General features: G+C 46.6%; 5 protein-coding genes across 13 annotated transcripts in view; 1 reads left to right on the top strand and 4 right to left on the bottom strand.

Moving 5' to 3' along the window:
- Gluclalpha (glycine receptor alpha 1) overlaps window positions 1-23,808 on the top strand; it is a 364,471-nt gene extending 340,663 nt beyond the window's left edge. For 2 of the 9 annotated variants that reach the window (XM_077706301.1, XM_077706298.1), the window contains 6 exons: window positions 4,348-4,415; window positions 11,601-11,824; window positions 12,959-13,041; window positions 15,086-15,220; window positions 16,153-16,574; window positions 19,012-23,808. In XM_077706301.1, coding sequence (XP_077562427.1) covers window positions 4,348-4,415; window positions 11,601-11,824; window positions 12,959-13,041; window positions 15,086-15,220; window positions 16,153-16,574; window positions 19,012-19,242 — 1,163 coding nt within the window. In that variant the 3' untranslated portion in view covers window positions 19,243-23,808. Of the gene's footprint in view, window positions 1-4,031; window positions 4,100-4,347; window positions 4,416-11,600; window positions 11,825-12,958; window positions 13,042-15,085; window positions 15,221-16,152; window positions 16,677-19,011 lie in introns of all 9 variants that reach the window. The other 7 variants (XM_077706300.1, XM_077706297.1, XM_077706299.1 and 4 more) reach the window with 4 other exon arrangements.
- A 285-nt stretch (window positions 23,809-24,093) lies between these two features.
- LOC144178445 (glutamate-gated chloride channel-like) lies at window positions 24,094-43,085 on the bottom strand. Its single transcript, XM_077706304.1, has 9 exons — window positions 42,958-43,085; window positions 41,266-41,362; window positions 40,540-40,649; window positions 39,720-39,784; window positions 36,748-36,971; window positions 33,157-33,239; window positions 30,651-30,785; window positions 27,396-27,790; window positions 24,094-26,922 (listed from the first exon to the last, which is right to left on the bottom strand). Exons 1-9 carry the CDS (start codon window positions 42,968-42,970, stop codon window positions 26,686-26,688), a joined length of 1,359 nt encoding a protein of 452 aa, XP_077562430.1. The 5' UTR covers window positions 42,971-43,085; the 3' UTR covers window positions 24,094-26,685.
- A 4,744-nt stretch (window positions 43,086-47,829) lies between these two features.
- Window positions 47,830-61,808, bottom strand: LOC144178441 (glutamate-gated chloride channel-like). The gene is made up of 9 exons (XM_077706294.1): window positions 61,599-61,808; window positions 60,994-61,095; window positions 59,339-59,439; window positions 57,065-57,129; window positions 55,966-56,189; window positions 53,119-53,201; window positions 52,279-52,413; window positions 51,260-51,624; window positions 47,830-50,242 (listed from the first exon to the last, which is right to left on the bottom strand). The coding sequence occupies exons 2-9, from the start codon at window positions 61,077-61,079 to the stop codon at window positions 50,051-50,053; spliced, it is 1,251 nt and encodes a 416-aa protein (XP_077562420.1). The 5' UTR covers window positions 61,080-61,095; window positions 61,599-61,808; the 3' UTR covers window positions 47,830-50,050.
- A 10,726-nt stretch (window positions 61,809-72,534) lies between these two features.
- LOC144178440 (glutamate-gated chloride channel-like) lies at window positions 72,535-92,163 on the bottom strand. Its single transcript, XM_077706293.1, has 9 exons — window positions 91,948-92,163; window positions 91,146-91,248; window positions 88,544-88,641; window positions 87,712-87,776; window positions 87,347-87,570; window positions 79,714-79,796; window positions 77,253-77,387; window positions 74,735-75,144; window positions 72,535-73,337 (listed from the first exon to the last, which is right to left on the bottom strand). Exons 2-9 carry the CDS (start codon window positions 91,208-91,210, stop codon window positions 73,119-73,121), a joined length of 1,299 nt encoding a protein of 432 aa, XP_077562419.1. The 5' UTR covers window positions 91,211-91,248; window positions 91,948-92,163; the 3' UTR covers window positions 72,535-73,118.
- A 10,466-nt stretch (window positions 92,164-102,629) lies between these two features.
- On the bottom strand, window positions 102,630-133,319 carry LOC144178439 (protein Spindly-like). The gene is made up of 8 exons (XM_077706292.1): window positions 133,058-133,319; window positions 132,465-132,544; window positions 128,913-129,083; window positions 125,173-125,409; window positions 118,818-118,973; window positions 115,606-115,827; window positions 106,796-107,114; window positions 102,630-103,140 (listed from the first exon to the last, which is right to left on the bottom strand). The coding sequence occupies exons 1-8, from the start codon at window positions 133,125-133,127 to the stop codon at window positions 102,785-102,787; spliced, it is 1,611 nt and encodes a 536-aa protein (XP_077562418.1). The 5' UTR covers window positions 133,128-133,319; the 3' UTR covers window positions 102,630-102,784.
- Between the last annotated feature and the right edge of the window lie 10,107 nt (window positions 133,320-143,426).

Genomic DNA, 143,426 nt, shown 5'->3' with positions numbered 1-143,426 from the left:
CCGGTCGGCAAAAACAAAACATAAACAAACCCAAAACATGGTTCGTGGCAATACCAAGGTGCTTATTTTCTCTCCTTCACATCGCTGAGTTATCCTAACACGCATTATTTTCATCTTTGATACCGTCCATGTTGCGCGTGAAGCAAGGGCTGCAGGATATTTTTTCTCCGCCACCCTAAAAGACAAGATCAACACTGCTGCATCGGGTCAGCTACACTGCGGATATGGATCCACCCTCCTCCTTTGATTATTTTTCTTTCGTAAAATGAAGTGCGTGCCGGTTTGTTCGTATAAAAACATCGCTGGACACGTGCCTCCATCTTTCGCATGACGATTTGTTCATCTCGCATCAAAAAGGAGGTTCACGAGACCTGCTCTCTCTACCGATGGGTGAAGGTCGGGGAACAGTTGTTTATATGGCGCCGCTTTCCTTTCCTGGACCCTAATACGGACGTGCCCGGCGGGACAGTCTTCGTAACGACGCTCGAACATGAAAATATTGTTTGATCCCCGGATCACCTTCTTTATTCTTTTGTCGGACACGTTTCTGTGAGGAGCGTGGTTCAAAGATAACACCGTCTGTGCTTCATCGTCCGCGCCTCTATGCAGCAACAAAGGGCAACAATAGGGTGAACACAAAAGCACGAAGGACACGCTTCGCGCCCGCAGCCCAACGCGACGAGGGAGGACATTGTTTTCGTAGGTTCAGGGGAGCTTATAGCCACACCGGACCACTGCGACCTACTGCATTTAGCTATTCCTTCATTTTTTGTTATTTTCCTCCTTCACCAAGCTTCTACCCAGCAACGTCTAGACTGCCATCCATCCATCGTATTCCATCTATTTTTTTTTCTTCGCCTGTAATAGGCGAAGGCGGGATACTTTTGTTAGCCGAACCTAATTCCGCTTGACCTCTCAGCACTTATTAATACTTAGCCAGGGCATCTTGACCGTTTAAGCGAGTGTCGCCACGCTGCCGACGCATTCTTATTTATAGCTGTTATTCTTCGCCGATAAATTGTTGGCTCGGACTCACGGCTTCTCGGTCTTAATCTGACACTAAAGCGTAATTCGTAGCGTTTTGTATGGAGTTTTTGTTATGCTTCGGACAGGGCTACTTTTTTTTTCTCGCAAGGACGGGGAGTTACTCGACTGGCTACGACCGATTCTTGTTCTCCGCCTCTATCTACACTGGGGTTAATACCAGTTCTGCTCAGCACAGACCTCTTCCAAGTTCGGGAAGCATCGCTTTCCGCGCCGGTCTCATCTAGTAACTTCCGTGTTCTTGCTCGGCATGGGAATAGGCGTTTGGAAACGTAGTACGAATAATCCCAAACATTGGCAACATGTGGAAACACATTATCGCGAGCACGGCAGATTGTGTTTGTTTTTATTTATTTAATTCTTGGCACTGCAGGCCAGAATTGCGACCTTGTGTCCTCCATTTCCAATGCATTTCGTATCAGTATCAATAAACATTCGTATACATAGGCTGGGTTTGGCTGGTAAATTACGATCGAAATGCGTCCAGTAGTACGCAGCCAAATGCAAGGCAATTCCAGCTGTATCTTTCTGTGACAGAATTCGCTCTGCCTGACTCGATGTAAACATTTGTGCATACGCCCGGACATCTCAAAATTTCTTTAGCTGAACTTTATTCCGCTCGACCTTTTTAAACTTCTTCGTCCAGTGAGCAGCCATACTGGCTCTATAATTGGCGCAGTCGCCGAAAGGACATGCCTGCGCATGCGTAACATGTCCTGGACTCCTGATATTATCAAAGGTTAAAGGGACCCTGCAACACTTTCGATAAGAACTTTCACTCTTTCCTTCGCGTCTGGAAGCACTGCGAAAGCTATAGCTATCGCCAGCACAGTGCGGCACTGTGTGATTTGCTCGTCGCACCAGATACGCCTTTCATTTCTGCTTTGTTTTTGTGACTTTTTTTTTTAAGTTGCTATCGAAAAGCGTTCATTGCTGCAACTGAAGGAAAATCGGCCAACAGCCGCTAAGTGGCCTTAGTGACGTAAGTCGAGCCGTCGAAGAACGTCAAGGCCAGAAAAGAGAGAAAAATCTTTTGAGCGAGTTTACAAGTTATCTGATGGACATAGAGCAGTGATTTTTGGCTGAAGTACTTTGAGATCTCATAATCTAAGTACTGGGTGTGTTGTGTGACTACGTCGTGAAAGCATTTCAGATTTCAAAAAAAGTTAAAAGAAGTGTTGCAGGGTCCCTTTGAGGGGTGAAAGGCGTATACCGTCTGCGAAGGCTTGGCGAAATTTAGCGTACCTTGTTTGCATCGAAAGAGGGCTGTCACAGCTGAGCCTACAACGAACTGAACATAACGGACTGAAATTATTTTAAATTCACTGCTCGCCTTGTGGATCCTGCGGAGGGCTATGCTGCTGCAATAGCGATACACGTACACGCGACCAATTCAAGCGAAGGTGTTAGGAAGCGGTTGAATCCCGTCTATTTTATTTTTTTGCCTGTAATTGCTGTTATGTCGTTTCCCGGGAGCGAGAGAGAGAGAGAGAGATAAAAGGTAAAGGAAAGGCAGGAATATTAACCAGGCTACGGCCTGGTATGCTATCCTGCTCGGTGTAAACGGGAACAATGAGGAAAAAGAGGAAAAGAGAAAAAGAGGAAAAGTGCAGACATAACGGTTTCCTGTGTCGGTATACCACGTGGTGGCCCGTTTGAACAAAGATATAAGAAGATAACATGGATGAAAGCGTTTCATCCTCAACTGAGGTAGCCACGCCCACAAAAGAAAGTTCGCGGGGAGGAGGGGGGACAGGAGGTGTGGCTGGCATCTTCATATAGTTGCATGTATTTTTACCGCGCGTAGTCTGTGTATAACAAAATTCTGACCATTTTGTTTTTGCCTGACTTGTGGCATGCACTTGCTAGTACGCATGAGTTACTTTACTACAGAGAAATTTTTATATGCCAATGATTTTTTTATGGTTACCTCTCTTATTTTTGTCATTCGTTGCCAAAGGCCTGCCTTTCCGCCTTGGTGACGCCGAGATGAGTGACGCAAGGCTTATTGCACAGCGGTTAAAAAGAGAAAAACTCGAGATGCTTAGGGCAAATCTTTCAAATTCAATAAAAACAAAATAAGGTGGGAGGCTCGTAATGAAAACTGGGGTGGTTGGGCGTGGTGGTAGAACTTCATGGCGTTTCCAAAAAGGCGTTTACGCGTTAAGGCGTTTACACCACGTACAAAAAGTTATCGGGTTAAATATGTTATGTCCTGCATCCAATCGCAGATGTGTGGATAACGTTTTCGGGCACGGAGTTTGTGTGCTAGTAGCAAGCCAGCTATACTCATTACATTTGCCTCCTGTGCAGCACGGCACCTTGGTGCCGCATAAGATGCCATATCGCGCGTAGGGACCAGGTATGCGCCGGCGGTGTGGACAGTGGCACTTCTCGGAATTTCTGCGCTTGGTTGGCTTGCCTATTTGCAAGCTGCTACGCCCAACGACCTGTAACAAAGGAAAGCTCTTCAGAGCCGTTATAAGACAGCTAAACTACGCTCCTTCGATTACGTTTGCTAAAATCAAGCAAATAAACTGCGCCCGAAGATCTTGACCACGTTCCAGCTAAAACTGGCCAAGTTATGTTAACTTAGACTAAATAAGACAAAGTTCGCCACGTTCGTGTAGTAACGGTAGCTCTATAGATTCAATTTTGCAGTTTTCATAAGCGATAAAAGTCTGCACCTATGCCTGTAGCGATGCTATAAGGATGCATCTCTATGGATGCCATGCACACGTATGCGATGCAGGAATGCTATAGAGATGCTATGCAGCTGCATGTCAAGTTCGTAGTTGAAGAATAGTGCTGCTCTAGCAGGGTGACCTCGATCGATGCTTTTCGCTTTTCCCGGTGAATATTAAGTAACTTCGCTTTTAGTACACAAAAAGAAAGCGACACTCTCAACAGCGCTGGCAGCCGCCCAGCGGGCCCTCTTTCACCGCCGGTCCCCCCACCCCTCTGTCTGTCTCCCCCTTCCGCTGCAGACGGGCCGGCTCTTGTACGCGTTAACATCTATATAAGAAGTATCAGCAGAATTGATGACGTCACCATGGTAAGTGTGACATCACGCAAAAGTCAAAGACAGGGCCACAAAGCGCGAAAGCTTTTCCGCGAGTCGGTCTGTCGGCGATCTGGAGACGACGCTAGGTAGGATGACGCCTCCTCATCCCGCGCCTCCCTCATCTTTCATCCTCTTCCTCCTCTTCCCCCTCTCTCACATCGTGCACCTTTTTTCCCTTCATGGCACGCCTTCTTATTTCGTCTTCTTCTCGGACCGCCCCGCCCCCACCCTCCCTGTAGATGGCCCGTGTGTTGTCAGGGTCAACATCTATCTTCGCAGTATTAGCAAGATTGACGATTTGAGCATGGTAAGTACACGCGAACGCGCGCGTCTGTATGTGTGTGTGTGTTGTGTTCGCCGGTCCTTTCTTGTGTGCTCCCAAGCACAGAGTAGCTAGAAGGCGCAGGCCGGAGGCTTCGGTGAGAACTCGCCAAATTTGCGTCAACGTTACGCCTGTGGCGCGGTACCCGAGGGATCACTTTCAGACATAAAAAAGCCATTGGATCTCCTTAAAAGATCAGACAAGAGTATATCGCTATTTGTCGCACGGCTACTGCTCGCTTGTTTTTATTGCCGACATTACGATTGTCAAATAAACCATACACGTGCCGTCAGTCACATCCGACCCACAACATCTATGAAGATTATCTCGCTAATCTCCATGCTGTGGCCCTCACACGGGATGTTGGCGTAACTCACTGAAGCCAAGGACTTGTACCTTCCAGCTCGTCGGGTTTTATTTTACGCAGCCATACTGTAATGTATTTTCTTTTTTTTTCTCGTACTGGCAATATTGCAGTTTCCGTTTGTGTGGAACAGTGCCACCATTCTAACACTCGTTTGTTCAACATGACATAGTATTTTGGCACGAGACTTGAAGCAGGCTCGGGCGCATCCCTTCGCAATACTCGTGTGTGAGCTGTCGTGGTTGGTGTCAGTTATGTTGGTGTCGCCTCCGTGTATGTGTAAAACCTTTGTGGTGTAGCGGTTCGTTCCCTGGTGTGCGGGTGTTTCAAGGGGCGGGGGCAGCCAGGCTCGAGCAGGGAAATTCGGCGCAATAACTGCGGTTTCCTTAGGCTGGAAATTAGAAGCTTGAAAGCATTTCCCTTTCCCTATAACTGTGACAGGCTAGAAAAGTATTACAAACGAATATGCATGCAGCTAATCTCCCACTAAATTGCCTGCTCCCTAACTCGCCTTAAAAGAAGCCCCAGAAAATGTTTTTATACGATAAAAGATGGCCTTAAATTATTGTTTTTTTTTAGCACTGCGAAAGTCAACAATTGATGGCCAATTTTTAACAAATAAAAAACATTTTCTGGGGCTTCTTTTAAGGGGAGTTAGAGAGCAGGCAAATGAAACGTGAACATTGAGACAGACGCATAGCCGGTTTTTTTTAGCACTGCGAAAGTCCGGCTATGCGTCTATTTCAATGTTTACGTCTTAAACTGCTCTCGCTAAAGCTTAGGCAATTCTATTTCGGCATATGCTAGCAACTTGTTAATAGCACGCGCCTGCTGAATCGGCCAATGCATCGACTACATAAGGCACAATAACAATATAAAAACAGACAGCGCACTCGTGGTAAACTGACTGTCTTGGTTAGTTGCGAAACGTTCTTATGTTTGCCGTTTCCTCAAGGCCTCGTGTAGGAGTCGTGGCTAACTCTGCAGCTTACTTGTGCTTTCTGCCACCAGCTTTCTTTTTCCCGCTCAAATTGACATTAGGAATACACAGAAAGTGGGATACATGTACACGCCATTATAGGGTGGGACGGCGTTATTAACCCCGCTGGATCCCAGTGCACGCAACCCCGTGTTGGAACTGTGCCCGATTATGTGTGTGCATTCCCTCCAGATGTTGTGGTGTTTACTCAGAGCGCTTGTCCTGAAAGAGGGGCCTGTCGTTCTTGAAAGTCGCCCCTACCCTTAATGTCCAGTGTTGCCCGTTCAAAACATTAATGTTTCGTTCCCCTCCACTTCCCTGCTATGCAATCTATGCAATGGAAAATCCGCGACTCCAACTCACTTCCCCGGCTTCCTCGAGCCCAATTTAAGCTGCCAACTTAAAAAGGAATGGTGCAACTGCGGGCATGTCCACTGCGCATGCGCAAGAAGCAGTGTTGTGCTATCGTCACGAGCATTTACGACAACTCGCGCATGAACACACACTGGTAGTGAGTCGCAAATCACTTTGGTCAGAAAAAAAATCGCGAATTGAGAAGCACGGCACGCCCTGAACACTTTTATGACAGCGGAAACCGCACTGCACGAGGTATTTCAACCAGGCGGTTGCAGTTTTTCACTCGTAGAATAGCTTGCACAGCAAGGTGGTATTAAAGAAAGAAGGAGAGTCCGCCTCGTTACCCTCTTTACATAATCCTTATGTATGCATAGTACACACGCAATATTACTTTGATCTCAATACGTAGAGCAAGGAAAAGGCTCGGTTTTATTTTTCTTGGCTGGTTGACGTTAGAGTTTGAATTAATTTGTTTCGAGAGGCAAATCACCATAAATACAGAAAGCAATGGGCCCTTTTGTGGTGTCGAGCAAGCATATTCACTAAAGGTAAGTACCACAACCCCTGACAACCACTGGCGTCTTGAACTCTCTTCAGATCTAAGGTCAACGATTTCGGCGTATCAATTACATAAGCGAGGAGCTGGAGTGTATGCATTCGAGCCAGCTTCTCATATCCTTAAAGTATTGTACTTTAAATATTAGTACTTGTTGTTGCGTACTTTTGTTATTTGTTTATAAAATTTTGTAAGCATGGTTGGCCTTCCCTGCTTGCTCAACTGAACGGGGAAGTTGCTGATCTGAGGAGAGTGTCGCCCTAGGGCTTTGTACACAAACCGAGCATGGATAATTTTCTTCAAAAGGCGGAGTTGGGACCGAAACCGACTATTGGCCAGCGAAAAGCTAAGTAAGCTCTCCCGTCTGTTTTCTTGTTACTCTTCTCAACTTGTCAGTCAAAGTACCTGGACAACATCCCATCGTAGACAAGGTGAGCTTTTTCGTCTGGCATTTTTGCTCCGTGTCGCAATGTTGTCAAGCTCCCGTGTTTGTTGTATTCATGTTGTGTGTTTTGCCCTATTGCTGTCGTCGTCTTGAAGGAACAAAACGCAATTTACATAACAGGCAGTTCACCGTGTGGTTTCCCTAAATGTAGACCCTCGTTTTTATTTCGTTATTTTCGTCTAAACTTTCTTTCTAGGGCATCATTACGTCAAGCTTAACATTTCCTCATTTTTCTCACAGTTCTAAAACGTGATTTCATAATACGGGTACAATGATTACAAAGTAAACTAACTCCCGAAAATGAGCTTAATTTGTTTGCAGGAAGAGTTAAACCAGCTGAGGCATTCTTTGTTTTAAAATGTCGTACGATTATTTACACACATTTGTGGGCTCATTTATAATTGGCTGCAAGGCATAACTAGGGGAAATGCAGATATATAGGGAAGATTATATACTTGAAAATTCTTCGGACGTCAACGCTTTCGTTTATGTGAGGCCAATTAATCTTTCGAAAACGAAAACAATGTTTTATTCTCACTTCTTCGTTTGCGAGTGATCGCCCTGTCTGTCCTAAGATGAACTAAGGTGAGTCCCACGGTCGAGAACAGAGTCCGCAAGTGCTAACACACACCCAGCATGTGTCCCCCGGTTGCAGACCGCCTGGCTGACGCACTGTGTCTTTGAGCCCGTGAGCTGTGCCGTTCGGGCCTCAGCGGTTGGCATGCCTCACAATGCTTGCGTCTCCTTCTCTGCTTTGATGTGTCGGTGTGCGATGCCGCGAGAGACGAGAGGCCCCTTCCCGGACCGCCGGCGTCGTCTTGCTATGCACTTTCTGGTCGTCGCCTGTCACGCAAGTCGCCATTAAAGAGACGCTTCTGTGTGTGTCACGTGGTCGCACTGTCTGTTCACTTGCCTGTTGTGCGTGCGCTTATGCCTTTGTGTGCGTGTTGATAAGCGTGTTTTCTGTCGCACGTAATTTGGCCAGGGCCAATCGAAAAACAAAAACACGTGACAATCAAGTAAGATTTGCCCTCTCAATTCGTTTTTTTATTTTGTGCTGCTTTACACCGTACGCCATTAAAGTAAAGGCTCCGTGCAAGCAAATATCTGACAGTAAAACTTACAGAGGGGGAAAAAAGGCCGCCGGAAGCTATTTGTACTAGCCATATCTGCGACTTTAATTATCTAGAGACGCACATTAACTGTTCGTTTCCTTATCACGGAGGTACACTATGCTCCTGCCTTCTTTATCGTGTGCTTGTTGTTCGAATCTAGTGTTAGCAATATTTGCTGAGGCATTTAGCAATCTTTCTCGGTGTTGTAGCTACTCTACAATGTGGGGTTCAACTGGCAGTCTAGATGGAAAATGTAAGCACCCGTATTTGAATACTGATCGCAAAAGTACTAGTTACATCTCACGCAGTTCACACAATTGTCGTTTAGTAACAAACCAGCTTACAACTAATCCTAATACACAGATAATACCTTGAAAACGTGAAGACTACAAAAATATACTTTTAAACAAACACAACATACCTTCCTGCGCCATTTGCATCATTCTGGGATCTTCGCAATTGTTCCTAATTGTGAGATGCGTGAATGGTCTAGCGATAATCACAGAACAAAATATTGTCGTTATGCAATATATTTTCCGAATTCGCAGTGTTTTTGATGAATACTGCCGTAGTTCTAATTTACCGTTTCTTATCATCATTCGACATAATTCTAATTAGCTGTTTCTTATCACATGTGCATCGGATGTGTTACTGGATGAGAAGCAATTTTTATTCCACGAATGGGTGAACAAACAAACATTTGCAACAAGACGCATTCTTAAATATAATTCTACTTTCATTTCGACCAACATTTATAAAATATTCATTGCAATTAAAAGGTTGTGCGCCCAAAGGGCTTTGCTTTGTTTTTGGTACATAATGAGCCTAGCGCTGTTAACAGTGAGAATTTTCACCGCTTAAGTGTAGTAGACACACCAAGGATTCACAGCAACGCAGCAAGTTTCTGCAGAAAGTAGAAAGACAGTTGCAGTTAACAGAGGATTGATATGCACGCTTGAGTGTGACAAACTTCAAAAGAACGACACGCGGGAAGGAGAAAAACGTTGTTTTGTTTCCATAGTGTCGTTTCTGCGCTTTTATTCGATTGTTATTTTAAGTGGGCAATTTTTAGACGTTAACTCATCGCTAGTTGCAGAAAAAAAGAAACAGAAAGGCGCTGCACAAGGTTTCAGTCAAATATTGCGCTGCAAGGCGCAATCAGTCGCTGTGTTAGGACTTCTGTAATCGTTTTTTAGAACTCGATCTTGCATTGGCTTATTATCTCAGCATTATCTCTGCAATATAACAATAATAAACTTTAAACTATATGTTCAAAGCGTATCTGAATTCTTGAATTCTCTGTCAATACTTTTGTCAGGCCCCACAATACTCCTACAATTTGCTTCAGGAAGTTTTTCTTTTGAAAGCCTGGGGAACAAAAAAGAGAAAGTAATATAAGTTACTGCTGGCGTTAGCTTGTTGCATCGCATAATTCATCATGTTCTCAAGCATACTTGTTTTGTAAATTCGCCGAGCACTCGCGCTTTACCGCGCAAGGAAACAAATTTCGAAGATTCCAGGTGACACAACTCTCGCAGTGCGTGCTCCCACGCCTTGTCTGTGGCCGAAGGCACGCATCAGACTTTGGCCAACGCTTGTCACTTCGAAATCCTAGGCGTTTCGAACGCCAACTACTTCTGTTGCATTCCAAAGGAAAGCTTATCTCACCAAACATGCCGTACAATTGTGTTGGCCAAAGTCGACGCTTGCACGTGCGCAGAAACCCACGAGGTCACGTGCCCTGTTCTCTGGCCCCGGATGTGCGTTCCCATCCCGTCACGTGTTCTCTGGCTAGCAGACGAGCGATGCCGCAGTCAGTCCGTAGCGACTGACGCGTCCCTAAATGCGTGTGGCGCGGAGACGGCGCATTACTCCCTGTGTGCCTGCGTGTATGTGCGTCTCGTGGATGCTTGCGCCGCGCGCGTGTGTATGTGTGTATGTGCGCCTACTTCCACTGCTTCTTCCCCCCCTGGCCGGCGGTCGGTCGGAGGCCCCGCTGTTCTACCCCCTGCTGCTGCCCGCACTGTGCCCCCTTTTACCCTATCCTTCTTCAGGAGCCACGCAATTGCACCAAAACCCTCTCTGTGCTGTGGAGGTAATATATAGCTGTCAACATATATACGTCCAAAGCACTGAGGGGGTTTTACTCACTCCTCATCGAGCGATCGCACCCTAAATGCCGCAATCCGTGCCAGAAGCGTCTTTTTGTATGTTGCCCACTTTTTTGCTTCCTTCTTTCTACTCTGGTCGTGGTCCTGTCTTTCGCTCTTTCTCTCTCTCTCACCTTTTTTCGCTCTCTCTTTTTTACCTGTCATCACCTGCTGCTGTGGCCGGTATTCTCTAAAAACAGTGAACGTTTCACCTGACTTTTCTTCGACCAAAGAGGTTATCATATTAAATTTTTTATGGTCACGTTCAACCTTCTGGTACTTGATAGCGCATTTAAAACATAATTATTGATTACTAAGATGGATGTTGATTCATAAAACGCTTCTCGTTCTCAAGTCTACCTGCAAACAGAGTTAGCACTCTTTCATCTATTGACGTACGCTGCAGAACACAACCTGGGGAGGAGAAAAGCCAAGGTGAAAGTTCGTGTGCCTAAAGTGTGCCTAGAGTTCGAGTTTTCAGTGCGCAAATAATGGTTAAGGCAGCTGTCATTCTTCCCATGAAAACTTTATTCCGTCCTGACTTACGCGCGCATAAGCGATGCCTACTTTTGTCTCGTGCAAGTCATCAACCGCATTCACCAGAAACCTGTGTAATCGGTGTACGTAGTGACATCGGAGTCTGCAACTACGATTTTGTGAGCACTCAAAAAGTGAAAAAACACAAAGGCACTCTGTTCTAGTAACGTCTTGATTTGCCTAACTATACGGTAGAGAGATTATTTCTCACTTGGGCTTCACGCGAATGCGGTTGTTCGGCATGCCTTTGGCACATGTTACTAGAAAATGTGCCTCCAGACATAGCGTACAACTTTGCAAACAGTTCATGCAGTCTTACTTCAACTGGGCTCTTCAATTTAAAGCCTATTTCAATTTACAATGTAAATTATTCTGTCCCAAAGTTGTTTAGGAAAAGTATTGAGATTTTTTTAATGTAAATTATTCTGTCCCAAAGTTGTTTAGGAAAAGTATTGAGATTTTTTTATAGAGTGGAGGTCCAGAGACAACAGGTGAGGGCGACAGCTAACTCGTTAGTATTGTTCTAGTGAAGGAAGAACGCTTTGAAATAAGCAAAAGCAGTTATGAGTGCCAGCGCGCTTTCGTGTCGGCTTGTTGCTCGAATTCGCACCGCGTACACCCCCCGCGTCGTGCACCCGCGCGCCCCCCATCTTTTCCCGGTTCGCAGGAGTACACAGTGCAAATGACGTTCAGAGAACAGTGGCGTGACGAGCGACTCCAGTACGATGACCTGGGCGGGCAGGTGCGCTACCTGACGCTCACCGAACCCGACAAACTATGGAAGCCGGACCTGTTCTTCTCCAACGAGAAAGAGGGCCACTTCCACAACATCATCATGCCCAACGTGCTGCTACGGATCCACCCGAACGGCGATGTGCTCTTCAGCATCAGGCAGGAGAACATGATGTTCGGCGCGGCACGCGTGTGTTGCGCGCAGCTCTGCGCTGGTCCCTAGCGCCGCGATAAAACTTCTCACTGACTCCTGTTATGCCGCTCTAATAGGAGACATGAACGAATACAACATTGCCTACAATTAAAGTCATCAAATTGGGCTCAACAAATTTTTATGGATTATTTTTAACGCCGTAAATTGCTGCCGGTACCCGACACCTTTATAAGCGACGGCTATTCCCGTTTCGCCAGTTATTGGATACTAGTACTTTCAATGGCAATTCCAGTTTTCGCCACTTATTGGATACTGATTCGAAAGGTTATTCCTGTTTTTGCCAGTGAAAACTAATTTAAATTTAATGTTGTGCTCATCGAAGATACAGCTGCATAGACAATCAGCCACATGCCGAAGTGCACGGAAAATTTACACCCATTGGGGATTCTTAACTTACCTCGCAAACTCGCACGCAAGGACCTTTCTTTTTTTTTTTACCTCCATCCGAGGAAAAAAAAAAATCCCGGACCGTCTCCACTAACGTGAAACCCGGGTAGGGGCGAAGCATGGAGTGTATAAGGGTATTCAAAGATTGTAACTCTCTCTTTCCACATTGCGCGCTGATTGGGCGCCAGAGAAGCGCCGGTGGGTGGAGCAATCGTGCGCTTGCTGAGGCGGTGGTGCCCTCTCTTGCGTTGAACCAGATTTAAGCAATTAAAAGGTGAGACAGACTGGCCGTAAGTTGTCTTCGTGTCACATGCCGCAGTAAGCTAAGAAGTAGCGCGAGGCGTTGGAAAACGAGTGTCCCTGTGTGTTATTTTTGTGCGCGTTACGTTCTAGCGGGAGGCGTTGGAAAAAGAGTGTCCCGGTAGCGTGACATGAGACCCTACAGCCCGAGCCCCTAAGGTGCTTCGCCCCTAACAACCCCTAAGGCAAATCCAAACCGGCTACCTCGGCCGCTGCAGCACAAAGCATCCACCACTTAGCCACAGTGGTGGGTGGTCAGTGCTTACGATGTAAAATGTAGGTGCCACGTCAGTCCCTCGAGTAGAGCAGTGAGCGCGTACGTTCGGACAAAAACACACAGTACTCATGTGTTAAATTGCTTACAACATTCGCGCATCTTGTTTGCTTTGCAGAATATCCTTGGTGCTTTCATGTCCAATGAACCTGAAATTCTATCCTTTGGATAAACAAATCTGCTCCATCGTCATGGTGAGCTGTAAGTAGCTCCTTCCTGTCATCTTTTTATTTGCATGCCCCAAGGTTGTGAAAACCGATGGACATTGATTTCAAATAAAAGCTGTTCGGCTAATGCCATTTACATTAAACATAATCTAGAAATTGAAATATATTTTTTAAAATACCATTTCCACCGGCCAAATGTGCCACCACAGCTGTAACAATTGTCAAAACAATTGTTGAGTGGAACAACTTAAACTCATGTGTATTTCCTATCAACAATACGGTTGACGCTTTTGTGCAAAATTTGAATGCACTATTTGTGTGAACCTTGCATTGTATTCCCACCCTGTAACCCTGTATTCCCACCCTGTAACAGCCCGGAAGGGCTCACAGTATTGAAAAAATAAATAAACACATAGTTTAGTATTTGGGCGACAGCCCTTAAAAGGGCTTACGTGATAGGACGACGATGAGGCAGTTGTCGTTGTCATTAAGTTAGTGAAAAAGTTTGCCGCAATCATGTCCTCTTTTTTTGCATCAAAGTATTCCTGCGTCAGGTATTGGGAGGAGATTACGATAAGCCATGAAACATCGATTTAAGACTTTAAAGAGTATTAATATTCATACTTTTGTCAGAGCGCATGGCTCGTTAGGATAGGTCCATATTATTATTACGCTTCAGTAAAGTGTAATGAAAAACGCCGAACCAACATAGGTACAGTCTTTGCCAAATTTTTTTTGGGCCAAGCCGGAAATCCGCAGGCTGCAAAAAATTAAATGTGCAAGCTGAAACGTTTTATGCAGGAAAGCTAGAGAAAACACCTTTCTTTCTTACTGCCCTAAAATATTGTGTCATATTTCAAGGTCAAGCCGATCCTTTGAATTCTTTGTGGTCGAGAAGGTTTAGGATTGGTCCACAAAATTTTGACAAAGGCTGTACGTTATACATGGTTTACATATTAGTACGCGCTTTGGTGGAGGAAACAAGCTCACCAGACTTGGTTCTACTATGGCTGCGTCTCAGAGCAGCGACCATGGCGGCCAGTGGCGTAGCCAGAAATATTTTTCGGGGGGAGGGGAGGTTGGGGGTGGATACGCCGCTGGCAAAACAAAAAACCTAAAAGGAAACATAACCTGTGCGCAAACATGATTTCATTTTCATTATCTTACCTTTTTGTTTTTATTTTTCCTTATTAATATACCGATGCGGAGTGGGAACAACGTGGACAAAAAGAAAGCCCGAAATGAGGAGGGGGCAGAGGGGGGAAGGCGCCGCTCAGAAAATTTGGGGGGGGGGGGGGGGGGGAGCTCTGACAGCTAAACACCTCCCCCCCCCCCCTCCACCCTGGCTACGCCCCTAATAACGGCCACACCTTCGCTATAGGAACGTTATACCTTTGGTAAAACAACATAATTATTGTCTTTTTTTCTTTCAAGGTTTTGTGGTTCTACGCGCCGATGCTACGTCTGGGCTGTGAGGCACGCTGTAGTGGAGAGCTACGGGTTAAATTAAGCCCCCGGGGATCTTAAACGAGCTCTGCAATCTAGACACACAGACGTTTTCGTTTTTAGCCTCCATAGAAATGGCCGCCGCGGCCGGTATCGTACACGCGTCTCTCGACTCAGAAGCACAACGTCTTAGCTTGTTCCTTTTTTCTGTTATTATTTCTAGTTGCTAATTAGAAGGTCTTTAAATACACTGATTTTTAGCAGCACTTCAGCTCGTAATGGCGCAAATGTGGAATGACACATACACTTACATGCGTTTTGATGAACCAGGGTAAGGGCTATTCTTGCAGCAAACGTTATGTAATACCCCAGAAGGGAACGCTTATGCCTTGAAAAAGGATAAAAATGAACGCACAAGATGCTACCAAGAAAATGTCAGGTTGGTAAAACAAAGAACTGGTAGTCAATTCTAAGAATAGGTGCACTTTTTTTTCCTTTGTTCATAGATGAAATGAGAAATGTTTCTGATTTATTTCTCAGCTGTCGGCCATTGATGTCCGAAACGAGGATTATTTCGGCACGGATTAACCAAACGGCATGGCGTGTTCTTTCCCCTTTCTCTTCTTGCTCAGATGGGTACACAACAGAGGACCTGGTGTTTTTGTGGAAAGAGGGGGATCCTGTACAGGTGACGAAAAACCTCCACTTGCCACGTTTTACACTCGAAAGGTTTCAGACTGACTACTGCACCAGTCGAACCAACACAGGTATGTTGTGCACGCAGTTAGTGCCACTTTTTGTAGGGGCGTGGAACAATCAGTCGTACCACTCTCAGTGTGATTACAGGTAATTTGAGCCCTTGTCGGGTAGATCTGTCCAACAACCTAACACGTTAATTGACCTAAACGCTGCCCCAAAGAGCAGCGGTTGCTACCGACAAATGAACATGTTTCGTTCCTCTTTTTTTTTGAGCACGTAATGGAAAGGGCTAACGTGACTATTTTATGGCAATTTACTGCGTTGCAGGCTCAATTTAGGTTGGTTTATTGATATTTGTCTTCCCTAAGCTTTAAAGCGGAATACCTGTGGGTATATACGGCGGAAAATTACAAGGAGATGAGGACAAAGATGCGAATGCGCGTTTTGTGCGGCTTTACAAAGCATCGCATAAGTATTGCATCAGTACGCCTCACCCACCTCTTTTTTCGTACGTGCGTAGTAACGGGTATTGTCCACAATACGTGGTGCAGCTACAAACGTTGTCAGTAAGGAGTCGCTTGTCTAATCGGCAGCAATGACAGCTTCATCAGAATGATGAGATTTCTGCACATTTCTAATCAGCCAAAGCTTTTGCTTGGTGAATACGCATCACATGAAGAACCGAATTGTCACTTAAATACTTGTACTTCTTGTACTTGTCCTTCTTGTACACCCTAATACTTCTGTGTAATACCGGTACTTTGTTCATATTTTTAGTCTTCCCCATATTATAGACGTTACATATATCATTCTCACGCGAACATTAGCATTGCCTCTATATATTGCGGAAAGCTATCTGCAAACGTTCCAGTGGCTCGGGTAATCATAGGACTGGTGGTGGTACAGCACTGCGCAGTGCTTAAATTGTCAACTTCTCTCACCCATGTTATGATATATATAGGTATGTATAGACATGCTCCTCCACGTGTTCGGGGCGCAGGCGAGTACAGCTGCCTCCGCGTGGACTTGGTGTTCAAGCGCGAGTTCAGCTACTACCTGATCCAGATCTACATCCCGTGCTGCATGCTGGTCATCGTGTCCTGGGTCTCCTTCTGGCTCGACCCCACCTCGATCCCGGCGCGCGTCTCGCTCGGCGTCACCACGTTGCTCACCATGGCCACGCAGATATCGGGCATCAACGCCTCGCTGCCTCCCGTTTCCTACACCAAGGCCATTGACGTGTGGACCGGCGTCTGTCTGACCTTCGTCTTCGGCGCCCTCCTCGAGTTCGCCCTGGTCAACTACGCCTCGCGGTCAGATTCACACCGGCAGAACATGCAGAAGCAGAAGCAGAGGAAATGGGAGCTCGAGCCGCCCCTAGACTCGGACCACCTGGAGGACGGCGCCACCACTTTCGCCATGGTGAGCTCCGCGGAGCCAGCGAGCCTGATGGCGGCGCGCAACTGGCCGCCCCCGCCACTGCCGCCTTCCATGGCGGCCGCCACATCGGCGCAAGCCGCCGCCGTAAGCACTCCCAACCACCATGTCCTCCCGTTCCTCTGCTGCAACACACCCCACCACCCTTTTCCCCCTACCTCCTCCTGCCCCTGATGCTCCTTTTTAACGGTCCTCGAAGGACGCGATGGCCGAAGGAAGTTATGGCTCGCGCCATAGCCTGTCCCGCACCATTCTCGCCCATGCATGGTGATCGTCTGTGCGCGTCCAGTCATCTGCGTTTGACTTCTCAAGAAGGCGCTTTCTTAAGGCTCCTTCATAAGCTCGTTCATTCTCTCACAAGCTCCGAGCCGTCTTCTGATTTGCAATTGTTAAAACTGGGACGACAGAAATTTCAATCTCCCAAAAGAAGCACGCTACTCTTATTGAGGGTACCATCTTAGGTGCACTTGATCTAAACTCATAAATATTCAAGATTAGTGGCCTTGATGTGAGTGAGTGAGTGAGTGAGTGAGTGAGTGAGTGAGTGAGTGAGTGAGTGAGTGAGTGAGTGAGTGAGTGAGTGAGTGAGTGAGTGAGTGAGTGAGTGAGTGAGTGAGTGAGTGAGTGAGTGAGTGAGTGAGTGAGTGAGTGAGTGAGTGAGTGAGTGAAAAGCTTTATTCACCATTCGAAAAGTTTTTTCCGCCTTTTTTAACACTACCAGGCCGCAATCGCCCTGTTGTTTTGTTTTACAGTACTTAAATTATGACACATTACAGGACGTGCGATTGTCTGAGGGCGCCAAAGTCGTACTCGAATTAAGCAGGGACTATAAGCGCGCGTAACGAGATATTTGCGCTGGAAATTTACAGCAGTAAGAGCGGTGGGGCAAACAATAAGAGTTCCGAAAGACCGCGTGAACTTATACGCACTGCTTATACGACGCTACGGCCAGCCGACTCCGCGAAACAACGCCGTCGGACGTACTGTTTTCGGGCACGCTAGGCGTTTCTGAAGCGACACCGTCCTCCTAACATTAGAAACACCGCCACTTACGTGACCTTGTTTGTCGAGTCAAACGCAATTTTTCACGAAACAATTACTATTAAAAGAAAAGAAAAGACGCGCTTAGGCCCTACAATAAGTAAACTGGTCTGGTCAAGGGAGCGCCATTCCTGCGCCACGAAGGAAGGCCGTGGTAACCAATCGCGTTTTGACATGAGCTCATGTCAGTTCCAGTTCCGGTTCCTGTTGCAGTGTTTGAATGGTACATGGAATCCACATACAGTACACCGTCGTTATTGTGAAGTCGCTTTATACTAAATCGCTCTTTATTCGAAGGGTCTCATGGTCCCCACTGAAGTGCATAGAAAGCAAGTTGCATTTCATTTTAACGAACTATAACCTATAACGAAGCAGTTTTCTGCCCCAAGAACTTTGTAATAACAAGGGTTTACTGTACTAACTATCCGTTTTAGGTACCTCTTTCTCATGCATTATTGCTGACATCCCAAAATGCAATGCATCTGGAGAAATAAAATTTTGCCTTTACTTGTTAAGTTTCTCAGGTAATAAAACGTCGTGTGCGTCCGGGAAAATGGTTACGCCACTACAAAACCCCAAATCTTTTTATTAAAACGAAGTTGTATTTTGTGTAACTGCTTTGTGGGATTAGAGTCTAAAACGTGCGGGCTATATTCTCGGTTTTTGCGCTCTATTTACATACATGTTTTCTATTAACGGAGGGCGTACGAAAGCGTACTTCTCTGGCCAGGTAGTCCTCGCGGATCCTGTTACATCGTTAGGTTGAAATTTAACCTGTGGAAGCTACTTGTACCTGCGCGAAAAGCTGATCATAAAACATTAAATGAACGGTAATAAGGATTTTAAAGACTCCCACAGCCGCCCAAGCAGAATAAAACCATTGTGACGTCACTGGTATTTCAAGGACTGCCTCCAAGAGTGCTTGGCGCTTTCGGTTAAGACGAGCCTTAGAAATAAACTGAGGTAACTACCAGTGAATATAAGTGTAAATTACTACGTGAGTTAAACTACAAGATGCAGCCACACATGAAGCTTTGCCACATTCCCTTCATTAGCCCTTCATGTGGTTCGATATTGAAAAAGATCAGTTGAGTTGAACTACGTTTCTGAAACGTGGTAGCGTTCCACAGTGCTGATGTGTTCACAAGCGAGGTTGTTGTACTGTGAAAGAGTAAGAAAAAAGTGTTCCAAGCACCAGGGGACATTTTTCTTAATTTTCACGCACTTTACTCAACAGCGTAAAACGATACATGACATTTCTCGCCACCTATGCGGGTGACACCTTTAGTAACAAACTGTAAGAATATAGTAAGAAGAAAAGAGTAAGAATCCCGTGAACTGACGCTCGCTTCTTTGCTCCCGTTCCTCTCTTGTCTCGCAGAAGCCGCTGGTGCACCACCACGGAGAGTTGCACGCTGACAAGCTGCGGCAGTGCGAGGTGCACATGAAGACCCCCAAGACGAACCTCTGCAAGGCCTGGCTTTCCAAGTTTCCCACGCGATCCAAACGCATCGACGTCGTCTCGCGGATCTTCTTTCCGCTCATGTTCGCCCTCTTCAACCTCGTCTACTGGACAACCTACCTCTTCCGGGAAGACAAGGAAGACGAGTGACCGAACACGAACGCAGCCGCCGCCATTCGACATCGTCACACACTCTCACGTACACGACGATCCCCCGCTGCGTGCGTGCTCCACCGTCCAAGGTGGAGGACCGTGTTACTTGTACGTGACGTCACGCATCCGACTCGAACGGCCGCCGCTTGACCCCTCGACAGCAAAGAGCTACGGGAAGACGCCGGGGCCCCTTCGATGGGCCGCCCGAGGGGACACCATCATTTCACACGGGCTATCATAGCGCAGCGTGAGGAAGAAGAAACGGGGAGGCAGTGAGACAAAACCTGCAGCGTATGTTGTCGGTGCGATGTTACACGTCTCGTATAATTGGTTGTTGCATTTCAAGTTTCTATATGCGGGAAGAGTTTACGAGTGGAATTATTTGTTTCCCGCACAGCCAGAATGCAGACGCTCTTGGGTCATTTGCCCGCGGTAGTGCACTCGTTAAAGGAGCGTTTGCCTTCGCGCTGATGCGTATTTGGCCTCCGCGAGTGTGGCTTTCCTGCGTTGCTTGGATCGCCAAGCGAAGGCCTCCCACCCTGGCAAGAATCTCCGAACGCTAGCGCCACGAGGTGGCATGATCGAGTGCGCATCCCCAGACGAGCGGCACAGGCTCGGGCAGGAAAGAGTCCACGGCCATTCCAGAAGCCGCGTCGGTCTTGAGCCAGCGGCATAGGCAAGGGCGTAAGCCGCACGTGGTGTGAACGAGGTCGCCGCGATTCATGCCGTTTACGAAACTTCCCCAAAGTCTTAGAGATCAATGTAGCTAGTCAGACCGTACCTAGGGAGGCGGAGATGTGCTGTTTGACGCTTCCATATCCATCCCTGCTCCGTGGGACCCTCCCTCCCCCAACCTTCCGAGAAAAACGACTGTCCTTATAGAGGGTCACGTGTTTATACCGTGTGTTTTTAGAGAGACAGGAGCCTGAAAAACGTCGTCGATGTTGAGCCTTTAATTTCCGCAGCGCTCTAAGGTAGTGCCGTCCCGCAGCAGTAGTCTCACGGAGAACGCTTCGCGTCGGAAACACAGTGTCTCTGTTCTCGCCGGGGGCCTCTCCACTGAGATGTGATCAGCCTTTGTGCGAGTGGTCTGACCGCGTACACGGTGGTAATTCTGGGAGGCGGCTGCGCGCCCCTCCGAGTTGTGTCACTTGCGTGAATGACGTGTAAGCACCGCTGGTCCTGACGTGTATACATTGATATTCTCGTGTTTCAAGGTGTTCGTTGTGGGGGAAAGGGGCCTGGGCGCCGCCCGGCATCTCTTTCCCGGACTCTGGGCTGCAATAGCTCTCGCGACACTTCACTGTGTACCTCTGAGCAGTGCCTCAGTTCGACTCTCTTTTTGTACGCGCTGAGGAACCACCGACCCGCCATCGCTTTTGTGTGCACGAGCCAAGCCGGGGGTTCATCTTCCACCGTGTGTGAGGTGAGCGTCGTAGAGCCTGGGGACGAGCGGCGCTTCGTCGTTCTTTCTTACGGCTTGCGCAGGGATTCGGGAGGAATTGTTCGTCCTGTCGGGGCCCCGAGTATTATCTGGACATGTAAAAAATACAATGGAAAATAGTGCCTTCTATCGACATGAATGCAGCCTCAAGGCGGCGAAGGAAAACTGCGACTTAGCTAAGAAATTGCCCTAACCCAGGAACACCCCCCTTGTAGATCGGCCGGTCTGCCAATCGAGCTAACCACGAGGATAGCCGTTAGTGCCAAGAGATTGAATACATTGGCTACTTTACATCAGATTTTAGTCGGGGAAACTACAATTCATAAGAAAAAGAAATCTGCCCCAAATAAAGGCACTGATGTTTTGGTCATGCACGTAGCAAAGAACTCGAAAAATGTTGTGTACCCGAACCACTGCGGAGAAAAAGTGTTCGACGGTTAAACTGGTAGCATTTCCTATTAATTTTAGAGTAACCGGCCGACGTCAGATTTTCAACACTGAGACAGAATGTTTTGTCATTTTGACGAGATAACGTTACCTTAAGAACTGGGGAAATTGTGAGTAAGTTGCTAAAACCTTTGGCCGTAATGTGCAGTCGGCACGGTCAGCACGGTCTTCTTCTTACTGCAAAGCTCCTGGGCCCCTGACAGGGCCATCATATCACCCCGATTTAGTCCAACGCATGCGGTGGAAACACGCTTCTCGGCGGCTCCGGTTTTGTGCGGGGTCGACGCCTGAAAAAATTAGGCGCGGCTCCGACACCGGAGGAGAACAGTTGCTTCCAAGCCATCTTCTAGACGTGCCCCGAATGGGGCTACCCACTTGAAAGTAGCCACACTGCGTGCTAGAGTATCACACTGAGTCCTTGCCCTTCCAATCGTTTTTATCGCTTGAGTGTTCCACCATGACTGGTGTCCGTTCGTGAACTTTACGTTAAAAAGCGCCCATCCGCTCCATGTCCTGTTTTGCGCCGCCCCCTTCCTCACTCTTCACAAAGCGTGAACGGGAAACATGGCAAGCCAGGCCTCTAAAAAAATATACAGGAGGGGGCGGCGTTCACAAATCGGTTGACTTGGTGCGGAGAGCGCTTTGCAAAACTCGATCAAGAAGCGTGCATCTATGCATGTATATAGAATGCACGCGAATATGCCCGTGTACACATGCGTATACAAATGTTCGTGTGTACGGCATGGCACGAACTGTTTCTTTGCTGGTCCGCACCTTCGATAAATGCATGTTCTGCTCCGGGATTTCACAGGCGCGTTTCGCAACATGGCGGAGCGTTCTATAATTTAATTGAATGCGCCGTTAAATTAGTGCAAAACCTGCAGAGGCGAATGCAGATGGCTGAGTGGACAGATCCGCTGTAGCTTGCGGTTTCCACTACTCAACTGAACTGTCTCCGCTGGAGCTCATAATCGAGACTCGACGTACCAGTATTAGCGAACGGATGATTTGTTGCTTCTCAGTGTCATTGGCATCCAAAAAAAATGCCACTTTGCTTTGGTGTTACGTGGTGAGAACACTTTTATATCGGCTTCACATCGTGGAGTGATGCAAAAAAAAAATGCGTTGGTGAAATCCCGTAGCAGTATGTGCATTTCCTTTCATCTTTTTCTAAGAGGGGGCGAAGCAAATTAACTTCGTGCTTATACGCAGATGTGTGTACATACAAGTGACGTTAATATTTTGGTGAACAATGTAATCTCTTGTGCTTTGTCTTGACATGGATATGTGTAACTCACCGGTACTTAAAAGACTGACGTGTACGGGAGAAAGAAGAAAGTCTGTACGTCGTATTGCAGGGTCCACAGTCAGTGTTGTACATAGAAGCATAGTTCAGTGTACGCCTACGTCAGTGCTTGTCTAAACTGGGCTCACTGTACATATGTTTCAGATGTTTATATAGTAAGTTGATGTTTTCTTACGTGAGCGTGGGCTGTTTGCTGAAAGCGGGTAGGAGTGAACGTTTGTTTCTCGACAGGTAGAAAAATGCGTGCTTGTAACCACGTACACACTCCCCAACGTGTAGAGCCCACAGCACTTTGATCATGTGATTCCTGTGCGATTGAAGAGAGCGACAGTTCTCAGTCGTGATTTCTGATCAATCAAAATAGTCTTCAGGCTTGTGATAGAAGCAGTAAGGCATAACTTTGCGGATGTCACTACGCCTTTCAGCAAAGTAAAAGCCGCTATGCTGTTACGTTATATTGTACTTTACTGGCTCGGATTCTTCGGGCTGGTGCCTGTTTTCTATTCTGTGACGCTTATTTAGGCCCCGACTATTGTATCTGGCCATCCTCCGGGTAAAATATGCTTCTCTGTTTTTGTCTCAAACATTGTGCAATGTGACAAGCGACTGTTGACCCTTGAAAAAGACGGGCACCGCACGCGGGTTTAAACTTCTGGATTCTTCAGTGCATCTTTTGTGTTGGCGCACTCTTAGAGACACCGTATCAAAGGCTGCTCACATCTCAGTGTCAGACTGTGCCGGATGGGAGGTCGAGTCGTCACGGATGTTTGCTGTGTCAGCTTGTTCCGTTCGTTACTTTTGTAACCTATATTTGTTCCTTCTCTTCTTTTTCTCATTTGAAGTGTTCTGTCTTCTGCTCACACATACACGCACACACACACACACACGCACGCACACACACACACACGCACGCGCGTACACACCCACACAAACAAGCAAACAAACAAACAATGCACCCGAGTGCTGAATGTACTAAGAGTCAGTGCAGTATTCCTCGTAGGTCTGCATGATTTGCCGTCGAGTTCGATAGCGCCTCTGTAAAGGAAACCACACGACGAAATGCGGCGGAGTGTCTCTCCTGTACAGTTTGAGTTGATCCTGTTTCTAGCATGTGCACGCGATCAACACGCAGATATTCTATCAAGTGAGAAGACGTCGCTACTGTTAATAATAAAAAGGACAAAAAGAACGATTTCGTTATCTATATCTCCCGATAGCGTACTACCACCCATTGTGGCGACCGATGTCCGGGAGGCGGAACTTGCCGCTGCGGACTCGAGGGAACATGTAACGTTTTACTTACAAATAGAAATAATTTGTTAGGTGCAAGCGAAACATTGACGTATAAATAAAAACGTACGCTTTACCGAGTGACAAGAATGCTCAATGAAGGAAGTTTGCTGCTCATCATGGTGTTCTGTCTTTTTTGGCACACTTCTCGCGGAACAGCAGCGCTTGGAAAAAAAGAGGCACCTAGCCATCCGATGCTAGTTCGTAGATTGTACTCAAATCCACTTCGTTGTGGTCACAGTTCCATTCGATTCCGACACTCACTGCGACTATTTGCCGACATGCATTTTGAGCAAACGTTAATCTACAACGATACTCTTTGGAACCTCCGGCTTGCAACAGCCCTTATGTGTGCCTCATGATTCTAAGGGACACAAGAACGGAAATGAAGCGTAGGGATCTTTCAATATCCTGCAAAAGGAAGAAAAGTGCAACTGTGTACACAAAGGCAGTGAATGTCCAAACACCGTACTGCTTTTGGTATGTACGTGTTTTTATTTGGTCACAACAACAACAGAAAAATATGGCAGTGCTATTTTCTAAATTACTCATCTGTGGGCGCAAACAGAGCTTGTCGGCTGAAGACCCGTAATAGAGTGTTTGCTGACGTACGCCTTATTCTCTCTCAAATATAATGACGCCGGGGCTACGCTTCAGAAAATATATCAGCTGGTAACCCTAGATACACTACAGGTTCACCGCATATGCGAAGGTGTTCTTCTTATGGTCGTGAAAATGGCCAGAAAGAAAGGCGTAACCTGTCTCTCGAATTCCTAGCATCACGACCCACTGCGCTCAGATTAGGTAAGCTTCAAAGCGTGACAACTTCAGCTGATGTTCTTCAAGATACCACTCGCATTTTATCAGAACCTCGTGGATGCAGCGCAATCGAGGCAAAGAAGTGCGGTGACTCCATGCGCGGAACATATTCACCCAAGCACTAAATAGGGGGAAAAACGGCAGTAACAATACGTGCATTCTTCATATGTATCAAACATTTCCGTGCGCAAGCTGGTGGTGTAACCTTTTACAAACAATACTCCCAATGAACATGTCACGAGGTAGTCCAGTTTCATAAAACAAGATTAAAAATGATATACAAAAGTGGAAAACTCACTACGAGCATCGCTTTGGGACACTTTGCCCTGCCCAGCTAGGCAAACAGAAGGACGTCATCTTACACTGTAAATGTTAAACGAACACCTCGCGCAGCAGTACCCATCGAGAAATTCAGTGAAATAAATACATAGGAAGACTTGCATTGACAAGCAGGGCAGACTTGAAAGACTTTAAAGACTGCTAAACTTGCAGGGGAGGACACGAAGATGTACTCTTAGCGACTTCCCTCGTCACGAAAAAAAAATTAAATGCACCTCTCGGGATTTCCAGAACTAATTACAGTAAAAAATGACTCGAAAGGAACACTTACGGTGTCGGTGACTTAGCTAAAAAAATAGTTGCCCTTCACAAAACACAAGGCACGTGGATAACGCAGATACAACTGAAGGGTTTACGTTGAGTTTTTCGTTCCACTTATATAACAAAATGTCATCTGAATGATGTACGAATAGAGGATCAGTTGCATTTGACTGGCCTGCACGCGTGAGTGCATCTTTAAACATCTTACTTTTTAACATGCAGATTGTTTTTTTCTTTTTGTACCATTTATAAAAGCAACTCTCTTAACATCAATTCAATACAAGTTCAAGTGCCAAACCATTCATATGATGGCAAATCACCCAGCGAAGGTGTTTTAGTTTCATTGGTTGCACATATTAACGAAAGAAAATATTGCTGGGGTGCTTGGAACATTAAAATGTGTTGGCGAGAGCTTTCTTGAACCTTCTCTTGATCTATTGTTGAACTTTCTGTTGTATTCTGCGGCCACGCTCGTCATCGCCTCACGATTTTCTGTACGTGACAACGCCTTCCATGAAACATAAAAATCTAAGAAGGAGGAATAAACGTCTTTGTAGAATAGCCAGCCCCAGGGAGCAGTCATTCCACGACTCCTTGAGACCATCCGGCTTAGGTTCTCTTTACCATCAAAGTCAGTCGTCAGAGTCCGAGCTAAGCAGTGCTCTCTCCCAGAGCTCGGGAGAGGGGAATGGCAGGGAGCGTAGGTGGAGGATCTGATTACAGCACCACATAGCATGGTATAGTGTGCCCCGAGCCTCGCCTAAGCGGCGTTGCGAGGTGTAGAGAGTGGGGGCCAGAACGTGGGCTCTAGTCGGCTGGGGAAAGGTGTTAATGCGGGTCCCTTGAAGGTGGCGTTCTTGTTCCTTAGTAAGACATTTTGTGCACAGGGATATGTCTTGTTCGTTCCAGGCGATAATTATGTGCGGTTTTCTTGAAGGGCCATGGGGGACACACCTTCTATTGCTAGCCGAACGCCTGGCTTGCTCAGTGGGACACCTCTCAAGTATTCTGATAGGCAGCCGAGGCATTCGCCTTAAGAGTCCGATGACACCTAAGTACGAGAGAAAAACGGTCTGTTGGTAGTAATGTAAGCAGCCCCTGTTTTAAGACAAAAGCTCTGGATCTCTATGTTTCCGTGAACGCTTGAGATACAGAAAAGTGTAAAGAAAATCGGACGTACAGAGAATCGGAGTGCGAGTCGGAGAGAGAGCGTCAGGAAAGGGAAAGAACCGCTCCGGAAAAGGGTGGGCTGTTGCCGAGTGTGCGATTCGAACAGCTTTGAGAGTTAAAGCTAGGGACAGGGGCGAACAGGAGGCTTCTGCCGAAGGCGAGCAAGCGGAACGAGCTTCGGTGGGTGCTGTCGAGGGGGCTGGTCAGGGTGTGACGGGCGCGGCCGCAAAGCTCAACAGAAGCTTCACAGCAGATCAACAGAAGTTCCGACCAGGCTTTCGCCTTCCCGTTCTTCGAAAAGCCAAAGTATTCCCGGTAATTTTAGCGTTTCGGGCAAGCCCGAGTAAATGCTCTGCCATGGGTTCTACAGGTAAGTGACAGTGGAGATGCCGAAGTAAGTCAGGGATGACTGCGGCAGCCTAGTCTGGTGCGAGGTGTACGAGCAGCGGTAGATGATGGCGAACAGCGCGAAGGCCAGCGGAAAGAGCAGGCGAGATCCGAAGTCGATCCACTCCGCGGGCGAGCGACGAGTTTTGAGCCATTTTCGAAAAAATAGCCAGTATGAAGACTTTTCTTGCGGAGGAACCGGCTTGGTATCCGTCTGCGGTGGACAAAAATGACGTTGTTAGACGCTAAAAGAAGATTTGCCAGATGAAGAATGCTCGAACTCGAAGCCTTTTGTGCAGGGCCTTCAATGGCGCAACAAATTTAATTTTTATTGAGTTATTGTTCAGACTTATAGACAAGGGTTAGGGGATATTAAATGTTTAGCTTGGTAAAAACATTAATCTAGGCTCTTCTTTTTGCCTCCAACCGACGAATATAGGGATTATAAACACTTCCCCGCTACACTGAAGTTTCGCATCTCACCTACACTTTTCACCGACCTTGCGGGTACTCGTTTTTCATTACACAATTAGTCCGTTATTCTCGGTAACGAGCTAGTAACACTCACAAGCACTGCTACGGAAGAAAAAAGAACGGCAGCGTTTATCAGGAAGGTTTTCATAAGTTGCACATATATGGAGAAAAACGTCAAAAAAAGCAAGCCGTTAGTATGCGCCATTCACTCACCGAATCTACACCGTCGACGACCGCATCTGGCTGCGACTCGCTCGGCTTAGTCTCCTTGCGCTCGTCTCGCTGCCTGCGCAACAGGACGTCGACCAGGACCACTTCGACGAGCACGAGGAAGACGAAGGTGATGCACGTCCCCGACCAAACGTCCGCGCTCGTCGTCACTCCGCTCCGTGGAACGAGCTTGGGGTTCAGCGCCGTCAGAGCACCGGCGAATGCCAGCAGCACGAGCAGCGCGAACAGGTGGCGGAGCAGCACGGCCGATCGCGGGCTCATCCACAGGGGCATCCACGACACCAGCACCATCATCAGGCACGGCATGAAGAGGCCGATCACGACGTCGTGGCTGTTTCGCCTGTACGCGAAGCTCGCTTTCAGGCACGGGTACGCGCCTGCGGGGATGGAAACGAGAATGCATCTCAGTATATAGATGGTATTCACTGAAATGTTTAGCTGTCAATTTCGTCGCCTGACAACACTGGAACCGGCCACGGACATGGCCGAAGCGCCACAGATATGGCGCGGCTTGTGCCACTGCGCCCTCACGCCACAGAAAAAAAAAACGCCATCGTGCGTCGTCTGGTGCCAACAGAGATGTTATTAATCGCATTCCCATTGGAGTCGAGGCATTGCTTTGCGTTCGGTGGGGTAAAGTTTTCAACGTCCAACACACATCATATGCTTAGCACAGACAAGTAGCGCCATCCCGCGGAGCCCGACGTAACCAGTGATGGCGCACTCACATGGTTTGCCTGCATGCTTGCCTCACCAGTGAATACAACCTATACCGTGATAAGGCTGACGTCGCGCTTGTGGCTCTGTGCTCTCTAATGAATGCCCGTGGAGCTGCTTTGCCACAACGCTAATAAATGATCAATCGCAACGTCCATGGGAACAAATTAGGCAATCAAAAGTACCGACATATTGTTACGGGGAAACAGTTGATTTGACTCAAAAATTTGACTCAGTACGCTCAGACATTACGTATTGCAAATCGTCATGCCACCATTGCGCGATGTCAAGCTTTTGAGTCATATCTTATGTTAGGGGTAGTCGTTGGCCCGTTTTACCGCTATAATCGCAGTGAGTGGCCTCCTCTGTGCAATGTGGAAAAGCAAACAGGCGGAAATTTCTTTTTAGAGTGTGTACCTAGAAAAAGTTCACTTCGAGGCTTCTTACTCGGCCGTGTTGTACATTTCACGCTGTGTGCCTAGAAGTTGGCTGACTTGCGGGATTTTGCGGTCGGTTGTATTTTTACAGCGGAGCTTTGAGTCCCCCCAAAACGCACTGCAGGAAAGCCAACTTCCTCTGAAGAAGATGATGATGATCGTGATTGAAATGAAGAAAAATTAAAATGCTTCCCATGGAACGGAATATAACTTGGATCCCTCGCGTTATAAAACTGATGTCTATCTTATTGCGCCATCCCGGCACGGTCGAAGCAGTTGGGTTTGGAAAGGGGTGCGTGGACGTTCAGAATTCGACAAAATTATTCTCTCCGTTTAAAGACGACGATTGTTAACACTAGGGAAAGCCATGGGATGCCCGTATCAGTAGCGAACGGTTCACGCCACCTTACCATACACATAAGGTATAGGAATAGCGTTGCCACCAAATTTATACTCATACATAAATAGGGTCAGCCGGCTTCTGGATTGGTTCGTACGGTGCTGGACTTGATTTTGAAAAAAAAAGCTACCTCTTTCGACAAAGAGGTAGTTCTTTTTTCATCTCCGTCGTCTCCAGGGGCTAATTTCTCACATCTAAGTTCACTTCAATTACTTGGCCTCCATAGCGTTTAGTGCGCAACATCTAAGTCAGTCTATAAATATAGTACAAGGCAAGCATAGCCTGAGCATGCCTTGCAAGGTACCTAAATGATCATATCATTACGTGGCGCAGGACATGGACCATGAGATGCGGACGATGTATGTTACCCTATTTACATGGCGGCTATCGCAGTGCTCGCACAGGCTGGACGTCATCGACTCCCTCGTCGTCGTCGATGGGGGGACATCGGGAATTGTCCACGTGTTCCGTAACAATATTTATGTTGACTAACTCTCCTCGAACACGATTGCAATTTTGTTTTTGCTTATCCTAAATCGTAAGCCTTAAATTCACTACACATAGAAAAGCGCGTAGCAATACTGGCTGCATGCGGAGCAACTAACAACAGGTTTGATGGTGAAATTAAAGCGCAGGTCCATGTATCAAAACTTGATAATTTTCAGGCTCACAATGTGTATGAAAACCATTTTAACAATGCATTTTAATGCTTCTGTATCATCCACCCGCCCCTGCTTACCTTCCTATCAAAAAAATCTTTTTCCGCACCCGCTAACTTTTGCGCTGCTCAAAAAAGCAAATTCTTAAGAACATTTAACCGGCCAATTACTTTTAATCCTCATAGATTTTACGTATTACGACCACTATCAAGTACGTAAGCCGTTGAGCTCAAAGTCACAGACAAAATAAACCGTAGTGTCCAGAATTGTGCGCCAACTAGTTATCAGAGATAGAATTGACGTGTACCGCTCGAAGGGTACTGGCACGCGTAGTAGAGGGGCCCCCTCCCCCCCCCCCCTTAGAAAAAAAAAGAAATCTCGGGTTACTGACCCATCGCGGCATTTATGACTCACGTGTTCTTCGTCGCTACCTTGCTACACCCCATTCTGTTAATGCGAGCGCCTCTAATAATGAGGACTACATTGCATCAGCGCGCGTTTTCGTGCACACACGTCCCCACGCATTCATTCATTTCCTCCTTTCACCGTACTTCCCCTGAGAGATCCCGCATACAGATGTCTCGCTATTCCTGTTGTAACTTGTAGGAATTACCTCGTCGTAACGTACCGTGAGTGTCCTAGTCCCAAAACACCACCACCACCCCCACCACCACTACCACCACCATCATCATTATCTGTCTACGCCCGCTGCAGGGCAAAGGCCGCTCCCACAGATCGCCAATTATCCCGGCCCTGCGGTAACTGCGACCAATTTATCACCGCAAACTTCTTGATCTCATCTGCCCACCCAACTTTCTGCCTCCCCCTGCCGCGCTTGCCTTCTCTAGGGATCTACTCTGTAACCCTTAATGACCAAAACCCTAGCCCACAGAACTCGGCAATTTCTAGCTGCGTCAATGCTTTTCGTTGCATGGTAGCCAACCGGGAGTAGCTCTGGTTAAAGTCCTTGCCTTTTATTGTCTGCACTCTGCTCCGCGCACTTTTGCCGTGCCCTGCTAAATACCTGTCCTCGTCTTGGAGGTGCACTGAGTCGTCGAGAACTCGGCCATCCTGAAGCTGCCGGTGTGCAGACTCTTGCTCAGCTGGACTGGGTCTCCTTTTCTCCACTCGTAGACTGTGTCGTCCGTCGTGTAGGCATCTTGGGCCGGAAAAAGAAAGCGAAACAGCGTTATTTGTTTACGCCCGCGAAAACGTTACCATCCCTGCCTGAAGAAAGCTGAGAGAAACGCGAAAGATTTCTCACGTCAAAACTGCCTCAAAACTGCTTTAAAGGGAACCACTTCTTTCAACTTTTTTTTTTTTTTGAAATCCTAAATGATTGCATAATGTAGTCACCCAACACACCCAGTACTTAGATTAGGGGGTCGCAAAGTACCTCAGCCAAAAGTTACTGCTCTATGTCCATCATGTAACTTGGAAACTCGATCAAATGATTTTTCTCTCTTTCCTGGTATTGACGTTCTTCGACGACTCCAATTACGTGACTGAGGCCATGGATGTAGCGGCTGTTGGCCGGTTTTCCTTCAGTTGCAGCAATGAACGCTTTCGATAGGAACTCGAAATAAAAAAAGCCACAAAAACAAAGCAGAAATGGAAGGCGTATCCGGTGCGACGAACAAATCGCGCAGTGACGCTCCATGCTGGCGATGACTATAGCTTTCGCAGTGGCTCCAGACTCGAAGGAAAAAGTTAAAGCGCTTTTCGAAAATGTTGCAGGGTTCCTTTAAAACCATCGCTAAAAGTGCGTCCGACCTTTGCTGAAAGTAATCGATCGTCAAACTTTCAAAGACCAAAATCGCAAACGAAGAACAAAACCATGCGACGATTTTTGACGCACTAAGTAAACCCATCTACGTAGGATCTAAATGTATACCGATACGTGGTTGGAGATAAATGTATACTATTGTACTCCTTCTTCATGATAGATGCGTCTAATGTCTTATCGAGAACCGTTCCTTTTTTTGTGATTTTCAAGTAACCATTTTGACACAATGGATTCACGCATGCGCCGTGTGTCCAGAAATCTTATCAGAGCTTTCCGGTCGACCGACCGGTCTTAGGGGAAAGCTTTCGCTTTAAAAACTTCTTGCGCCCTAAGGGCGAGAAAAATCAGAGAATAATTTCCTCCGATATCCCTGTTTCGTTCTAAACGCGTAGGGCAAATCAAGGGGGAGCAAACGCGAAAATTAAGGTTGACTCGTTTGACGGAATCAGCGAGAACACGCGAAACGGTGCTGTCTCTCACTTCAAAAGACGTATATTCCCCAAGCTCCAGCTTTTGAAGCAGACAAAGGATACAAATCTTCGTTAAATAGCCTGGCATCACTTGCAGAATTTAGTGTGCGGTAAGCGCGTCGGTGCTGTGGTCCCTTTCGTGCTAGTCATCATCGTCTCGCGAATATCGTCACCTTCATGGTTACAATTTGCGTACTGAAGTGTGAACAGCGAATATTTAGACACCTCCTTCGTCCTACGTGTAAGGCTGTGTTCCAATTCGCGATCATCTTGGTAGACGGGTTACGAAGCAGTCTAATTAGACGTCGAAAGGAAGCAGAATTGGAACGGCGCAGCGGTCACCAACGCAGACTACAAGTTTGTCGCAGACATGTTGAGAAACGGAAGCCTCAGGTTTTGTAATTAATATTACCGTTAAATATTACAAAAAATTATGTGATTTAAGAAATAAACGAGAGCATCTTCCCCACATGTAAGTTATACTAAATATTTCAATAAAACAACAAGTTAATTTGTCACAACATTAGTACACAAAAAGGTGGCGCTAGCGCCACTTATAGTTTAGACAGGAAGGTAGTTTGCATCATTGCTGACTTCGATGCTGTCTCTTCGAAGCAGTCTTCGTTGACTGTTTCGTTAGAATTGGAATGGGGCTTAATATGGCGGACTGCACGTGAAGACCGCAACGAAGCCGTCTAAAGGGGATATTGGAACGCACCCTAAATGTGTGCGGGTCCACATCAGTGTCAAAACACTAACTATAGTCCAACATGGTACCCTGTTCCACTTTACCTTCTTAAAGACAAAAAGCGTGTCGTGAATATAAGCAAGTAGTGGATTTTATGTTTAAATTCTTTGCAGTCAAAGGTAGGTTTTATATATAAGCCTCAGCGCAATAAATGGTTCTACACTCCAAGCAGTAAGTAAAGCCATAATATTTATTCGTGTTATGCAAAAAGCATATAAATTTAAATTAGCAAGAAATCAACGAGTTGAGACTTAATAATGAGGTTTTGTTGTAGTGCACGAATTTAGTGCGTGAGCGAACAGCGACCTGTGTCGCCTAGAACACCTGCAAGTGACTTTATATAATTCGGCTCTTCCAAATCGTGACAATACACCACACGCGAGTAAGTTTCCTTAATCCCCATTGCAGCATCCACTGTTTTTGAGGGTCGTGCTACTGAATTATATTGCAGTGATAAAGAGCGCGACACTACAAGAAATGTAAAAAGTAGCCCTGAGAAACAAAAGGCTTTGCTGTTGAGACTTACAGCTTGCCAGGAAGATGTGGCACACCTGTGTGTCGAACGGGAATTCCTCGTGGTGCATGTGGCAAAACAACTTCGTCGAAACCCTGTAAGGGTTGAGCGGTTCTTGAGACACGCAGGACACAAAGATGTATAGCCTTTAGGATATTGTAAAAACGTGGTCAGAACTGCTACGTTAGATTAGAAAAATCAAGTCGATAATTACACAAGCAAAACTATGCAGATAAGCATATTATAGAAAGGTACACACATAAGTAAGTAAATAAATCAGTTTTATGAATATCGATGGGGCCTGCGCAGTCACCGACCGGTCCTTAAAGTTCACAGCGGAAGTGTCACAAGAGTTCTTCGGCTGAAGAAAATGTTTGAGATGGTGCATGCCCCAATGAATATACCATGTGCTCAGAATTGCAGCAAAGTGTTGGAGTAATAAAACGCCCCGACCTTTTCGATACCTTCCTAGATTTACAGCAACCCTCAGATGCTTTGGGGAGACCCCTGTGAAATTTTTTTTAAACACAGGATGGAGGGAAGGGATCATTGAGAACCGCTAAAGGACTTGTGGGCAGTACGCATGCAGGGGGGGGGGGGGGGGGGGGGGGGCACGCATTAAAAGCGGGAGAAAGCTTGAGAAGACACTCATTCCGTGTATCTACTGCTGTCGAGGTAAAACTGCAATTGGGTATGTGACGACCTGGTGTTAGGCCTATCATTATACTCTTTGAGGTCTAACAACGTCAAAAAGTACCCGCAGTTTTGCATACAATGGGTTTTACTTTCTTTGATACGTTGTTAGGCTAAAGCTGTATGTAGCATAAAAAAATTAAAGCCGTTCCACTCAATGTGAAAGCTGTCGGAAGTGCAGAGCAGTGATGGGTTGTAGCGCCGTTATCCGCTCACTGCTACCACTTAATGCAATTCAAATTTCCCGCCTTCGCAGCGCTCGCGTGCCCCCTGCCTGAAACTGCGGAAGCGCGAGTTATGTTCTTTTTTTAGATGCGACGCTAAGAGGAGCATCTCTTCCCGGCGGCCCTGTCCTGCGTGCGTCCGTCGTCCGCGTCCGCACAGCTGCGTCTCTCCTCCGCTCGCCTCCTCTCCTCTCTCCGATAGCGAACACTTTCTCCCAACATCTGCGGTCGCGCTGCGCACTGTGCGCATGTGCAGTACTCTCTCTCCGCGGTCTCCTCTCCTTCGGGTGCGCTGCGCATAGAAGCGGAGTGCCGCGCTCCGGCCGGTCTCTCAGTCGACGGTCGTCCGCGCTTGCGCTTGCGCTTGCTCTCTTGCCGTACCCGACGATTGCTTGATGCGACGCCAATGGAACCCCCTTCAGCGTCGCATCACACCAGGGTTCCCGCGAGGGGAGGTGGGCGTAATTTTTTTGTGATTGCCTTTCCTCCCGCACGTGCCGGCGTTGCCCTGCCACTTTTTTTCGTTTACTATCGTAAAAACCAACCCAACTAGCGTTCCTAACTAAATGAATGCAGGCGCTGCCGGTAATTAGGTATATTGCGACTCAAATGTACCTACAGTTTTCTTTGCACTAAACAACGGGCAAATGTATGACAAGCGCCATTGGTTCACGACTTTTGAACGCTTATGACTATATAAACCGCTTGGCTTTCGGAGCCTCTGTGTTACGCCGCGACGATAACCGCTACGACGGAACGCCGTGTGGCTCTACTTCGGTCTAGCGAGCCAGCTACCACGACAAGGCGAGCCCCTAAAATCATCATCATCATTATCATCACCATCACCAGCCTATCTACGCCCACTGCAGGGCAAAGGCCTCTCCCATAAATCTCCAATTATACCGGTCCTGTGTTAACTGCGACCAATTGATCCCCGCAAACTTCTCGATCTCATCTGCCCATCTAACTTTATGCCGACCCCTGCCACGCTTGCCTTCTCTAGGGGTCCACTCTGTTACCCTTAATGCTTATCTTGCCTTCGCATTACATGCCCTGCCCACGTCCATTTCTTCTTCTTAATTTCTACTAATATGCCCTTAACACGCATTCGTTACCTGATTCACTCCGCTCTCTTCTTGTCCCTTAATGTTACACTTATCATCTCCCGCTCCATTGATCACTGAGTCGTCCTCATTTTAAGTTGAAACCTCTTAGTGAGCTTCAAAGTTTCTGCCCCGTAGGTGAGTATCGGTAAGATGCAGTTGTCATACACTTCCTTCTGTTGGGATGTTTCTGGGCTGTTATTAAGTGCTCTGCACTTAATAACATCCCAGGTTGACTGGCCAGTGCCGAAATAGACCCGTAGGCCGCCTGTGGCTGTAGTTTCCCAGGTGTTTCGCTCGAACAACTCCCATTGCAACATATTAATATATCTGAGGCAAATAACGGTGCCCTTACAGCGAACCTCGTGGTCACGCCACGTTTGGTCGCTAAGGGCCCGAGTACGAAAAAGTGGAATGGACCGTAACATGGGAATAAAGCATAAGCCAGAGAAAAAGAAATTGTAAATTTAAACAAAAGAGTTTACTTCAGTTGCACGGAACTTTCACGAAGTTTGTCGAACGGACAAGAACAAAAAAGGAAGAGAGGAAACTTGGCTGGCTCCCTCAACGTCAAAACGACCACTACCTCCCCCCCCCCCCCCCCCTTCCCTGCGCTGCTCAGCCACATCCAGAACGTCGACATAGACCAGGGACTCGACGTAACACCCCATTAACAGTAACGACGTCATTATAAAGAGCGCTTTCACAAGGAAGGGGGGGGGGGGGGGTGATGCTCGGTTCAATAAATAAATAAGGATGTCATCCCTCGCTCGCTCCCTCTTTTCGCGTTGTCGCGCTACTACGTTCTCAGTTGTATGGTTTCAGCGAGACGTGACTTGTAGCTTCACTGCAGCCATTAAATCACGTATTACGGGCCCATGCAGCTAAAATACAAGCTAAGTTCATTAAAAAGGCTGTTTTGTCCCAATAACAATGACATCAATTTTATCGCAAGCTTCAAATAAATAATCTACATGTTGCAGAAAACAAATGAAGCAGCGGTGATCTCCCAGCCACTTTCCGGCTATATCTCAAACGCGTCACAGAATTTCTGGAATTGGCGGCAGCCGACTAAAGCCGCCCCCAAGAAACATAACTGGGAGATTTTAGGAGCCTACAGCTCCGTTTGACCGGATCACTTAACGTTAACGTACACTTAAGGCGGGGTTCAGACTGTTGTCGCAACCGTCGTAATATATTTAAATAAAGACGTCATTTGACGTCTCCGCCAACCGAACGGCGTGAAACACCATTTTTTTACGTCCATAGCGCACGATATGGCTGTTACATCGGTACAGTCTGAACCTGGCGCAACACACTGATAACCATGTTCTTACTACTGGCCCATATTACGTCACTCTGCCCATATTACGTCACAGTAGCGCAAAATTTGAAATGTTTTCAGTATTTCTTGTTTGTTTGTTTTTTTTTTTCGTTATAAAAGCGTCTTCCCTTATTGGAATGGAGCTGAGTGAGTTACCAAGGCTTAGATCTTTCAAGCTGTTCAAAGTTATGTTTTGTCGTCATTGCCCCTTTGAAAGCCGACGGGTTCGTTTAGTGCATTTGGCGATCTCGAGACGAACCTGAGGCTGTGCTGCACGGTGCCGTCCGGGAAGATGCGCACCATGACGTTCTTCTGGACGATGTCGTGCGCGTGCCCGCTGAGCTCGTTGGAGAAGAATGTGTCGGGCTTCCAGAGCGCAGTGTCGTCGGGCAGCGTGACGAAGCGGCTGGCGCCCTGGGAGTCGTCGAAGGCCAGTCGCTCGTCCCGCCACTGGTGCCGCAGAGTGAACTGGGCTCCGTAGTCCTGCGCCGCGCGGAGCATTAAAGCCGTAACATCGCGCAGTGGTGTAACATCGCGATGGTGCCATAAAGACGTAATGGCGTAATAGCGCGTCTACAAGCTCGTCTTCTGAAGTAACATTACACTAAGAAAATAAAGCGACATAAAGAAACGAAGTCATGCATGCGCATCTCCCCCTGCACGGCCGCTTATTGTGCACCTCTATTCGAGCTGCTGCACAATATGGCACATTTTAAATGCGAATGCATTTATTAGCCGGGGGTTGTCTTGCTCCGTTGGCCGGCGTGCGCCTGCATTCCTCCAGCGCGAGCGCACGTGAGCGCGCGCCTCGTAGTTCTGCCTTCGTCGTCGTCGTCGTCATGAATGCGAATGCATTTCTTAGTCGGGGGTTGTCGTGCTCCGTCGGCGTGCGCCCGCAGGTGTTATCTCTCCGCGCTCCTCCTCGCCCCTAGCAACAGCTGTGGCGCGCCTAGCAACCGGAGCAGGTGGTAGCTCGGGCGGGAGTAGCGGAGGGCAAGGGGAGAGGAGGAGCGCGCTCGGGCGTGTGAGAGCGCTCGCATCGCGGAGCTCGGAACAACAACGAGACTTGGAACAACAACGGTGGTGGTGGTGGTGATGTACAAGTGCGAGGGTACGATGTTGCTGCGGCTGCGCGTGCCATTGCCACCCGCCGAGCCGGTGGTGTGGACGTGTTCGTCAAGCGCTACTTGCCCTTCAGCGAAGAACTGCGACAACAACGACAGGCGTCACTCCTCGTCCTCGATCGCAGTGTCTGCCCGAGTGCTAGTGCTGTGGCTGATGACGCCGTCAACGAGTACTACTTTGCTCGAAGCGGCAAGGACGGCGAGTACTGCGGTGTTAGTCTCGTGTCTAACGTGTATGGGAACTTGATATCGCACGCCGTTGCCACGTCTCCCGTTGGAGACACGTCTCCGTACAAGGACTTGTACACCCTTGCCTACACCGGAGACGGAGTCTTTGTGGTGACCGTGTACCTCGCGCCCAACCTCGCTCGAGATGCCGTTGCCGCGCAGCTGGACGCGGCTATGGAAAGTGTGCGCGTGCGCTCCAAACCCTCTGACCCCATAGTCTTGGTTGGCGACTTCAACATTGACGTGCGCAAGAAGAATGGCGAGTGGCTGGTCGAGTACATGCAGACCAGGCACTCTATGCATTGTCTCTCTGCCGGCTTCGACACGTGCCCCACTACCATTCACGGGAGTTGCATTGATCTGGTCTTTACGCGAAACTGTGACGCGCGTATGCTTCTCAAAGACCCTTTGACCGTGCACTTTAGCGATCACAAGGCAGTGATTGTGGCCGTCAGCTACAACGATAACACAAACAGGTGGTGATGAATAAATGATTACGTTCACACTCTCGTCATTAATTACGCCATTACTCGCAACACACTTATCGGTGCACCCAATGCATTCGCATTTCTGCACGATTCCCTTCGGGGAGGTGCGGGGTAATTTTTTTGTTCATTTACACAGCATCACACCATCCCTTTCACAAAAACTGCCAATTGCGAACATAATTTTTTTCTTGGAACACTCGTATTGAAGGTTTACTTGAGATTTGTAACTGGTGATGCATGGTCACATCATTTAAGCTTTCCTTAGATTGCTTGAAATCGCAAAGCTCGAGAATCGACCTTGAAGTACTTGCTTCTGCTCCGAACAACTTCTCTTTGCAAGTGTTAGTGTTCTTATATCATACAAATTGGTTTGCATTTACAAACCACATCGCCCATGTCGGGATTTACTTGTTATGCTATTAGTAAATTGCCAAGGTGTTTGGTTTATGGTGGTAAAAATAATGTTTCGCCATCTTTGTAATACGGCGGTACAATGTCCGCCTGATTGCTCGAACTGCCTCAAAGCGCTTCCAACGTAATTCATTGGTAACTGCGCTGGAATTCTCAGTCACTTGCTGAACCCAAGGCCTGCAGATGACGTCAGACGGGCGAGCTTCGACGCGCTTTCTTTAACATCCTGCAAAATGTAGTGGCAGATATATCGTGAATTTTCCTCGAATTCCATTCGGCCCACAAGTCACCATCAGATTGGGTGAAAAATTGCCTGTAATGTCTCATAAATCAAGGCATGCCACCTTGGCATTGGGCGTTAGGTGGTATTTGACATCTCATATTTATCATTTATGCAAATATAAATACGGGCTCTTAGCACGCATAAAACCTCTCCTAACAGTAAACACATATTTAACCACGGCTCATCCATAAAGGAGCTTAATAGCGACATAAGCACTCAATTTCCAACTCAACTTGTATTAAGTACGGAGCACTTTAGGGTCCCGGCTCGTCTCAACGCCCAAATAGAGACTTCGAAAAGCATATACAACAATTGCGAGGAATTAAAAGAAGCACACTTAGCCAATCAAACAGTCCACCTCACCAAAACTCACACAGGTCGACATATACTAAAACAGCTCAGAATCAACCCCTCGGTAACAATAACTAAGAGCGAGACCATTCCACTAGAGACATGACAAGAGACAATCTAATCATAAAACCACTGCCGAAGCATATGCACCCCTGACATCATCAGTACAAAAGAAAACTTCAGACTCCTGAGAGACGACAATCACGATATGAGTTTTATTGTAATATCAGTCATTCTGAAGTTCAGGACGCTGAAATTTGCGCACCAGACATCCGAGCACGCACACACCATTTTAGGCCGTCGATGAATATATGCCCTACTTCACATACAAGCAAAACATTCTTACCATAGTTTCGTCAGATATAGCCGTTATAAACCTCAAGTAGATGTCAACGCTGACTTGTAGCGGGCCTAAAAAGAAGATGAAAACACTTTTGAAACGATGTTGTTGCAGCTTCGCGAAAATTCCACAACGATATTTTTACATCAAATGCTCACTAAATCTGTGGAACGATTGCACCTTTTTTACATTTATAAGAGTTCAGGGTTATTCACCAACCATTCGTTTTAGATGCTGTTATATAAAGGAAGCAACAACTAATCTTCCCGCGCTCATGTCCCAAATTTTATCGAGACAAATCAGAATTTTAAGGAACGAAATACTTTGATTAGCAACCGGAGTTTGTGAGTGCAACATTTGCGAGCATTTTTCCAGCCAGGAGGGAGGGGCGGCCCATGGAAAGAGTTGAAAACACCCAAGTCACATTTTGGGCGGTATAAAATTGTGAAGAACTGAGTAACGTAAATACATTCCAAACTGCGCAAAATGCGAGACAGGAGACGGGAAGCACACACACAAGCACCGCATGTCAGAAAGACGTGCACTAATGCGCTAATGCGTTCTTTTTTCCTGTCTGTTCTTTTCGCCTGTTTCGCAACCTAGCCATTGAAGAACTAACCCACAGCTATACGCTTGCGTGCCTTTCATGCCTGTCAGGTCCTTGTCAATTTTATCTGTGGTTTATTATAATAACGTATACTATTCCTCGTAGTTTCGTGGTTCCCTCCGACAAAGAGCATACGTGTGTTTTCAGTACGAAAGCAAGAGTAACCCCGGATCGAAAATAGAATTATCTCCCAAGATTAATCGCACCTCATTCGCTCACCTAAAACTGTAGCATTGCGCTGTCCGGTCGGGTGCAGGAAGCGATTGTACCTGCTGCCGTCTCCGAGAATGGTGTAGATGTTCTTGATGTTCCGCTCATTGGTCCAGTATCTGTGTTCCCACCACAAAAAAATGAAAAAAAAAAAGAAGCTGATTTCGGAGAAAACTGCGTTGTGAAAACGATTCTTGGCGTATCAACGTTCGCACGATTTGGCTGCTCTTGTAACACAATGGCAATCGCCTTAAAAAACAAGGTGTACGCCTGTAAAAAACGTTGGCCGGGTGTAGGCTGTATTGTTTTTTATCTCGATGACGTTTGCTTATAATCATTTGCCCCCTCAAGGAGAGTTCATTTATTTATTGATTCCCGTTTTGAAGTTATCTGCAATGAAGAGTAAATGCGTCTGGTCAGTGGACCCACTTATGCGTCTAGCGGAGGATTTGAACCCGTCACAACCTCGACATAACAACCCAATGTGTTGCAGCAGTGTTACACCCGTTACACCAGTGACAGTTACACCAGTGACAGTGTTACACCAGTGACAGTGTTACACCAGCAGCGTTACACACGGGTCTGTTGGCCAGACAAAAATAATTTCAAGGAGGTCACGGTGCGTAACACAAATGTAGGAATTAATTCCACCTTGCAGAAAGGTTCCTTAAATAATATTCGCCCCTAGAGAACATTAGGAATAATAAACAGTAGTAGAGAGAGATAGGTACGCACTGGCCTTCACAGAAGGCGGTCAGCATTATCAGTGTCAGCGCCGCTCCAAGCCACTGGCATGTGAAGCTATTGAGGGCAGTACGGCCCATGTGTGGTCCTGCGTCAAGCAAAACAAGCTGTTATTATCCCAAAGCGCGGGTGTGAACGAACAGACACAAAGTTTTTCTCAAAACGCTGGATACCTTGAAAATCGGAAGAAACGTGTTCAAGTGACCGGTGTCTGTGTGCGCGTAAAAAGGGCAGAGATGCTTACAATGTGCGGTAGCCCACGGCAGAATAAAATTCTTCGCGGTTTTTAAATTGAGTATTTGCAGTGCTCGTGGCAGTGATCCCCCGAAGTATAATTCCCGTTTAAACAACAAAGACATCTTCCTGGTGGCGCAAGACAGAGAGAACAAACTTCATTGAGTTTTCCAACTGTGGTATTCAGTCAACGGCCGTGAGCCAATCGGCTCTTACAGCGTCCTCATCCAGAGAACATTAAATTTTAACGCTGTAACGACATCACGCGAATTTGTGTCTCCAAGTGAGCGTTGCAAAACCAATGCTCAAAGCCTTGCACAGTCTCTCTCTGAAGATATCATTTTGAACCGGTGGTAAATGTATATACTTAAACTATGCCAAAACATTTTAAAGTGTTTATACCACTGCTACACGGGCGTTTGAAATGATGTTCGAGTCTACTGGCCTTCGAAGTTTAAATGTCATACATTGGAAATTTTGAAGACTATGTGACTCGAATGTCATTCGAATATATTTTCAAACGCCCGTTTAGCAGGGGTAGAACTCCTTCATGAGGGTAGCAGAAGTAAAGGCCACCCAAAAAAAAATGGCACAGGGAGAACTCACTGTTTCCTTATTGTCTCAAAACTGTCAGAAAAACATCATCATCAGCAGCAGCAGATGCAGCAGCAGCAGCCTATCTACGCCAACTGCAGGGAAAGGCCTCTCTCTCCCGTGGATCTATAATTATCCACGTCCTGTGCTAACTGCGACCAATTTATCCCCGCAAACTTCTTGATCTCACACTTGCCCATCTAACTTCCTGCCACCCCCCTTCCACGCTTGCCTTCTCCAGCAAAAAGAAAAAAGAAAAATAAATGTGTTAGAAAACGAGAGGAATCCTCTGTACTCAATGAAACGTTAGGCTGCGAAATGAGCCCCCGGCGACGCTCTTACACTGTCCTTCCGCGCAAAAGCGTCGATGGCAGTGACCTTTCTACATCAGTAACATCCCCACAAAGCCTAATGCAATGAAAAAGTCCACAATCCTAAACGTTGCCTGAGAACATACTTAGATAGCGGTTATCTTTGAAAAATTGCTCTGAAGGGGTTCTTCACTTCGCATGCATGTTTCAAATTAGCGAGGTTTCTTCAAGACCTAGTTATTTCGGCCGACCATGACGTCATACGTCTATCTTTAGCACCAGGTTAAGCAGTTTTGAACAGGTGCGTGCGTCAGGAATCTATTGACACCATTTTTAAACGGGACGTTTTGTGCACAGGGAGCTACGCAGAACGGTGCTATGAATTCCACAGCACCCACTAACTCATCGGTAATTAGCCGAGCGTGGCTGGAGATACATAAATCTGCAGCTTGGAGCGAATTTGTTTACGATTCAACCGGCGACCGCGCTCCTGCGCAGAGCTTTCCAAATGGAGCCTTAAATAGAAGTGGCGTTGAATCATTACCTGTCACGTCCATGGCAGCGTCGTTCCTTCGAGGCGTCCTGAAGACTTGAGGACGACCACGACTACTGTGCTTACGCTGCCACCCTGCCAGCGGTCGCTGACAGTTTCTCTGCACCACAACACGAACCAGAAGCGGCGCGTGCTTAATAAGGAAGCAAAGGGTGCGGGACGCCGGCCTTGACTCCAATTCGAAGCGGAACCACGTCCGTGAGGGGCCCTTCAGCGTCGCCGCAGTTTACATGCAACGTATGCAACGACCAACTCGAGAGAAGTGAAATGAAACGGGTCTGCAAATGTGCCGTAATATAAAAGCCCTGCCGCTCCCCCTGATTTGCCGAGAGTGAAGAGTGATTTAAGGAAGCTTTCATACCTCGTCGTGTTTGTGATATCAACCAGAATAATAGCCAAGTAATTATCCATCCTACCCCCCCCCCCCCCCCCCCCCCCGCTGTAAATTCAGTCTGTGCTCGTACACTTAATGCATATAGTTTGGTTTAAAAATATCCCCTTTTAATTCATTATCGGGCGGGACCAAACTGGTCGCCATCGGTTACTCTTCAAAACCGTTCGGTGGTATGCTTTCAATTCTTTCCCGCTAGTTGCGGCCTTAGAAGTTTTTACTACAGTATATTGTCAGTGCTGTCCAGGTTTGTTACTAATCGGCCTCGAGCGAACCTCCCTCACACTTTTGCCCATTTAGAGCACGCCATCATAGCTCGTTACATCATTACATGTTTTCTAATAGTTATTCGTTCGCTCGTTAGCTCAGTCCTTGGTGTAAATGTATCGCAAGAACGCGTTTGAACTGCTTTCAGTGTAGTGCACAGGACTCCGATCAAATGATCGTAAAGAGGGAAACGCACGCTTACAACGTTTTCCAAGCACTTGTGTGACTACCTTTTCACTATTCTGTAAGGATTTACCCCAATTTAGGCCAAATGTCCCAATACCAGATACAGTGAACCCTCGTCGTAACGAAGTCCTCGGGACAGGACATTGGCTTCATTATAAACGATATTTTCTCAAAAGCGTAGATTATTTGCTCTCGGTGCATTGCAGCGGGGACCTTGAAACATTTCGTATAAGACGAGGTTCTGAATAAAACGATTTCTTTACGATTACGGCTTACTGTGAGGGCCAGGGCAGTTTTGCTCGCGATGCACGTGTACAGAAAACCCTGGTTATAGCGAAATCGCTTATAACGTGCATCGGCAGCAACACTGCCATGGCTCGCACAATATGAAATGCATTCGTGACCCACCGCGGTGGCTCAGTGGCGAATTCGTTGTGCTGCTGAGCAGAAGGACGCGGGTACGATCTCGACCGCGGTGGCTGTTTTTCTGACAGAGGGGAGAAGCGAAAACACCCGTGTGCGCAGGTTTCTGTGCACATCGAAGATCCCCGGGTGGTCAAAATCAATCCGGAGCCCTCCACTACGGCGCGCCTCGTAGCCCAGGTGTAGCTTCGGCGTGCTAAACCCCAAAAGTTTGAAGAAAAAATTACACCATCTTCCCGTAGGGGAACCCTGAGTAGCATGCGAAGCAGCCATGCGGTCGACTCAAGTTCCCATTAGTTTTCAGTTGGTCGTTTCCGTTGACGTTCAGCTTCGCGTGCCTTCATTGTATCAGTAGCTTCGTGACGTAGTTTGAATGAGTCAAGGACATAAGGCGCGTTCGTAGCACATGCTCCCGTCTCGGTTTGTAGCGCAGTGGGAAGAGCGCCACGTACCTCCCGTTGCGGCCAGAGAGTCGTGGGATCGAAACCGGGCGCCGCCTAACTGTTTCTTTTTATAGTGGACTGCGCTGACGTCAGCCGAAACGCTGACAGGGCTGAAGAGACGCGCATGCGCAGTAGAGTGCGGACAGCGGACAACAACGACAACGAGGGAGGGAGGGACACAGCCCCAAGCATGAGATGCTTCGCATATAAAAAATTGTGCAGCGTTTAAGCGGCACACACGCCTCAGTCAACTTTACAGCTGAGGATTCTTTGAGCCTAGGCCCGAAACGGCCGATTAGGTTGCCGACGAGACCAGTTGTTTAATCTCTCTGGTAACCTTGAAACAGAGTACCTCAATAAAAGCGCGTCCTGTTGGGAGCTGCGGAGCGTGGCTTGCGGTGGGAGCAGCCACTACTCGTGAAGCCATGAGGCGCCTCTGCGGAGAAAAACCCCCTGTGAGCGTCCTCCGCGGCGTCGGTTGCAACCAAACTGTGGTAGCGTGGTTTGAATAGGATGGTGTTCACAGATAGAGCAGTTTTCGTTCGTGGTGGCTAGCCCGTTCGAAAGAAAAAGGAGGCAAGATTTTTTGGTGAGCGTCAACGTATTCAAGGGTGGTGGTGGTGAAAAAAAGTTTTTATTTGAGCCGACAAAAATAAATAAATAAAGGAAAGGTGGGTGGCCTCTTCTCAGTTCAGAAAGCCGCGAGCGCCTGCTGCTGCTCTAGCGCGGGAGTTCCTGAGTCCCTAGCTGAGAGCTGGTCAGCCCGCACTCCCACTACTCCGGGGTGGGGGAAGGGAGGGGGTTCGGGTGGTAGGCGCACGCCCATACCGGATGGTAGGTCGTAGTGGGAGTATGGCAGGTAGGACAGTTGTAAGGGTATATAGCGGGGATATATGGTGAAGAATATGAGTGTTAAACTATGTTTCCGTCGGGAGTCTGCGCCATATTCGGGCGTCGCGAGTGTTGAGGGGGTGGGTAATGGAGGCGGCTCTGACGGTAGTGGTGCTGGTGCAGCATATCAGTGTAGCGACTGGGAACTGGAAGGTTAGAGGAAGGTGCTGCCAAGTCGCCCGCCCCCGATGGGAATGGCCGGAGTAGGATAAAGCGGGCAGCGGCGTGCGCCACCTCATTCCCTGGGCGTGAGGCATGACCTGGGGTTGATACAATTTGGATGTAGGGCAGGTTCTTGATTGTCTGGAGAAGCTTTACGGCGGGAGGTGAAATGCGTCCTGTCAGATAGTTCCGGCAAGCTTGCTGCAAGTCGGTTGGTTACATAGCCGGCAGGCGCTGTGGTGGCGGCGAGGGCTACGGCGGTCTCTTCTGCGGTAGGGGTGTTGGTATCAGCTATGGTGGCGGATGTCAGGATGGAGCCTTGAGAATTGAGGGCAACCATTGCATGGGCTCTTCGGTGCGAGTATGTTGCGACATCCGTGTATCGGGTGTCGGGCTTGTTGGAGTATCGTTTCTCTAGCAGACGTACGCGTGCTTGTCTTCGACCCACGTTGTAAGTAGGGTGCATATTTTTAGGCACGGTAGTCGATACGCAGGAGGTCTGTCAGATTGGAGCTGGAAGGTCAGTTAGTGAACCACCTAAGAAGCATATTCCTCGGGCCCGAGCGTAGTACGTTCGCGCCTGCATGCATTGTCAGCTGTTGTCTATTCACCATACGTACGCCACACTACTTTCATGCGCGACAACTATTGCCTGTTAACTGTAAACAGACGCTTGCAAACAATTTTCTCAGGTATGAAGCTATATCAAATGAGCAATATTGCAGCGTGTAACGTTGTTCATTTGCTCGGAAGACTGCAAAATGACCTAAGTGCCCCAAAAAAATTCCCAGTAAAATTGCAGATATGTTTACATCAATTTTCGTCGGAAGCGGTATCCTGATAAACAAGAAACAACGGATGCGCTGTTCGAACGCAGCATTATTGTGCAATCTAAACGTTTTAGAACAATATCTTTCACAATGAGACGTTGAGGCCGAGTTTAGTAGTCAGAAAGTGAGTGGTATGAACTTTTTCATCCGTTAATCTTTAATAAGATCAGAGCATGTTCTGGGCTGTGTTGCGCATGCGCCGTTACATCTTCCTGTCGACTGCGTCAATTGTAGGGCCGCTAGCACAGCCCACTGACGAAAAGGAAGCTCCCAGGACGAAGAAAATAAAAAAAAATAAAAACGTCTATATTGTGAGGATTTTAGGATGCCATTCACGGGAACAGCCAACCTCGTGTCGGCGTACATTGTACTTCACTAGTACTTGAATATTTGAGATAGTGCTTATCAAGACAACCACTTCTGCATGTGCCACTTGTAAGGTAATGAGTAAGGACACACGTATCGGCTTTTGCGCATAGCACAATTTTTAAAACACGCGCCGGGGCACCAGTCCTGACTTTATTTGTGAGTGCAGGGCGCCATCTAGAGAACGTTCGCGGTACTCCGTATACTTCTGCCCATTTTTCAAAGGCCACGTTTGCAGGGGATTCGCGCATACACGACTCGAAAATTTGACATTAGCCATTTTTGGTGATTTGCTTGTAGCCCAATATTCGAAAAACTGTTACTCAGTAGAGCATCTAAATGCGTACAAGTAGAGAGGGCTGGGAACTAAAAAACTATTATTCTCAGCTGATTTTATAGTGTGGCGACGCAAAGCGGCGCTTTGGGGTGTAGTGCCAAAAGTGCATGCGCGCGGAACCATTCGAGTTATCTTCGAGAGGAGCGAATTTGTTGTTTGGGACGCGCGTTGTTCACTGGCCTGGCTGTGCCGTGTGGCGCATTCCAAAAATGTGTAGTATACACCAGTAAGCTATTTTCGATGCGTGGTAAAATTTCTTCAAGCTTGGAACAAAAGCTTTGCTTTCTGTTACAGGCTATCATCTATCTTCTACCGTTTGCTCGAAACACAACTTTTTGCCTGATTAGTGCGCGGGAAGTTTAAATGTCGTCTTATTCGCGCAAAAAGAATGTAAAGCTTGCTGCGTAATGGATGGGCAAATTACGGCTCTCAAAATGCCTGACTTGATTTGAGTTCCTTCAGCATTGCACCTTCATATAGCTGTAGGAAATCGCTGCAAGACGCCGAGGCATAGTCTTTCAAACATCTGCCGTACAAGAAACAAGCGCAGATATAGTGACAATTAAGCAGTTTGGTTAGTTCCTTTATTATATTTAAACCGTCACAAATAAAAATGAAATCTCACAACACAACACACTTCAGTAGTTTTCTCGGTTGCATAAACACGAGGAACGCATAACAACAAAATACAGATGGTACAACGAAATATTTTGAAAAGACCAGACTTGAACACAACAGCTTGCTAAAAGTTCTAAAAGTAAAATTGTGGCATGGAAAATGCCAGCAGTTCACCCTATTTGTTAGGTCATAGTCGTAGTCAAAACCTATACGCAAAATGTTTAGTTTTCCGTACGTAAACCTTCTGTTAACGAAAATGCGCCCTCTGATACGAACGGAACGCTGAGAAAAGCCCAACAAAGGGGTAGCCAATATGATTTAGTGACAGTTCTAACCTAATGGACCAATTCAACTGAAACGCAAGCAAATAAAAGTATTCCAGTTTATGTGGCAGTTGAGATTCACCCGGCGTTGATGCGAACGATTCTCACATGTTTTGGTGAAAATATATTGCTGCGAAGTAATGTTATCCCGGTGCTTGTTGGTCCCCTTATTCCCGTCGTATTTCGTTCCTGAGAAAAGAGAGCTTGGCTGATGTTAAGGTATCCCTTTTCTCTGTTTGCTGGCGCTTTCTCACAGTAATTTTTTACAACTGTCAACGCAGGTTCGAGGGAAGTGTCACGTGGATCAGTTCGATCCAGTTTCGAGTGGAGCAAGAATAGCTGCAAAACATTGTCTTTGAGCAAAATAAAGCGGATAATGTCCGCATTTGTTACGGCTTGCGCTCTTTATTTATTACAACCTATGAGAGAAAATAAAACATCCCCAAGACGATATGGTTACAAAATGCACTTCTGCTTTCACCCCTACTCGAATCAGGGACAAAGCCGTGAGGCAGTTTTCGACGACAGCGCTCTCTATAAATGTTTCCCTTGACTATCTGCCGTTAGACAACGTTTACCTACATATCTGCACGACCCCAGCCAACGGTGCGTCGTTAGGGATGAGGCTGTCGACATCAGCTTGATGAGCCCGTGCAGTGCTCTTCAGGAGTTTAAGAAATGGTGTCTTGTTTAGCACTTAACAGCCTATATTTTTGCTGCCACCGTGCGCCTTTAAACACTTTTAATGGATAACACACCGTTATTTTTTATCACCAAGTTTACCTAACATTTCAAGCTCCGCTGGCTCTGCTATATATATAATCAGCTCATTGCAATATCCCTGCTTTCATTTTATTTTTAAGAATTTTCGATGAATAAGCTGTACCACGTCTAGCGTTGAAAGCAGAGAATGTTTAAGAACACGAACAATGTGAAGGAAACTCCTAACTTATGCAAAACTGCACCCTTCTTTTTAAAGATGATTTCCAGACAGGTAACGTATACACGCAGTTGTCTTTTATCTGTACGAGTGAAATCAGACAAGCCACTACGCCAATAATAACGGCCCACGATCTCGATTGATGTTGTGGGTCTGCGCTGGCAATGCGATGCCGGCTGCGTCGCCTATTTGTGTTGGCGAACTGAATGCACTTCTTCCCACCTCCTCTCCCTCCACCATACTTTGCATTTTCCCCACTGCTTCGCACGGATTCCCTGCCGATGCTTCGCCGATATTTTGTAAATGACACTACAATTGCTAGTAAACCGCTGTAAACTGCACTGGCTACGCCTCTGACCGATGCATGGCCAATGCCACGATAGGCTGCATTTAGGTAAAACAACGTCTCCTAACAGAGAAATGAACCTTCAATAACGTCAAGAGCTGTGGGAGTGTAGCATTGAAACCAACCAAATAATCGCTCCCATGCTCCTCAGTTAAGCGTATATTCGCTTCATTCGCCCCACGCAAACATTGGAAGATGTATACGTAAAAGACATATTTTAATGCCCAAACAGCTATCCCTCTGCCAGCGGCCTATTTTAAATGTTTTATCTTACTTTGTATCGGTGCGAAAGTGGCTAGCTATTCCCGCCTCCTTGCTTAAGTTGATTTTCGTAGACTTTGGGTAAACGACTTGGTTATCCTTCACGTCTTCGTAGCCTGTGTCCTTACTCACTCTGAAAACAGCTAGCAGTATTAACGACCAACGGCCGCAGCGCAAGGCCTAGTCTGCATCGACGAAAATGAACGCGACCTCAATCAGGCATGCGCGCTTGGCACTCAGAATGCGTCGGTGAGGCGGTCGAGAGACAGCAGCGGGTGTGTATAAGCGCATCGATCCACACTACTCGTCCGCGCTCCCTCCGCCATGCACGCTGAAGTAGATGATGAGGAAGAGGCAGAAGCAGACGGGGAAGGCGATTCGCGCGCCGAAATCCATCTTGTCCGGCAGGGTCCTCGGACGCCGAAAGAAGGCCCTGAGAGCTTGCTGGAAGGTCGACGATCCGGGCGAGGCCTTGGAGGCTTCTTCCTCGACCTGGCATGGAGGATGGAACGGAAACAGAAGCTGGCTTAGTCAACAATTTGTTTTCTTGCCTGTGCTAGGCATAATCAGTTGGTACAATAAAAACATCAGGGTAAAAAAATGATAACTTTCTCATATACCTCTGTCCCAGCCTTCAAGTGTACTCCCTCTTAGGCTCGAAGGACACGGGTTTTTCGATGCTAGAATAGCGTCGTAATTACCAGCTGACACAAGATACCTAAATTAGCACTTCCTTTGTTTTTTCATCAAGGAAGTGAGTCGTGACCCACGTACCAAATTCCGCTTTTATTGTTGTCTCAGTATGGCGTAACAGACCTCGCCACGTCACGAGAAGATTTCTGGTATTCACAGAGCCCGTCCAATGCCCGTAAACTGGCGTTATGAAGCGAACGCGATGAAGGAAAAATAAGTACGCAAACCGCCAAGCAATTGCGGCCGAGACATGAAACATTCTTAGGCTGTGCGCCGCTGAATGTCGTTTCGCGTTTTACTTCACATGGCTTGTTTCACATGTCATCATGCAGCAGCGTTCAGCGTAAGAACATGACACGTCTCAGTCCCGGTTACTCAACAATTAGCGAAATTAGTTCGTTCGGGAATGACCATATCCACAATAATCTAGTTCCTCAATCTCCCTTCTGTCGTAAAAGTATTGACGCGACTTTTTGCCTTCTTCCGATCGTCATTAGCTTTGCGTTTGGCGGCTCACCTGGCTGCAGGCTCACGAACATTACACATGGTGAATTTAGCATAGGATGTGGTTGGCCCGGCGATATGGCTCAAGTCGCCGAGCACGGAATTTAGCCGAGGGAGGCTAAACTCCGTTCCAATTCTCAGCCTCATCTTTTTAGAACGTCAGTCTCACCCTCCCCGAACCGGTTCATAATCAGGTTGACCTTGAATTCCTCTCCACGCAGTTTGCCTTCCCACTTAACCACTTGTTGCTGCAAGTACCACGCAGCCGCTGAGTCCGTAGCCAACGCATTCCGTTAATTCAGAATAGCTCGCCTTGCTCTCGTCCTTGGAGTGGGCCGAGGTCGCCCCGCTGTTGGTCACGCGGGCCACGTAGTCGACGGTGGTGACGTAGAGGAGCAGGAGGAAGACGAACGTGAGGCACGTGCCCGTCCACGTGTCCACGGCCTTGGTGTAGGACGTGCGCGGGAACTGTTCCTGGTTAAGTCGGGCCACCATGTTCGCCATGAGGAGCAGCACCGCCAGGGGCACCAGGATACGAACGGCCGTGTTTTTGTTGCTGAGCCACAGGACGACCCAGGACACCAGGACGAGCATCACGCACGGCATGTACACCTTGACCACGAACTCGTTCGTGTTGCGCTCGAACATGAAGTCCACTTTGAGGCACGCGTACTCGCCTGTGCAGGATAGACGCACGTTCAAATTGAAGAGCCATAGTCACACTGATCCTCCGTACCCTCTCCCAGCCACGTTGTTTGCCCGGAGGAGCCGGGAGAAACTTTTGAGAAGCACTGCAGATGAAATGGAATGAGAATTTTATTCTAGGACTAGCTGATGTCTGGGTGCTGATGTCTGGGCACCCCCACCCCCTCCCCTACCCAGGCGGGTGCCCAGACATCAGCACCTAAGGGTCGCCTAAATAAAGTTTACTCCTCCTCCTCTTTATTCTAGGGAGGAGACTAAAAGGCCAGGTTGTGGAAAAGGTGGTGCAACAGGAGGGAAACATTGTTCGAATAAATGGCGTCAAGGTCACTAAAGGCGGGTTACGCATATAGAAGTACCACGCGCGTACGCTTTATAAAGTTGGAGGATTATAGGACGAGGTGTCATCCGTGAGCCAGAAGGGCCCTCTGCAGAGATCATTTAGAGATGGGCTGACGATCCGCAATGTGCCTCGCGTACCGTTACGAACTAGACACGAGTCGAGATTCTAATGGCGTAATGAAGTGGTCCGTGTAACCAATTAGTACGCCATTTGAAAGTATATTTCTTCTACCTTCCATGTTAAAAAGTGCTCGGTAATTTTTTTCCCTTTTTCAGAAGTTGCTTACCAGTGGTAGTTCTGGAAGTGCAATAATCCGTCAAAAACTTCGTCAAGGCGAATTGCTCAACGTGCAGGCTTCTCGCGACTTGCACAGGATCACCTTGCTTCCAGATGAACACAATGTCTTCTGTGGTGTGCGCATCTAATGAAGTGTAGGAATAAAAAAGTTCTTGGTAAACACTCTTCTTCTTTGTTTTTGTTTTTTTTTAGGAGAAGCAACATGGCAACCACAAGTCAAAGCAATATTTCACAAAAGTAAGGACAAGCGTAAACTGCAGCTGTAAGATCCAACCTTCAAGTAATATTGATAAGACGCCGGGCATATCTGCATTCGAGCACGACCAGTGAACTTTAAAGAACAATTAAGCCCCGGTCCGCCCGCGACTTGGAACCTAAATAAACAAGCACTCCCCAGATACACACAGCGCGGTGGACTTCGCAATGGTTTACCGCAAGGGTGCGCAATGGCTGTTCCCAACGTAAAGGTGATACAGGGGATCCCTGCAAAAAATTCACGTGGGTCTTCAAATGGATTTCCAGGAGCCTGTGCAACTGCCGTCGCAACGGGCCCTGAACGTACACCGGGTCCCCTCACGGGTTATTCAGAAGGGTCGCGTAGGTTGTCATTGGCAAGCGGCTGGCTGTCACTGTCATTGAGTTACTGCAATATGTTACCAAATGTCTGCAGTTTCTTGGGCGTAATCATAAGCTTACGTAAGGTGTGTGATCAGCTTGTGATAAGACACACGTAATGAGTATTTTTGTGTGAATCACTCATGAAAAATCTCTTTGCGGCTCTGAACCACACCTGCGAGGGAAAATGCCGGAACTGCACCGGCATACTCACAGCTCGCTATAGTCAGTCCACAAACCTGTCGATCAAATGGGAAGTTTGCCAAATTCATTGGACAAAACAGCCGGAGTGATATCCTGTGGTTGAAAAAGCAAAACGAGATTTTGATTATAAGCAAAAGGGCATGAAACAAATCAACACTTTCAGCTGGATGCTGAGGTAACGAAACAGCTATAAAACGGCCATGGTGCGATTGGAACTAAGGAACGCCATGACGAAGAGCTCAACGTTCTAAGCTCGATTAACTGTTCATATTTCAGGTTGCGCGTATTACCTGATCCAAACCACTGATACCTAGCGCTCGCACAATGTTGCCTGCCGCGATTGACAGATCCTGTTGCTTTCGTTGCGATGAGCGTGCTCGGTCATCCATCGGGGCTCATTTGCCTGCCAGTGTCTCGGTATCATATTTCATCTAATGGTTCTTTGGGCTATTACAAATAATATTAGTTGCAAAGCATGTCTTAGTCGACCCTCCGTCGTCCGGCATCCGCACCTCTCCCCCTACACTATATAAAAAAAGAAAAAGTTAGCGGCTTCCGGTTTCGACCCCATGACTGTCTGGCCGCAGCGGGAAGTACGTGGCGCTCTTCTTACTGCGCTACAAAACCGGGACAGGAGCAAGTGCACGAACGCGCCTTATGTCCTTGACTCATTCAAACTACCTCAAGAAGCTACTGATACAACGAAGGCACGCGAAGCTGAACGTCAACGGAAACGACCAACTGAAAACTTTAGAGGAGGATGTTGAATTTTCCGTGGGAAAGCTGTGGCGGGAAGCGCCACGCACCTTGCAGCTCAACCAGAGAAGAGTACGCAGAGGGCGGGCAGCGGGGTAGGAGCGTGAGCACGCAATAAAGAAAGATGAGAACCAGGAGGTGTTCGATCAGGTAACGCCGGCGTCGGTCTCTTCGCTGTCTCTACATTTCTCTACATTTCTCTGACTCTACATGGGGGTTCACACTACGTTCCCATTCGTGCTCCGATAAATGAAACAACATAACGGCAACACATTGTAACCTACACAGAACCCCTATGAGGCTTCGCATCCTCCTCATGGTTCCCTACGGGAAGATGGTGTATTTTTTTTTACTACGCCTTCAGATACCTTCGCGTTTTTGCGTCAAATCAGTGCTTGTCATGCGCGAACCCTTCGTTTGATTTTTGTCATGGCTCCGGATTTTTTTTTACAAGTTCATTGCTTTCTTGCGCCCCTAGAGTTTCTCCGCAGGAAGAAAGTGAAGTTCCGCATTATGGTCGCGAAGCTTCACTTTTTTCTCCCACCAGACGTCCTCTACTTAAGCAATATCACTTGTCGCCTAAGTCTACTAAATACATCTGAAAAAGGATACCCTTAAAACTAACTTGCGAAAGGGTCCGAACTTGTTCGCACTAACTGCTCTCAATGAACTGCTCTAAGCATTTAACATGGCCAAGCGGCCACTATTTTCGGAAAGACGGTGTACCGTACTGTGTGAATCCCTGGTGAGTCTAATTTTTTTTCCACCTTTATGAGCGAACGTAGCAAATGTGCTTTATCTGTCTATGCCTTTGATAGGTAGTCATATAGGGCGAACATGATAAATGTTCTATATCTGTATATTCCGACCGTATGCCCTCTCACATATGACTATTAGTTACCTTGTTTGGCTATATTTACACGAAATCCGAGATCACCACTACATCGAAAGCTCTTATGATTATTTATTAGAGCTATTTTTCGAGGTAATCACTGAATACGTTTTGTTGACTACCCAAAGATTTTACGAATGATATAAAGGATGCTGTTGCTTCCCGGAAACAAGTTTACAGTATCAGTAATCCTGTTTTCAGTCTGAACAAAATGTTATAACCATATGAGACAGTCAGATTATCAAAATAGCGTTTTATATCTATAATTACAACGCTTTTTATGGATTAGTATTATTTACGCAGTTTTTCATATCAATGGCACAATAAAAACGTTAAGACATTATTTCCATATTATTCCAAAGTTTTCAGAGCAATAGTTTTTGTCTTCGAAAAAGTGCACGCATACTCCAAATTCCTCTGAGTTTCTAAGCTCAATTCTTCGCCCTTTTTTTGTTGTCTCCTTGGTTATGGTTTAGGATCTTTACTCCTACGGAGACATTACGGCGCGGTCCTATCGTATGCCTAGTGTTCCTTGTGGTGAACAGGAAGAACGAAAGGTACGTATGACACTTCGGCATGACAAAAATCAAAGAAACGTTACACGAGCGATTTATTATAAAAGTAATTAAGATATACCTTTGTCCTGGCGGCGTTAACAATGTACGCTTTAGGTACGAACGGGTAATGTCCCAAAAATAGAGATAGCGCAGGTAAGATGTTGGAAAGATTAGTCGTGTGATAACATTGCTAAAATAGTGATACAATGAGTGACCATAGCTAAAAAAAGCTAGATAGCACTCCTAAATAGATTCCACTCCGAAACTGTTTTTCCTTTTTTTTTAAGTTTTCATTGTCAACATTTACCATTCGGTCGCAGTTTTTCATAAGCAAGGCATACGAAGTGCTTGCTGCATACTGGTCTTTATTGGGTCCTTATTCGCACACCGGAATTATAACCAGGTTATTTATTATAATAAAAAGTACAAAATTTATTAGCAAAGCCTATTTTGTTAATTAAAGAGTTTTCGCTTAGCTTATGATAAAATATGCTACACAACCGGCCACCTTAAAGTCCTTTTTGATGTGCAAGCGAAAATCCCCTCACTTTTCCTTGCAGGCCAAGAAAGCTACGAAAACAAGTACCATGAAACAATTCTATGATGTTTTTGCGGCATGCACAGAATATTTACGAGACAACCAAATGCGTACCTTACGCTGTGAAGGACTTCCCCGTCGGGATATATTCGCAACAGGTTGTTCGGTTGCAGCAGGTCGTGAAAATGTCCGTTGATCTCGTTTGGAAAAAACGTATCCGGAAGCCATATCTTCGAAGGGTCGTCCAAGTTCACGTATTTCAGTTGGCCCGCAACGTCATTGTATTTCAGCCGCTCATCTTTCCACTGCTGGCGAAACGTCAGCTGGACACTGTATTCCTGTAGGCGGATGTACGTACATACACCCAATCTCAGTGTCACGACAACTGGGTTTAGGAGTTTAGGAATAGAGAAACGTAAAACATTTTTCAAAGACAACTAAGCGGTGCTGTGAATTCCAGCGCCATGTGAAGTTGTTATTAACTCAAATTATTACTCGATCAAAACCGATTGGTTTGAATGAATGATCGATTTTACTTTGATTGATTGATTGATCGATTGTTTGCTTGCTTGCTTGATTGATTGATTGATTGATTGATTGATTGATTGATTGATTGATTGATTGATTGATTGATTGATTGATTGATTGATTGATTGATTGATTGATTGATTGATTGATTGATTGTAGTTTGTGAATGAATAATTTGTCGGGTTATATTATGCGTTCCCCAGCCAGCCTCCCCCTGAGAATATGTGCCATTATTCAATCACGCTCGGTACCATCATTTTGCGGGTCGTTCCGTCGCATTGGGAGTGCTGGTGCTTAACGACAGAACCACGTCACGCGCCAGGGGATTTTGTTCTCATGCGCAAGCATTCTCATTTAAAAATGCGCTTTTATTATGCGTCCTGGGAGGGTATAAATTTAGCAGGTAGCTTTCTCTTGCTGTTTTGTTTTTTTGTACATCGGTGCTGATATTATATTGGAACCTACCACTGACAAAAGAAAAACAAATCTAGAAAACTCCAATTGTGTTTTTCTCTGAAGGGCAAAATTTTCGGGCGTCAATAGGCTTAGAGGCGCATTGCGGCAAGCGCACATCGATGAATATATACCCAAACAAGCTCTATATATCCTCATTCATAAGAGCTTGCCCGGTTCGCGAAAATGATAGGCTATTGTGTGATGCCAACAATATGCGTTTATCACTCACCATCTTTTTGTCGTTGATGTCGCTGATGGAGCGGACGTACAGATTAGTTCTTACCACCAGCGGACCTGGAAGATTAGTGCCAATGAACTCGGAAAACATAAATGGGGGATCAGTCAATGCGCACTAGGCACGCTTTAATTAAAATTGTTCCCAGACATTTTAACAGTCTAAGCCCGTTAAAAGGACACTGAAGTGGATTTGTCAAGCTCCAGTTTTTCCTTGGACTGCGTAGACTGGCTCAAATAAGCGCACTTTTCATAGTTTATCCTGTCGATAAGGCGATATTTATTTTATACAGCCCAATAGAACAAAAAATATCCTGCGCGGTCTGCGGCGGCCGAACCAACTAAAGCAGTGACGTCCATACGAGGCGCTACGTGATTGGACGATGTCCAAGATTATAATTCCAACCATTTTGGGTTTCGGTTCTGTGAAACAACATGCTTGGAATCCTATGTTATTGTTCGCTGGGCATTCTTGATATCTCAGTAATCGGCATTCCGCGCTTCTGTCATGTTTTCGGCTGCAAAATGCGTCAGATGAGCCTACCAGTACGTCTTTGAATCGTAACAAACACTAGCCGAGGCGTACGTAGTGGGTGAACGCCCTCCGCGTCACCGTAGACGCTCAAATGCGATGCCCCCCCCCCCCCCCCCCCATTGGAGCTTGCCTGGCTAGTGCTTGTATCGTAAGAGGCGTGTTCGCACCAGGCCAAGGATCTGTTGATTCTGGCCTGTGCCCGCAAGCAGTCGGTCCTTATATCAACACCACGCCAACGACAACTCGCCAGCGCATCAGTGTCAGTTTGCACGCGTTCTGCAAACTCGCTGGTGACGCTACAGAGCAGAAATGATAAATTCAGTATAGAAAACATTGCACAAAAACAAAGGAATCAACTCCAAAAAAAAAAAACGCGCGCTACGACGATTCCAACTTGCGAATAGCAAAGCAATACACCTATAATAGTGCTCCAGAGCACTGGGCAGCGCTGGCCAGCGCTGCCAGCGACGGAAATATAAAGCATATAATCTATAGACAATTTACATTTCTATTTAGTTTTAGCATTCCAAGCAGCTTACATGACTATTTTTTGAAGAGCGATCATGCAGTGAGTGTCCCCCGAATTTCCACAAATTCTCACTTCTAGCGACTGCAATCCTCAAGCGGAAAAGCGTTCGCAGATGTGTGGTCGTGCTGTTGACCGCTGTGCTAGTTCACGCAGCGCAGAAAGTGCTTCCCGCACCTTATTTCGCTTCCCTATTTCCTTAGCACCTATAATAACTTCGGTGACTCTTGTCCCGCCTTCAATTGACCTTAGATGTTTCTACTAGCGTACCAGTCAGCGAAGCGTCGCACGTGCGCTTGCGTGGAGCGACTTGGACTTGGAGTTTGATACAGTCCACAAACTAACAAACTAAAGGCACAGCCTTCCAGGCGCAAACGTGTTGTGGCTTCGTTTCAACTGAGCTAACAGATTGCGACGACCCGCCGGCGGCCGTCCGACTGAACGATGGGCCGATTGATTCTGTTGGATGGTTGGCGAGCCGTGCAGTAGCGCAGTCAAGCCAAGCCATTTTGTTTTGACGTCATGGAAAACGTCATAGAAAATCGGCAAGGAGGATGCAGGAGGGAGGAGGACAGCATTTCCGAATTGATTTTTCTACTGAATAAAGTCGCGTAAACGCAGTAAGAGTGTTCGAAACATGGCCTAGAGACTCCAGACTACAATTTGCGCTAGTAATTCAGCAATGTTTGCAAATCACTTCAGTGTCCCTTTAGCACTCTCCGCTATGCATATATGTTAGCGAGCAAAATGGTAGCAAGATTTCCGGTGGTTTCCTTTTTTCTTTTTTTGCACAAGCATTACGAGATAGAAGACAAAATGACTTCTCACAGAAACTAAAACTTTCAAACTTTCAGCTGAATTTGTTCTGCCGGGACCCCACCAGGAATGCTACCTTCGAAAAGTTTCCCCTGGTCTACATCGCCACGGAGCATCGGGCGGGCCTATATCGCCACAACTGGGACACGGCTTGCAATATGATTAAAAAATTTCGCGTGCGCAGTGACATTGCGCAATGCTGAATTTTATGCCTGCACTGCATAATGTAACGGTGCGGGCCGCATTTTTTTACTCAAACCGTGTACTCAGTCTCGCAATTGACCTGCTTTACTTCATCGATGATAGTGGTTGGTCGTCTATATGCTTTGTGGTGAAGCAGACGTTTTTTTAGAGTGTCAGAAACACGTGGACAGCACAAAGACGAACCTTACCTGTGGACTCGTTCGTCCCCGACGGGCGAACTTGCTTATCGTACCTGTCCGGCTTGAGGATGTCGTTTAACACCCGGCCTACGTAGCTGCCGATGTTGCTCCTGCCATCAAATAAATAAACCGCGTATCAAGATTTTTTTCAAAAAAATTTAGAGCTTCGAAGTCAAGCACACTAAAAAAGGCCGAAATGGTCGTGCGACTTAACTTTAGTCCGTTGTGTCCTTGTAACGGTATACAGTAAACTCCCATTAAGACGAACTGAAAGGGCTATGAAAATTTGCAGGATTATCAGAAATTCGTCATAACCGAGTTTCTCTTAGAAGATACCACTTTATGTATGTATGTATGTATGTATGTATGTATGTATGTATGTATGTATGTATGTATGTATGTATGTATGTATGTATGTATCTACCTATGCATGAATGTATGTATGCATGCATGCATGCATGTACGTACGTATGTATGTACGTATGTATGTATGTATGTATGTATGTATGTATGTATGTATGTATGTATGTATGTATGTATGTATGTATGTATGTATGTATGTATGCATGTATGTATGTATGTATGTATGTATGTATGTGTGTATGTATGTATGTATGTATGTATGTATGTATGTATGCATGTATGTATGTATGTACGCATGTATGTGCGTACGTATGTATGCATGTATGCATGTATGTATTATGTATGTATGTGTGTATGTATGTATGTATATATGTATGCATGTATGCACGTATGTATGTATGTATGTATGTATGTATGTATGTATGTATGTATGTATGGACGTATGTATGTACGTATGTATGCATGTATGCACGTATGTACGTATGTATGTATGTATGTATGTATGTATGTATGTACGCATGTAATTACGTACACCCTTTGTCAAAATTTTGTGGGGCAATCCTAAGCCTTCTCTACCACAAATAATTCAAGAATCGGCTTTAGCTTTAAATGTCACAAGAATATTTTAAGGCAGTAAGAAAGAAAGGTGTGTTCTCTAGCTTTCCTGCTCAAAAAGTTTCAGCTTCGCTCGGCACGTAGGCTTGTACATTCAATTTTTTGCAGCCTGCGCCTATCCGGCTTGGCCCACAAAATTTTGACAAAGACTGTACGTACGTACGCACGTACGTACGTACGTATGTATGCATGTATTAATGTATGTATATATGTATGTATGCATGTATGTATGTATGTATCTATGTATGTATACATACATGCATCCATGTGTGTATGTATGTATGTTTGTATAGAAAGGGGGAGGGGGAGAGAAAAAAATGGCGGAGCTACTCGTAAGCAATGCTACGATCATGCATCAACGGAAGCCAACTACGTTGACTGTTTTAAGAGGTTCGGCTTGTCGAAATGCATGCGAGTAATGGTTGAACATCAGAATGGATGAGCCTCAATATGACCGTGCACGCCTGCAAAAAAATTGGGAAATAATCTAGCAACTAAAATCTCAGCGATAAACAGATCCCGGAAGCAAGCTAAACAGTATTTTTTGCCATTCTTTTGGAGGTGTGCGCAGAAAAAGTCTTAGCTACAAGGGAGTCTTTAAATTTCTTCATCAGGACATGACCAAAACAGCGTGCATGACAGCACTTGTTTTAACGACACGCACAGCCAAGATGAAAAGCTCTTACTGCGCGCAGGAGAATTCCAGCAAAGCAAGGCATGTGATGATAAAGAACACGGGCTTGAACGACGACTTGCTTCTTCGAATATCCATGGTTGGAAAGCAATATCTGTGGATAAAACAAAATATAACTTATGGTAAAAATAAAACTTCAATTGTGCTGTGCTTCTGTCTTCCTTTTCAGGACACTTTGGACCTTTAAAGAATAGATACAAGGAATATTTTCAACGTATAAAAAAGCTGTAAAAGACCGCACTTAATCAATAACAATCGGAAGTAAGGAAACATTAATGACTGCCATGGATTCTAATTGCATTTTGTCACTGAAATCACAACACGAAACATTGGCAGCTGTGTTTCCCGACCATAGCTTGTATAAGCATGTGTTTAGTTTTGTTTCGCTCGGTTCAATTTAAAAAAATGTAACTACAGAAATTGGGCGCAGGAAATGCACACCAAAGCACAACAGTTGGTAGACAGTAAGGCCGTTGGCTATAGTTCACTAACTTTAATTCTTACAGGAAAAATAACAGTATTTAGCGTGCACATATCAGAGTTTTAAAATTACCGCTGCGTTCCCCAAAAATGGAAGAAGCCATCTTTTTCGCTCACCTCGTTCGCGTCCTGGAAAGTCGTGCTGCGTTAACGCCACGACAGAGCCCCGTCTCCGATGCCAAGGAGTCGGGAGGTGGCGTCTTGGTCCCGGCTGGTACCCTCCAAGGAGCGCGAACCACATCTTCGACGTCCCCTGCTGCTATTTTTTTCCGCCACCCCTCTTGCGCTTCGCTTTCACCCCAGCTTGAAACGTCACGTGTTACTTCTTGCTTTTGGGGGCCTTTTTTGCTTGCCTCTGCTTTCCGACGGACGCGACGATAATTCGAATATCCTGTTGGTCTGACTCCGGGTCCGTGAAGCGAAATGGGGAAAGGACAAGCCCGATTCGCCACGTCTCTCCGGTTGCGACACCATGCTTGCTTTCAGATGCAGCGCCCAGGGCGGCACGCTGTTTGTCGCCCGTTTTGTGTCAGCTATCTCGCTCGTTGTGATGAGGAATGTAAACCGAGAGAGCGTAGCCTAGTTCAAGGCTTTTGCCCCCGGAGCGTCCCTCACCCCCTCGCACTTGTGGGCCGCCCCACCAGCGCGAACCGTGCGTCGTTCAAGCCGAGAGTTCAGCTGGCTCCAAAATAGAGGCTACGGTGCTCCCGTCACATTTTTTTCTCTACCCGCCGTGTTTTGACGCGGGAGCCGCAACACCGCGCGCAAACGAGGTCGGAAAAGTATCTTTAAGCTCGTTCCTTCGTTTCAACCCACCCATGACGCCTTACGGTCGTTCTAGTGTCTCCCTTCGTATTAAGGATCAGTTTCTGCGAGGCCCGTATCACGGTGGCGTGTAGACACGGGAGCTCCTTGTTTTGCTCCCTCGGTTATTCAGGCACTGAACATTGCCTCGAGTCATCTCGACAATTTTCCCTGCCCCTCATTTCTTTTTGTCGATCTGTTATGTTCCTTCCCCGGTAGCCAAGCACGTCTTTTCGCTAACTCAAAGCTTTTTCTGAGGCAGCTGTATTAACCGTTCGTCCTTCTGGAAATAAGCCTCTCTCTCCGAGCACATGCTCAACTGACCAGGAGGTGTTTGGCAGATCTGTTCTCCGCACTCTGTTCACTGCTTGTTTATTTTCTTCTTCCTTTTCCCTCTCCTGTGTTTTCGAACATTCCTAAACTCGGAGTTCTGGTGTGAACGCAAATTTGTACGCCGCTGTCTTTTCGGGCTGAACGTACGCCGCGCATTTGGTAAAAAAAAAAAAAAATAATTGGCGCTATAAGCACCACATGTATGTATAATGGTGCTCGTAACAAACGGTGCTGTTTCCCGTCGCGCGGGTCATACAAATGCTGCAGTAAAATGTTTCTTTAGTTCTGAAGCTGAAGGTAAGAGAAACTGCTACCATCAAGTGCGTAAAAACGAAAGAAGAACGTACTTTTTTTTTTGCTCTTCGCGGCACCGTCTTGGAAATAAATCAATGCAAACGAAAGTGCTGATGCACCAGTGGGTGTGGCCTTGTCGCTCGCGCGCAGATATAGAATGAGCGGCAGCAAAGAAAATAAAGTGGAATCTCGGCAAACGAACACCGCTCAGAAAGAAGAGCCTTTTCGCGGTTGTTCGGTTTTCTATTTAGATAGATAGCTAAATAGTTTATTCTTGCACAAAGTAAATAAATTCACGCAAAGGGAACCGGGAAGAGAGTTGAAGAACAGCTTGCTGAGGAACAAAATGCGTAAATACTCACATTAAACAGAACGAAATTCTGCGCTCCGAATAAACAGAACATTTCATTTTTATTTACAAATAAAAGTAAAACAGCATCTGGGGCACGAATTAACACTTCAAGTGCATTATCTCAGTAAACTGCTCTCTGAAAAAACGGAAAAGCTATTCTCGGTCCCGCCAGGCGCCGTTTATTGATATTCCAGTGTAACCTACGCCCTACGGCAGGCTGGGCGAAAAAAAGTTGAGTGTACTCCTGCGCTGCCTCGAATGAAAAAAATGGCACAAAAAAGCAATAAACTGAGGAGAGAGAGAGAGAGAGAGAGAAAGAGAGAGAGAGAGAGAGAGAGAGAGAGAGAGAGAGAGAGAGAGAGAGAGAGAGAGAGAGAGAGAGAGAGAGAGAGAGAGAGAGAGAGAGAGAGAGAGGGGCAGGGGGGGGCAGGGGGGGGCAGGGGGGGGGGGACTCTTTAATGTGGGCTGGAGAGGTCAGCTCTGCTAGCGGCAGTGCTTGTTACGCCAGCTGGGGGCATCACAATGCAGTGAAGTGAATGTGAGAGATCGGGAAGGCAACAATAGAGAGAAAACAAAATTTAAATAAATATGGCACGCAATGAAATGCAAGAAAAAAACTCTAAATAAAGTTAAGTAAAAGAGGAACAAATAGAGCGAATGGAGCCCTGGAAGCGCAGAGCTCCGAACAAGAAAAAGGAATCAAAGCGTACATGACGACGCAAACGCGTACAGATGTAGCCATGCGCACAATGGAAGAATTACAAAGTTTTGTCTAGTCCAGAATCTCGCACAAAACGCAGAAGAATTTTTGTCCCTAAACGTGAGTCATTGTTGTTGGCCCAGGGTCCTAGAAAGTAACACAGCTGAAGGCTTGCTCCACGTCGTACAGGGGACAGGCAGCTCGCCGCTGTTACTCGAACAGACATCCTTCTCACCTCTTTGTCCTGGTATGGGTACCTGGCCGCGCTAACATGGACGGCAACGCAAGAGTAAACGAGCTTTCCCGAGAACTATCGCTGGGTCCGTCTATGCTCTGGCCAACCTCATACCATCCGCCTTCCACTCGTCTTCACGATCGCGCAACCCGTAAATTCCCTTTACTCTCATATCGCCTCGCCCGGCAAGCCCACCCTACTCCAGACCCGCGCCTCACTCGCGCCCAAACCGTTCTTCTCCGCCAGGCTCATACCCGCTCTCTCCCATCTCATCACATTCTACATCGCACACGTAAGTGCTCCGGTCCCCCAACCTGCCCTTCTTGGGGTGCGTACCCCTCTATTTCACACTCCTACTGGGACTGCCACCCCCCTAAGCTTCCCCCCTCTCCCGCATTACCTCATGGGACACTTGTCTGGCTCCCCCGCCCGGAACAGACGTTCGGGCCGCCCAGGAGGCTCTCTGCCTTCATATCTAGAGGATCTCCAAGGACATTCTGGACTACTATGAAGACAGTGACGCCTCAGGATCCATCATTTAGCTGACCTGGACATAGGTTGGCGACTGGGCAATAAACGTTTTCTCTCTTTCGCGCGCGCAGCGGAAAATCGCGGGCATATACACAACAAGTGCTCGGTAGTCTCGCGCACAGGGCACGTGGGGCACAGTGGTGAATCCTCCCACCCTATTTTGAACTTGAAGCTTCGGGTGTAAGCCACGTTGAGACGCAAACGATGCCGTACACCTTGAGAGGCTTTAGTTAGGTCGGGTGGAACACTGAATTCACAAAGAGGGTCAATTCTATGCAGATGTGGATATCCACTGCGAGGGTGCTGCCACTTCAACATTTGCTCACTCCAACCAGTTCGGTAGATAAGGGCACAACCATCCTCTCGAGAGAAAGGAAGCTGCGTCGTGTTACGCAGAGAGTGGACAGCGCTGGCGGCTGCATCAGATGTACTATTTCCTTCTATTCCCGAATGACCAGGCAGCCATTGAAGCACGATGTGACGGTCCGCGTGCACTACCCCTGTGTGGATTTCGCTGATTTCACACACAAGCTGACTGCGGTGATTGGACAGCCTTCTTAGAGCTTGCAAAGCACCCCGTGAGTCTAAGAAGGTCACCCATCGCCAAGCAGGATGTGCACCAATGAAATGAAGGGCATCCCTTACAGCCGCTAGCTCAGTAGCGGTGGATGATGTTTTGTGGCTCAGTTTTTTCCTGATTGTGCACTGGACCGACGGAATCCACACGCCAATGGCAGATGCTTCTGCGGTCACTGAGCCGTCCGCATAAACGTGCGTGTGGTCTGCGTACGTGGTAAATATATTTTAAAGTGTAAAAAACTTCAGTGCAGGTGCGGGCATGGACGACCTTTTGCTTATTCCTGGAATTTTTGTTATTATATTCCATTGTGCGAATATCCACGTTGGCAATGCTGGCTTTACAGGTCGCTGAAAATTTGCTAAAACCAAGTCTTTTACATTCGATGCAGTGATGGCTGCCAGATGATTCGCATGGCACCGAGTGACATGGCGTAAAGACGTTCGAAGGCACTCTTGATGTTGAAGCACTGACGCAGAGAGGCACCGAGCTTCCCGCAATGTTCCAATTGTGATGTGTCGATGAGGACTCTCGTAAACAAGACTAGGCTTCAAGAAATCGCCTCTTCATCTTGAATTGTGTGTCGTCATTTCTTAGCATGCGCGCCAAATCATGTTAAGACACGCTGTATTGGTAGATGGACATGGAAAGGTGGGCGGCGAAGAAGGTGAACAGTGTGGTCGAAGCTGTGTGGGCAGGGGGACTTGTTCAGAGATACTCATTTTTTCTCGCCCCAAGCATAGAAGCTGAAGAAAAGCTACGAGGGGAACCTAAAAAGCTCTTGACATAGCAGCCAGAAAAAAAAAACACAAAAGAGAAAAAAAGCGGCACGAAAAGTTAGGGATGAAAATTGGAGCATGAAAAAAAATTGGCTCCAATCCACGTTGTGAAGGTGGTTGGACTGCGAAGCTGCAAACGACACCCCCAACGATTACTATGAGACTCACTTGAATTCACACTCGTGGCTCCGCAAGTAGTGAAACCAGAGACTCTGGCAGCCATTACCTGAGTTGCGCGGAGGCGGAGTCCGTTTAACCGAGTGAGCGAACGCAGCAGCGACGGAATAAAGAAAACGCAGAGGAGCGTCTGGTGAGGAGGAGGGCGGCACGGGCGGCTATGGCTCTCGAGTCACTGCCTCCCCTTCACTCTTGTTTCATGCGTCGCCGTCAAGGAGCACCCTCCCCGCCCTCCCCAGACGCTTTTCTGTTCGCCACTAATCCAAACAATGTGAACGTTGTTATCATAGATTATGCGGTTTGCACGTGAGGTAGTAGAACCACTGCATGTGGTCGTTAAGTACACCGTCTGTCTCCCCGTCTCCTCGTGTGGGCGTAGCTTAGTCGGTCAGACGACGGGCTGTCACTCCGTTTCTCTATTCTGGTCCAGGTTCGACTCCTGGCGGTGCCAGTAATTTCTCTCATTAAGCCTGGCGTTTTCTGCTGACGCGCAGACGAAACTTTCGGTGGTGCGACGATAACTGGAACACTTTAAAAAAATTTCCTGAGCGAACCGCCGTCCTGTTCACAAGCAAACTTCACAAGAAGGTCGCATTTTGTGGTCTATTTTGTTTGACACCGGGCACAACGACGGTACTTACCTGTTTTTTTCTGAAAATAAGTAAAAACAACTTTCGCCTATGGGAAAATGGCGGCCGATTTAGACGTGCGAGCATGGAGGAAAAAAAAGCTTTTCTTTCCTCCATGCGTGCGAGCTAGCGCAAGTTGATCTTGGAACGACGGCGCCACCAGGGATATTCGAATCAGAGCGAAACGCTCGTTTGGGATTCACGGTAGGAAGGAGGCTAGTCAAATGGTGCAGCAGACGATCAGAAAATGCACCTAGGAAGGAGCCAAATGAGCAAACAGACGATCACAAAACCCACTTTCACATTTTCTGATCGTCAGCTGCACCATTTGGCTAGCCTCCTTCCTACCGTGAATCCCAAACGAGCGTTTCGCTCTGAATACCCCAGGTGGCGCCCTCGTTCCAAGATTAACTTGCGCTGGCTCGCACGTCCGAATCAGCCGCCATTTTCCCATAGACGAAAATCGTTTTTATTTATTTTCAGAATAAACAGGTAAGTACCGTCGTTGTTACCGATGTCAAACAAAATAGACCACAAAGCGCGACCTTCGTGTGAAGTTTGAGCGCGCACAGAGCGGCGGTTCGTTCAGGAAAAAATTTTAAAGTGTTCCAATTATCGTCGCACCGTCCTGTATACTGCATCGCAGTAATAAAGAGCCCATGATTGGTGAAATAGATAAGTGGAAAGAGAAATCTAGAGGGAAATTGTGAGTTGGAAGGAGTGAAGAGGGGAAAACGGAAACTGCGATTATCAGTGAATTGTGTTAGTCCGGCCGGAATAGGTGAAAATATAGAGCAAATATGCGGCGAACAGATTAGTGTTGCTATCATTTTTCTATCGAAAAAATAACCGGGGTCATTTCATTTTTGCTTGTTTGGCTTTCGTCTGAGGTAATTTTTGGAAGCGGCCATGATACGGACAACAGCTAGATGTCAAATTGCCGTATTATTTTCTATTGCCATTATTTGCACCTTGACGGTTTTTTTTTCCCAGGCAAGAAAACGGCTAACAAAAGCGGACAAGGAAAACATGCAAGGGACCCACTTGCCAAAGAGTTGCAGTTTGGCATTTTCTTCCCGCTCTCCACGTTTGCCTCGGAGGAGCAAGTGAAGAGAAGGCGAGACTTGGACCTTGGGGATGCATGTCCATTGCACGTTTTTCTTCGTGTAGTTGCAAGAGCTCTTTAACTTCAAGGAATTATGAGCTTTTATTGCGTTGGCAGCCATCCAGGGGGTACAAGAGGCGCCTTGCAAAGAGGCCAATTCCGGCCATTTGAGCCACTTCTGCGACGTTTTGACGACGTAGACACGCCAAAGCCGGCAACAGAGACATAAATCTGCAACGTCATATACCGGGGCCGGGGTTGGGTGCGCTTATATGTAACAGCGCATATGCAGTCCTCAACAAAACAGCCGCAACACCCCAATTGCGTCGATATAGAGAAGCTAGAAATAGACTTATTCGATGTTCTGAAAAGACAATGTTTGGTGAAAACTTAGAACTAAACGTGTTACATTACCCTCTTTATTATTGTTTCTTGCCGCTCGTTAGATTGTATTATGTTCTTACAGTCGCATTACGTTCATGCATTCCTCTGGTCTATTTTATTGCTAATGAGGGTATGAGTGCGTCTGTGTACAATTCCAAAATATAACCTAAAGGAGGAGGAGGAGGAGGAGGAATAAACTTTATTTCTATATTAGTTCATGGGTAGTGGCAATGGGAGGTCTTCTCAGTCTAGAAGTCCTGGGCGATCGCTGCCAGGCGGGCCCTTTCAATTAGCCGAAGCTGATCGCCGGGGTCCGGGCTGGCTAGCATGCCTTCCCACTGCTCATGGTTGGGGGAGGGAATAGAGGGGGGGAGGGATGGAGCGTGGGAGCACGCTCAAAGAGATAACCTAAAGGAAAGGAAAATTAAAAGAACAGAAGTATATAAGTGTTCAATTTTGAACCACATCGTCGGAGTTGCTTTGTGACAGATACGTTTGAATGTTTGTTGAAAACAGTCAGGTATACGTATACTGAGTCAAAATAACGTCCAATATACTCGATTATTGTGTCGAAGTGCCAGGCGTGCTTTGTAAGGTGCCATAACAAAATGCGTACCGTATGCAAAGGCCATGCATTTCAGATGCGCTTTACCGAACCTCGAATTTCAAGGGGTTCTTGCGCAATTGCCTTGTTACCGGATACATACCCTTTACAGTACAAATTGACAGATAGACAGCACATAGCCATACCCTTCGTACTTCATGTTTAGTCTTTCGCTGTAAAGAATACCTAACTACCAACTCTTTTGACACGCTTCTCTTATGCACAACGCAAAACAAAAGTTTCCGGTTGAGGCATCTATTACGTCTTTAATGAACGAAGCAGACTGTAATGATAAATTTTGTATTAGTTGCGTTGTGATGAAAAATTTTCAGGCGTCATGCACATAATTATGCCCACAATGATCCCGGTTAATTTTAACAAACCTTTATTTTAAAATTTCGGTCTCATATCATTACTTTGGGACGTGCTACAGGTAACTACTTTTAAGCACTTATTTTAATTTAAATGAGCGATGACATTGTGTATCTAGATTATGCTGACCCTTTTGTTTTCTTCTCTAACCGATATTTTTATGGGGCGTTTAAGTTTTCTGCGAAGATTTCGCAATGTGACACAGTCGCGCTCAATATATTTCTTCCTTTCCCAGCAGTTTAGATTATCTATCCCTTGAGCATGCACTTGTAGGTGAAGCATCGTACATTCATTAATGACACCGGGGTTTGGGATTTTATCGCCGTGAACTTTAGGGTCTTTTCTTAACAGCGGAGCTCATCAAGCTTTCTTCTGTTCGTGCGGATCGTTAAAAAGAAATTCAGCTCGGCGAAGTGGAAGGGGAAAATGCGTGGCCAAGAAAGTGGCAAGAAGGCAAAGAGCCCCAAACAGGTGTTGGGAGTGCGCCCCTAAAAAAATGTAGTTATGGAGGTCCTGGGAATGGAACGCGGGGCCTTTACGCAGTGAAACTGGCAACCTAACAACAGGGCCACTCCCAAGGCCCGAGGGGTACGGAATTATCAGCGGCGAGGAACAATAACATGTGCAGCCAACCGAAGAACAAAAAACGCCTCCCATGGTTGTAACCGACCTGGGTCCCTAGCGTGGTGAAACCGACATCTACCCAATTGCGCTATCATCGCACTCTGGGCGCACAGCATTTACTTTGGGTTCGTAGCGCGGGCGTTGGCTCTGCACTACGACTGTGGCTTCAGACTTTGGCAGTTTGGATTTGGGTCTTCAGTAGAATGCATGGTCGACGTTGATTTAACTCGGTTTGCAAGGAGAAAGCTTCTCTTTTTGACTTCCTCTCTCCTAATAAAGGGGCGGACCTAAGGAAAGCTAAGCTAAAGCTAGTGAAGACCACGGACCTGCTCCACAGTTTCGTTTGCCTTCGCATCGCAATTGCAAAAATGGCCAGTTTTTTTTTTTTTTTTTTTTGTTTTTTTTTTTTGCAGCAGAGCTGTTCAGGCCAACACAAATCCGTCCGGCGAAGACCCAAAACCCCGAGCGCACGTGAGCGCCTGCCTCGCGGCGCCCGCCTGGCGTCGTCCAGGCTTGCGCGCGAGCTTGCGCCACATGGTTGTGGTTAAATCTTTTTTTCAAAAAGGGAAGGCCGGAGGCCTCGTGGGGGAGTTGGAAGGGAGGATTCATGGATAAAAGGGGTTCGTATGAGTTCGTGGTCGTCGGCAGGCGGCATGAGTTTTTTCACAGGAGGGTTGTTCAGCATTGAATGGTCTATTGACGGGTGTAGGCCATCGCTGTATAACTCGCGCTAGACCGCTCTTAGTGGCGAACTGAATTATTAGGTGGATGGTGTGTTCATCTAATCTGAGGGGATCGATGTGGGTTGAGGGATCTCCCGCCTTCGTCGTCTTCGTCGTGGAGCGACCAGCGCGCCATGGCTCCGCCGCGCCTAAGGCGATGACGACGAATCTGCCAAGCCATCCCCTCACAATCCACACGTGGAGACAGCCACCGAACCAGCCCACGAAGAAGTGGATGTCTACCGAGGTGATGACACGCTACAAGAGGATTTTCCCTACGCGGCTGTGACGTTGGAAGACGACGACGAAAGGGATTACGACGATTGCTGCTAAATAAAACACTGTACACACTTTAATGGTCTTTGCTTTACAGTGCCGTGGTCCAAAGCGGCTTTGCACTGCTGGGGTCCGGCTGCTCCCTCTCTCCTTGGATCCACTGTCAGTGTGGGGAGAAGCTAGGTCGACCCCCAGCTCTGCTGTTTCTCCAGCCTTGCACCACTGGTGCAAGCTGCGCCAATTACCCCTCCCCCCCCCCCCCCTATTATCCCCTTTTCTTCGCATTATGCCTGCAAGGCGAGTGCAGTCGATGATGGGGGAAAAGCGTAAAAAAACTTTGTGAGGATGAGCATGCTGTCATTTATGGGCCCATCACTGTATGCCAAGTCCAAGTGTGCCAGGTGTGCCAGGGCGCTGCAGACAAATCAAATTCGCCAAGATTCAGGCTTTTTTCTGGTCAGGACGGCCTGAGTAGAATTTTATCGAACCCCTTCCGCTGTTCTTGCCCCTGTCCTGCTAATAGTTTCCATTCAACTCCATGACGTCGGGGTTCTGCCTCCCCCTTATACATTGCTCGCACTGTATTTTTACACCCAGAAGTGCTGGAGAATATATTTTCTAAACAGCGCAGGGCTAGCGCCAGATCACCCCTCACGATGTGAAGTGCAAGTCTCACAGCTGTCAATACTGCATCACCGAGCACGGCACAACGGTGCGTGTCCGTTGCCCCGTTTCCACCGCCATGGCCGTGCGCTTGTCGCCTGTACCCTAAAAAGAAACAGAATGCTGGTGCCCCTTCTAAAGTTTTGGTAATGAAATCCAGGTTCCTCTGCTTTCAAGGCGAGTTTATATACTCGGCCACGAGTCTCTATCAATATCGGTGTACTCCATGTCACCGCCCGTCTTAAGGTTAGAGAGGCGGAGCGAAAACTCTTCACGGATTGTAGATGCTATAACTGAAATCAGCAGCACAAAAAATGCATGCCCCCACTGCTTCACGCGCATGCTAACGCACACATGACATATCCCACGTGGGATTAATCAAAAATGGTTCTTATACCTTACTGACATATTTTGAGGGCCATCTTTTGCACGCACATATGCGCAAATGCGCATGCCCAGGTTCAGGATCTGTTTCTCGCTCATAAGTGCATTTTTAGGACGTACAGCATTAAATTCTGTCCTTGGAGATTCATCTTAACTGCTATGTCATACGTAAGCGCTTTAGCTGTAGGTCGTATCCCCTTCGGGACATGGCTTTGTATGTTTAAAAATGGCTCGTCACGTCGGCTAAAGACTGTCATTACATGCGTCATTCGAGGCCATAATGTCTAGGCAAATATTCCAGTTATACTGCACTCAATATTATACCGCAGGTGGGCGAATACTAGGCAAAAGGCACAGATAAAGCTCGCAAAATCAGCTGACATGGTTCGGCGTGATGTTAAGCTTTTTACCTTTAATGTATGTTTTCTTTTCTTCGTTAAGAATCAAGACTATATGAGCGGCCGACGAAACATCCACCATTGAAGAAAAAGAAAGTGACATAACGCAATCACAGTCAAATTCATGTTTATTTTTTGTCCAGAACAAGGAGGAAGTTGACTTCACAAAGCTTCGTTCGCGCATGCGGCGCGCTAAGGGGGGCCAACGCCAACAATGCTGCAACACTGTAAGTTAGCCCTCTAACGCAACAACTGAAGCCAGAGCATCAGCAAGCACTCGCTTAGCACAACGCACTACGCTTCCGCACTAAATACAAGGAAACAAATATACTACAATCTGACATTATTGGATTCATCCCTTCAAGTTTGGATGTATGATTAACTTTGGGGTCAACGTTGCGTGTCTGGATTATATCAGGGCACCCTAGCTGCGTAGTATAATTTGACTGCATTAACGTGTATTTCAGGAGAATTGTTTCAGCACACGAGTTCTTCGAGTACACTAAATAGACATACTGTGGCGTTGCTGAGTGATTACTAAATTAATTTTTTTTTTCGTGTTCCCCATGAGCAAGCATACTAAAAGGAGCACCTTTGCGTCTCCCATGAACTGTAATTATCCGTAGACTTTACGTTTGATCACTTTTGCACCTTTTCCGCCCAGCTTGGGTAGTAGTACATATTGCGCAGTTCATCAGAATTCGTCCTCTGGCACGTCCAGCCTTACAGCGTACGTTCGAATGTAAATCACCACGAAGAGAAAAAACGCTACGGGGAAGACGATGCGCGAGGCGAGGTCCAGTTTGTCGGCGGGAGAGCGGGGTTCCTTGAGCCAGTTCCGGACAGTGCCCTGCCAGCTTCCTGGCTTCGTGGTCCGCACGGGTCCGTTTCTCGTGTCTTCTTTAATCTCGTCCTGCAGGAGAAAAAGCAGCAACGCAGCCGCCCGTAAGACGAAACGATTGCTCGTTCTGGAGATTTTGAGCATTACTGACGTTCCGTATCTTACAACTGCGTAAATTTCAAGGCATATTGACTTTCCCCGTCGTAAAGCAACGATTCCCATGAGGGAGTTGGATAAACTTCAGTGCCGTGTAGCTGAAAAAAATGCAGGAAGCTGACACTAACGCGTAAGACTTGAAGGTAGCGAAGCTATACGCAACCTTCAGGACCATCATGGAGGTTTAAGCCTACGATTGCAGCCGATTTGCTTCTTTTTCACTGCCGCAACGACCTTTCCTCCATCATTGTTGCTATAAGTGTGAGCTTCGTTCATTTTTTTGGAAGTGATAATCATTGGACATTACCTTGGAGGGGCGTACGCTATGACCTGTCTTTCTCGTTCCGAGCAAGTGTTGCCACGATTACGGCAAACACTGGAGTTTTTTTTGTTGTTGTTGTTGTTGTTTTTTTGGCCAATCTGGGTATGCCTGGCCTAAGTGGGTATGCCTGGCTTGCAAACATGCGCTGGGGACGCCAGGCGGTCACAGCGGGGCACGCACACACGAACGCTCGGCATTTTCTTTGTTTCGTTAACTGCCGGGCGGTCGCCGCGAGACCCGCGCAATTTCTCGCTTGGTATTTTTAACTGCGTACACGAAAAAATTCCCCGCATTTCCCCGAGGGGAAGAATGTGAAAGTGCTAATGCAGGAGTTGAATTTGCGCGGTTCGGTAATGTTCGCGAAAGAGAGATCACACACACACACACACAACTACAAAGAAAGAAAGATGCATTTATTCACAGACACCTATTTGTGTTGTCGTTGTACTTGATTGCTAGAGCGGATCTCAGCTTTGAAATTTCGTGTCAGTACTCCTTTAAGCGGGTGCATTAGCCCTTCTCACGCCCGATTCCTGGCCAATCCCCCACGTGGGTATGTGCCATGTCAGCGGCCAGGCAGCGCGCGCCCATCTCCCCCCGTTGCCAAGGAAGACGAGGAGCGCGCGCACCCGCAGCTGTTGCTATGTGGACGGACGGCGGTCACCGGAATTCAGGGTCGCTTATAAAGTGCATTCGCACTTAAAATACAATTTGCTAAGCAGCTTCGCTGTTAATAAAATCACTGGCAGAAATGGCATAACCTCCACGGTGGCTCATCGGAGCCACGACCTCACGCTCCGTAGCACAGTATCTTAGCCGCTAGCCACATCGATAAGTGCTTCGCATCTTGTAGTTGGATTCGGTTGCAGTGAATTGAGCTTCTCGGCTAACAAAATTGCGAACGTATTTTCAAAGGAGCCAGGCGTGTATAACGTTTAGCGGTACTGATTACGGGCTAAATTAGTTCTAAGTTATGCAATTACCCACTAACCAGTAGTTGCAGGGGCTCCACTCCGTCCGTGCCTTTGATAACGGCCTGCGATGCTTGCTGTGCCTTCTGGGGTCCACTTGGACCACGGCGGGCCAGCAGTTCAACGAGCGCCACGTCGAGCCACACAGCGACCACGAAGGCGATAGTCACTGTCGTCCAGACGTCCACTGCCCTGGTGTAGCTCGCCCTGGGAAACTCAGACTCCTGGAGCTTGTCCACCGCGGAGCCCATGGCCACCAACAGTAGAGCGGGGACCGCCAGTCGTGTTCGGGTGGCGGCTCCAGTGTTGTCCAGCCACAGTGGGATCCAGGAGAGGAGGACGTACATGGCGCACGGTATGAACACCAGAATGTCGAGGCTTCGCGACATGCGTCGAAACCAGAACTCCACCCGCAAGCAGGAGTAGTCGCCTGCAATGCCAGCACTTCTGTGTCTCCCATTGCTGTGGTATTTTACTTCGTATATTTTTCTCTCTCTATTTATTTATTTATTTATTTATTTGTTTGTTTGTTTGTTTGTTTGTTTGTTTGTTTGTTTGTTTGTTTGTTTGTTTGTTTGTTTGTTTGTTTGTTTGTTTGTTTGTTTGTTTGTTTGTTTGTTTGTTTGTTTGTTTGTTTGTTTGTTTGTTTACCTAAAAAGCCTTGGATAAAACCCCCTGCATAAGTCGCAGAGTTAGAATACTTGCGATTGACCTATACGTCGAACATAAAATTGAACAGTCCCATTGATAACATTTGGATTAGCTGAGTTAGCCGTTCTGAGCTCTAAGGCGGTGCATTGGTTGTGACTCCGCATACAAAGTGCGTCATTTGAAAGCCAAAGGTTAGGCCAATGACTGAGTGTGCCAGAATCACACACACGCTCACTTCACTGCCACCTTTTTTGTTGTATCTGCATATTGTTGGTATGAGGGGCGAGATATTAGCCAACCGCTTGCCCATTTGCTTGCTTGTTCAGGAGTTCATGCTTCACATTTCATGAACATGACATCTTTTTTCAGGACGAGAATGATAGCCGTTTTTACAGCGGAGCTAATATAGATGAAGACCCCCCCCCCCCCCCCCTCTTTTTTTTTTTCTCTTTTTTGCTTTTTGCGTGCGTGGGTCGAGAAAAGCCACTCCTCTCCTCATTTCGGCACATCCTTTCCCTTCGGCCACCTCTTCACCTCCGGCGCTTCATATTTTGATAGAAGATGGCGTACCCGTCCCCTAAATTTGTCTCCCCAGCATTGCATTTTACTTAGAAGTTATGCTAACTTCAATTAAATCGTTGTAATCTTGCTCCTTGTAAGCTTGCTTTTCCACATTGTGTGTTGCGCAGTGAAGCCTTCTAATCAATAAAAAATGGCTGCGGCATAGCCCAGCTAACCTTGGATACGCAAACCGAAAGCTTGGCGTAGCCCGGTGAAGTCATTGTTTCACTTGGTTAACCTCCGATTTAGCTGTAATTATTACACAATTCGTCCAAGGCCTGCCTTTCTCTACGGTTGTGGCCCCGCTTAGGGGTTTTCCCAGCCGCACGGCTCGCTCTTCCGACGTCGCGGGCTTGGCAATGCGGACCTTTTCCTGTGAGGGAGCTCGCCGAGCGATATCCGCGGGGTGGTCAGACGCCGCTTGCCGACGACGGCTCAAAGCCTCCCGCTCCCACCCCCCGCTTAGAGAAGATGGCCCGGCATCGCTCTCATCCATGGCCAAGTTCTCATGCGTGCGGCGAGTCACACGGTCAGGCGGCGACCCAGCTGCGGAGAGCGCATGCGCAAGCCAGAAGCTGTGGCGGCGGCGGTGGTTAGCGAACGCGGCCGTCGGCGGAGCTCGACCCGCCGAGTCACATGATGCGTTGCTTGGGTACGGCGCAGCTGCGGTCAAATGAAGGTCAAAGTCCCCGCGATGGCGAAGCCGCTCGACGAGATTAGTAAAGCTTTGCTTTAAAATAGGCGTCAATGGGTGCGACCGCCATGGACTGAGACCACCGAGGACGATCGGGTCGCGGACACCAAGCGTGAGCGCGATGCCCGTCGGAACCCAGAATACCTCGCGGAGGAAAACGCAAACTGTCGGCGTACCTACAATCCCGCTGAACGCTTCCCCAGTACGACAGCGCGGATTGTGCGGGGATTTGTGTCCAACCAACAACCCACACATAGCTCCGCTGGTCATCCACCTCCACAGAGTGGAATGGCGCTAATTTTTTTAGGTCTCCACAGCTTTCGTAAGGGTGAAATTGGAATTACTAAATATACGCGATACAAGGAAGCGTCCAACATTTATTTTAGTAATGGTACGCCCATCAGTAAATATTCCGTGCATTTGGGCCTTGCATTCTGATTGCATTTATTTGCACGTAATGCGGGAACAAGGGGGAAATCCTGGGAGCTAACGTGTTCTGTTACACCACCATGTAGAGAATGCAGGGAAGAGTACATGCGAGTCGTTTACTGCGCAATGCAAGCCCATTTCATGCGCACGGAGCACGTCCTCCGATGATAAGCCAGGCTGTCTACTTCGAAGATCTACTTTACCTGTGTTAGTCCTCGATGTGCAAGTTCCGGGCAAATGGCCAGTCACGTCATAATTCTTCATTACAAGGTCACGGTTGAGACTGATAGCATTGTCCCTGCTGTACGCGAGCACGATATCATCGGTGGTGTACCTGTCTGTAAAGCAAACCACAAATTAATAACGATATTTCCGCTGTAACATGTGTATTAAACATTTCGCTAGGATTTCTAATGCTTTGCTGCTATCGCAGTTACGCTTGCCTCTACGACACTTTAAGCGTTTCTACTGTCATGCACTTATTTATTCTTAGCGTAGAGTAGGTTCCCTTTGAAGAAGGTACTATTTTACAGACTGTTGTGAGAATAGAGAGTTTTAGCTGACCGTTTTCGACGGTCCGCTCCGGCATCGGCGGCCCGCTCAGCGCAACGGGAGCCAATGCCGTTCGCAGCCAAGCGCGCCACGCATGCGCAATGGCGCTCCCGCTTGCTATCGGAGCGGAGCGGACCGTGAAAAACGATCAGCTAAAACTCGCTATTAGATCGCAAGATGGTTTTCCTTGACGCGAAGAAAGGGGTTGTATAGCGCAATCTGGTTTTCTTCACATATAGTATTTAAACAATTCAATCGTATTTATAAAAAAATAGCGCCTCACAGTGACAACGAAAGCTCTATCACTCGAACACTTCCCGGAACAAAAGAAAAAAAAAACGTCATGCCATGTACTGATCCTGCTGTATCGTACACCCTCAAATAAGCTTGCGGCCGCATTGAATTACTTGCTTGGAAAGTTTGAAAACATTGCTCACGAGTTGAAATTTGTGACTAGGATGCGAATTTATGCAACAAACAAAAGTCAATTGGTGTCCTTAAATTGTTGACTGCTCCTCCTCATAAGTCAGTTATCAGAAGTTCCCTGTATCATATTACACCAATGTCAATAACCTCGCGCAATCTGTAGGCAACAAAAACGTCCGCTGCGTCAGTTCAAAAGACTCGAACGATATCCGGACAGGTAAGTATCTTAGCTTAAAAAAACAAAAACGCCCCGGATTGTTCTTCCTTTACGCTAGAAGTTAAAATCAATAGCACGCAGCATTGTTGAAACACTTTCAACGGACCACAGTACGGGAAATCTCGACTTCGCAGCAGCTTCATTAGCTCATTCTACTGCTTCAACGGCGCCGACGAGACGAATTTTTCCAGCGGGCATGCACAGCGTCAAGAGCTTCATAAGACGTTGGTTTAACCGCATGTATATATATATAACAAAACTAATGCACCTCGCTGAAAATTAGCTCCAAAATATTTTACCCTAATGATTGGCCGTCACAAAAAGGCGTTTCTAGCCAAGGTTCGATTAAATAAATGGCTTCAGAGGAAAACAAAACGCAAGCACACGCAGGAGTTAACTATACGACCCCCCCCCCCCTCCCCCAACCTCCACCTTCTCGCCTCCCATAACGGCACTGAACCAGGACAAAGTTGTCTTCTACTGCGAAGTTTCTAAAAAAGCTGTGTCGATTTCCACTGCTGCCGTACGGCTGCATATCAGGTGATTAAAATTTTAGAGGAGTAGAGTTTCATTTAAACATGGAGCGAAAGTTGCAATACATTGTGACGTCACGCGCGACGTCTGCAAGTCTGACCCTTGTATTACAAATCCCTCCTCCACTCGAGCCTCCAGTCAAGGAGATTCTTGAAATCAATTTTTGCGTGTAAAAGCATTGCTGTATTTTCCACTCAGCCGAGTCAACAGACGGAGTGGAGGACAGACGTTGAATACAGCCACGAGTAAAATGAAAGCTATCGTCATTTTAGGGGCAAAGCCCCTTATGGGCTACAGCTGTTGGCGTCTCCTGTCGTCGTCGTCGTCGTAATCGTCGTCTCATGCAGTCACACTACTAAAAACACCGGGAAAGTCGTTTACGCCTCACCCTAGTACATAACACGTACTAAAAAAAACACCGGGACACTCGTTTACGCCTCGCGCCAGACAGCTTCGCGCTTCAAAGACAAGAGACTTTTACAGCAAAGCTGTATACCTGTACCCCCCAACGGTTTCATCTCCGTTGGCCAAAACACCAAGGCGCCAAGAATACACTTATACACTGCATGCTTCCCCCCTCACGAGGTTTCACGTTAGTGGAGATGGCCCGGGATTTATTTTTTTCTGAAGTGTTTCGGTGCCCCTTACAGTTTGTGCTTGGACACGTCCTAGCCTGTAGCTAAAAATTGCGCAGCTATATTCAAGTTGTCTACAGTATGAGAAACACAATTCAAGGAATACAGTGTAACTAAACGAAACGGCATGTGCAACCCTGTGCTGAGTTCTTGCAAGTCGTGCACCAGTTTCACGCAGAGAGGCTACGGATTTTCGAAAGTGATTTCCAGCACGGTGGCAGCGACAACGGGTCCTGCTTTTCGAAGTGTAAGCCAGCGCGAGAGCAGGAACAAATCGAGAAAGGCGACAAAGAGGCTTACAAGTGGGTATGAAGAACGGGCAGCTCTGGGTGTCGAAAGGGTACTTCTTCAGGTTCATATAGCAAGACAGCTTCAGCGTCAGCCTGCACGAGCAAAGAAATTGTAGCGTTCCGGGAATCAAGAAGAAAGATCCTGCTTCGAATCTGGGAATGTTTGTGTTCGCGATAACCGGGAACTAGTGCTTAGGGCAGCGACAATAGCAAGTGAGGGTTGTTGTATCCTTTGTCCTCCGCGCGCACAATACCAGTGATATTTGTGACCCGTGAAGATATATATATATATATATATATATATATATATATATATATATATATATATATATATATATATATATATATATATATATATATATATATATATATATATATATTTATATATATATATATATAGAGAGAGAGAGAGAGAGAGAGAGAGAGAGAGGGAGAGAAAGCTTTAATGAATACTGAAGAGGTTAGCCTCACAAACGGCGGGGCTTGCTACTTCAGATGGGGGGGGTGAGCATAATAGTGAGGCGAAAAAAAAAGACAGGGAGGGAGAAGTACGCAGCAACATGGAACATGATGGAGAAGAAAACGAAATCAGTTTGGAACGTAGAAAAAATTTACAACACTAGGCAAAAAAATCTGAGGATCCCAAGGTTAAAGAACGTTGATTAATCCCGAGTCAGACAGAAAAGTTCAGAGAGCCTTTGTCCCTCGCGCCGCGTCAGCGAGATTTTGCCACGGACGAAGAAAGTGATGCAGTTCTAAGAGCTTCCACTTAACAGGCGCACAAGTGTTCTTTTCGCTGTTTCGCGTTGAGTTGTGTGCTGCGGGCAGTAACAGAAGACATGCCGTATGTCTTCTCTTACACACAGCACACAATGGTGATACCGCCCAGCCTATCTTAAAAAGGCAACGTTCAGGCGTAGTGGTGGTGGTGGTGGTGATGTTTATTGACGGGTGGACCTAGCCTTGCGTGGTATGCCGGCAATTGCTCACCCGATCAGCGCCTTTTTACCGCTATGCGCGGGAATTCACCATGCCTCGCTGAGGCTTGTGACACGTAAAAATTGCAGGATCAAACGAAAGATGTCCCTCCTCGTGATCCAATGGCCTTCCGGGAAAATTAAATCGTTCAAAGAGGCATGCGGAGAGGCCATCCTTCGCAGTTCTTTAAACAAAGCTAACCGCTCCTCCGCATGCTCTCGGCAGTCCATAATAAAATGACCGATGTCGCCTGTAGCACCACACGTTCCACACAGAGGTGAAGCGATAATGTTCAGCTTATGGAGCCACGCCGGTGTCCGCGCTGGTCGGTGAAGGAGCCCTGCAGTATATATTTATTGTAATGTCGGTACCACACAACTAGGTCATGTCTACGCATCTCCACCTCTGTTGGTGTTCGGTTCATTCTGAGGCTTCACTCGGTCGTAAATTGTGCAAACCACAGGTTTCTGTTTCTGGGGGACACACCCACGTCGAGGACGCCCACGACGAACAAGGCGGCCACGGACGGTGCGGAGAACTTGTTATTTGCAAGATACCTGTTGAGTGACACGCTAGCAAAAAAAAAAAATATTACAATGAGCGTAGTTATTGTAAACGCGCTCTTATACCGCAGGACTGCGATGCGACGTCCATGGGTATACTAGCCACAAGTGACAAGATTGGTGATTAGGCCTGGTTGCGATAAAATATCTCTGAGCGGCCCGCTTGGCCTGCACAACCCCGAAACACGGCTCTCTTCCCACGCGAGGCATCAACATTTCCTCTAGACACGTGGCGCGAAGCATCAAGTGCCCGCTAAAGCATTATGTGCCAAATTGAAACACAAAATTTGCATTTTTTTAGAAGCTATAGGACATGTCACCGTATTCAAACACGTACCCCATGGTGGCCTCTTCCACACTATCCACCCCAACTTTTACCCTGCCAACTGCAAATTCTGTCCCCAATCCTGCACACCCTGCCACGTGACTTGGGAATGTTCCATTACCCCTTTCCAAGCTCGCATACCCACCTTAACCCCTGAGCAGGGCAGAGGGCATGCTGGGCAGCTCATACGGTCATGGCCAGCTTCGGGGCTGTCGGCGTCCGTCCAGGGACTTCTGGACAGAGAAACCTCACCGCCACGGTCCCCGTCTACTACTTGGTTAACACAAAGTTTATTCCTCCTCCCGACTGTATGGTGCAAGTGCAAACCCATTTTTAAGGTACGCTAGATAGCCAGAAGATAGTAGAAACCTCTTGCTAAATTTATTTACAAGCTACTTTTTTTACAGAAAAAGGCAAATTGAAATGTAAAACTCCGCTGAACTCCCGCGCCCAGTTTCTGTAAATATGCTGCATTAACTAAACTGGATGGCACTACGCTTCCGGGTAAATTGCAATTCAACAGGTCAATTTTCAAATAAAAATATGCAGTTGTCATTGGGCTACAAACCTAAAACCGGGTTGGTTCATTTACACTATCGCTGTTTCTTGTTCAGATATTCTTACCTCGTATAATTACAGGATACACCCCGCACAACCTCCCTCGCAAAGTAGGGAAAAAAAGTACTTCGTTTGTTCTAACGTTCAAATAACTTTCCTTGTTTTTGAAATTATTGCGGAGGGGAAAAATCATTACTCTTGAAGTAAGAAGACGGACTCAATGCAAAATCAGTTGAGAGATACGTCATTATGAAAAACGATATTGTAGTTCTCCATACATTACTGCATCTCGGATGTCCTCGCTGCAGCAACTTCAAAACTACTACGAACACTCAGTGAGCTATTTTGTGCGAACGCTGTGCAGCTCCTTCCTAGCGTCCACCTCGGCATCGAGGGTATCACGTTCATCGTTCATAGCACTTCGCAAACGACGAGGCTTCGTTATACAGTCGAACCTCGTTGATTCGAACTCCGAGGGGGTAGAAAATCTGTTCGAATTAGTCGGCGTTCGAAGTAACGGGAGTCCCTTTGATTGGCGGTACAGCGCACGCTATACCAGGATTAGAAACGCATGCGCGATAAACTATACGGTATTGCACCTCCTTCGGAGTGCACTTTGAATGATTACGTGCTGCGAAAGTCAACATACGCAATGGTCAGTTCCAGATGCGAACCCGAAGAAGCAGGCGCGCACTTCCCGACTACGATCCATGGTGCGAAGTTCGCGTGGTTTATGCCAGCTGCCTCAGTGTACACACTAAACTTTTTTACACCCTTTTAGCCAGAAAGGGTGTAGCATAAGTGGAAAAAAGGTGTTGGGAGACCTTTGAACCCTTTTTTTTTAATCTCAACACCCTTTTCTTAGCTCTATACACCCTTTTTGGTTCGAAAAATAAAAGGTGTTGATCAACTTAAACACCCTTGGCTTTTCTTAGGGTGTTGAAAGGGTGTGAAAAAGGTGTTCAGCTGTTCATGGAATAAGGCCATGCTTGGATGCATAATAGCACTGTAAAGAACAAGGCATCCCCTCATATACTTCTCTACTCGCAAGAAATTTTCAAACGCAAAAAAAAAAAATAGTTGCTTGTATGCAATGATCTCTCGTTTTCATATGCGGTGCACCTCATGCCCCAAGTTTAGCTTTCGTACTTGAAACACCAATTTGAACCTTCAAAATTAAAAAAATATATAGTCGTGTGGCGAAAAGGGTGTTTACCGACTGCAACACGCTTGGCTTTCTGTTGGGTGTTAAAACAGTGATTTTAAAATAGTTGTTCAGTTGCAAAAAAAAAAAAGAACAGCGGAGCTGGGGTTGACCTAGTTTCTTCCGGTGTTGCTAAGTTTTGTTTGTTTGCTAAGCTTTGCGATGTTCTTGCTAAGCTAGGATGACCGCTGAAGGGTGAGGCCAAGTTTAACCGGAGAAGTTTAACTTCTCCAGCGCTCTTTGCCCTCGTTGGCCTTGCGCCATTAAACACCAACCATCATCATCAAGTTTAACCGGCATCTACAAGGCTGTTTCATTGTGTCCCCCCCCCCCCCCCACCTACTGCCAGGGTAAGGGGGAAACAAGCTAGGTCGGCCCCCAGCTATGCTGTTTCTCCAGCCTTGCACCACTATTGCAAGCTGCGCCCTTTTTTTTTGCCTTTTAGAATCCAAAAAAGACTAGTACCTTTGAAATAGGCGTATGCGTTATAGGGGCGTATGCGTATGCGCACCTATAGTGAGAGGTGGGTATACGCATACGCCCCTTGTGCTCACTCTAACAAGCTCGAAAGCCGACTTCACTGTTATAATACCATATCTGCGGTAGTGCATCCTTTACAGGTGCCGCAGTTCTTTTTCTTTGTACCTTTTTTGCTAACGCCACCGAAACTAGCTCAAGCTCAAACAGCTTCACTATTAATAAATTATGCCAATTCATATTGCTTTAAACATCGTGAGGTACAAAACACCCCCCGCTTGTAGAAAATGTTCAGTCTGCTCTTCACCTTATAGTTGGCGGTCTTTTCTTACACCCTTTTTCTTATTGATTGATTGATTGGGGGGGTTTAACGCACCGACGCAACGCAGGCGATGAGGCGCGCCGTAGTGGAGGGCTCCGGATTAATTTTGACCACCTGGGGATCTTTAACGTGCGCCGAAATCTCGTACACACGGGCGTTTTTGCTTTTCGCCTCCATCAGAAAAGCGGCCGCCGCGGCCGGAAATCGAACCCGCGACCTCGTGCTCAGCAGCGCAACGCCTTAGCCACTGAGCCACCGCGGCGGGTACCCTTTTTCTTACACCCTTTTTCTTTACGCCCTTTTTCTTAGTTTCGAACACCCTAATTTGTGGATTCTCCGGGCGAAGATTGCAGCCACAGCCCGCGGCCTACCGGAATAGGATGGCCACCCAGTGCTCCACTTTTTAACCCAACTCCCTTCCCCTCTTTTCTTAATAAACGTTTTCAACAACAACAACAACAACACCCGTCTGGGAAAAAGGGTGTTGAAATAATGAAAACCCTTTTTGAGGAGTGTTGAGGTGGCGGGGAAGATTTGTTTAGTGTTTAATATAATTCATATAGGTTAGGGAACACAAAAACTACCTCGTGATTAAAACGTTTTTGCAAATCCGCGTGTTGATTTGTATATTCTCATAGTAATATCCACAGTTCCAAAATTAGCGCTAAAATATCTGTTTTTTGCGACAAGCCCACCGACTCGATCTGGGGGCTTTCCTCTGCTGGATATAAAAGCAAGAAGGGCACATGTGTTACTAAGTAAGCTTGCACTCCCTGTACCACTTGCATCCCGTTGGTTTCATTGCTCAGTTCATTTGTGTTCCAAGTGTAACTTGTGCGTATTGACTGTTTGTGTAGAATGCTGCGCGCTCCGCCGATTCACATTGCCACGCGTAGCTGCTGCCCTGGACACCCTTATTTTAGGGTGTTGAGCAACCTTACACCCTTTTTTAGGGTGTTCACACGAACAGCCTTTTTCATCCGTACACCTTTTTTTCGCCAAAACACCTTTAAAGATGTTCGCCATGGGACAAAATTCTTACACCCTTTTCGGCCAAAAAGGGTGCAGGAAAGTTTAGTGTGTGCGCGTAGCATGCACGCGGTTGCGGGTTTGGGAAGCTGCGGATGCTAGTGACGCATTGAACTTTGGCCTTCGGCTTCGAATTTCCCGAATAGTAGTCTTTGTGGGCGGGCAATATTGTCCGAATTAACCGTGGCACGCGTTTCAGGTTCGAATTAGCGAGAGTTTCCACCCATTCAATTACACGTCACTTTGCGGGGACCAATGAACCAGTTCGAATTATCCGTTGCTTCGAATTATGCGAGTTCGAATTAACGAGGTTCGACTGTACGAACACTTTCCAATGGAGCAGTGCACGGCGTTTCGATTAGCCAGCCTATACCGACGCCATCTCAGTTCCAGCCACGGCGTGTACGACATAACCACGTGGCGTAACTTGTCCCGCGCGCACAGATAGTGGAAAGATGTGATTGGGGCTTTCCTCCTGTCATCACCACCAGTTCTGTGCCATAGGTCATGACTCACCCGATAGATAGTGCGCCCACTTTTTCTCACCCCGTACAGCTTTCTTCGCAGCTTCCGCTTTCAGGTGATGGCCATGCCAAAATCACATCGCCAAACGATGCGTTTAGATTCGTGTAATAAATTTCGCCATGAAGAGAATGCCTGTTAGAAGGTTTCCTCTCGGTGCGCCTTCTATATTGAACCACGGGAAGAAGTTGATACGTCGGTGAGGTTACGGCCAACTCAGTTTTTAGTGCTTTTCGGCGGGCTTAATTGTTATAGTATATAGTCACTGCAGAGACAAGAAAATCGTTTGAACCCGCTTCGGTGGCTCAGTGGCTAATGCGTTGCGCTGCTGAGCACGAGGACGCGGGTTCGATTCCCGGCAGCAGCGGCCGCTTTTCTGATGGAGGCGAAAAGCAAAAACGCGTGTGTTCGCGATTTCGGTTCACGTTAAAGATCCCCAGGTGGTCAAAATTACTCCGGAGCCCTCCACTACGGCACGCCTCATCGTCTGCGTTGCGTCGGCACGTTAAACCCTACAATCAATCAATCAATCAATCAATCAATCAATCAATCAAGAAAATCGTTTGAGCCCAATCGTTCTATTTAGAAATTGTGGTATAGTGCTTATAATTCATAGTTGAACCGTCTTCGCCGCGTTGATTTCTTCACAGGCGACCAGGCGGAGTTAACCGGATATGCGTGGTTTAAACCACTTGAATGCAGTCGCGTGCTTTGTTTTTGTTGTGCTTTATGGTGCTCACTAGACAGCGAGGCAATTTTTTTTATCTTTGTGTCTGTTCCGCTTTCATGTCACCGCACCTTAACGACGTTTTTTACCTTAGAATTTTTTTTTATTTTCGTAAAGGCAAACCTAACCTAAAAATTTAAATGAAAGAACACGAATTTTCCTTCATGTATTTGTGTTTTGCCTAAAATTTTCTCGAGCCTACCTGTGCTCTAATCAATGTTGACATCTAAGATGTGTGGCACTAGTGATGTCACATACATAGTTTGGGAAGGTTTTGCCTATTTAAACTTTCCCTGCATCCTCGCTATTAGCAAAGGGACATAGATGGCGCTAGTGCCTTTTCACTCCATAAAAACCACTGCAGCACGAAACGCGCGGATGAAAATTTGGTGCGAACCCTCCACAGCTCCAGCTTACTAATCAAAGAATACTACGCATTAAAAATGCGCAGCGATGTTCGTAATACGCAAGTCACAGTTTGTTGTGTCTGAAATGCCGCCCGCGTTTATAGGTTTTAGCCACTGGCGAGGCACGCATGCAGGCAACCATGTGAGTGCGCCGTCACTGGTTACGTCGGGCTCCGCAGGATGGCGGTACTTGTCCGTGCTAAGCACGTGATGTATGTTGGACGTTCCAAACTCTACCCCGCCGAACACAAAGTAATGCCTCGACTCCAATGTGAGCGCGATAAATAACATCTCTGTTGACACCAGCGTTAAGAATCGGGTTGAAATGGAGCAGACGACGCACGCCGGTGATTTTTTTTTCTTCGGCGTGTGGGCTCAGTGGCACAATCCGTGCCATGCCTGTGGCGCTTCGGCCATGTCCGTGGCCGTTTCCAGTGTTGCCAAGCGAAGAAATTGTCAGCTAAACTTTTCAGTGAATACCACCTATATGCGCAGTAAAACCAGGGTAACTGCAACGTACTAAATAATTACCTCACGCTGTAGAGAACCCGGCCTGTCGGAAATATGCGGACGAATAGGTTCGGCCGAAGGACATGGTGGAAATAGGCCTCCTTTTCGTTCGAAAAAAACGTGTCCGGCTTCCAGATCTTATCGGCGTCGTAGAGGGTGAGGTATCCGACATCGCCAGGTTTGTCATCGAACGCCAGGCGCGGATCGACCCAACTCTGCCTGAAGTAGACCTGGATAGTGTAGTCCTGCGGCGAGAAACCATATTAGCCGCCGCGCGCTCGGTTCCTACAAAGCTTGGTAGCCATGGATCAAGGGACAGAACAGCCACACCTAACGGGCAATAAGAACACACTCACGAATTTGTAAATGAGCAAAGATTAACCTACCATGTTCTTTGCCGACACTTCCGGGATGTCAAGGACAAACATGTTGACCTCGACGCGAACTGGACCTTTTACGGCAGGGTTCAGGAAGGGGGGGGGGGGGGGGGGGGGTAAAAATTAAGCATAGTGTTATGCATGCTTCCTAAGGAAAGATAATTAGCACTCTTTTTCGTCAAGAAAGCGCATTCTACTTCCGCCGCAGATACCGTTGATAACTGCTCTTTGAATAACTCTGTCCCCTATATTCTGCTAAGCTGGTAGCCTCTTTGAAATTAAGTGCACAAGTGAAATGCGCTTAATTTCAATTTGTAAAAGATGGACACTTGGCCGATATCACTCAGGGACTGAAGTAACTCCTATCTGTCCATATATCCACAGAGTGAAGCAAACAAATCCTTCATGGCATGCGGTAAACTTTTGCGGTAAACTCTATCAGAAATTATCGAAGCTATAGAATTAACTATAACGGCGACAGACGTCCCACTCCTCAATATAACAGCAAAACAAAGTACTGTCTTTACCACAGCTAACCACCATACCGGAGCATGCAATTATGCCTCCTTCGAACTCAGCCAGATAGTACAAAACCTTCTACTCGCGTCCTTGTTTGATACCATTGCTATAGGTCAACCTTTACACATATTACACTTCATTTATCTAAATTCCACTTCAATAATCTATTCTTAAGTCGTTGCCCACCCTATCGTGGTGTTACGTGCATGGTTGGAGTTGGAAGAGAAAAGAAAATGTGGCGGCTCCTTTAAGTCAGCTAACTTCAATTTTCATCGCGTTAACTAGTTGAGGTTTGCGTTGATTGCACTTGTCCCGTACGTACCAGTGTCATTTATGCTCGGCGGACGGACCCGTTTGTCGTAGTTGTTTGCGTTGAGGATGTTCTTAAAAATGTTGCTGTGGCGCTCCCGGTTGTACAAACTGAAAAAAAAGAAAGACCCCGACTGTACAGTTTTAATGCATCAAAGTCACTCTAAGGTATCGGTGAGAGGGTGCAAAAGGGCAGTCGCCGATGATAACTATCTGTCGATTAACTTTGATCTCATCATCGCCCTCGAATCAATTCAAAGCCGTACAGCTCGTTTTGTATTTTCTAACTACTCCCGCCATTCTAGTGTAACTGCCATGAAGACACTTAACTTGCCTGACCTGTCATTGTGGCGTGAATGTTCTCGGATTTCACTTTTTGACAAAATATTTCACCACAACCCCATTTTAAAAGAACAGCTTTTCACAACCTCCTACCATATTTAGTCCCGTTTGGATCATGGCTTAAAAGTTGGTGTACCATCTAGTCTATGGAATCTTGATCACGACTCTTTCATTCCCTGAACAAACAGAGACTGGTACCCCCTTCCCGCCGCCAACGCCTCCATCACAGACATAACTTCAAGGCCATCACCCGTCAAGAAGTGCTTTAAATCTATTGCTTGCACATTTTCTCCGAGTGTTAAAGCCCACTCCTTCCTGCAACGACTTCGGGCCCGGAAAGTAAATCGATGAATGAAATAAATAAAATGAAATCTCCATTGCCCGTTAAAATGGTAGCCTTTTACTCCCGACTCCTTCACTCCCTGTCATCGAAATAGGGCTGCATTCTCTCTGTGTGCTGCAGAAGTGTTGTAACCTGGGATAGCTGGCACTGATCCATGATGAATAGCAGCGCAAGAACCGGGCGAAGAACCCGCAAAGGGAGAATGCAAACAGACGCCGTGTTCTTGTCCAGTTGTAACAGCGAAGCTGTTTAGCAAATCGTAACTTTTCGTGTCCGCAGTTGAAAATGCCAAGAAATTGCCGAGCGCGCGCACCAGGGCGCGGGCCTCGCGGTGACCGCCCGGCAGTTAACAAAAGCAAGAAACTGCCTAGCGCTCGTGTGTGCCTGCCTCGCGACGACTTCCCAGCGTCCCCTGCGCACGTTTGTCAAGCCAAGCATATCCTATTAGGGAGAAGGGCCAAGATAGACAAAAAAAAATACCTCTAGCGTTCACCGTAATCGTGGCATCACTTGCTCGGTACGAGAAAGACACGTCATAGCGTACGCCCGAGAAAGACACGTCATAGCGTACACCCCTCAAAGGTGATGTCCAATGATTATCACCTCCAAATAAATGAAATAAGCCCACACTTACAGCAACAATGATGGAGTGTAGGCCGTTGCGGCAGGGAAAAAGAAGCAAATCGGCTGCAATCGTGGACGTAAAACTTTGTGATGGTCGTGAAGGTTGCGTACAGCTTCGCTACCTTCAAGTCTTACGTGCTAGTGTGAGCGTCCTTCCTTATTTTTTGCGCTGCTATTCATCATGTCTCAGTGTGCTTATGCACTCTACTGGTATTATGTGGTTCACCTTTCCCAAAACACACTCGACTGACCATTGCATGCAGCCAAATTTCGACGAATCACCATATCGTGGATGCGGTTTGGCTCAAAAGTTCGGGCTGCGATTTGGCATCACGCAATTCCCGCACCACGTTCTGCATTGCGCAGTTCCAGGGCGCAGATCCCATTTTTTGAGTCAAGTCGTGTGATCGTCGCTCACCTTCGCCGGATTGGTGACTCAAGCGCATTGCCACGGGACTGCCTTGTAAGCGAATAAATAGAAAAATAACATTTCAACCTTCTCTGGGGCTGTACAAAACCTTTTTTCCTATTGGTTTTCTAACTCCGTGGTCGGAACTGCCCGTCAATTACCTTAGAGCCCTCAAAAAGTGAAGAGAATCATGTTTTACGCATTTTATTGTAGCATAAGAAGTGTGCGCTTGCATGTTCCCTTTACATTCGGTCGTATACGTCCATGGTCGTACGTTTCAGGTTCCTATCCTAATCGTAATCGCCATTATCGCGATTGTATAGTAGAGCCTCCGCGAGAATTCGCCTCCTGAAAGCCTGACGACGGTGTTGAAAGGAGCACCTACTGCCTTTTACATGCATTTTACACATTTCGATCGGCAACGTGCGGGCTTATTCTGCATCTTTTTTTCTGTGCTTATTTAAAGCCCCACAGCACTTAGTCTGGGCCTCTTGCGCCTATAGTAAGGCATGTCGGTCCGTAACGTACAGTCCTTGTCAAAAGTTTGTGGGCCAAGCCACGGCTTGGCCCACAAAATTTCCGCAGCCAGCGCGCTTCCGCGGAAACGCGCAGGCTGCAAAAAATTCAGTGTACAAGCTCACGGCCCGAGCAAAGTTGTATCTTTTTATGCAGGCAAGCTAGAGAAAACACCTTTCTTTCTTACTGCTTTCAAATATTTTGTCACATTTAAAGGTAAAGCCGATTATGTGAATTCTTTGTGTGGAGAAGGCTTAGGATTGGCCCACATTCTAACAAAGGGTGTGCGTAGGGGCGGGGCAGAGACATTGCGTAATAACGTATGTTCCCGAAACAGCATTTTGTTTTTAGGATGAGGCGATAATAAGCACGGCAACTTACCGAAGCGACGAACTCCCTTCCATGAGGACCGCAATGACGCATAAGAAAATGCTTCCTCCGAACATCTCTTCTTCCTGGGGGCGCTTGGCTTCCACGTGAATAACTGCGTATGCGGCGTGAATTTAACTGAGCTCGCTAGTAAACGCGGTCAAGCTGTCAAATCTAAGGAGCAACTACCACATAAACTGCTGGCTTCATAGCAAGTCGACGCATTGCTCATCTGTCTTTCCGCAGACGCATTGCCAAAAAAAGGCACAACGAAAAAGTTGTACGGCACGCCTGCGAGCCCTAAATGTAGCCTCTAAGACCATACCGCACAAACTAGCCTCCCATCAGAAAATAAAATAACTATTGGTATTCGGAAACAAAGGCATAACGGAACGGGACAATACACTCAATTTAACAAAACTTGTTGGGGGGGCTAGTTGGTGCATGATTCTTAAATATATGTTGAAGCGCAAAAAATAACCAAGACGATGCACAAGAAAGAATTCGAGACAGGACAAGCGCTATTCTGTCTGTTCTTTCCTGTGTACGTCTTGGTTATTTTTTTTTAGCTTAAACATATTTTAGGGGTAGTACAAGTTTGTTTGCGTTCTGGCGAGTACGTATATAAACGTCATCAAACAAATGTTTCTAATTTTTTAGGAGAGTAAAGCGAAAAGAGCGTAAGGTACTTAGAGGCTTATATATCAAAGCTTATTTTATGAGGGCCCTTTTTTTCGTGTTCAACTGCTATTAGGCTATTTCTGAAGTGCCAAAATAACAAAATCTGGTCGGGTTAGCAGATGAACGTGCTTACCTTACGCCAGGGACCAGATAATGCTGAGGAGTCTGGTAGTTCCAACTTAGGAGCGGGAGAAAGCAGACCGCACGCGGCCCTCTCGCGTTTCCCTCCCGCTTTTTTTGAAGAAGTTTCACCACGAGTGCAAGGCCGCTTGCCGCCAGAATAGGCTCGCAACAAGCGCCCAGTAGCAGCTGCCCTCTATCCCAGCGCCTTGTGGCCGAGTCGCGCGCTCAATGGAGGGCGTGTATCAAGTGCTCTCCCGAAAGACTCGCCAACCGACGTCGCCTCAGCACGAGGAGTCTGAATAGGGCGGCAGGGCACATCCTACTACGCCTTGCGGCTATAAAAAAGGCACGTACGGGCTCATGATTTTGGTATAGCCCGCGCACATCAAGCACTGGCGATTACTCGTTCCGCGCGTTGGAATTTGGAGACCCACATCCGCAAAGAAGGACTCATTTATATTGCATTGTGGGTGCTAAGGTGGTAGGGTTGCCACCTGACCGGTTTTGGACCGGCCCGACCGGTTTTTTAGACCGCGGGCCGGTTGCCGGTCTGTACCTAAAACCGGCCGACATTGGCCGGTTTTTTGGCCATTGTGCAGCAGCGATTTCTTTTTTGGCCTTTTGTAAACGTCAATACAGCCACTACCACGATAAATGTGTCGACAAGCTCTGCAAAGACACGCGATCCGAGCAAATATGTGGCCGAGCGCGATTCCTCAGACGGAAGGGGACCAAAGGGAGGAATAACACCACGAAATGCCGCCGGTGCGGTCAGCAACGGCGGTTACTTTTTATTACAGCACATTCAGAGCAATAACCAAAATCTGGATCACTTTGAGTACAAACGTTATGTGGATTCCTCAGTAGGAAAACGCTACAACATATGACATTGTATGTCAAAAAAAAAAAAACGTCACATCTGTTTTTTAACACAAGTTCAACTTTCTCTATAACACGCCCCCCCCCCCCCCCCCCCCCCGGGCCGGTTTTTTCTGCGGGGAAAGGTGGCAACCCTATAAGGTGGTGATTAACCTTTTAACCCTCATTTAACTATGCGTTGCCGCTTGTCATATACAGTCGCGGAACGAAAATCAAATGCATCCTATACTTAAGTATAGGATGCCTTTGAGCTAGTTGGTTCATGCTTGTTGAAAAGAATAAAACAGCGGCGGGCACTTGGCGTATCATTGTAAGCGGTGCGGTTGCACGCCATTCCTGGACCAGGCGACCTTCTTGAAAAAAGCAGGAAACAAGACGGAAAAGGAGATTATCGAAGTCTACTTCTTCAAAAAAGCGGGGGATGACTGCGTCAGCACGCCGTCACTAACATTTAGCGATAAAGAGCTGTCTTTTATTAAAGATAGCTTATAATCACCCAGTGTAATGTGCGTTAGCCGTCATGGTTATGTGTCTGTAGTATCAGTAGTGCGCGTGTGTGCCGACATGTCGAATGCTGTTAATATTTTATCAGTGAGCCGTCAGCAAATGTTAATCTTGAACATTAACATTTGCTGACCTGGCAGTAATCTTGAACCTGTACTATATATTGGCCTGTGTGTAAGTAAGCGTGGTTATTTCTTCACGGACCGGGCTCCCACAGCAAGACAGCGAACAGTGTAGCGTGAGAGAAGTGCAGGTACCAGCAAAAAACAGTGCGACGCGCCAGAGCTCAAGCTGCAGCTGATGAAGAAGACGTGAGCATAGGAGTTCGCAGGGTTCTCGGCTAGAAGGGGCGAAGTCTTACCGCAGCAGCACCCCTCCCCCCCTTTCCCAGCCAATGCCCGACCTGTTCCCACTGAAGGCTTTACGGTCAGAACGCAGTGCAAAGACGATGAATCGTTATAAAATTTTAATTTCAATTAGATGGAATTGCAACACATACAAAATATTTATGAGCAGAAGTTTCTACTTTCATGTGGAACATCGGCAAGGGGAGCAAGTCCTAGCGCGGATACGACATAAATTTCACAACGCGCTGCCGAAAGGACTTCCAGTCTCCCTAAAGCACAGAAACATAAGACACATCTGTCATTTGTAAACTGCAAAAAAAGACACAACGCAGAAGACATAAAAGACAAAAAGACAACATGCAAAAAAGACAAGATATAACAAAATACTGTTTTGCTCGCTGCTACTCTCGTTACCTACGAGGAAAAGTAGAAAGAGGACAAGCTCCGCAACAGATGCAAGATGCAAAAGGGTGTCAGATAAGGACAGCCAAAGTGGTGCCATCACCATTTTTTGTTTGAGATGAAACTTTAACATTGTGTAGAACATTGTACCTTCACCATTAGTTTAGTGAGAAACACCATCCTTGATTAGCGAGAGCAATGTCGTTCAAAAATTACTCCCACCTCCCCTCGCGGAAACCCTTGTGTAGATGCGACGCATAGGGGGTTCCGTTGTTGTTTCCGTTAGGTTGATTCTCCCATCGCGTGAAACTTGCCGTTAACCCCCTGCCGCGGCTATGACACAACACAATCCAACACAATCCACTTTAATCCAATCCAATTCAATCCAAGCCAAGCCAAGCCAAGTCAATCCAATCCAATCCAATGCCCCTCACGAGACAGTGTTCGCTATCGGAGAGGAGAGGGGGTGAGCGGCGGAGAGCGCAGCTCGCGCGGCGAGAAGAATGGGGGAGGGGTGTGGACGGACAACAACGCCGTATGGAGGGACAAGGCGAGTGAATGAGATGCCGTCGCATCTAAAATGGCACTTCTAAAATTTCTTTTTTTTACACATCGCCCCAAAGGCTAAGCTGTCTCGTTCTTTAGACGTATTTAGCAGGGGCTGCTGAACATCTGATACTCTGCTCAATGCTCTAGACAGAAAATTAAAATACCGCTTCGTAAAGTGCGACAAAAAATGAAAATTTGGAAAAAAGGCCCACCTTTCGACGTCATTTAAAAAAAACATGTTTCTCAATTTTTGCGATATTTACACAAAATGGCACTCAATTCCTGGGTATTCTAGAAAGCTAAACATTTGTTGCATTATTTTTGTTCTAACTTGGAAAAATGACGTCACATTCAACACATGCTTTAATGTCCGATCAACGGTTGAGTAGCAAGCAGTTCGCAGTGAAAAAAGTAAAAAAATTATGGCTGTTTTTTACATATTTTAGAAAAATAAAGCGACTGATATAAAGAAAAGTGATCATAGTATTCATATTTACCCATTGTTCAACTCGTTAGTTGCAAAGGCATTAAAATAATTGTGAGATTTCTCAGCTTAATTTGTGTCTCCCACCAGAGTAAGACTGCCATTTTAACAGTATTTCTTTATCGCCTTGCCTTAGCTGTGTCAGAAACCTATATTCATTTCTGACGCTGCTTAATCGCAATTATTGGCAATTTACCCCATTTATAAGCAAGTAACCACGCTGCTGGCACTGCGAACATTTGGCATCACTGTCAAAGGTGTATTTTCGTTCTACCTGGCACATGCGAACTGCTAACGGCAAAACATCTTCGCCTTCCCTACTGTCCGTCTTTCAGGCTCCCGGAGATAATAAATAGATGTGCTTCTTGAACATTTAGTTTTTAGTTGTTGGAAAGATAAACTTTTATCCCCCTACAAAATCTGCCTATAGTTCACTATAGTTCACTATAGTGTGAACCCTCCCAAGCAACCACGTACGTCCGTGGGACGTCCGAAATACAGCCGAACAGGCCCAGTTTGGACGGCCACTGTACGTCCATGTATGGACTTACAGTGGACATCTAGAAACGGATGTACAAGTCCGAATGACATCCGCCAACGGCCACAAAAAGTTACTATAAAGCACCAAATAATGGCGTAAATTGGATATAAAAGCAAAAACGAAAAAGCTACTGTGCTTTTCAATTAAAATGATTTTATGCATCAACACCCTGGCATGTAGGTTGCAAGTTTCACCTGCATATTAGTAATATTAAGCCCAATTTTTAAATTTTTTTGAAGCCCTTCACCAACTCCAACGAAGATCTCTTCGGGGGAGGATATATAAGAATTGAGAATCGCTAACGAAACGTGTGAAGCAAGTTCACGGTGTTCATGTATGCCGTGTGCGCGGTAGTGCGCTAGCCTTGCGCTGTGTACTGTACTATTCGTGGTAAGAATATTAGGTTGTGATTCTGGAAATTTTTACTGAACATCCAAAATACAGCCGATTTCGGACGTCCGACTGGAAGTATGGAAGTGTTAAAACCGGACGTCCAATGCAAGGTTATATTTACCTTGTCCAACGGACGTGCATGGTACGTCCATCGGCCCTGAAACGGACGTCACGGTCATACGGACGTCCGCTAGAGCCGGAACGGACGTACGGCGGACGGCCGACGGACGTCCGGTGGTTGCTTGGGATACCAATTGTCACGTATGCTGTTCTTTTTGTATTTGTTTTCTTGTTTAACCGAGGCTATAATTCCGAACAATATTGGGATTTGTTTGTGCAATAAACTTAAATTAAGAAATATACACACACACGCCCACCCACACTCATGCGGAACAATCGCATGAGAGGGTATTTACAGTGTCCTCACAGTCTATGAGACCAGTGCGACAAAAGCATTGTCAACAGCGTTCCCTAGCCCAAAATGGCTGGATTTGCTCTTACGCAAGAAGCCATTTCTTGGCTTGCTCTCAGCATTTGCTCTTGACCATTCCCAGCCAGACCTATGCTACAGCTGTTGGGTGGTAGACGGGTGTTCTTCGAGGCAAGACTCATAAAGACCTCTTTGGCGGGTTCGGTAGTTCTTGGCACTCATCGGTTCTCGGTAGGTTTTCAGTTCCCTTCGACGTGTTCCGGACGCCGCTACCTGTCACCCAAGCAACAACCGGACGCCCGTCGGCCGTCCACCGTACGTCCATACCGGCTCTAGCGGAAGTCCATGCGACGTCCGTTAGAGAGCCGATGGACGTACCATGAACGTCCGTGGGACGCCCGGATTAACCACTTCCGTCCTTCCGTACGTTAGTCGGAGGTCCGAAATTTTTGGATGTTCGGTAAAAATTTCCATAATCCCATAACGAGAAGCTTATGCTCCTTCAACTAACACTACACCGCACAAGACTAACACACTACCGGCCAGACCGGCATACATGAACACAGTGAACTTCCTTCACATTTGTTTCGTTAACGGCTCTCAGTTCTTATGTATCCTTCCTTAAAAAGAACATCGTTGGAGACAGTGAGGTGCTTCAGAAAAGTAAAAGGAAATAAGGCCTAATAGTAGAAATATTCAGATGAAACGGGCAATATACAAGTCGGGGTGTTGATGTACAAAATCTTAATTGAACAGCAAAGTAGCTTTTATCAATTTACGCCTTTATTTGATACTTTGTAGTTACTTTGTGCGTCCACTGGCGGATGTAATTCAGACGTGTACATCCGTTTCTAGTTGTCCACTGTACGTCCGAAAATGTACATCCAAACATTGACTTATAATATGGACATGCAGTGGCCGGCAGAACTGGGCATTGGATGTTCGGATGTATTTCGGACATCCCACGAACGTCCGTGGTTGCTTGGGCATGACACCCAGCCACCGGGACGTACAGTATGACGAAATTCTCGGGGCCATACCAAAGCCCTCTCGCCCACAAATAATTCCAAGCAAAATAACGTTTAACGGTGAACAAATTATTTGACAAAAGTAAGAAAACCAATTGCTTTCTCCAGCTCTCCAGCCATAAATTTTTTCAGCCTCGCTCGAGAGGTAAGCTTGTACTTCGAATTTCTTGTGGTCTATGCACTTGTGGCAGTCAATGGTGACAAAGAGTGTACGTTAGCCGCATGAACAGTAACAAGGAAGCTTCCAGTTCGGAACAGGCAGCGAAGGAGAGTACAATGAACAAAATTAGACGGACGGACGGACGAACACACGCACACATAGACGCACAGAGAGAGAGAGAGAGAGAGAGGCTGTTGCAGCCAAATGGAATTTTGATGAGCAGTTAGTGCTACACGCAGCCAATGCGAATTCTGTTGCCTGGTTTGGCAGCCAATTGAAATTTTGCTGAGAGGCCCGGTTACGGGGTTTTGGAGATGGTACTTTTTTCGCCAAGTGAGCCAAACAGTATAAGAGTGAACTGTGATCACACAAAAAAAAATATGGAAAGGGGATGGCATAACCACCAATGCGAGTATGGCTCGGAATACTGGCGTTTGGCAAAGTTAGCCAATGCAATGTACTTCACGCTGTCAGTGACCACATTACTGGTAAAATGTTTAGTGACCAATTGTTTTTAAACTTTACGACCAGCATTAACTGTGCGGGTGTTTAGACAGCACAACGTTTTTCAGCCGTCCAAGTGTTGACACACCTTTATGCTGAAAATAGGCAACTTAGCCAATGCAGCACGACTGCCATCCTCAGGTATGAAACCTGCACCATAACCGAAAGCCCGCACGATGTTCACCAAAGATGTTGGAGTGGGCAGGGGTGGGAATTGAGCACAGGATTCATGGGTTTTGCAGTGCGAGCTTCCGCTACACGCTTTCTGAGCTGCGGGTCACTGATAATCCTTGGGGCCTGCCTAACTCAGCGCGATCCAAATTGGATTTCACTTCACGCCGTAGTGTGCGTGTGCTGCTCTAACCGTATAGCGCGTCTGCGGCAAGCACGCTACACGTGCCCGTGGTGCTGCCCAGTTTTCAGCTCAAGAAGAGTTTACACATCAGTGCCTGCCCTCAAAACTGCAGCGCTGACAAAATTGACAGCGTTTCTGGACAATTCAGAGTTCGACGGTATCGTATACGGTATAATGTATTAAGTCGGTCCGAGTTCTCCAGTGAAAGCGTTGGCTTTTGCTTAGAATCAGATGAAACGTACAGAAGGAGACGCCAATATGCCTTCATGATTGGCGATTGCGGTTCAGCGCACTAAACCACGTAGCTCATGCGAAGAAACGAACTGTAGCAAATGCATATACGTCACACCGAAACCGAAACTAGTTTACTGGGAGCTACTTTGGCGCAGTAACACAAAGTAGTTGTCCCCGAGTATAGAAAGTTGTCCCTGAGTATAGATGCATCTGCGGGATGTTGCTTAGTTTGAGTGAACAAGCATGCTCCACTGTTTCAAAGTGTTTATTTACAGTGCTTTAAGATGTTTGCCAGTTGGCTTCGCACGCGCTCTACCGTGGCCTTGATACATGTTCACGTGATCTTCTCACCAGAAAGACAGGGAGTGTTCTGTCGTTCTTTTGTTGCATTTTATTTCTAAGTGTGCGCTAACCTCGAGCACCCATTGTTTGCTAGGAAGATTTGGAGGCCCACTGGTGTCAAAAGAAAGAAGAAAAACTGCTGCAGGCCGTTACCCATGTGCGAAACCCTTTTCTGTTACAAACCTCTCCATTTCTCCTCTACTTAGGCGCCAAGAAGCCCCATGCACAACATGTCTCAGAGCAATTATTTGACTGCCACCGCCAATACTAGACGCACACATATGTGACTATTGGCCATGAGTGAGTCAAAACTGCATGCACCATGCCAGGAATGGCAGCTTGCTTGCTTGCTTCTTTGCTTTCAAGCTTGCTCAATCAGATGGTTTATGTTCACCTGTATACAAAAATGGAGACACATATACAGTATAACCTCATTACAACAGGCCCTGATAGTGATCGTGATTTCAGTCTGCTGTAAAAAAAGTATGAGCAATTTAAATACTGTTGCTACATACTTTGATGGAATCAAGAATGATGTCTGTTATAACAAGAGCTCGGGCTTTTCAACTGCTAAAAAAAAAACAATAAAAGTATCCCAGTCCTTTCTAGAGATTCAGTTACAACTGGATCACGTTGGTATTTAAAGCCAACAAACATGAGGATGACAAGGGTTTTTCGGTGATCTCATCAGTCTGCATTACTATGAAGCCTGTCACAAAACCAGTCTTCTTCCATTTACTGTCTCTGCTACTGCTGTATGGCACCCTCTCCATCTTTACATTCACTCGTACTACAGTCGAGTCCACTTATAACGATACCGTTTATAACAATATATCGGATATAACGATGAAGAGCTATGGCACCGTCAACTTTTCTATTCTTTCAATGGTAAAATAAACTGCTTATTACAATGCTCCAGTGCCACGATATCGGATATAACGATTGAATCCAGTTATATTGTGCACCAAAAATGCAACAGTGATGACTCTAATGACGCGGTTGCGCAGCCTACTCAGGTAGTGTCTTCGTAGGAGGCCCAATGTGTGACACAGTCCCTCGGGGACTTTGTTTCCACCAAGGACATTTACCTCAGCTAGGTGAAGTACCTATAGATGCTTTTGGAAAAAATTTGCGCTAGCTTCACACGCGGCAAACAAAGGTGACCGACTGTGGCTTCTTTTCCGCAAATTCATAGTAGTACGACCTTGCTGGCATGCGAATAAAATGTTTTGAGCTCTGTTCCGTCTTTTTATTTCGCAACCCGCTTATAACGATTATCAGTTATAACGATGGGACTTCCTTGGCACTTGGATATTGTTATAAGTGGACTAGACTGTATTATTAGTACTGTGCTTTCACTTCTTCAACCTACCTACATTTGCATTTCCATTGTCTCCCCATGAATATAAGCAAAGTGCAAGTTAAGGTGCTGTTACTAAGCTTCGAGAAAATATGAGCCACCATCTATACTGTATGGGGGCTTACATTTTTATTTTTTTCAACTATGGCAACTAATTATACACATCCGATGTGTTGCACTAACATTGCTAAATTTTAAATTCTACCACATGACTGCCAGGACATCACACACACATACTGCAAGTGTATGACTATGCACTTCACCGTGCTAGTTTTCGGCAAGCAAAAAATTTCAGTTCTTATAATTAACAATTATTTTTAATTGTTTCAAATTGTTTTCGTTTGGTCACATTGTAAATTAGAAGCACAGACACAGCAAACACATGAAAATTTCTGTAGAGTTGCAAAAATAGACTTGTTAACCTTCAAACTATAGTCTGTTATATACAAATGTATGTTGTAACAGTATCCACAGTAAAAGAAGTTCAATTGATGGCAAAGATAGAAATGCGGACTAAATATTGTAAATCAGTATGTTGTATCCGAATATCTGTTGTAAGTAAAGCTGTTGTAACGAGGTTACAATGTACGTAGATATACAAATATGGAGACATCATGTCTTTTTAGAAATAAAAGCTTCGCAAGGAAAAAAAAATGAGAACAAGATATCGTATGCAATTCTAAAATGGCACATCCCAAGCATTCTGAATTGCTAACCTCAACTGCTAGACACAAAGGAGAGTACACACACTTTGCTTGCCTTTAGAAAATTAAAATGGATTTCTTTCAGCAGTTAAAATGCATCTGCATTTTCTTTTATTTCATTTTTCAGCACCGAAGAACATTTCGTGTTTTTTTTTTTTTTTTTGCATTTACTACCTTCTGTCCGTTAGCTTTTAATAACGCTCGTTCAAGCTGGTGGTGAACATGTTTGACTAACTCTGTCAAGTTGTCCTATATTGCTGCACAGTGCTTGATACCCTGTAACTGCTTCATTCATTTGTATATGTTTTGATATCTTTTAAGAGTATTTTGCACTGTGTTGTGCTCATATCTAGGAGTTACTATAACAAGCCGACTAATTTGGTCCAGTCACATTAACAAAATTTGCGCATCGGCCTCCAGAAAACTCGGTTTCCTCAGGCACAAACTAAAAGCCGCACCTTCACATGTTAAATTGCTAGCTTATAGTTCCATTGTTAGGCCGCAACTTGAGTACGCAAGCGCAGCATGGGACCCATTCCTTAAAAAAGACATTCACAAATTGGAAATGGAGCAAAGAAAGGCAGTCCGGTTCTTTTTTAACAGCTACCATAGCCGAGCTTCCCCATCGCTTCTCATGGCCAACAACAATATAATGACCCTGGAAAACAGGAGGCAGCTTGCACGACTAAGGTTTCTGTTTTTGCTTAATTCCCAACAATTTAATGTTAATCCAGGACTTTATATTCAGCCCCGCTTATCTCGTTCAACTCGAAGCACCCATGAGCACAATCTAACTCCAATTTTTGCACGCACTACTCTTTTTAAGCACTCCTTCTTTCCACGCACAATCTAGCAGTGGAATAGATTGCCTGTTGATGTGTTTTCGGCACGTGATGTGTCAGATTTTGAAAAGCGTGTACTTTCTGCAATATTTTAAACATTCACTGTGCCGCTACTTTTTCTTTGTGTACTGCTATCATTTCAGTTTTTTGTAAGTTTCTCATTTTTTCTTGTGTTTTCTCACACTTGTTTGACTGTTTTCTGAAATATGTACCAATTTACCGTGGGGATTGATGCTTTTTTATGTAATTAATCCCTGCCCACCTGCTTGGTCTTTGGACTGCAGTATGTCTTAAATAAATAAAATAATGCCATCGCCTGCTCACACAGTCTGGTGTCAAAAGCCCAGTCAGGCGGCTTATAGTGCTGCCTTCTTTCACCTTGGCACCAAGATAGGCAGCTTAGAGACTGGTCTGTCAATAATCGATAAACAAACAACACACAAACTTGAACTACTGTGTACAGTACACATTGCACGGGCAGGCACCACACATGAAATCGTTGGAGTGGTGGCATGGCATGACCCCACTAAAACATGCTCCTTGAGACTGGCCCTTCAAAATACCCTACGGCCTCCCACTTTGCTTCAAACCCCCTAGCACAAGCCACAAAAACTGTCACAGAACCTCCTGCGAGTACAAGAGCAAGCACACACCTTTATTAGAGTCATTCTACACACAGTCACCACCGTGAATAAAAAGCTAAAAGGAGATGTTGTCAGACATAAACTGCTAAAATCACGAAGTAAATAATTAAAAGCAATCAAAGGCGCTAGAGGAACAAAAGTCGTATCATTGTTGTTTGCATTCGGGAACGTTGGTAACAACTTTAGCACCAGATTCAACTTTGAACTGTGGCTTCACAATAGTGCCACGCCGCTTGAAATCTTTCTTCTTGTCGGCTGCTTGTTCCAACGAGGGGTCATTCTCTTTGGTGTTGCCGTCGTCGAATGTGACCTTCTGGTTTTTACTCTTGATCTCTTTGCAGTCTGCGACGGAGGAGTTCGAGACGCTGTCAGTGGTTGCGGCGGCCGGTGAAGACACTGGATTAGCCTGGACATTGGGCGGCACCGACACCGTCTCCCGCAGCACCTGATGCCTTTCATCAACAATGCCGATATGTTCGATGATCTCCTTCTTTTCCGAACCTATAAGAAAATAGCAGGACCACAGAATAAGGATCCGTCGTTGTGACAGGACTGTGCTGCGAGGGAAGAATGCATTGCTAACTAACCAGTGGTGGGTATACGGTACACTTAAACAAATATTACGGTATTAAAAAAATTAAGGATGGATAAAGAGATTCCATGTTGGCAAAGAGGCCACTAACCGCTTCTTTTGCTAGTACCTTTTTTTTTTTTTTTTCCGATAGAATGCCCGTTGGCATAAAAATAACTTATTTACAAATATACATGGGCCCCCGTCTCTCGAAGAAAGTCAAGAAGGGCGCGGTGGTGGGGTCCCCAGAGCCACCGCTGAAGGTCGGGGGGTCTTCCAGGATGGAGGCCTGTGCCTCTCATGTGTCGCTTTCTGGCTGAGGCCAGTGAAGGACACATCCATATGAGATGGTACCTTTTGATGCAACGAGCTTTGAAATAGGGCAAGTTGGTACGTGTCAAAACGAATCAGTGCAAAAATGGGAACAGATCGAGAAGTGACCCACAGGTCACTTCTTTGATAGTTCCTGAGCCTCGACAGAAAATTTCAGAGTCAAATAAATAAAACTTGTGTAAGGTATAAGCAGAAGATTCAATTACTCAATCAGTTAATCAGTAAAGTTCTTCAGTTAATTTCTGGCACTTAAATTCACCCAACTTTTTACTTAATCGCATGAACATTTACAAACATTTTTTTTTGAATTCCAGCATGATCTCTTTTAAGGAGATTTACAGGAAAATACAAATTGCAAATACAGTCAAACGCCTGTATAAAAAAGCATGCGGGACCACGATAATTGTTTGTTATACGACGCGTCCCTTTGTTACTGGCATCGCACACTTCATAAAGCTGATATGCATACTGAGAGAAACAATCGTCAGATTCAAACTGCAATAGGCGAAAAAAAGTCAACTAGTATTTTCTCCTGCACAGAAGTATAACGTACAGAATGCGCAACAACCGCCGACCTGATGCTATCGAGGTTCACAGCATGCAGTGGCGCGAGGTCAGGGAGTGACAAGACATATATATCTGCAGCGCGCCAAATGTCGCTACCGCTTTGCAGGTAGTCATAACGCTTGCTTCCTCTACAAGCTCTTCATCACTGCTTGCCTTATGATTTGTGGTGTCCTTTTTTTCTACGATCGCCTCCCCGATGTCTCCAGTTGTCAGGTCAGAACAAACCACGAACTGGACATCCACCGACACGTAATTGGCGGCGTCACAACCAAAGCTGAGCCGCAACACGCAATGTACGTGTTTACTGATTCCTGCAGCTCCGCGGCTGAACTGGATGACTCACGGTCATCGGCACACTTATTAGCTGCGCGCTGCCACGTGTGCAGCTAGGCGTATTTGTTATCAAACAACAATTCAGCGATTGCGGAAGCATGAATTTCTTCGTTAAACAGGCAAATTCGCTGCAGTGGTCTTTGCTACAGTGGCGTTCACAATACATGGGAAACATAGGAATCTGGCCAGGCCATATGGCGTGCTTCGTTGTACAGGCTATTTCATAGTAAAGGCATTCGTTGTACAGGCGTTTGACTGTAAATGGCTTGTCTGCTTAGCTTACATATTGCAAGTTCACGGAATCCCTTTCTTGGCTTTGTTTAAATGTGATATTAAGCACGCCATAAATGGGTATGTGGGCTTGTGTGCATGCATGCATGCATGTTTATGGATAAACGATGGAAGGCACCATGTCCTCCCTTTTTTTCTCAGCTGGGCACGACTGGACTAGTGTGAGTGCTGAAAGCATGCGTGTAATCATGGCCATTTCTGGTGTGTGCATGAAGACATCCCATTCGCCCATACGTTTCATGGTCTTCTCAATGCCACATGAGCAAAATGCCAGGTAACGTAAATGCTGCTTGTAAGAACGATGTGGAGTGCAAGTTCTGTCGTGATGCCCCATGACTAACTCAAGCAGTAAAGTTGGGCTCAAGTGTGTGAGCTGTTGGGGCCCTCCTGATGCAATCTTTCAAGATGAACCAGGCAAGCTGCACGAATGACGACTGGGTGGTGTCCATTTAGTGACACCCTTTCATCTGACTACCGTAAAGTTACCAGAGAACGACCTACCCCGAAACATCACCCACCCCCCTTTGGGGGTGAAATATTCAATTTACTAAAACACCCCAAAGAACACCCACTCCCTAAAATCGCGCTAGCTTCGCCGCTATCGAAAGCCCAGGGAGCTCCCTCCGCGAAAACGTCCCGTGGCCGCAAACACCACTGATGTCTCGATTCGATGTCTCGAGAGAACGAATTAGAAGCTCAGGCGGGTTGCTTAACCACCTGCCGTGCATCTTGTTTCTGCTTCCGCTTCCTGCCGGGGTTATTGCTAGCAGAAGCTCGGGCATTCACCGCGGTAGGTCATTGACTTCGCTAATAGCGTGCCAATGCTTTTCCAAAACGAAATTGAAAGCATGATGGCTGACTCTGAAGTGCGAGGGCAGCAGCCTGTCTCAAAATGAATAAGAGGTGTAAGCTGTATTTTTAAATTAGGTCAGCTCCCGGGAAGTTTCTATTTACATTTATTTCACCTGCTCAACCACTTAGGTACCGTTTATTGAGGAAAACATTCATAGATGCTTCTTCAATGAGGTCTAGCTGTTCACAACTTTTGTGGCACCACAAAATGTAGTACCCAAAAGTGAACAGAGCGTCGACACCTGTTTTCATGTTTCTAACATTTTCTGCCTTATTAAACAATGGTACACAGTTGAACCTGGATGTAATGAACCTCTATGTAATGAACTGCTGGATTTAATTAATTTTTTTAATTCCCCATTGCCAGACTCATTGGAACCCATGTGTTTGCTACCTCAATGTAACGAAGGCGTTGCGACGGCTAACCTTGATGTAATGAATTCTCTACGCTGATGAGCCATTCTTTACTGCACTTTTTCTGAAAAATCGGCTGGAGAAAAGTACTAATTTAGAGAACTTCGCCCACACCGCAAACTACCGTGCGTTTCCACGTGCGAGTGTGGTGTCGGTTAGGTGCTAGGCCTGCCTGTTGGAGCGTAGTCGCGCATCTCCACTGCTTCTGTGGTGTATGTTCGTCGGTGATAAGCACTGATGCCAGAAAAAGAAAATTTTTGTCTTTTCAAGACAAGCTCACAATTTTAAATGCCGTCTCCACCGGCGAGAAAGACGGATGTCGCCGCCCGGTACAGTGTCCCAGCTAGCACCCTCTCAACAATTTTGAGAGCGGAGAAGAGCATCAAGTTCACGAAAAGGTGACATTTTAGCATACGGCAAAAGGGACACTTAAGTTACGTTTGTGAATACGGGGGTAAAGTGACCTTGGCTTCTTGAAGCGCCGTCTAGTGCCTAAATTCGTCAGCAGGCGCAACTCGCGCAGTTTTTCATTGTGAAATAAATTCTTGAAGGGTGATCAGTTCACCTTCATTGATGTCTAGCACTTTGGCTTCGTTTCTGCTTCGTTCACGTGAGCCTTAACGCGAAACCTGCATGTAACGAAAAATTGTGAATTTTCGTCAGCTTCGTTATATCCAGGATTAACTGTATTTAGATTACCGGCACCGTGATCCATTGATACAGGCCACCTTGTTCCGCCCCTGAGTGTCCCTTTAAACAAGCAGCAGCACTCAGCAGCTACAGGGGAGAACTCACCGGCAGCCTGCCGGGACGGGGTCTGCTCTTGGCTCCTGCGAACCATGGCCTTGAGGAGCTGGGCCTCGAGAGCCTCGGCCTTGCGCTGCGCCTCGTGCAGCTCCCTGAGCAGGGAGTCTTGCCGGTGCTGGTGCTGGGAGAGGGACCGGAGCAGCCCCAGGCGCTCCTCCCGCAGCTCCGCCACCCGCTTCCTCTCCACGCTCAGCAGGCCCGACAGGGGATTCCCCTCGGACGCCGGCTCCACGACCGGCTCGCACCGCTGGCTGGCCAGGGCTCCCACGAGGCGCGAGATCTCGGCATTGGCTGCCGCCAGCGACTCCTGCAGGGAGGGCGCTCACAAGTGAACTCAGTGGGGTCAATCTCGTGGGGGAAAGCGGGCTTGCACAAAATGCGCAACGAGACAGCTAGGCATGCAATTAAAAACGCTCACAAAACCGTCATTGAATCCACAAGGCATGCACGAGTCCCTTAAAAAAAAGAAATAGGCGGGGGGGGGGCATCTCCCACTAACATGAAACCTGGGGAGGGGCGAAGCAAGCAGTGTATACGTGTATTGAAAGATTGTAAGTCTCTCTCATTTGGTCACAGTTGGCACAGGACCGAGGTAGTTGGAGAATAATGGGAGAGGCCTTTGCCCTGCAGTGGGCGTAGACAGGCTGGTGATGATGAAGTCTCTCTCTCGCCACACGGTCCACGATAATATACATGACATCCAAATTACGAAGACGGAGGAGAAGTGAAATTTGAAATGAAGAACTGCAAATTTTAAAGTTTAAGCAAGTAAGCGCAGACGAAAATGAGTGTCCCAGTGTGTTTGTTTAATATGCATTACATTCTAGAGCTAACTCTAAGACAATGAGCAATGAGCATTACAATGAGCTAACACTAAGACGTAAAGTAGAAGAATTCAGGATCGCGCTGCAGAACCGATATTCCGCCCTTAACGAGGAAGCCGAGCCTACGACACAGGAAGCCAGCGAGAACCTTACACGCATTATCACGGAGTGTGCAGTGGAAGTCGGGGGCACTATGGCCAGACAGGATACTGGTAAACTTTCTCAGGAGACGAAAGATCTAATCAAGAAACGGCAAACCATGAGAATCTCTACCGCAGCTGACAGAATAGAACTAGCCGAGCTCTCGAAGTTAATCAATAAGCGGAAGACAGCTGACATACGGAAGTATAATATGGAGAGGATCGAATACGCTGTAAAGAACGGAGGTAGCCTGAAAGCAGTGAAGAGACGTCTTGGCGTGGGGAAAAATCAGATGTATGCACTTAAGGATAAGCAAGGCAATGTCATCACAAATAGGGATAAAATAGTCACAGTGGCCGAGGAGTTCTACAGGGATCTGTACAGTAGCCGGGACATCCAGGATAATGCCGAACGAGACAGTAGTTCAGAGGAGATAGACATCCCACCAGTAACGACCGAAGAAGTAAGGAAGGCTTTGAAAGAAATGAAAGGGGGCAAAGCACCTGGTGAGGATCAGATAACAGCAGACCTCTTGAAGGATGGCGGAGAATTTGTACTTGAAAAACTGGCAAACCTGTATACGCAATGCCTAATGGCCGCAATGGTACCGGAATCTTGGAAGAACGCGAACATCATCCTAATCCATAAGAAAGGCGACATGAAGGACTTGAAAAATTACAGGCCGATCAGCTTACTGTCAGTCATCTACAAGGTATTTACCAAGGTAATCGCTAACCGAATCTCTGCAACCTTAGATTTCAGTCAACCTAAAGAACAAGCAGGGTTCCGTAAAGGTTATTCAACAATGGACCATATTCACACGATCAATCAGGTGATAGAGAAGTGCGCTGAGTATACTGAACCCCTATATATAGCCTTCATAGATTATGAGAAAGCATTTGACTCGGTCGAAACCCTAGCAGTCATTCAGGCATTACGGAACCAGGGGGTAGATGAGCATTATGTAAGAATACTAGAGGATATCTATAATGGGTCTACAGCTACCATCATCCTCCATAGGGAGAGCAGTAAAATACCTATAAGGAAGGGTGTCAGACAAGGAGACACAATATCTCCTATGTTATTCACAGCATGCTTACAAGAAGTACCGTAATTACCCGATTCTAACGCGCACCTTTTTTCCGGAAAAATAGGCCTAAAAATTGCATGCGCGTTAGAATGGGATACGAAACCGAAACTGCCGAAACAGCGGAAATTTCGTCCCACCCATCGCCATCGCCATCTCAAGATGGCGCCAAAGCCTTTAGCAACAATTTTTCAAACACATAAAGCATAGGCGCCTAGGCTTTTCTATCGGCGTTCACACAAATCGTCAAATCGTTCCACTTGCGCGCTTGATAACAGCAATGGCAGCAGCGGCTCTCATGCGTTCAAAACGAGCGGTCGGCTGAAGCGTGCGCCTCTGGAGAAGCTCGCGGGATGGGCGTGTGAGGCGTGGGCCACGATCCCATCGACCATGGTTGAACGTTAGGTCAGAAGTGTGGCATCGCGAACGTGCTTGACGGCACTGAGGACGAGATAATGTGGTCAGCGGAAGGCGACGAGGAGTGAGATGAGTGAGATTACTTCGGGAAATAAATCGCCCATTTCTCTCGCATTCGCTGGTCTGGGTCACAAAGTTTCGTGCGCGTTACAATCGAAGGTGCAAGTTTTTTTCGTTTTTTTTTGCCAGGAAAATCGGGTGCACGTTAGAATCGGGGGCGCGTTAGAACCGGGTAATTACGGTATTCAGAACGTTGGATTGGGAACAGGTGGGAGTAAGAGTTAATGGAGAATACCTCAGTAACCTCAGATTTGCTGATGACGTGGCCTTGCTAAGTAACTCGGGGGACGAATTGCAAAGCATGCTTTCCGCACTGGGCAAACAGAGTAGAACCGTGGGCCTGAAAATTAATATGCAGAAAACTAAAGTAATGATCAATAACCTGGGGACAGCACAACAGTTTGAGATAGATGGCGAGGCAGTGGAAGTGGTAAGCGAATATATATACTTAGGCCAAGTTGTGACCCCGGATCCCAACCATGAGGCAGAGATAATTAGAAGGATCAGAATGGGGTGGGGTGCATATGGCAGATATTCTCAGATAATGAATAGCAGCCTACCATTGTCGCTGAAGAAGAAAGTGTATGACAGCTGCATCTTACCGGTACTCACCTACGGGGCAGAAACTTGGAGGCTTACTAAGAGGGTTCAACTTAAATTGAGAACGACTCAGCGGGCAATGGAGCGGAAAATTATAGGTGTAACATTAAGGGACAAGAAGAGAGCGGAGTGGGTCAGGGAGCAAACTGGTGTTAAAGACATATTAGTAGAAATTAAGAAGAAGAAATGGACGTGGGCAGGGCATGTAATGCGAAGACAAGATAACCGCTGGTCATTAAGGGTAACAGAGTGGATCCCTAGAGAAGGCAAGCGCTGCAGGGGGCGGCAGAAAGTTAGACGGGCAGATGAGATCAAGACGTTTGCGGGGATAAATTGGTCACAGTTGGCACAGGACCGAGGTAATTGGAGAATAATGGGAGAGGCCTTTGCCCTGCAGTGGGCGTAGATAGGCTGGTGATGATGATGATGATGATGACATTCTAGAGCGAGGCGTTCGAAAATGAGTGTTGCGGTGTTTTAGCACCATGACCACATGAGAATACAACGACAAACGATGACGACAACACGAGACGCCGACAGCCCGAGCCCCTAAGGGGCTTCGCCCATAAAAGCTAGAAATTCACTGAGGAAGAAGTACAGAGAGTTTAGTGAGTTGCACGTAGTACACCTAAGGTAGCAAGATATTGGAAGTCACATCGGCAGGAAGTTCTCAAAATGCACTCAAGCCCCCTATAATCTTGCAAATCAAGAAGCCTCTGGGGCCTCTCTAGCTGCAGGTACGGCACAATACATAGGCACTGAGGGTAGGCTTTAGTAAAAAATTCAAATTCAACGATTTTACATGCTTAAAGGAGTACTCACACGAAATTTTCGTGTTATGTTTTTTTCACTGCTATGGATGCCTATTAGGCAACTAATCATCGAATGGCACATTGGACGGTCGAGCGCAGCGTAAACAACCACTTACAGTGTGGTTTATTCGTGTCAGTTTCGGTTTCGATAAAACGAACACCGAGCGGCCACCACGACAGGAGGGTGCACGTGACGTCACCATTCTTGTCACACTGCTGACGGCCTGGACGCGCGCGCCCAGACTGGCCAAGGTTTTCACCATCCCCATGCGCCCAGGCAGCATGATGTCAGTCCCAAAACCACGACGTGATGCACACGAAATAGCAGCAAGCGCCAACTGCAGCCGGCACTTTGGCTACGTCACAGGAGCCCCAACTTCGGCAGTGTGGGGCAAGGAGCAGATGATGTCACGTTGGCCCACTCTGAGCTCCCTCGTGCGGGCAAAGATTAAAATGGATTTAAAATATGTTATATTGAACGGTTACTGTTGAAACTTGCTGGGAGATATCTCATCATAAAAATTACACCATCTTCCCGTAGGGGAACCCTGAGTAGTATGCGAAGAAGCCATGGGGTCGACTGAAGTTTTCATTAGTTTTCAGTCCGTCGTTTCCGTTGACGTTCAGCTTCACGTGCCTTCGTTGTATCAGTAGCTTCTTGACATAGTTTGAATGAGTGAAGGACATAAGGCACATAAGGCACATAAGGCACAGTGAAGGACATAAGGCCTAGCACATACTCCCGTCTCGGTTTGTAGCGCAGTAGGAAGAGCGCCGCGTACCTCTCGTTGCAGCCAGAGAGTCGTGGGATCAAAACCGGACGCCACCTAACTATTTCTTTTTATGGTGGACTGCGCTGATGTCAGCCCGAACGCTGACGGGGCTGAAGAGACGCGCACGCACAGTAGAGTGTGGACGGCGGACAACAACGACAACGAGGGAGGGAGGGACACAGCCCCGAGCAAGAGATGCTTCGCATCTAAAAAGGAAGCATTTTGCATAGTTATCTCAGCTTTGAAATTTCGTGTCACTACTCCTTTAAGCTACATGTATAAGGCAGGCCATAGTGGAGGACTACAGATCACTTGAGACCACCTGGAGAACATCAGGTGAGAACTTGACAGAAGCATCTTTGTTTTTCATCTGCATCAAAAAATGACCGCACGACCGGGATTAAACTGGCAGTCTCGCGCTCAGCAGAAGAATGCCTTAGCCATTGAACCACCCCAGTGGGTAAGGAGGTCGCACTGGGCTTGCCACTTGTTACGCAAAGAGAGGACTGGTTCCACCTTTGGTATTGCATATGCAGCAAAATACAACAAAAAAGAACAAAATGCTTAGCAAAAGGTTGGGAGATGATCGCAAAAGGTATGATGCGATTTCAGTGGAGCTGTGAGTTATTGTGACTTCTACTGAAATTGACTGCTAAACATTGCTGAGTAGTGCAACGCCGAAAGTAAAAAAAATTACTCCCACCTCCCCTCGCGGGAACCCCTGTGTAGATGGGACGCATAGGGGGTTCCGTCGTTGTTTCCGTTAGGTTGATTCTCCCATCGCGTGAAACGTGCCGTGAACCCGCTGCCGCGGCTATGACGCAACACAATCCAACACAATCCACTTTAATCCAATCCAAATCCAATCCAATAAAATCCAATCCAATGCCCCTCGCAAGAGAGTGTTCGCTATCAGAGAGGAGAGGGGGTGAGCGGCGGAGAGCGCAGCTCGCGCGGCGAGGAGAATGAGGGAGGGGTGTGGATGGACAACGACAACGCCGTATGGAGGGACAAGGCGAGTGAATGAGATGCCGTCGCGTTTAAAAATGGATGGTTAATCTTTACTTCGGGGCCAATAACTGGCACCTTATGACGACAGCAACGAGTGTTCTGGCTACTGACTGACAACAAAGACGACAATTATGATGGTTAATAGCTTTGGGCAATGTCATGCAGGGGTGAGACAGCTGAATCCGATTTGGGAGCAGTTTTTTGAGCAGCGAAATACCAATTTTGGAGGAGAAGAACATTTATTATGTCACCTTAGGAGCCTAAAAAATCAAACTTTTGGCAACTCAAGGGGGGGGGGGAGTGCACTTTTTAATTGGTTTTGAATGTACATACACTGATACAGCCTTTCAGTAAAGTTTTTTCTACCAGAGTATCACAAGGTATGAACTGCACTACTTTTTTAAAACCATTTTTAAAATCTTAGGCTCAATGCATATAAAGCGTGGAGGGCTGTTGAAAATATCGACTTGAAAAACTAAGCAATCGTAAGGCATTTTCATTATCATGTGAATGCCGAAATTATTATTTTTGTAATTTCACACTCGGCTTTACGCACAAGTGTAGAGCCACGGCAAAAGTTGCGCAAAGCGAGATGACAGTCGTAGCCCCCCACCAGCCCTCCCATTTCAATCCCCGATGTGCACGTTCACTGCGATTGTTATTTGAGTAACATTGGTATATTTATACATCTCCCTTTTGGCACTAAGTTTTCCTTCAGATAGATGAACCATTAATACTAGCGTGCAATAAGAGCCCGTCCTGTCATGGGACACTGCTTGAACATTTTGCGGCGATATAGCCTGCGCCGCCACTTCTCTCGTGCCGATCGTCCCATTCCCGCCGCTCGCAAGCTCGCTCTTAAAGGCAGCAATACCTTGGAATTTTAGAACACCGCAATGAATCCGAAATTTCACTTCAAGCACGCACCGCGCCTCACACTCAAGGCCGAAACACGGCGACTTTGCGGGCACCACGTTGTTTTTGATAAACTCCCGTCTTTCGAGTCACGCAACTTCCCGCAACAGATCAACCGATGTAAACCCAGCCACCCCTATAACCAAAACCACGATAGAAATAGGCGAAGAGCACTCTGCCTGAACCACGAACAACTGCTTCGCCCGGCGGCCATGTTTTCTATTCTTCACTACACTATTCTTTGCCCAGTGATGCCGTTTTGGAGATACGGCGCGCCGAAAATTGCCGTTTTTTCATCAACTTGCACAAGTAGTTTGTCGCCTCAGTATACATAAGCATTTTTTCTACAGGACTTTGCAATGGTTCTCGATGGGAAAAATTTAAAAACTCAACATGTGCAACCCGACATTGTGAATTTTGAAAAAATTATCTCGGGGACAATTTTATGCGGGTTTTTTCTCGAATGATCAATGAATTAAACCTTTGCAAACAGCATCACCTCAGAGATGCTGGAAAAGTATGCCGTCAGTATGCATTTTCCCCCCACTGAAACGGACGGGAGCGTTAAAATGCTTGGCTGTCAGACTGTTTTGGAGCACCGTGGCGCAGGAAAACAAATTTGTATCAAAACTGCGCAATATGTACAGCTGTCTCACCCCTGGTCATGGGGAAACAAAGACGATAAAAACACTGAAACTGATTAGAGTGAAAGCTCGTCAATTCAAACTTCAACAATATGAATTCATGGATAATTCGGACTGGAGTCTATGGTTGGACGGAAGCCTGTCTGGTCGGGGTGGGTCATGGTACAACGGGGAATAAAAACACAGACCAAAAAATATATTTCGTAAAATAAAAGACGTTTCGGCTACCACACGGGAGCCTTGTTCACAATGATTTCGTCAGTACATCAGACCATGTTTTATGTATGCCTAAGAATGTGACGCACGTAAGAATTCATTATGAACAACGCTCCCGTATGGGAGCTGAAACGTCTTATTTTAAGAAATATGTATATTTTTTAGTCGGTGTTTTTATTCCCCGTAGCATGATAATTCGGACTGTATGATTGGTCCATCCAAGCTCCATAGAAGCCTATGTACAACAAGCCTGTGAAATGAAATGCAAGTTGGTTCAGCCATGAATAATTTTAACTACCCGTGGCCACCACGCTAGAGGTTCAGTGCTTGGTACATGGCCAAAGAAACGCACCTTCTGCCTACACATGAGATTGTGTCACCTCCAGAACGGCGAAAAGAACGGAGAGAGAAGGTAAATCAGGTAAAACCCATTCAAAACCCCCCTAACAGACTACGCTGATGTGGACATCTTTTGTTCAGGTCAGAAGTACAGAACCAGCCTCTTCCAGTGTCATTGCCAGCGTCAGAGGGACAAAACACAAGTGTGACTGTACACTAGGACGTCATGACCAGATTGAATGCCCCAAGCCTCTTTTTGGGTTCTAAACCTTTGCGGTCTATCCCGACAATGAAAAATGGTTGTAGCGGTCCGTTGTCAGGCTATGTCCAACTTCGGTGTTCAAGGCTAAATTTCGCGGTTTTTCTAACTGTGATGCACCTGCATACTTTGTGTACATGATGTGCCATCTCTTGAGGGATAAGTGAACTTTGTTTGTTGAAGTTCTCTTCTTTTTGCACTAGGGTGCTGCAGAATGTTCGGCACGGGCTCACTGGATTCCGGAGTGTTTACACGTGGGCACTGTTCACTGAGAAGCATGGCGGCTTTCTCATCGCGTGCATTCTACGGTGGTGCACTTAGTGAAAGCGATGATGACGTCAGTGAAAAAGAGAACTGCATGCCTCCATCAGTTAGTGATGATTGTGATTTGACAGAAATGAGTGACGAAGACCACGACGGTGGTAGGTACAGCATCGTGCGGACCACTAGTCGGTGAGCTATGCATTTTGTCGAAAGACAATGAAATGGGGGTGAAAGCTTTCTTCCTGGAATCAAGCGGTATCGATTGTCAATTGTTTTATTTGGAGGCACGCACAGGGAAAGTTGAATTTGGTCGTTATGGCCCCTTTAAAGCTGCAATGGTACACATACCATGGATGGCTTTTGCCGATCTAGATGTTGTGCTGCATCAAGTGAGCGCCTGTCCCGAGGAGAAGCGGTGAAAAGGGGAGGCCCTTACCTGGAGCAGGCGAATCTGGCGGGTGTCAGCCTTGCTGCTGCTGCCGGCCATCAGGGCGAGCGCCATCTGGTTGCGCGACTGCCGAACCTGTTCCTTGAGGAAGTCGAGCTGCTCGAGCAATGAGCGGTTGCGCGTGCGCATGGACAGCAGCTCTCTCTCCTGCTTCAGCCGACGGTCCTCCACTTCGGAGAAGAGAGAGTTCCCTCGCCGCCTGGGGTCCAGCTGCACAATGAGCCATCAAGAAGATGGAGACGACAGCCAACAACTGGCACAAAAGGTGGCTGCACACAGCTGGGGTGCACTCGTGTGAAAAAGAGCGTAAAACCGCATAAAATTTCCCAAGGGCTAACATAAATAACAAAAATCATGAACCAGTCTACTCTGTGGAGTTGAATGAGCAGTGAAGCTTAACAGCACATCTAATGAAGGTGACACAAGATTTAGGTGAAAGGCTGACGTGCTTGTCAAGCTGCTTCTATGCAGCTTTTATCACTGGCGATGCGATGCACAAACGGCAAACTAAAATAAAAGATACCTCACCTCACCTCAGGTACGAGCAAATTTTATTTCTCTTGAGTGCTCAGTTGACAATGGCCATCCCTAGGAAAGACAGATATACACAAATGCACACACACTTTTATTCTGACTCCATCCTGCAGAACCAATCACATCTCGAGATACACAGATGCAACAATCGGCAACAACCAAGACGGGAGACACCGACTCGGCGAAGGAGGCAGCGGTTGCGCTTGCCATCACCACAGCGCTGAAAACCCAAGAGCATATCACAGTGCTCACAGATTCACAAGCAGCCTGCCGGATTTAGAAAAAAAGAACGAATTTCTAAGACTGTGGTTAAAATATTATCCAACACAATCCAAGCACGCTGAAACCCCCTAGACATCTACATTGTGCGGACACCGGGGCATGAATCCCTAAGGGATAAAGTAGCGGCCGACGCCCCAGCCAGAGACCTCTCACTCCAGGAGTTAGGCAGGATTTATAAGCTTGCAGAGCGAGCTATTTTCACTTACCGTATTTACACGATTGTAAGACGACCCTTTTTTTCAAATTTGACAATCTAATGTTGGGGGGTCGTCTTAGAATCGAAATCGAACCATGTACCGCTTGCAACGACAAGAGAGACAAGAAATCAGGGGTGCTTCGAGGTGTGAACGGCTTTGCACGCTCATTTCCATGGTTACGGTAACCATTTCATACATTCTGGCGTCAATAAAAACGATGCACCTTTTGTAAGTTGGACCTAGAGCGACTAAACTCCCACTATCGCGTTCGGAAGTGTACTAAGCAACGTGATATGATAGTGGCTACGTTTGCACCGTGCATTGAATAAAGGGATTCGCTAATACTTATTTCGTTTATTAGAGACCCCGACGATAAAGCCCGTTGTGTTAGAGACGAACAAAATGCTTCGTGAAAGCGAGTAACGCGGTCACGGAAATTGCGAGCGGCTGCTTCCGTCAGCCGCCATGTTGTTTTAATCACGATCGCGCGTGGCTGCTGCCGGTTGCTTCGATTGTCATCTCGAATAGTTTCCCGCTCAACCCAAAGAGCACAGTTTTCCGCGTGCTTATACAAAAGCTTTTCTTTTTTTAGCATCTACTGCGCGCATTACGAGTGCCTTTATGACGAGCGCACGGCTCTTGAGAAAGCACCGATAATCAATGGAAGAGCCGCCGTAGGGGAGTATTGGTAGTTGACGGAAGAGCTTCTCTTTGTGATACAATTTTCTAAGCGGGCGCGTCATTTCGTCAGGAAGCCGCGAACTTACGCCAAGCGGGCGTGTGAGGAGAGCCTCCCTGGCTACTGTGTGCGGGTGGGTCCTCTCCGCATGGGCGGCCGTACCACGCGATGCCGTGGTGCGGTCGTTCGCGAAGTGTGGACTCACACTTGACGACGACGTGCTGTGGGACTGCAGCAGCAGTGACGGCAGCAGCACGAGCGAGGACGACTCTAGCGACGATGAGTAATCCTCCGCAACCACGTGAATAAATTTCCCTTGTGTAAAATGCGCACTTTTTTTTTTTTTTTTGAGATGCGATTTTGGGGGGTCGTCTTACATTCGAGTCGTCTTACAATCGTGTAAATACGGTAAGTGTAATGCATATTTGTTTGATAGCAGTAAGAATGGTGGGGTAAACAACAGAAGTTACAAAAGTACGCGTATAAAAGTACGCACAAGTGCGTACTGCTGTTGGTACAGCGAGCACAATGCTTGTTACAGCTGCATAGCAGTCTGGCACTTTGGGGATGTCTCACGCGACACTGGCCAATTGACGTAAGCGACATTGTCTTATGCGACCCTGTTTGTCAAGCATACTCCACGTTTCATAAAAAAATAGGTGCTAATATGGTCAGAAGCAAAGCAAAGGCAGACAGCACTCCTGCGCAGTATAATAGCACTATCTAGGAGGTGAGACGGTAAACAAGCTTAAGCGTTCCGCAGTCTACTGCAGACAAAACAGCGCGCTAACGTTAGCTTGAACAACTGCTCTGTTTATGTCATCACAGACATCATGAAACACACAATTTGGCGGCAGAATCAACATTTTAATCAATTTCTCAGTGAATTCTTTGTTGCCGGACAAGCACTGGGGGCACTACAAACCACCAAATCGTTCGAATAAAACTAACTTGTATTTTCTCTGCCACCTTTAAGGACGCCACCTCCGCAGAGGCTTGCATGCAAAGATATGATACGACTAAGTATGTCTGGTGTGAATGGCACTTACTTCCTTCATGGTAACCTGTGAGATCCTGGGACAGTTGCCCCTGTGTTACAGTGTACTAGAAGAGAGAGGTGTGTCGTTCGGAGCCAATTAGGGGCGTCCGTTTCGCGATGAAAATTTCTGCTGAGGAACTCCTGTTGTAAGCAGCGCCCCTGGCGGGCGCCTCTTACCAGTTGCTTTCAGAAGTTTTGTTTGTTAAATTCACGCTTACTTAATGCCCTAAATAACCTTATTTCTTTGTTTCATGAAACAAAGTTTTATAAAACTAGTTAAATAACTGTTTAGTTTGATTTAAACTCATAGGTGGGGCTGGTTGCAACAGGAGTTCTCTGGGGAACGCCTGCGCTCCATACAATTTTTTCATCACAAAAGGGACCCGCGCTCTCCATTGGTTTCCCCCCCGCATGACACACCTTATCTTCTAGTATACTGTACCCATGGTAAGCGACGCCAAAGTCCCACCTGCTCGGCTTGCAGAGCTTCCAGCTGCGCACGCAGCTCTGCCGATTCTTCCTCCTGGACCTGCAGAGAGGCACGCTGGGCTGATAGGTCTTCCAGGGTGGTTCTGAGCCGGTCTTCTGCGTCTGTGAGGCGGTCCAGCAGAGCCTGTTTTTCTGCCTGAAAAACAAAACAGAGCTCAGATGAAGAATTACACCAGTGCACCAGTAGAAAGCCAGGTCCAGACTGTAATAACCGCACTTCTGAACAGATGCACATGACCTAAGTAAGCACAGCCAGCACCTATTTTATCTCGGCACGCACTTTCTTTAACTTATTTAAACATACTCATTAGTTTGTAAACACACACACACACAAAACTTGCCAGAAGTGGAAGACATGGGCGCAACGCACTCAGGCATCTTAAAAAACTTCAAGTAGCCTTGACTGCTAAGCCTGATAGCCAAGCCTTGATTTATCACGCCCTTTAAAGGAATACTGACACAAAATTTCAAAGCAGGAGTAACTATGTAAAAGGCTTCCTTCTTATCTCCTAGTAAGTTTCAGCAGTAACCGTTCAGTGTAACGTATTTTAAATTCATTTTAATCTTTGCACGTGCGAGAAAGCTCAGAGCGGATACCCTTTCGCAATTGACACCAGCATGACGCCATCCACTCCTCCCGGTCCCAAACTGCCTACGTGAGGGCCCTTGTGATGTGGCTAACGCGCTGGCTGCGATTGGTGCGCACTGCGCCACCGTGCGTATCGCGTCACGGTTACGGGACTGACGTCATGCTGCCCGGCGCATGGAGATGGTGGAAACCACAACCGTTCGGGGCACACGACGAGAACGGTTATGTCACGAGCACCCTCCTGTCATAACGGCCGCCTCGGTGTTCGTTTCGTCGAAACTGAAACTTACACATATAAATGAGGCTGTAAATAATTATTTACGCTGAGGTCGACAGTCTAATGAGCCATTCTATGATTAGTGGGCTGGTAGGCACCCACAGCAGTGAAAAGAACTTTGACACGAAAGTGCTTTGAGTGCTGACACGAAATTTTTGTGTCAGCACTCCTTCAAATAAATTTCCCACAACTTTATTTTTGTGATAGCAAAAGGTGCGATTCACTTTCGCCCCTTCACCAAATTCAGGCTTACCATGAACAACAATTCCATTTGTTTTCAGTGGCTGACATACTTCTAGGTCGGTGCCACAGCTGTAGCTTCAACCAGAGCAAACAAGTCGGGCCCTGCTTGTACGAGAAACGTATACGATTCATCTCAGGGCAATGTGCAGCTGGTGCTACAGTGAAAGAGTTCAACACATACCATGGCGCTGCTGCTTTGAAGTGGATACAGTGAAGCACATGTATATGAATAGTTTAAAAACAGTGTTGCCCTAGTGAATGCATGAGTGCAGAAAAAGATACACAATTTTTCCACGTTGCTATAATGAGAGCAACCTGCAAGGTATTGCGAGTTAAAAAAAAGCAAGCGCTCATGCCTTTGCAGTCTGGAAACACACCTATACAACCTGATCCAAGGCTAGCCATTGTGACTACGGCAGTCTTTCACGCAGTACTGACGTTTTTAGCATCAAAGTATGGTCCCTAGAAATATTTGCTAGTCTGCCGTCCACGAGCCTTCTCTACGGGGAGGCGTGTCCATGCCGCTGATGCACGCACAGCGCTGTGCAGAGGGTGCTGCGAGCAATTGGAGCGCCGGAGCGGTCAAAGCGAGAGCGGCCGCCGGGCCGGCCTGTGCCGCGCCCCTGTTCTGTGGCCGCGCGCTGCCGCCGCAGAGAGCGGGCGCGCATCGGGGTTTGTCGGCCACTTAGAGCGGCGAAATCCAACGGCTCGAGGTACATCAGCTCACAAATGAAGCTGCTATAGAACTACTATCATCATCATCACCACCAGCCTGTCTACGCCCACTGCAGGGCAAAGGCCTCTCCCATTATTCTCCAATTGCCTCGGTCCTGTGCCAACTGTGACCAATTTATCCCCGCAAACTTCTTGATCTCATCTGCCCATCTAACTTTCTGCCGCCCCCTGCAGCGCTTGCCTTCTCTAGGGATCCACTCTGTTACCCTTAATGACCAGCGGTTATCTTGCCTTCGCATTACATGCCCTGCCCAAGTCCATTTCTTCTTCTTAATTTCTACTATAAGACCCCTTAATTTCGCGGCCCGTATTTTTCTGCGAATCGGGCTACGCAGCCTATTTTCGGGCGCTGACCTTCGTGCGTGAGTGAGACCGAAGGATTAAATCACAGCAACGAGAATAGCCGTTTCGCTACAGCCGCTGGATCCATTATTTCGCGCAATGTTGAAACCGTGAGATCACGTTCGAAGAGAGCCCAGTGGCGCCAGACTCAGTGTTTGTTCCAATTAATGTGAAAACTACAGGGTTATCCTCGAACGCCATGCATTGACGGTGGTTGGCATGTAGCCGGCAAGGCTAGCTCGAGAAAAAGGGGAAAAAAAGCTGTAGTAAAATGCTTTGCCAAAAAAAAAAAAAAAAAAACCTGTTCCTAAATACTTCTGGAGGGGGGGGGGGGGGGGTAAAGTAAGGCAAATGGTCATCGGACAAAATAAGCCTCAAGAACTTTCCTATTTAATTTCAAACAGCTGCAAAGAAAATGATTGGCCTTAACGCATATTCTCCCTTGTTGCTTTCCCCGCGTGCGTCTAGTGGTTAACTCCGAATGTGCGGGAGATCAAAAAAAAAAAAAAAAAAAAAAAAGAAAGCCCTGTGCAATGAAGACTGCAAGCGCAGTTACTGTTTGGCAGCCTGATTTTATTAAAAATAAGTTTCGTGTGCCACTCAAGTTAGGGAATTTTCCAAATCGTGGAATTCACAAAAATTACAGCTGCGCAAAATAAAAGGTTTCATAGTACCCCAGTTTCTGCCTGTTGAATGAAAGTGCCAAAAAACATTGTATGCATGCTTGCACACGTAATATTTTGATTCAGATTTTATATTTAACAGATATTCCCAAATGAGGAGGAAGACGTGCGATGGGGCCTAGCTAATTAATGAACACTGCGAATCGGTCCGATCCCGTTCAAGCATATATTTGACTCGCAAACAGAGAGAGTGTGGTTCCAAAGGGCCACAAAAGAATTTGCAGAGCGCCTGCGCACCACATAAATATTTTGACGCATTTACATATCCATAGCAGAGTACGGCAGGGGTATACAAAAAAACGCTTCTTTGTTAGGTAACGTAGTCGTAACGCATGATGTGCCCCAGCAAAAGATGCCGTGCCGACAGTGTTTCTGATGCCCCCGAGAATGTGTCGATACCTTTTCCCTAGAAGAGGGCATAGAGGATAGAGCGCAGCGACACGATTCCATGGTTTGGCTCGATCGTTCATAATACGCGAGAACGTACTCGCATCAATTCATGCTTCGGTAAAAAGCTCTTCGTATTCGGAGGAACCAATTTATTTGGCTAATCTGTTGTGTAGACAGAAACGAAGAGATGACGAAAACGTGCAGTTAAAATCGGCTGAAGCCGCCCAGACCTACTAAGGCACGAATTTCAAGCGCGAAAATGCAGACAAGGGAAGAACGGGACGAACGGCATTTATATATGTCATTTTGTGAACAAGAATTCAGTTGGAAGTTAGTGCTTGTCCTTGTCCCGTTCCTCCCCTGTCTGCATTTTCGCACTTAAAATTCGTACCATGGATTACCAACTAGCTAGTTGTTAAGCTACGAAGGCAGCCCGGCGGAGCGCCAACCGCCGCACTGCTTCCCGCGCCGGCACTGGCCGGCCCCGCTCCAATTGCCTGCAGCGCCGCCCCTGCATGCATCAAGAGGAGCCCCTTCGCGGCCGCCGGACAGCAGACTAGCAAATCTTTCTAGGGACCATAATCAAAGCATTCTGACGGGCTAGTTGGTCTGACATGATGGAAATAAAATTGCGCTACAAGGACGGGATGACAGGAAGGAAATAAAATTGCGCTACAAGGACGGGACAACAGAATGAAAATAAAATTGTGCTACGAGGACAGGACGACCCCTCCCGTTTTTGCAGCGCAATTTTATTTCCATCATGTTTTTAACATGTCTTCTTTCATGCGCTGTTTTCTTTATTCTGTCACCAACTGTCCCACCCGCTCTAGCATGGTTATGCACAGCATTTATAAAACAACAGGGGTGAATACAGTGTCACACCATTCAGTAGTGGCCCATGAGCCCTTATGAACATGTGTGTCCTCCCCCCCCCCTCGCAGTGGAGCTTATACCCTTGGTCATGGTTGGCATTGTGTTTGCCTGGTAGACTCAATAGGGCAGTTCCTATGCCTCCTAATCTCCTAACACAAGCTCAAATCAAATTAGATTCTATGTGCCAAGCTGAACCTGGGTTATGAGGTGCACTGCATGACAGGGTTTCGGGTTATTCCAGAATACCTGGTAACCTATGCCACGAAATCTTGACAAAGACCATTTCATTTCTCACCAACATAAGGAAAACAGCTATTACAGCTTGGAACAAAGTCGCATCCTTGAGCTAAGCATCCCAAAGACTTAGCCACTGATCCACTGCAGCAGGTCGCTTTAAGCATGGTACAGTGGAATATCGATGATACGAATCTCGCAGGACCCCGAAAAATATTTTTCTCATCAGTACCGTAATTTGTATGAACAAACACACCAAAAAACTCAGCACCAAGTTATCGTGTATTTTTTTTCTTACTTTCACGTGAAGAAATCCGTGATGCTTTTCTGCTTTTTCTTAACCTCCATGTTGCTCGGAAGTCCAAATTTCTAGAGCACATAAAACTTCACACTCGTCTCCTCACTCACGGTGCCCAAGCTCAATGCACACCACATCACGTTGTAGCAGCTGGACCGCAGCAGCCCAGGGAGCTCGCACCGCCAAAGCAGTGCACCGCGTGTCTGCAGATCGTCATACGCTGTAAGCCACGAGGCACGAGTCATGCGGCCGAGCAGTTGGGATTGAGACACGGACCCGACAGAACCGCGCTCGCACTCTGCCACGCAGGATCACCACCGGCACCATGGCTCGCTCGCCTCCGCTGCAGGTTGCCTTCTGCTGACCGCTCGGCCCTCCTCAATATATAAAGGCGTCTCCTCAGGTCCCCTTCAACGTCAAGGGCATGCAGGATCTCGCTCCCCCGCCTTATCTGCATTAAATATGTTCTGTGCTTCCTACTCCAATCGAAGCCCCAACAGCGTGTCAGCTATCCAGTCGTCCACGACTTAGACGTCCACCTTCTTTCATTTACCGCACATGGTTTTGTGTGCAAGACCATGCCACTTCTTGAAACTGTGAACCCACCCGCCAGAGGCCTCAAAGTTTTCAATATCAAGCAAAAGGGCGACATCGTCGGCTTACTCCCAGAGCATTTTTCCGTCAACGTTCACTCCAGCCGCAGTAACTTCCTTGAACGATGTCAGGAGAATGCCTTCAAGCATGACATGCTGGGCTGTCTTGGCCTGCTCGACGTTATGTCAAGTTGCCCAATAATAGTGCACAATGTCGACGGCAGAGCCGAGCTCTTTTGCCAAGTCGCTGCGCATCCTTTTCGGTTCACTGTCGACTTTATTCAGAATCTCCAGCACCTCCTTGATGGAAAGGATTTCCTTTTACGCAACATAGCTGATAGCCTGGTTTATTTGGTTAAGAGAAGCCCGTTCACAGTGAAAACCTCGCACACGTCTCAGCAACCAAACATCCACCGTGAGCAGGCGGAGGCAACAGCGAGGAGTGGGTCAAATGTTTCCACATTCCAAATGTGCAGCCCTCACGCAAGACCAATGAGACACCAGCAACTGAATGACGCCAAGTCGCTAGCCAGCTGCACCACAAGCGCCTGCCTGCTGAAGGCCATCAAGGCGTTCTTCACTCTGGAGTGACAGTGCGCACAGCCCAGTGTCATGGCCGTGGTTAAGGCCCCTAAAATAGCCGCAGTAGACGTGGCACGCCACGCGCGCTCATACAACAGCCAAGCCATTCCCGGAAAAAGAGTGACAAAGAGGGGAAAGCCTGTGCCTCTATTCCCGAAGAAAGTGCATCAAAGAGGAGAGCAAGCCCGTACGCCACTGTCGCTTGCTCATCTGGCAGTCGGGGCATTTTTCCGGTTCGCTCGCATCATCCGCCGGGCAGCGGAGGTCCATTCATAACAGCCTAAACTTTATGCACTGCAAACATTAGGACTTTGCGCATTGCATTTTGCCAGGACTTTTGCAGAATCATCATTGGGATTCCATTGTACTGTGTTACCAGTGCTAAAAGCTGAGCGTGCACCAATAAGTTAGCTTGGCGGAGTGCAGGACACATTCAGGCAGGTCCCCAAATACCTCGCTTGCTCCCGTGTGCCTGCAGCCTGCCAACACTTACTTTAAGTTCATCCACTTCTGCGTGCAGCTGCTCGACCAGGCACTGCAGCTCTTGCTCACGTATGCTGTGCAAGGCCGCTGATGTGTCACCAAAGCTTGTGCTTGAACTGGTGTCGTGCGCCAGGAGGCGTTCATTCATCTGGCGGCTCTCGGACAGCTGCTCTTCCAGGTGGCGAACCTGCCTCTGGAGTCGCTCCACTTCCACCACGGACGGGTGGCTCAGTGACGCACTCTCTTTCTGTAACAAAATAAGTGCAAACCTTTGAACTGCCCTGGTACAGACTAAAACAATGAGAGTGCATTACAGGAGAGCTGGTGAACTGCAAAGAAAAAAAAAGGTGAATTCACACCTAGCCATGCAACCAACAGCAGGCTTAGATATTTATGCAAAAGCAATGGTCAGTTTTACTGAAAAAATGCAGCATGATATAAGCGTAGAATCAAGGTGTCCTTATACTTTGACCAGTATTTGACTGACTGATTATGAGGTTTAACACGCCGACGCTACACAGGCGATGAGGCGTGCCGTAGTGGAGGGCTCCGGATTAATTTTGACCACCTAGCTATCTTTAATATGCGCTGAATCTCTTACACAGGGGCGTTTTCACTTTTTGCCTCCACCAGAAAGGCAGCCGCCACGGCCGGGAATCGAACCCGCGTCCTTGGGCTCAGCAGCATAACACCTTAGCCACTGAGTTACCACGGCAGCTAGCCACCGGTTTGGGCGGGAAGGAAAAAAAAAAAAAAAAGGAACAGCCTCTCTATCATAGTACAGTTGACCAGGCAAGGTGTGTTCTCAGAACTGTACGTAACATAAAACTATGTTGTGCAAGCAACTCTGCATCTTTTCTTCTTTCAAGTCCTTCCAACATTTTTACAAGTTTGATAATTTCATAATATACAAACAAACATGCCATTTAAACAGGTGCTCTTCTTCATCCCCTGAAAGTGTTCCTTAAACAGACAGTGAAGTGAATTTGCCATACTTCTATTCATGTCTGTGTTCCATATACAGGCTCAAATAGACATACCTTTCATAGTTTATCTAAGCGCTAAAACAGTATTTAATTTATAAGAGCAGAAAGAAGAAAGAATACTATACACCGTCTCTGGTGGCCAAAGCAACTACAGCAGTGACGTATAACCACATGCACCGTTGTTTCAGAGAGTTTGGATGATGTCCAAATTTTGATGCCTAATGCATTCGCACTTGCAGTTTATTTAATGTTATTTGTTTCTTCAAGAAAGGACTTATGTTATATTTTCTGCAAGAATGTGTGCCTGAATGTAGTTCTTGCGGTTATTCAGAAATGTCCGCATTGAGGTCGGTTTCGGTTTCCTGCAGGAATACACTTAGCGTCTGACACTATCCTTGTCCGGGCATTCTCAATATTTCACAGCATGCTGCGCTTCTGCCATGTTCTCGGATGCGAAATATGCCGCATAAGCTGGCCAGCACTGTTTAGGGCAAAGAAGTGTCACACCATTCAGTGCCATATGATGAGACAAGGCTTGTACAGTCACTGAGCGGCCTCCGCATCATCAATGACACAATTGCAAGGTGTTTCGTCCACACCTTCAAAGCTCGCTTGGTTCAACTCTATGTGGCAAGAGGCGCATTCACGCCAGGCTGACGGTTGGCCAGTTTGGCACCGAATGACGCACTGCCCGGCACGTTTGTCGGTCACAAAAGTAAACCTTGCCCGTTCCCCACCTCCCCCACCCGCTACAGTCTGCCACTTTAGTCTTTCCGAACCATTTTTTCTTCGTCTCCTGTAAGTTGTAAGTCAGCGTGACAAAATGTTATATGCACTTCTGAGCGCAAAAATTTTGCTTGTCATGGTCGTATTGGTCGAATAAAAAGTAAGCGTCCAGTCCAAGAGGAGGAGCCAACCATTCCAAAGGACATTTAAAAGTAACTTTACCTCATTAATATTGCCACAAGTTGAGCAATGAAGCAAGGCTGGCTGCTCTACATGCTCCAAAATCACCCACCAAAAGAGCAAGCAACGAGGAAGCAGTCAAGCAGAATGACACGCACAGTCTCTGAAGCAGCCTGGAAAGCTCATTTTGCTGAAGTACAGTTATTATCGCTTCTTTGCGTGCGAAATAGTATTGTTGATTTCTCTTTGCAATTCAGTAGCATTCATTATTTGATTCTTGTCATATACCGTATTTACTCGCGTAATGAACCCACCCACGTAATGAACCCTCCCCTCACTTGTCTTCTTGAGAATTTACTTTTTTGTCACTTTGAATAAAAAATGCAGCAGGAGTATGCTTTTGTCTCAGCATGGTTGTTAATGCCGTAGACCATCACAGTAACTTGATATCCCGCTACAGTAAGTGCAGAAATGCTAAAAACGCATTCCAACAAAAAAAATAATCTCCAAAGTAGCAGGAGACGTGAGTGCGAATGCCGTGGCTCACAATTTAAAAATTGAGCGCTTGCGAAGCGCCACCTGCTGAACGCAAAACAAACCTTTTTGCGCCATAAAAACGTTGCTGGTGCGAACAAAGCACAAGATGTACTCCGCACTCCTTCCCTGCTCTTTGCTGTTCTGGCTGGTTCTGGTAGCGCGCGAACAAAGCACTAAACGTACTCCGCACGCTTCTGCTCGTGCTGTTCCGCGACTTCGCCATTACGCTCCGTGGTTTTGTTGTTCAGCTCTGTTTCGACCTTATTTTGCACTCCTGGGGCGCGCCTTACGATGGGCCAGTACATGAGCTACACAGCCGGATTTAAACTGAAGGTGGTGAAGTATGCATTGATGCACATGGAAACCGCGTGGCTGGGAGGCACTTCAGCGTTGACCCACTGCGTGTATGCTACGGGCGAAAACGAGATTTTTGGGCGGTGAACAGGGATTGCCGTGAAGTGTCCAAGTGTGGGAAAAGTTTTGGAGTGCCTTGACGGCACGGCAGACTGTGCACTGTGGGCCGACAACAAATGTGAGGTGGCAAGCGTCTTCAGTAAGGAGGACAGCTCCATGGCGAGTAGGGTGCCACTAGCATGTTGGGAATAAAGAAGAATTTGATTACATAATTACCCACATGTTTTTATGAAAATGGCAAGGCTCTGACAGCGCTTCTTTTAACAACTGTATTGTATAAAATTTCAACTTTTAGAATCTGTCGCAACTTTTTCCCGCATAATGAACGATCCCCCCAAATTCATGCCGAATTTTCTGGAAAAAAAGTGGGTTCATTACGCAAGTAAATACGGTATTTGGTTTGAAACACATAACACACAGCAGAAAAATGTATTTTTAGAACATGAAGCTGCTTAATAAACAAAAAAATAATGTACCTCAGTACCTGCACTTGTATCTTCTACCTGTATTCAGAATACCTGGTGTCTGCCGAAGTATCTCTGCAATATCCCATTACATCAAAATTAGATAGTAGAACCTCACTGATGCGTTTTAAACAAAACGCGAGGGAGAAACGTACAATCCGGGAAAACACACTATCCTGTAAGAAACTTGCAATGGGGAATTTTTACTTTTCACAATTGAGAGCGTAGTAACCAGGCAATTGTATTTACCGAGAACGTATCAACAGGGCTCTACTGTATTTTAGCACTTTGGGTGCCCAACACGTTATTAATGCCCTTTGGGTGCCAAACATGTTTTGCAATGATTGCATTCTGGAATACTTCCTGAAGTATCTCTGTCCGGCCCTGCAGTGTACACTAAAACTACTCTTGACCATTTAGGGCAAAATGAGCAAAGGTCTTACCTCGTCTATGATGGACTGAAGCCTTCTCTGTGCAGCCTGATGGGTGGCACATTCCTTTTTTGCATTGGCCATCTGATCTTTGACATGTTCCAGTTCTGTACTGAGACTCTTCTCCGTTTCAGTGCTACACTCAAGTCTCATTTTTGCTGAGTGCAGCTCTTGTTCAAGTTTCTGAAAGAAAAAAGAAATTACAATTTGCACATTCCAACGAGCACACACATCTCACGCCAGTACTGCAGCAGCAGCACAAAAAGAATCATTGCGACGAGCATGCAGTTATGACAACATGTTTATACAGTAAAAGCTTGTTTATTGAAACTGCATTTCGATGCCATCTCAGTTGAAATTGCTGAAAGTTCGAAGTAATGGGAGTAAAGAATAACAAGAGTACACTGCAATTCTGATGCTGTAAGCATCTCAGCACCTTGATGCTTGAAAAATCCTGTGATTTCAGCCTGCTTTTTGTCTCTAAACGCAACAGTCAGCACTTTTTGTTCTAACAAAAGAATGTAGCGGAATGCCTCATTTTCGCCTTGTGCAAAACTGAACTAGAGAGTGGTGGCATTTCAACCGGGAATGACTTCTGAGCGGATGGTCACACTATAATGTGTTCTGGTTCTTCTTGCCGTCACTGACATTGACAGGTTCTGTGCTTCAAACCTGAGATAGATGTGACATTTGCATCACTCCACACACACCACTCGCATCCTCATCGAGGTAGTTAGCATACAGCACGTCTTCCAAAACGTCCACCGTGTGGGATTCAGATTGGTTTTACCCAATTTTGCCTTCTGCATTTCACGCAGCCTCGTGTGTAGTCACGGGGTGTGTTTCTCTGGCCATGTACCGGGCGCCAATGCGTCGGTGCGGTGGCGCGTAGTTCGAATTATTTGTGTCAGAACCTACCCGGGATCAAATTAACAGGTTTTTAATACATAGGCTTCCATGGAAACTTGGCTGAACCAAATCATACAGTTCGAATTATCCACAAATTTGAATTATCGAAGTTCGAATTGACGAGCTTTTACTGTACAATGTTAGCCAAGTTTTTGCAGCAAAAGCTTCCATGGAACGGCAACCGGCAAGAGCCAAACAATAGCAACCAGAATGTTAAATGCACCTGCATTGGTCGAATAATTTTTTAAGACAATATATCCATCGACTGGCTTTGGTTTCAATTGCTGGTAGCTGGAAGTTTAGGTGATTCATAGTAGATAATTCATGATTGGTAAAGCCAGCAGCCAAGTTATTCTGCAGATGCACAATACAGCGACTGCTTCACTGCTAATAATTTCAGCTCAACTGCATCTTTTCCGTGAATACACTTTGTTGATATGTTTTAACATGACTCACCAAGCCCACTACATAACAGAATCTCGTTTTTTTGCCGCTCCTTGGGGGAAACAGCATTGCACATAGCGAAAACAGTCAGTATATTTTTTTCTCCAACTGAAATTTGACATCTGAGCTCCTTCAACATCTCAAAGCCCCAATCTGTTACCTGCACCTGCCCACAGAAAAGTGAGTTCTGAAATTTCAAGTTTGGATTTTATGAGACAACATAAAACCCAGATCATAACAGGAGCTGATATCTATGACATGTGGTCAGTTCCAAAAGTGCCATGCAGGTATGCCGCCTCAACAAAATAATAAATTAATAAATAAATAAGAATAGTTTCCACAGCCCAAAAGAAAACTTGCGGCCATGAATTTACCAGCCACTGTGACAAATTAGTGTTATAATCTGGAAAAGAAAATGAAGGAGACCACAAACTGGTGTTCCTTTTTTGATGGCGTGATTTCAAATGGCCCACAGGGACCGTGACCAAAGAGCCTCATTTATAGTATCTGTGGTCCAGCTGGGCCTCCAAAGCAGCTTCCATGAACAACGAGTACAGGGAAAGCGTGCACAGGTTGGTGCCAGCAGGAGCCACCAATAAATGCTAAATGCAAGACAGGTCCCATCTGTGCATGCAAAGCAATATGCAAGAAAATTCTTACTTTCGGAATGCGTGCATGGTCATCGTTGCCCATTTCTGCACTAGCAAGCTAGTTGCCATTGCATGCAACACTAGTCAAACACTACTAATACATTATTCATGGTTTCTAATCCCTGGTAAACATTCAGAATAACAGTTCATGGCTCCTTAATTGTTGTGGTGTTCCCTAATAAATTCACCAAATATTTAACACTCCATTTTGCAAATGACTAAAATGACGGTACAAGAACTTTTATTTTTCCAGGTGCAAACACTTCATACATATCTGAGCACTACATGATGATGCGTGTGATCACGCATTGAGTTTTACACGCTGTGGTGGCTCAGTGGCTAAGGCGTTGTGCTGCCGAGCCAAAGGACGCGGGTTCAATTCCTGGGCATGGCGGCCCCTTTTCTGATGGAGGTGAAGAGCAAAAACGCCCGTGTGTACGAGATTTCGGCGCACGCTACAGATCCCCAGGTGGTCGAAATTAATCCTGAGCCCTTCACTACGGCGCGCCTGGTAGCCCATCTGCAGCTTCGGGTAACGCCACTATGGTTGCTTTGGCTACTTTGGCTAGCACCACCATGCATTTAATTTCATTTCTCCAACGTGCGCAAGCTTTGTACAACAGCTGTCGTGATGGGAAAGAGTGCTTTACAGCAGCCTGACGGAGCCACACCCTCCACTTAACAAAACAGAGGCAGCAGGTACGTGGTTTTTCAAATAAGGATGTAGGCAACTGACCAACAATAGCAGGTGACAAAGCATGCTTCAGAACAGAGAGATCAGTGGCTTCCAAATTTTGCAAAATATAGCGACCCCATCTACCTTTTTTATGACAGTTACAATGTGCTGCGCATACAACCCCAGCCAGTAAGGCGATACAATTTGCTGCGCATGTGAACCCAACCAGTAAGGCGATACCCGCCTCCGGCTTTTTCTTTCTGGTTCACTGGTTAAAATGAACAGTGAGCCATACGTAATGCAGCACAAACAAGCTAATATTATGTTTTAAATGGCAATTTAAGCTTTATACTAACCTGTAGGTTTAGTATTAGGCAAGTCCCCCCGTGAAAATGAAAAGAGCATTTCAAGCAAGAAATTATAATCCATTTCTGACTAGATTTATGGATTATAGCTGGAATCGACAGCTTCTAACTAGAAAAATTCTTAGTCATTTTTTTTGCAGCTAGACTGACAAATGCTAGCTGGAAGTAATAGCTGCCAGCCAGAAAAAAATCTCGGTCCAATTATAAATGAACTAGCAACTGAATTTCTAGCTATGAATTCTGCCTTCTTCTAGCTAGAAGAAATTTCTGGTTCAATAATCCAGCTAGAAAAAATATTTTCACCTGGGTTGTTATTCACAGTTAACTGCGGGGAGTAAAAAAGAAAGCCTCACTGGCACAAGGCTGATGAGAATTTATATATTAAATTTTAGCTCCATGAATGCCTCACATCTGAGCCGTCTTTCTCTGTTGCTGTTCTATGCAGAATACTTTAGCACTGTCTGTAATGGACACGGACGCTGAACTTAACTGACAACGCACAACAAGCAGCGACACATACCTCCACTTTGGAGACGTACCGCTTGTGAGTGGCTTCAAGTTCGGCTTCCAAGTCAGCATTTTTGGCAATGAAAGTTTGTCCTGAAATGAAAGCGGCACTCTTGCGTGAGGTCAACGTTGGATTGAAGAGAATACGCTTTCTCAGATAGAAAAAGCCTACTAGAGCCGGATCCTGCTCAGATTACTCGTTCCAGGGACAGATGGCATGACAAATACGGTAGGGTTTCCGATTTCAAGGAAAGCACTTTACTTGCTGGCCGTATCCGTTACCCTCTACAATCGCAATAATGCGCGTTCTCAGTAGACTGGTGATCCATGACGCGCGCAATGCAAAAGCGGGCGAATAAATGACAACGCACAAACGATACACTTTTTTCTAAGGCACATTGTTCGACTAGTTGGTTTCCCGACAACACTGTTCCAACTGCGCATGACAATACAAGGAGCGAAAGTGAAGAGACCGGACAACTGCGCTGTTGCCCAGCCTATTCGCTTTCGCCCGTTGACTTTTCACGCGCCGTTGGAACAAGGCTCTTCTTATTCGCCTTTATCCGCGTTACACGCATCGTAGTCTCACTATGCACAACTTATTACCGATGTCTGCAGCCAGTTGCAAGTCCGTCTCCAGTTGGCGAATTTTGGCTTGCAAGTTTTGTTCGCTCATCTTGCTGCTTGGTACAGTCGCCGAGCCCGAGCCGCCCAATTCGGATTAACTAGAATTTGCTTAGACTAATTTAACCGCACAAGGACACCACAGTGGTAGTACGAGCAGCCGACTGACGAAACGACAACCAACGACACGGAGGAAGAAAAGACCAACGACGCCTTGGCTGCCATTAGTTTGAATCTGGTTGTGGCTAGTTCTGGCTTGGCTACTCGCTGAAACCATGGCTGAAACAAATGCTTTTTTCAGTTCGTGTTTCGTTTATCGCGTTGGCAGTTATTTCGTGCATATTGAAGAACTCTGTTTCGTACATATTCCTACTGTTTTCAACACACAAGGAGTCATATAAAAGTGTTATTGCGGGAGTTAGGGAGTTAGTCTGAACATCTTTATTTATGAGATCGGAGGCTCCAGGCAAAAGGGAGTGTAGGGAGATTAGTTGTGGTGAATAGGAAATTTCCGCATTTTCATGAAGGACGATGCTATATGTACCAACGTTACTCCTTGCAGTCGACGAACTTCAAAATTAGTCATCCTTCCAGTTGACACCCCGCATCACATTTGCGCACTGTTTACGTAGATATGCATACGGTCGTCTGTATATACAGCATTGACTTGCGTGCGTTGCTCATTGGTTGGCTGCTATATGGTTGGCTGGTTCGACGGTGGGCCTGTAGATTGCGTGTAACTTCCATATACGGGAGTTTCTTAGCGATTGAGCATTTTCAGCGTAGTTCCGATAACTACTGAGCTATCAAAATTTCTTGTCCGGCAACAACATGACGGTAGTGCTTTACAATGTCGTCATCTTCAAAATGAATGTCACAGACTTTGGATTTCGCAGCTATAGCTTTTTATCTTTGCGATGTAAAGCTTGCTCCCACCTTTTGAATTCCGTAGGGTCCTTTGGTGGCCCGAAGAAGTGGCGTGAAGTGGAGTCGCCGTTGCGGTAGCCGCTCTTGCACCCCGGCGCAAAGCAAGTCGGCGTGCCGAACCGTGGATGAATATCTTGCTCCTCCTACACCTTGTACATGATGTACGTGTGTTCGTGCAAGCTCCTTCGCATGGCCGAAAACAGTTCCAAAAATGACCGACGAGCAAAGCGTACACACTCGCTGCCAACGTTACTAGTAACGTTGGTCGCTGCAAAGCACGCGCACTTGCACCGACGAGCCTGTTTTGCCTGGCTTCAGGCAAAACACGTGAGGATGGTCGGTCCGGCCCGCATGGCAGTACGAGTTTTAAAGACGATAGTCGATAGTCTTTCTTGGGCTACTTAAACCCAGAAATTTTGGTCTGTCTGTATGTCTTTGTGTCTGTATGTCTGTCCGTCTGTCTGTCTGTGACTCGATTCAGCCACCCGGCCAAAGCAAAACAATGCCTGCGCAATAGTCTTATATAGTCACAGCTAAATCTACCCGTCTTGTCCGGTGTAATGTTCATACTTGTCAACATTGTTGAAGAAGAACAAGACATTACGTAAATATGAGACAACAAATCAATACAGAAGTGATATTTGCAGTGTTCCTTTATAAAAATTCAAACATGCTTGACTTTTGCGAAATGAAATACTTCATCAACTGCAGAAAAAGAATTTACTCCGCCGTCGCCTGCTGTTGCCAGCGCCACTATAGCTTCTGGCGCCATTTTAAGAAATCAACCGGCAACAGTTACGCAAGGTTCCACTAGATAGTTTCCACGTTCTGCTTGCAACGCACGTGGAGTAGGGAAACGCGGTTCTATAAACGTTGAAGTAGGGTGCCTCGATTAACGCGCGTCTTCGCCGTACGGCAGCGTTCGAATCGAGACACCCGGTTTGGAGCAGTGGAACGCGGGAAATTTAAAATGATTTAAGCAAACCTTTGGTGTCTTTACCTTGGGAGGAGCGCGACGCTAGAGGAACAACATGAGAGGTGAGCGGTAAAGCGAAGGGAGGCATTTACTTGGCAAAAGTCGATAAAGACTATCGTCTTTTGACGACATTTGCAACGAAATGGGCAGATACGCGGCCAATTTTTGTGAACCTCATCAGTGGGAGGTCCCGTTAACCAGCTTCTGGTGTAGAGAATTCCTGTGCTGAATTTTTATGTGCGCCGGGCTGGTCTCACCTTCTACGGCCTTTCGAATTAATTCCGGGTGAATAAAAATCATATACCCCTTTTTTGCTTCCACCGAGTACCTGACTTTTGGAATGTTTCAAGCGAATACGCATTACGCCCGCGAACGGCTGAATGCGCGCGTATTCGATCATATATAATCGCGTACGACTAATATGGAATTGCTTAAACAACTGCCTTATGCAGCTCCTTTGGAAGGTAGCAGGGTTTTTTTTTTTTTTTTTTTTTGACACCCCTTTCCTTTTACGCAACCAAAAAATGCTTTCAGGTGGTTTTGAGGCATCTTGTGCGTGAGCAAATTCTGCAGCTTCCCTGTTTCCAGAAGCCTGTCAAAAGTTGCCATGACACTGTTCATACGTATGGGGAGTCCTAAAAATACGGTTTTCTTGAGGCCCTCAATTTCTGATTTTCCTTGTGCAACCTGGAGTTCTGTTATGTATAATTCAGCCTTTAAAAAAGTCTTCATTGAATCCTCATTCGCCTTTCGCAGAGGTGCCTTGTACGATCAGGTGGAGGGATTTCTTGAGTTCAAAACATCAAAAAGGCGGTCAAAGATCCTTATGAACTTAGGCGTAGAATCCGCACCTTTAAATTGTGGATTAAAGCTTTAACGTGATTTTGCAAAAGTCGAGTGCATCTGCGAGAGATGAACTGAGCGTCAGAACTGTAGGCGAACTTTCATCTTCGGTGATCTAATGTCTCGTATGCACCACAAACAGCGCTGAGGCCGGAGGAGGTGAGACGAGCCCGGCGCATATAAAAGTTGAGAATAGGAACTCTACATCGGAAGCTGGTTAACGGAACCTCGCACTGACGAGATTCACAAAAATTGTCGTGTTGCTGCACAGGCATAAAGGCACGGCTTTTACAAACGTGTTGGGTCATTTTTCGTCGAGATAAGACAGCTCAGTAGTTATCGAAACTACGCTGAAAATGCTCACTCGCTAAGAAACTGTCGTATATGGAAGTTGAACGCAATCTACACAGCTCAAATACAGGCCCACCGTCGATTCTTAGCCAGCCAATGAGCAACGCATGCAAGTCAATGCGCATACAGACGATCGTATGCATATCTACTCAAACAGTGCACAAATGGGATGCGGTAATGTTGACTGGAAGGATGAAGATGTTTATGCTTGTCGACCGGGAAGATAATATATGTTTAAGTTTAGCAATAGCAGTACTAGAAAGCCGCCGTGGTACGTCGGGGCCAGTGTTGCGGAGTTACCACTCCGGAATTGGAATGACTCCGGATTCATTCCACCTTTTCGAGATGGCGGAATGGAATGGGAATTGAGGACAACGCTTGGAGGAGTGGAATGGGAATGGAATTAAGCACCTTTTGCCTGGAATGGAATGGGAATGGAATGGGGATTTTTAGACAACGGCGTCACCATTGCTGGCGCCTTCCGGCTACTTAAAAATTAGCCTGTGGCGACGACTGGGTCAGTATATCTCAAAGGGAGCAACGGAGACAAAAACTAGAACTTATACCTTTCATCTAGGGTAACTGGATCTGCGCAGCCTGTCGCAGCGCCGGTGACAGTGAACTTCAAGTGGCGCCACAGCGTATGGCCGGTGGTGCCGTTAGTTCGGCTCTTCGTGCTTATGCAGGATTTTTGAGAAGTAGCTTTCTCTGTGGCGCCGATGGCAGAGCGGCGTCTTTCTCAGAGGCAGGCGCTGTGTGGCCTGGCCAGCAGGCGCGGAATAGCATCTAGAAGCAGTGGGGGGGGATTCGAACCGCGCGCATCCGAAGCGGCAGTGTTTCTTACCGCAAGCTATTGCAGCGAAATCTTGGAGCTAACAATATAAAGTGGTCGCGCATAAAACATGAATCAACAAATCTGCTTGGCGTTCTCCTCCCACCCTCTGTGCACGACACCCAAAGGATAGCCTTGATCCTTGTAAGCCAACCTGGTAGGCATCTCGCGGGAATACGGCGCCAACCTGTCGACCGTCAGTCCGTGGGTTGCAGCAGGGCCCCCGCGGCTTCAGCAAGTCAAACCAAGGCAGCAAAAATGAAATTGTGTGCGAGGGACTTGCGTGCCCGGCACCCGCCTTAAGGGTAAAAAGCGAGCTTCGGTAATGTTACTGAGCTACCTCCTCCACGCTTTGTTACGGCGGCTATGATAGTGGGCACCTAGGATATACGATTACACTATATATTATATTAGACAATGCAGAACACACACTGCCGAAAGGCGTTTCTTTCCAACAGTTCTGGCTCCAGCAGCGCCCTTGCTTGCGAGTTCTTTGACAGCTCTCAGCAGTGCGAGACCGTGCGTTGCTTCAATTCAAAAGTGCAGCGCTTTCCTCCAATTGTGCCAAACTGGTTCGTAGTTTGGTTGCTGTGTTTCTGTGCACGTGGCCTTTGCTCCTGGGCACAAAGCTGCCTTATTACTGAAGACTTAGTCACCGGCTTGAAAGTTGGGCATCGCCGCTATTCATGTAGGAAGGTCTCATTTCAAAATTTTGATCAGGTCCTGGTGCATATTGGTTGCGTGTTCATGGAAACAAACTGCCTGACCATGCTTCTTTGTTTTAACAGGGCTCCCGTCACGATATGGTTCTGTCACTTTAAATGAGGGGGTCATAAATAATGTCTTGTATTGAACGGATTTGGCTGAGGTAGTGCCAGGGCAATAAACAAGCGCAATGGAGGTCAATGTGGAAACGGTGGCAACTTTCCTACGGTGAATGCAAAAACTTGACAGTGTTCCGTGCCGCTGCCCTCCCGTCTCTCGCGTTGGTACCATAGCATTAGTGCTTTGAAATTGTTCAAATAAGCATTTTGAATGCGTGTACATGTGAGCAAGGTCCGCGCGACATGCCTGTGAGTTATCCACAGTATACTAATTCAGCTGGTATGACGGTACGCAAAGCAGATAGCAAGTTAGCACGCCACAGACTGTGCAGCAAAACGGGAAAAGCAGACACTGACGTAATAGCTGCTTCATCTTGCTCCGCGCAGAAGAAACCGTTAAAACATGCTAACATGCAAATACTATAATAAGTAGTGGGATCCCGCTACTTACTACTCAGATGGGGGCGGTGTGACACTGCCCCTTTTTAAAGCGAAAGCTTTTTTAGTGAGACCAATCGCATTCTGTAAAAGAAAAACTGATATATAACACCTTAGACCGGTTGCTCGACCAAAATACTCGGATAAGTTCTCTACACGCACGGCGTCTGCGTGAAACGGGGGACCGGAAATTAAGTCTCTCTCTCTCTCTCTCTCTCTCTCTCTCTCTCTGAAACTGGGCTTCCATTGTGTCAAACGCAATTGAAAATCGCAAAAAACCAATGGTTCTAAATAAGACAACACACGCGGCTATCATGAAGGAGGAGTACATCATTACACCTTTATCTCATAAACCACGTAACGCTGTACATTTAGATCTTTCGTACTTGCATTTACTTTGTGCGTCCAATAATGCGTCCAATAATGCGTCCAACTTTCAACGAAAGTTGGACGGATTTTTAGCTTTCGCGCTTCTCTCTACTTTCGTTAGGAAGGGATCGTAATTTTTGGCACGGGGTAGTTGTTCTGCACGAGATATGTAACCAACCTGCTACAACCTCCCAACTTCGGTGACAAGTGACAAATTTTGCATACTTTTGCAGTATTCAACCCGTATGATAACGTCAGATTCATCTTCCGTTCCTGAATAACTCGATAGAGCACTGAGGAAGTTTTTACGTTGAGGAATTAAAGGAATGGAATTGAACTTCCCGTCCATTCCAGGAATGGGAATGGGCCAAATTCGGTCATTCCGAGGAATTGAAAGGAATGGAATCACGACAAGTTGTAATTCCTCGGAATGGAATTGGAATGGAATGGAGGTGCCCATTCCGCAACACTGGTCGGGGCGGCGGCCGCCGCGGACGGCTGCTGCTGCGGCCCGCCGCAGTAGCAGACGACGCGCCGAGAGTAGCGCAAGACTCGACTACAGCGCCACTAGTTCTCGCGCCCGCCACGCGGCCCGCCTCTCCGGCGGAGCTTGATATGTACTACGTTAGTCTACGTAGTGAAGTTACCCATATAGCTCACTACCCATATAGCGCCATCTATGGGTGCTGTCAGAAACACTTTTTTTTATGTTTTAAATGCAGAGCATTTCTTTAACTCACGATGTCACCCGTTCTAGGCGTCCGTAGTAGTCCACATCGCTCGCCTCGACATGCCCGGCTCAGACGTTTCGCTATCGGCGCGATCAACATTCGATAGCGCGCCCAGACACGTCTCAAGGACACTCTCTCCCTTCTCTCGGACTCAACGTGCGCCGAGGCTGCCAATTTTACTGCTGACGAGTGCTCTCTCGTCAGCAGTTGCCACAAGTGCAACAACATTAACGTAACGCAAACTACTTAACGTCGTGCGCCCCCGGAAATGCTCTGCATTTGATCGTGCCCCTCGCGAGGGGGATGTTTCACTGCGTCGCCATGCGAACAGTTTGCCACGCTTTAGTTTCGAGTTCGCCGCATCTTTCGCCGCCGCTCGCTTCTTCGTTCGTGCACCGGCTGCGGTTGTCAGAGAAGGCGCTTCAAATCCAACCGCGTTGGTCGCCCCTTTGTAATCTGCACTTACGCTATTATAAGTTTTTTTAACGTACGTGGTCTCAAGCATAGAGATAATGTCTCAAGCGTTCGGCCGGTCGACATGGCTGCTTTTCGTCGCTTTTGACCGATCCATGGATGGATCGATCCCACCAATCTTGTTGCGACAAATCACGGTAATAAAGCGCAAGTCTTGAGTCGTGGGCCGGGCTGATGCACACGATTCGCGCCAGGGCCGTCAAGCTGGCGTGGCAACTTTCCGATCGCGCCGTCAACACACCGCAGTGGTTTGAAGACGGCTTGCCCAATCTGAAGGTAGGTATTTCTGGCCTCGTTGGTTTGTCCCGTAACGCTTGCTTTACTGATGTTGAAGTAGGAGACCCGCATCGACCACCGAGCTTGTGTTTCCGTCACCAGCCTTTCCACCCGATGCGCGAGCATGCATGCGTTGTCGCGTGGTTCCTACAGCCGGCCCGTGCAACTGAACGGTGCGAACGCGTATTGTATGCCTTCAGCGCGTTTCCCCTCGCCTTGTTAAAGGGACACTGAAGTGATTTGTAAACATTGCGGGATTACTAGCGCAAATTGTAGTTCGGAGTCCGCAGGCATTGTTTCGACCACTCTGGCCGCGTTTACGCGAATTAATTAGTAGAAAAATCAATTCAAAAATGCTGTCCTCCTCTCTTTACGCTCGCCCATTTTCTGTGGCGTTTTCGTGTGACGTCAGCAGGAGATGAGCTGGAAAATGGCTGCGCTACTGCACGGTTCGCCGACCAGCCGACCTACCGATCGAGTCAGTCGGCCCAGCGTTTCGTCCGCCGGCCGCCGACGGGTCGTCGCTATTCGCTCGCTCAATTGAAACTAAGCCACAACACCTTTGTGAATGAAAGAATGTGCCTTTCCTTACTTTGTTAGTTTGTACACTGTGTCAAACTCAGAGTCCGGGTCGCTCCACACAAGCGCTGCACAAGTGCACATGCGACGCTTCGCTGACTTTACGCTAGTAGGAAAATCTAAGGCCAATTGAAGGCGGGAGAAGAGTCAGCGAAGTCAATATAGGTACTAAGAAAATAAAATCTCCTGAAAATTTTACCGTACAGCGCAAAACTAGAGAGCAGGAAGCACTTTTTGCGCTGGGTAAACAAGCACAGCGGTCAGCAGCACGACCGCACATCTGCGAACGCTTTTCCGTCAAAGAAATGCAATTGCTAGACGTGAGATATTGTGGAAGTTTGGGGGACACTTACTGCAGGAGTGATATACAACAAATAGTCACATAAAGTACTTAAAGTGGGATGACGCATAAGGACAAGCACTTTTTTAATTAACAAGTGTGAAGCTATTAGTAATGATAGATGGGGGGGGGAGTCAGTGCTGATGCTTGGATCCGCTTCCTAGTGCCGAATAGGCATGGAGGCGTATACCTTTCTCAAGGCCAAAACATCGTTCCAAGTTGTAGTGAAAGTTGTGGAACAGACCATGAAGGCACCCGTGCCCTTTTTCTTTTCGTTTCTCTTTGAATCAGTCTCGTATTTATGCACTGAGAACCAATTCGGCCAGCGGCACACTTTATTGGTTCCTTATGCATGGGCGTCAGCAGGATTTTATCTTGAGGGGGCTGGCAAATCCAGTTTCACGAAGGAAGAGGCAGAGGGCATGGGGAAAGGTGCAAGTGCTGGGGTAGCTGGGGGGAGGGGGGGGGGGCAACATGCATACGTTCCCATTCTGCATTATGATTCTGATCTTGTACATTGCTATTTTGAATCAGAAGTGGTTTTCTTTGGGTAGCAATTACTTTTTCCTAAAAAAATGTAGTTCTTACTGTAAACAGCACCAGGCAGCAAAAAAAGGGTATCAGTTCTAACTGCGGAGGAAAAAGGTTCACGTCAATTTATAAGGCTGTGTCAAAGGCTACGACAGCTTCTGTATGTGGTGTGGTTCCAGTTGGGCTAACAAGTGATTTGCAAAAAAATTGGACACCACTTCACACTGTGTGGTCGCATACAGTTCTGCACCATCTGCCCCAATTTTCTGTGACTGGCAATAAAAACTGGCTGCTTCAAAATAATAATGAAGAAATTTCTTAGCCACATTTACATTCAGGCAAAAAGTATTGTGCAGCCATTTCATGTAATAAGAGTTGGTATGGAAAATCATGCTCAATGGGTTTTTCACGAAAGTTGGTTTCAAGAATTGAAATTGGGCCAGTAGAACAAAAAATAACACAAAATCAAGAAGGTCCTGGGTTTTGCCATGTATATTTTTTTGCTCTTTTTCTATCAGGTATAGAAGGAACACAGCCGTATTGCTAATTATATTGCACCTTTGGTTTTACAGGTCACCCAGAAAGGACAACACCAACTGAAGCTGAGGATATGGTGTAATAAAAATTTACTTTATATTGTAAAACAATGGCAGTGTTGATGTCTTCTTGAAAGTGTAAGAAACAACAGCCTTTCTTGCACCTTCTGCATGGAGACTTATTTTTGGATAACCTGAAAAAAATGTGAAATAGTTAACTCGTTTCTTCTTGTCTTCTTTTTCTTTTAGGGTGGAGGGTGCTTCTATTTTTTTCAGGTTGTTTTGAGTTGGCTGTTTTTCACGATTAGTTCAGTTATTTAAGCATTCTGGAGTAGACATATTCTCATTACAACTGAGCAGACGTCGACTGACGTTTACCATTCTAAGCGTCACACGTGCACCCTGCATGCTCACCATGAGCACGGACGAGTTGCATTGTATGAATGAAGATAGCACAAAATTGTTTTATCAGCATGTAACCACCTAAGAGTCACATACTGGAGCAAAATCATGGGCATCTTATGTGCATAGAAATAATAGCAGTTGCCCTGCCAGTTGGAAAACATACAATTCAAACAACGCAGATGCTAATCAATATAATTCCGTCTGCTTAGAAATGGCCTCTTTCCTGTATTTTCTAGTTTATAGATGTAACATGACGCTTGGCTGCAGCAGCTCTGATAAACTAGAAAGTGTCATCAATGAAGAGATGGGCATTGCTTCCACCACATAATTTAGAGAGATAATTTTTTTTTACCATTCGTGATGTGAAATTTCCTAGGCGAGTCTTTGGATCTTGGTAAGAAACTGTTACAATGCACAAAGTAAAACGTGGTGGACAAATGGCACTGCTAGCATGTGACATAATGTACGTGAAAAAAAAAAAAAAGTTCTATACATCTTCCTTTTCCTGTGTCTGCATGTTGAAAGCGCCTTTATTTACCAAAAGAAGGCTGAGTGGGAAGAGGGGTGTGAAACGTTTAAAGGTCACATTGCAAAGGAATGTTTCCTAAGCGTTTCTTAAACACTATGGATGAGCTGCTTTACATCAGAAGCGTTTCTTACTATGATGATGATGATGATGATTCCTATTGGTTTCCCCTTTGAAGCGGGGTGATGACATGTCATCTTACCAAAAAGGACTAATATACCCATGTTTTACACTCTTGGTTTAATACTAGCGCTGCTTTATCACATTTAGCCCCGGTGACTTTCTTGCACAGCTTAACCGCCATGCGGAAAAGCCAACTTTAACAGCTCGTGGCAAGGTGTACAAACACATATGAGCACAGGTGCATGTTCTCCCGTTTGTACTCAGCAGTTC

Source organism: Haemaphysalis longicornis, unplaced genomic scaffold, assembly GCF_048455015.1.
Source record: "Haemaphysalis longicornis isolate Haplotype H1 unplaced genomic scaffold, Haemaphysalis longicornis Haplotype H1 scaffold_4, whole genome shotgun sequence".
NCBI classification, from domain to species: Eukaryota; Metazoa; Arthropoda; class Arachnida; order Ixodida; family Ixodidae; genus Haemaphysalis; species Haemaphysalis longicornis.
Note: the sequence above shows the minus strand (reverse complement) of the source record. Positions and strands in the feature narration are given on the sequence as shown.

Excerpts from the sequence above, each read along its gene's own strand:
- LOC144178445 (XM_077706304.1), bottom strand. Across the intron at positions 40,650-41,265 it reads ACCGCCTTCTGTGAAGGCCA|ATACTGGACCAATGAGCGGA; the intron begins GTGCGTACCTAT and ends GTGGGAACACAG. Across the intron at positions 26,923-27,395 it reads TCGTCGACGGTGTAGATTCG|ACGGATACCAAGCCGGTTCC; the intron begins GTGAGTGAATGG and ends TGTCCACCGCAG.
- LOC144178441 (XM_077706294.1), bottom strand. The coding sequence starts at position 61,079 with ATGGATATTCGAAGAAGCAAGTCGTCGTTCAAGCCCGTGTTCTTTATC. Across the intron at positions 57,130-59,338 it reads GGGGACGAACGAGTCCACAG|GTCCGCTGGTGGTAAGAACT; the intron begins GTAAGGTTCGTC and ends CTAATCTTCCAG. Across the intron at positions 50,243-51,259 it reads ACTCCAAGGACGAGAGCAAG|GTCGAGGAAGAAGCCTCCAA; the intron begins GCGAGCTATTCT and ends CCTCCATGCCAG.
- LOC144178440 (XM_077706293.1), bottom strand. The coding sequence starts at position 91,210 with ATGTTCGGAGGAAGCATTTTCTTATGCGTCATTGCGGTCCTCATGGAA. Across the intron at positions 88,642-91,145 it reads GAAGGGAGTTCGTCGCTTCG|TTTGTACAACCGGGAGCGCC; the intron begins GTAAGTTGCCGT and ends CTTTTTTTTCAG. Across the intron at positions 79,797-87,346 it reads CGGGTTCTCTACAGCGTGAG|GCTGACGCTGAAGCTGTCTT; the intron begins GTAATTATTTAG and ends TTGCTCGTGCAG.
- LOC144178439 (XM_077706292.1), bottom strand. The coding sequence starts at position 133,127 with ATGAGCGAACAAAACTTGCAAGCCAAAATTCGCCAACTGGAGACGGAC. Across the intron at positions 125,410-128,912 it reads TTCAGTCCATCATAGACGAG|AAAGAGAGTGCGTCACTGAG; the intron begins GTAAGACCTTTG and ends ATTTTGTTACAG. Across the intron at positions 103,141-106,795 it reads CCCGTCCCGGCAGGCTGCCG|GTTCGGAAAAGAAGGAGATC; the intron begins GTGAGTTCTCCC and ends ATTTTCTTATAG.